At 46.0% G+C, this 141,695-nt stretch overlaps 2 protein-coding genes and 3 long non-coding RNA genes across 10 annotated transcripts in view, besides 1 other annotated feature; 2 read left to right on the top strand and 3 right to left on the bottom strand.

Annotated features, from left to right (window-relative positions):
• Gm32838 overlaps positions 1-16,515 on the bottom strand; it is a 111,371-nt gene extending 94,856 nt beyond the window's left edge. For all 3 annotated transcript variants that reach the window (XR_001785420.1, XR_001785421.1, XR_378160.3), the window contains exons 1-2: positions 16,282-16,515; positions 3,133-3,218 (exon numbers count right to left, since the gene is read on the bottom strand). This is a non-coding gene — a long non-coding RNA (predicted gene, 32838). The remainder of the gene's footprint in view (positions 1-3,132; positions 3,219-16,281) is intronic.
• Positions 7,924-11,481, top strand: Gm38928. Its single transcript, XR_869599.2, has 3 exons — positions 7,924-8,740; positions 8,862-10,564; positions 11,118-11,481. It is a non-coding gene; the product is annotated as a predicted gene, 38928 (long non-coding RNA).
• Positions 16,516-20,186: 3,671 nt separating the features above from the next.
• Positions 20,187-53,539, bottom strand: Sspn (sarcospan). Of its 3 annotated transcripts, none has more exons than NM_001310837.1 (3): positions 53,403-53,539; positions 29,731-29,817; positions 20,187-24,282 (listed from the first exon to the last, which is right to left on the bottom strand). In NM_001310837.1, exons 2-3 carry the CDS (start codon positions 29,785-29,787, stop codon positions 23,917-23,919), a joined length of 423 nt encoding a protein of 140 aa, NP_001297766.1. In that variant the 5' UTR covers positions 29,788-29,817; positions 53,403-53,539; the 3' UTR covers positions 20,187-23,916. The 3 variants fall into 3 exon arrangements, with proteins under 3 accessions (NP_001297766.1, NP_034786.1, XP_006506979.1); NM_010656.3 differs by lacking the exon at positions 53,403-53,539 and adding an exon at positions 51,041-51,290; XM_006506916.4 differs by lacking the exon at positions 53,403-53,539 and adding an exon at positions 31,653-31,746.
• Positions 53,540-56,815: 3,276 nt separating this feature from the next.
• Positions 56,816-71,142, bottom strand: Gm32675. The gene is made up of 11 exons (XR_378155.4): positions 70,609-71,142; positions 70,393-70,498; positions 68,901-69,078; positions 68,392-68,455; positions 68,081-68,222; positions 67,286-67,367; positions 64,568-64,693; positions 64,069-64,191; positions 63,684-63,761; positions 61,205-61,312; positions 56,816-58,668 (listed from the first exon to the last, which is right to left on the bottom strand). It is a non-coding gene; the product is annotated as a predicted gene, 32675 (long non-coding RNA).
• Positions 71,143-119,991: 48,849 nt separating this feature from the next.
• Bhlhe41 (basic helix-loop-helix family, member e41) lies at positions 119,992-127,169 on the top strand. 2 transcript variants are annotated; one of them, NM_024469.2, is made up of 5 exons: positions 119,992-120,206; positions 120,352-120,415; positions 120,729-120,836; positions 121,170-121,281; positions 121,674-127,169. In NM_024469.2, exons 1-5 carry the CDS (start codon positions 120,145-120,147, stop codon positions 122,558-122,560), a joined length of 1,233 nt encoding a protein of 410 aa, NP_077789.1. In that variant the 5' UTR covers positions 119,992-120,144; the 3' UTR covers positions 122,561-127,169. The 2 variants fall into 2 exon arrangements, with proteins under 2 accessions (NP_077789.1, NP_001258697.1); NM_001271768.1 differs by having other exon boundaries at positions 121,545-127,169.
• Positions 128,366-130,366: an enhancer, noted in NCBI's record as "VISTA enhancer mm1548". NCBI's record gives its function as "enhancer in: forebrain[4/4] | other[3/4]" and the evidence as "EXISTENCE:transgenic organism evidence [ECO:0001131][PMID:17130149]".

Genomic DNA, 141,695 nt, shown 5'->3' with positions numbered 1-141,695 from the left:
GGAACCCCAAAGCCCTTGTGGACGAAATACCAGTGCTTCCTTATCTGTGAACTATTTCTCCCTGGCTGTGAAGCAGAGAGCTTGTTGTGTGTGCTACGGTACCTGCAAAGCCTTGAACAGACTTGACACACAGAGAAGACGCTGAATAAAACACTGATTGATGGTTTCATGAGTATAACCCTATTACTTGTGCAGGCCCCATTTCCTCCCCGATAAGGTTGGCTCTTAAGTGTACACCCCATAAAACCACTATTTAGGGAATGTTCTGAGTCACAAGATCATTTATACTGTTAACTTTTGAAGAAGAGGGCAGAGAAGAAGAGAGATACTCTAAGTAAAAACTGTCCCTGTCTGACAAAAGCACCCCCCCCCAGCTACTCACACCCTAGCTGCCAAAGGCCTGTTTATCATATGTGTCTGCTCTTCCAACTACCCTGAAGTCATTCTGAACAGCAACCAAGCCCCACACGCCTAAAACCCCACCTCTGACTGGAGGGGTCAGTGTGAGCAAAGGCCATGGGGACAGAAAGCTGCTTAGGGAAAGTGAGAACTAAAGAGATTCAGTCACGGTGCCACAGAAGAGGTCAGGCACAAGGTTGTAGGTTGTACCATCTGGGGAGCATTATTCTTCTTTGTTTTTTTTTTTAAATCAATGGAGTAATTCATTAAAAATAGATTGAGCAAACCTAATGAGCACCCATCCAAAGAACATAACACACCGCTCTCATCCCCAGCACTGTCCTGATAAGGCTTTGGCATCATAGCCTCTCTTCATTTTTTATGAAAGTCACAGTGAGGTGGGACCTACACCTACAAAATCAACAGCAGTACACTAAATCATTTAGAAAATGTAGAGACTCAAGTCATCCATACAGATTGACAGAAAGTTTTCTTTTTTCCTGGAAAAAAATGTATATCCCTGCAAATGAGTGTAATTTGTGTGTATATGGTGTATGTAAATACAGCCAGAGGCCAACCCCAGGTCCTGCCTTCTGTACCCCAACCTTAACCCTAGCCCTCGTGTGTTTGCCTTGTTTTGTTGCTGTTCCATTTAAAAACAAAAACAAAAACAAAACAAAACAAAAAACTGCAAGTTCTCACTATGTAGTCCTGGATAGCTTGATTAATTGATTAATTTAACATCCTGATCTTCGCTTCCCTTCCATTCTCCTACTTGTCCATATCCCCTCCCTTTCCTTTTAGAGAAGGGGAGGTCCCCTATGGATATAAACCAGCCTTGGAACATCAAGTTCCAGTAGGATTAAGTGTATCTTCTTCCATTGAGTCTAGAAAAGTCTAGACTTGTTAGAGTCTAGTTTCCCAGTTAACTAGTTAACTAGTTTCCCAGTTAGAGAAAGGGGATCCAAAGGCAGGAAGTCAGAGGCAGCCCTGTTCCTGCTGTTAGGGGTTCTACATGAAGACTAAGCTGTACCTCTGTTGCATAGGGCCAAATGGTTATAGCACAGAACTCTACCAGACTTTCAAAGGAGAACTAATACCAATACTCCTCAAACTAGTCCAGAAAACAGAAACAGAAGGAGCACTGCCAAACTCCTTCTGTGAGGCCACAGTTACCCTAATACCTAAACCACACAAAGACTCAACAAGGAAAGAAAATTTCAGACCAATCTCCCTTATGAACATTGATGCAAGAATACTCAATAAAATACTCGAAACCAAATCAAAGAACACATCAAAAATATCATCTACCATGATCAAATAGGGTTCATTCCAAGGATGCTGGGGTAGTTCAATGTATGAAAAATCCATCAACATAAGCCACCCTATAAACAAACTGAAAGAAAAAAATCACATGATTATCTCACTAAATGCTGAAAAGCCTTTAACAAAATCCAACACCACTTCATGTTAAAAGAGATTAGGGATACAAGTCACATACCTAAACACAATAAAGGCAATATGCAGCAAGCCAATAGCCAACATCAAATTAAATGGAGAGAAACTTGAAGCCATTTCAGTAAAAACAGGACCAAGACAAGGCTGTCCACTCTCTTTATATCTATTTTATGTAGACTTGAAGTTTTAGCTAGAGAAATCAGACAACTGAAGGAGATCAAGGTGATACAAATTTGAAAAGGAGAAGTCAAAATATCTTTATTTCCAGATGATATGACAGTATATATAAGTGACCCAAAATTTTCTACTGGAGAACTCCTACAGCTGATAAACATTTGCAGCAAAGTAGCTGGATACAAAATTAACTACAAACAAAACAAAAACAAAACCCCAAAAAACAAAACATCAGTAGCCCTCCTTTATATAGTCAATACACAGGCTGAGAAAGAAATTAGGGAGACCACACTCTTCATAATAGCAATAAATAATATAAAATATCTTGGTGTAACTCTTAGCAAGTGAAAGACTTGTATGACCAAGAACTTCAAGTCTTTGAAGAAAGAAATTGAAGAAGAAACCTGAAGATAGACATATGTTCTATGCTCTTGGATCAGTAGGATTAACATAGTAAAAATGGCTACATCTTACCAAAAAGCAGTCTATAGATTCAACGCAATTCCCATCAAAATTCCAACACAATTCTTTACAGACCTTGAAAGAACCACATTGTTTCTGAGACAAAAATCCCTCTGTAGGACCTGGAGCTGCTAATACTGAGCCATTTCTCCAGCTCCTGTGAACAGTTTAGAATCAGGAATGGATCTCATATTTGGCCAAGTACTTCTCCTTTATCTATTGAGATGATCTTATATTTGCTACCATATTATTCACATTCTTTAGCTATCTTTTTATTCTGCGGTATATCATGATTTGTCTTAGTATATACTTCATCTTACATATTGATAACTTGGGTTTGCCAGTGTTGTGGTAGTGATTACTAGACCTGTGTTCATGAAGATTATTAATCTGTAACTTCCTCTCCTGACGATGTTCGTATTCAGCTTTAATAGCAGGATAATGTTGACTTCGGAACTCCTTGAGCTGCTTTTAGTCATGGTGTTTATCACAACCACAGAAAGCTAACTAAGATAATGAATATGCCTTACAAGTTAATTAATTTCCTCAATCACTAAAAATTGCTTTTTATAATTTTTTTAAATAAAAAGTTAATCTCACTTATTTAAAGCTTTCTTCTTTTTTGGAGTAAGCACTTACAATCATGAATCTGCAGGCTGGAGTACAGCTTGTGCTCAGAGTGCTGGCTTCAAAGGTGTAAGGTCCCCAGGACTGGAAAACCATACCTGTAACAAAAGATAGACGTTTTCCTGTAAATAAGGATTCAAGTTTTCCTGTAAATATGGCTTGCCTCAGCCATTACAGATTGTTTTGCTGTATCCCAGTTTCCTTTTATTAATAACATTTTCTTGTTTTCTTTGTGATTTGCTGAGAGTATTTTTAATTTCACAATAAAGATACTGGTTTCTGTTTCTGGCTCTTATCTGACATTATTAGAGGGTGTCCTTAATCTTGGTCTTAATCCTCTAAGCCTACTGAGACTTATCAAGGGTCCTACCTATCATGGTCATCCTTGGGTGCCTGAAAAAAAAGTATGTTCTCCAGTAGTTGGAAGACTTCCTTCACACCAAGAGCAGGGAGTGAGGCAGCCTTAAGGTGCTCTCAAATTTCCCTGGTTTTGATGCTTTAGTCAACGGTTTCTGTCCATTATGAGGACGGTTCTTCCGTTGTAAAATTCCCTTCCCGTCCTGACCTATCTGTTTCACTAGCTTCTGGGCTCCTGTTATTAGGAATTCTTAGGATGATTACATCTTCCTGGTGTCCTGACAAGAAAGAATCATAATTTCCTGCTTTTAAGGTCATCTTTTGTCACCTTCCCAGCCACTCGCCCCCCCTCAAATCCCTCATAATTCGAATAAAGTTACTGATATCAATGGGGCTCAGGACACATCACATCAAAACATGAGCATGGGAGATCTGAATGTGCCCCTGCAAATACAGTGTAAAACCTTCCTCCCACTCCCTTCTTACGGAGCGTGTAAGAGTTCTAAGCTTTCTTTTGGACCTCCTTTAGATTTATTTATTCCTCTGGGTCTCTTCTGAGCTGACACGAAACACGCACGGTAGTCAGCTTCCTTTTGTGTTTCTCTTGTTGATCTGTCTTCTGTTATGAAGAGACATAGCATATTCATAGTGAGAGGAAAATGTTAGTTGATTGTGATGACTAATAAATAAAATGGAAACTCTTCTATGCATGTGTCAAGCCTTAGAAGGGCAGTGTAAACCTCGGAGGGGGCGACCTTAGAGAGCTCCTTGGCTCTTCTGGATGTGAGCACGCAGTTGGCTTTGAAAGCAATTCTAAAAGGAGAAATTTCTTGCATTAATTTTGTTTTTGTAAACATCATTATACTCCATAGGTGGCATAAAGGGTGTAAGGCAGGCAGGAAGGCAGGAGCAAGTCTCAGTTCTCCAATTCTAAGCCACAGGAGCAAGCAGTCACTGTTTCAGGAGTCCCTGCCTCCCATCCTTCTGCTAACCTAGGCCTAGTCTTGGAAGCTTCTAGCCTGTACAATCTTATCTAGGCCTAGGATGGTTTCAGCCTCTGAGACGTCCTGCTGAATAAGCTCACCCCTTTTAGCTCTTTCTGATCTCTGGCTGGCTGGTTTAACTCAGCTGCTCTGGCTCAAATTCCTCTCCAAGCTGACCAGTTCAGTCTGGCTTCCCTTCAGCCTCTGCATACTCTGCTGGGCCTCAAACTAACCTTGGCAATCTCTTCTAATTTTCTGGCTCCTTCTCATTCTGTGGTTTGTTCCATCTTTACCTATGTCTAGCTTGTTCTCTCTCTGCAACCTGTCTCTCTATAACGCCCCCTGTAAAACTACCCCCTGCCCTTTCTCTGCACTGCTCTCTCAAGTCGCCTCTCCTTTCTGTCTCTTCTCACGAGACTTGGGTGTACCCTATCTCTGACTCATTCTGTCAAATCTTTCTCTGTTTCATCACTTTTTCTGCCCCTCAGTTAGAAGTCACCTTCAACCATGGCTGCTTCTTTTTTCAAACTAATTTTTCTTTCATTCTCTGGGAGTGCAGGTGTGTGTTAAGGGTGTGTCTGTGTTACAGCTAGAGCAGTCATGTTGATGGATTAACATTCCTCTATAACTTCCTTCCTCTAAGATTTTTCTCTTAAAGGGAAACAGAATATCACACAAGGAAAGTGTTTCTAAGCATTTCATGGTCGACACCCCAGAGCACTCAGTTGCTTTGAGTCCTTTCAAAGAGTGGGTCTTCTAGGGTGTCACTGGTCTCTCAGAACAGAGAGACTGTGGTTAAATAAGCTAACAGAATGGGGTTCCTGTCTGGCCCTCTGAGGGAGTCCTGTGCCCTTAGCAAATATGGATAACCATGCCAGTGGTGATTCCAGGGTTTTGCTTCTTCAAGCCAAGCTGTGCCATCTCTTACCAGGTGTGTGTGTGTGTGTGTGTGTGTGTGTTTGTGTTGCATTCAGTGGGAAATCATGCCAGATTTTTTTTTCTATCATGACCCATGACATCATGTCTTAAAGGTCGGCTTTGAAAGGTCAATGTCAAGTATGACATGTGCAGTGCTGTTCCATTTTAAGCATTAGTTTTTATTAAAGGGATTCAAAGAAATGCTCACATGTTTCCCAATACAGCCTTTCCTTTCATACTTCTGAGAAAGTATCCATCTCTCTAAATGTCAATTTTGGAGCAATCATCATCGATAGAAAATGTTCCCAGGAGACTCAGGGATTAAAGGCCTCACCCCCTCTGAAACGCTCAGAGATAGACTTGGAGGAAGTGATTGGATCATGGGTGTTCTGACAATGTCAGAGGAATAACCTGTCACGGAGTCATGCCTTTGGTGACCTCATTGGGAAACAGTAGAAGCTACGAGGCTGGGCCTGGATGGAAGGAATGTGGCACTATGACATGTCTACAGTGTTATGTGTCTGGCCCCTGCCTCTCACCTCTCTGCCTCTCAGGCACCATGAGGTGAGCAGCCCACCTTACTGCATACTCTTTGCCATGATATTTTACCTCACTGCAGTCTAAAAGCAACCAAGAGAGAGGCTAGAGAGAGCAGTCAGTCATGAAGAACACAGGCTGTCCTCCAGAGGACCTGGGTGTGATTTCCCCCACGCCCACATGATGGCTCACAACCTCCTGTAAGCTCCGTTCCAGAGGCTCCAGTGCCGTCTTACTAAACCCATGAGCCACACAAGTAGGAGGTGCACAGACATACTTGCATGCAAAGCGCCCATATACGCAAAATAATCAAGTTCTATAGAAAAGAATAAGATAGCGGGCCATAGGCAGAAACCTCTGAAACCGTGAACTAAAATAAAGCTTTTCTCCATCAAGTTGCTTATAACATGTATTAAAAAAATCACAATGATACAAAGCTAACACAATAAATTATGAAAACACATTTTCCCAATCTGTACTAGTTATTTTTCTCAATGCTGTAACAAAACAGTTCAACAAAATCGACTTAAGTATAGAAGAGTTAATTTTGGATTGTGACTTAAGGGTGTATTGGGGTAGGAAAGAGTAGTGGTCGGAGCAGGAGGCACTAATCACGCTGTGCCGTAGTCACAAGAGAGGCGGGCACTGGGTCTTGTCTCCACTTTGTTTGGTCTGACACGCTCCCTTTTCAGGCTGGCTCTTCCCTCCCCACATAACTTTACAGATACACTGGTGTGCGCTCTCCCCCAGGCGTGTCTCCTGGGTGATTCTAAGATCCAACCAACTTGACAAAGAACCATCTCATAACCCAAACCAAGGATGTCTTCCGTGTGTGTGTGTGTGTGTGTGTGTGTGTGTGTGTGAAGAACCCATGTGTGTGCTAGTATGTAAGTACACATGTGTCTATTACATGTATTACACAGAGGAAATGAGCTCTGTGGCCCTCCACAGCTACTTGGAATGGGAAACGTATCCTGAGTGGTGCCCAAACCACTAACCACAGTGCACAGTCCCTTCGTGACCCCATCAGCACTGCCTATGCATTCCCCTCTGTAGTCTGTAGCATTCCCATCTGTAGCACTTGCCCCTCAGACACAATGCTCTGGTTCAGGAACCTCATCACCTTTCTATTATCTCACTTTCGGTGCATTTCCTATCACTTCTAGCTGGAGGGCTGTGGTTAGAATCCATCATTGGCCAGGACTCACAAGAGACCCGCCCCCTGCCGGTTTTCACTCACCTCTCACCTTTTCCCTAAGACACTATTCAGCACAAGCTTTGCAGTGAGCCACAGGACTAATGTGAGACTGTGGGCTAACTAACAGCTCCTCTGCTCCCCATTCCTTCCACCCACCTCAGTCTCCACTGGCCCAGCACAGCAAGGGTACATCGTTTTGATCAGCTCTTCCCACAACATGTACTTGGAATGGGAAATGCATGAATAATTGAACAGTCCAGGCACTACTGCTGATGTGTAATAGAAGAGTTTTTGGGCAGTGTGACTAAGCAGGCTATTACAGAGATACGGCACTCACTCCTACAGAGACGCTCTGTGAGGGACTACTTCAGTGAGTCATTCTGGGTAAAGGGTGAGGCAAGGCCAGAGATACAGTTGTGGGGACGGCTTCCCTAGCTCCATTTTTTTTTTCCTGCCTCAGAAGCAAAGAGCTGAAATAGAAACCTTTAGCTAGGCAGGAAAGGAGACAGGGAACAGCAGGAGCCGGGTCCCATCTCTGCCCCAGACTGAATTACTTCCATTATTGCTCAATTTGAGTTAGGGTAAAAGCAGTTAGATTGTATTCTTCAGTGCTTTTCTCGCTCGCCTTTCAATAGATATCTGAAGTCTAGAAATTGATATAATTTAAGTTAATGAAAGGAAATCTCAACAGCTGCATTGAATTTCATACTATCCTTTCCCTCTCCCTGGGTCCAGCCTCGCCCAGCCCCTGTGGCCTCCTGTCCTGTAGCCAAAGGCCCCAGTGTGGAGTGGTAGAGAGACTCTCAGGCCACAGTCAGCCTCCCAGCTGAGCCCACATGAGTCACTTGCTAAGATAAGCTGGAGCCAAGTATTTTTTTTTTAATTTATTTTTAAATTGAACAGGTGAAGAATGTTCCTTAGCTGTTCTGGAGGGACAGTGACAGCCAATGACAGCCAATGACAGCAATGATGGCCAATGACAGCAAATGACATCCAACACTGGCCAACAATGGTCAATGACAATCAATTTCTCATCTGCCTCCTGGCTCCAAAGCCTGCTGTTCTAGCTTTACATTGCTTATTTGGCTCCTCCCTGGAAATAGTGGGGAGTGGGGGGGAGATCTGATATTTTTTGGAAAGAGTTTGTACAATGAGCACAGCCCACCATTTTCCAGTCGATGTGTATGTTGGCTGTGCTGCCTTAGTGGTTGTAAAACAGAGAGACAATAAAATCAGAAGCAGGAGATGTTTTCTGCAGCGTGAACCTCGGGACTCCTGGATCAGTTTCTTTTCCTTCTTGCCATTAAATGGCCCTCAGAATGAATCCATGTCAGACTAGTTCACTGTCGTTGGAAATTTTATCTAGGTCCCCGTGGTGGTTGGAATTGGAAAGGACCCCGTAGACTGAAGACTGACACCATAGGAGGTGTGGCCTTATTGGAATAGGCGTGGCCTTACTGGAGGGAGTATATCACTAGGGGATGGGCTTTGGGGAAGCTCAATAATTCATCTCTTCCTGCTGCCTATGGATCAAGATATAGAGTTCTCAGCTCCTTCTCCAGCACCATGTCTGCCTGCAGCCACCATCCTTCCCACCATGACAATAATGGGCTAAGCCTCTGAAACTGTAAGCCATCCCCAATTAAATGTTTTTTTTTTTTTTTATAAGAGTGGCTGTGGTTATGGTGTCCTTTCATAATAGAAACCCTAACTAAGGTGATCTCTCTTCTACTTTTTAATTGTCTTAGGCTCCAAGTGATACCTCCTGAGTGATCAACACAAGGCAGAAGGATGGCTACAGCAGACATGTTTCCTGTTTCCCTACTTGACCTCTTCACACAGCTGAGAAAGGCTGGCTTGGGGACCCCTGAGCTCCTTGGAAATCCACAGTCATTGTCCCCTAGAGGACCTTTAACTTTGACAACCAGACAACCAGAGGCACAGTGAGGCACCTTTGCAGGAGGATCCAGTGCCTACTGGCAGCATGATCAAAGGCTAAAAGCCAACCCTCCTTCTGCAGATGGACAGGGAGGAGAATTGTCATCTCTGGTCACAGCTCTGCCCCTGTAAGAACAGCAGGACACACTGGCTTCAGAAGGTTCATGATAGCCAAAGCATAGATTTTCAAAGGCTGGAGTCATCCAGACATATTTCTGAGGCACAGTACTCTAATTCTGCTGTTTAACGAGGGGTATATTCATCTGAGTGCCGGTATATGCGGACATGTGTTTGCAGGTGCATATAGAAGCCAGAGGACAACTTCCAATGTTCCCCGGGCACTGCCTCCCTGGCTTCATGAGACAGAGTCTCTCTTACTAGTCTAAGCCTTGTTGGCTGGCTGGCAAATGAGTCCAAGGGTCTGCCTGTCTAAGTCCCCTCAGCCCTGGGATTCTAAGCACACGCCACCATGCCTCCTTGGTTTGTTTAAGCCATGGATCCCAGGGTATCAAACTCAGCTGCTTCTGCTTTCAAAGCCAGTACTTTAATTATAGAGTCATCTCGTCATCCCCTGAGATTGCTCCCTATATTAAGTGTAAGCAAGTCAGAGCTGTGTGCATCGCGTACAGGTAGAAGGAGAAAAAGGACTGTGGTGCCACATCCACAGAGAACTGCCTTATCTCTCTCGGCCCCCATCGTTCATCACAACGGAATCCTCTCTCCTTGCATCTCTGGACCAAATCTTCAGATTCAGATATGGGGTGGGAAACAAGACTGGTAAGGGAGTCATGATAATAAACGTAGTTTGCACTCTTAGGATGTTCCAGACGCTCTTCCCTGCGGGTGACAGACGGTAGCCCATGTAAGACCCCCAAGGCACTCACAAGGCACCTATACTCTTGTCACAACACCCTCCTTTGATGAGTGATGGGACTTAGGGTAGTTGAGGATTCTGTCCAACTGCAAATAGCTAGAAAATGGCAGCAAAGCCTACACAAGGGCTCAGCAAACGGACCAGGGAGACTTGTGTTTTCAGACACAGAATCATAGTGAAGCTTGCTGGGGGCGGGGTCAAGTGGTGGTGGTGGTGGTGGAGTCACGGGATGGTGGTGGAGCCATTGCAATGTGTCCATGCTGGGAACACATTCCTGCCTCTTAGAGATCCCCAGTAGTAGATGCTGCCATATCTCACCACCCTTTCCAACTTACACTCTAAAGCACTAGGGCTGGGACAAGATGGGGAACGTCTACTTAACTTTCTTTTATTTTAAAAGAAAAAGAAAACAAATGAGGGGAAATGTCCGAAGATTAATGACTAGTGTCCACATAGAAGAACCACCGAGACCTTGGAAGGCACATGGCTGACACCGTGTCCCGGGAACACAGACCAGGAACCCTGAGCTTTCTGAGAGTGACGGTGCCCGATTTCAGCTCCCAGACAAACAGGAAGACACTTTAAATTCCCAAGGATTTCAGCTCCCAGACAAACAGGAAGACACTTTAAATTCCCAAGGTAAAGTAAAATAAAGGAAAGGAAAATCATGGCAGATTTTAGCATAAGTCTACACTGGGTAAGCAGGGTAAGGTTGAAGCTGGATGACCCTGGGCAGACAATCTCCACTTTCTCCTGTTTGATCTCGTGTAAAATAAACGTGTCAGGGTAAGAGTCTTCTTGCTTTACAGCCTCGATATCAGATTGCGAAGTATCTTTCTCCCGTTAAGAAAAGTGGTATAGGAATTTGCTAAAGAGATTATAATAATATTTCCTTTTGGTTTTGTTTTGTGTTTTTCCCCTCAAATCAAATATATATATATATATATATATATATATATATATATAGAGAGAGAGAGAGAGAGAGAGAGAGAGAGAATATTAGTAGCAAGACCCAAACTTTAAAAAAAAAATCTCTTTTGTTTTATGTCCAGGTCCCAGCTATACCCCTCATATATAAATGGGGGTGTAAAAAAGAAAAACATTGTCTCTAAAATATATGTATTAAAATCCAGTAATTTCATTAGACCCTCAACAGAAACCCCTCTCACCAAGCAATTTGTGACCCCTCCAGGAAATCCTGAGTGCCCCGTGGAAGTATCACACTCGTTCCTTCGTGTGGCCTTCTGTTATGGTGTGACCATGAAGACCATCCACAGGCCTGTGGTCAAGCTTGATTGCCAGCTGATGGACTTGGGCATGTGATTGGGTCCTAGGATCTCTGACCCAATCAACGAGCTGAGGCCTTAACAGGTTCACAGTGTGATGTATGTAAGGGATTGGGGAGCAGGAGGCAGGGCCCCTTGGAGAAAGTGAGTCCGTGAACGGTGTGTTCTTGGGGACTAGATCCCACCCTGGCCTTTTCCACACCCTACTTCCTTGCTTCCTGCCACCTTATCCTGCAACCATGACAACCATGATGCTGAGCTTCAGCCCGGGACCAGAACTGACAGAGTTGGCTGTGGCATCCACCATCACTGAAATCAGAAATTAAAATAAACCTTCCTTCTTTGAAGATGTTGATGAGAGGCATGGGTGGCGTGCTGCAACATAAACAGGGGTAGGAGGAGGGAGGAGGGGAACCTGACAGACCCTTCCAAACTCTCTCAATCAGAAACTGCTGCTGTGTTCTGGGAGAAACAGGCATGAAATGCTTGTGTGCGGGTATCTAAGGGTTTTCGTGCCACAGACCCTCCATGGATCCTCCTCTATAGTCTGGTTTTGAAAGAAAAACAGAGGCAGAAAGCTCTCTTGGTGTGGGAGGGGCAGAGCTTTGGAGTGGTAATGGTGTGGTATGCCCTTTGACCTTTTGCTGTTTGCTCACGGTCAGGTCAGAGCCATGAGACTTCCCCTGAAAGCAATGGCTTCTTCCCTCCATTGCTATACAGTGATGTGTTAGTGTCTATTTTTAATTTACAAGCGTTCTGCAAGTCTACAGCGGATCTGTTTTAGCTCCTTGGAGTCTACAGGATGTAAATGCACAACCCTCCACATTTAGATTCTGACAGACAGGACTGGTATAGTTTGCCTCTTGCTACAAACCATAGTGCTCAGGGAAGGCAGTGTAGCTTTAAGCAATGCTTTAGAAAGGGTCTCTGGGACTCCAGGGCCGTCTTGACTGTCTAGATGGGAGACTGCAAAGCCCAGGAGTGATGGTTTGCCCAGAAAGGTCCTTAGTAGGGCTTTTACAAAGAGCTGCCCCACTATGGGGTCTGAGTTACCACTGCTGTACAAGGTCCTGGGACAGCAACAACAGTGAATAAGAAGAGGGCGACTGTGTATTAGTTCATTTCCTGTCGCTGTGACAGAACAACAGACAAGTGTGACTAAACACTGGAGAATGCGCGTTGACTCATGCTTCAGGTAGGGAGAGAGTCGACAGGGAGGGAAGGCAAGGTAACCAGAACATGAGACAGATGGTCACACTAACTCAGGAGTCGGGACTCAAGAGTGGGGCATGCTTATGAAGTCTCCCCATGACCCACTTCCTTCAGAGAGGCTGTACCTCCCACAGTTCCACAATCCACCCCCCCCCCAAAAAAAAAAACAGCATTACCAACTGAGACCAAGTGTTTCAACACCTGAGCCTATGGGCAACATTTCACATCCAAACCATAATACTCCCAGCTGGGTTTGAAGACAAAGGCCCATATAATCCATGCAAATGTTTCACAGATCTCCCAGGTCTCCAGAGCAGAGGCGGCAGGATGTCCTTCCATGCAGCTGTCCCTAGACTCCCTGAAAGGCCTTTGGAGTGCTTATCTAACAAACAGCCTCTGCACATTTGGTGCGGCATGGCTTCCCAAGGGCACTGAGCCTCGGGCCTTCCAGATGCCAGGGCTTGGAAGCATTGGTTCACTTTCTTCACTGATTAGAAAGCATGTCTGAGTTAGGAACACAAGACAAATCATCAGAATTCCACGCAGTGTTTTCAGGGAACAGAGAGAGGAGTTGCCTTGGTTATCCACGTCAGAAGACAGAAACTAGCTGTGGTGGTGAGTGTTACTATGGCCTTCAGGAGTTAACAGGGCTTCTCTGGCTTCCTGCTGTGTCTGTGATTTCAACATGTAGATGGTTACCACAGATCTCTTCACCACGCCATCATCACTGTATTGGCCAGGGAGCACTAAGGGAACAGACTAAGAACACACAATCACACCACACACACACACACACACACACACACACACACACACAAGATTTACAGTGGCTTCCATAACACGGCCCAGCTAATCCAACAATGGCTGTCTCTCACTGGAGAGCTAAGAGTCCTGTAGTTTCTTGGGCCATGAGGCTGGATACCTCAGTAGTTCTAGAATGGTCTAGAGGATTCCTAGAGAGCTGCTGGTCTTCAATCTATATTGGAACCCTTAAGAATTCTGCTCTAGGTTCTAGGGAAAGATAAATCAGTGGTTAAGATCACTGGCTGTTCTTCCAGAGGACCAGAGTTCAATTCCTAACACCCACATGGCAACTCACAACTATCTGTAGTTCTAGTTCCAACGGATCCAATGCCCTTACACAAACATATATATATGTTGTGTAGGCAAAAAGCCAAAGTGTATGAAATAGAAATAAATAAAAATTTAAAATGCCACTGTAACTTAAAAAAAAAAAGAACACAAGAAATAAAAAATAAAGAATTTGGCTCTAATTCGGGTGAAGGAATGCCTCAGCAACAGGGTAGATGAACTTGCCAATAAGGATGAGGGCCAGCAGGCAAAAAGCAGTTTCCTTCACTCATGTCCTTTTATCTGGACTTCCAGAGGAAGGCAAACACCCTTCCAGAGGAAGGGTGAGTCTTACCACCTCAGATAATCTAAGAAAATATCTCACGGGAGTGACCAGTGGCTTGTCAATATGCTTTAGTTGATTCCGGATCAAGTTGACAGATGGCTGTCACAGTCACCATCAACAGCAGCATCCCCATCACCGACTTCATCACCTTCATCAACATCCTTCACACAGTGCAGGCTGTGGCCATTACTCTAAGTCATCTTTATCACCCTTCAGGTGAGGCCCAAAAAAGTGGTACAAAGAAATTAGTTGGTCTGCCCAAGCTCACACAGGAATTCAGACTTAGACAGTTTCATTCCAGAATTATCACAGAACGACTGTCAAGGATGGCCACTTAAGCTCATATACATAGAAGGGAGCCTCCAGATACCATCTGCGGCTTTCCCAAGACTAGATAAGGAGACACATGCTTTTGCATATTATTCTTATGTGTTAAAACATGCAGGCTACATGAGTGTTGGTGGCACACTCCTTTAATCCCAGTACTCGAGAGGCAGACAGGCTGATCTCTGAGTTTGAGGCCAGCCTGGTCTACAGAGTGAGTTCCAGAACAGCCTGGGCTACACAGGGAAACCCTGTCTTGAGAAAAATAGTACATGTACATATGTATATGTGTGTGTGTGTGTGTGTGTATGTATATGTGTATATATGTGTGTGTATATGTTTATGTATAGATATACATATATGTATTTATGTATATAACATACATATGGATATATGCAGACTATTATTAGGCAACTACATACTTTATAAATATTACTATTTAATAGTTCTACTGAAATGATGCATGTTATTTCAAGTTTAGTCTTTTAATAAAGTCCCTTAAATCCATGATTTATTTATCTTATCTTTACTATTACCTAAGTCAAAGTGCTTTTGAGATAAGAAGAGAATGTGGAACAAAAAAAAGAAGGGATAGGGTCTGGGAAGTTGGTTCAGTAGCTAAAAGTGCTGGCTTCTGCTCAGTGGACTGGGTTCATTTCCCAGCATGCACATGGCAGCTCACAACCTTCTGTAACTTGTTAAAGGGGATGTGATATCCTTTTCTGCCCTCCTGACCCACTGCCTTTACATGGTGCACAGGCACACATGCAGGGGGAACACCCACACATATGCAATAGGAAACAGATTTAAAAAGAGAGACAGTGAGGGCATCCGACATCTCTGTTGGCTTGCTAATTCCCTTGATTTGGGACAGTAGGTGTTTTCATAGCTCTTGGGTGCTGTGTGAATGAAACAGCTACAGAAAGAGCTGCCATGCCATGGGAGGGGTGTTCCGAGGATGGTGCCTGTCCTCCAGACATAAACATTCCCCGAGCCCCCCACCCCACCCCACCCGTAAGGATCTCTTCTGTGTTACACCCATTCTGTCAGGAGCTTCCCACTCACGTCTGCTGACCCCTTCATAGCCGGACAGCAGGGAATCTCTAAGACACTTCCCCAAGCAGGGTACAGCTCTACTAAGTAGCCCATGCACATGGACGAATACCAGTTGTATTCAAATAAAACAAAAACAACCAAACTACCTCCTGCTAAGTGAACTTCAACTTGTCAGCAGGAAAGAAGGTATCAAAATCAGCAGACTCCCTCGTATAGTACAGGGTAGATGCTCCAAAATTTTACCCTGTAAAGTATGAGGTTAGCTCCTGCAAGAAGCTTCAACCTTCAACAACCCTTGAGAAAAATCTTTCTTTTAACATGCAAATGGGGAGATTCATTTAGCTCTCCATTTTTAAAAAAATGTACTTAAGAGTGTGTCTGTCTGTGCTGGTATATGCGTTTGGATGCCTGCAGAGGCCAGTAGAGGGCGCTGGATCCCCAGGAGCTATCAGATACGAATCTGGGAACCTAAGCCTGGACCTCTGAGAAAGCAGACAGCACCCTTAACTCCGAACCATGTCTCCAGCCCCCAAGATCTCTGTTTTGAAGCTCAGTAAATAAATATGACAAGCGGGAGCACATTTGTCCCCCAAATGCAGCCCACTCCACCAGCCCTGAAAGCCTTGCCTAGGATCCCTTGTCATTAACAGGAATGAGGCACACTTCTGCCTGAACCTGGTCACTCAGATAGCTGGTCCCAGAAGAGAAAGAAATAACGAAGGCCTGCAGTACCCTGGGAAGACCAAGGTCTGTAGGGGAAGAGAGAGCGGCCACCTATTCTCCCCGGCCCTCAGGAGCCCCTCTTCCTAGGGCTTAGGCAGCAGAAACTGATGGAAATGTCACCTGCGCATGTTTGATTCATGCAGGTCTCACCCCGCCTGTGCTGAGAAAGCTTCTTGGTAACCACACACAAAGGTCCCTTTAATTTTTAATTGAATCCTACGAGGTCTTGTTTTTTTTTTTTTTTTTTTCTGGAGGTGCCAGCTTACAGTAATTACTAGAATCCCCAACAGGGCCAATCAGAGATTTGCAGAAAATAAAAGTGGATGAAGAGCCCTTACCCAATTGGCTGCTGTCACTTCGCTCTCAAGGCTCGGAAGATTCAGGGCAGAGGTCACAGTTCTTGCCATCATGAGCTATTAATAGGAGTCGTGAAATCAACCCCTGCCTGGCAAGATAAGAGAGCCTGATTATATCGCCTGGGTATCTCTTCTCTGAGGGCCAAGACACCTCCCGTTTCATCAGCTGTTTATCAAAATCAGATTATAAAGGAATAATCAGATCAGAATTGTTTATGCCCGCCTCGGTCTTGAGTTACAAATGGCTTTCCTGTGCGGCCTGAACGAAGTGAACCACCGTGACCTATGGGTGAACCTGCCTTTGTAGTCCCTGCACCTTGTACTGAACCTGTAATTCCCCAAAGACCACAAGCATTAAGCCTGGCTGTTGATTGCTGTGAGACAGGTGAGGCCGGTTCCAAGGGCTGAGGAGATGCGGGCGAAAGATTCTATCTTAGTGATAAGTCATAAGTCAGTAAGAGGTTGTTCTGAGTGCTCCCAAGTAGAAGACAATGGAGCATTTAGTAGGTTCTGGAGTTACGTAAGATGGCGTTTTCCAAACAAAGAGGAGGCAGGACACTCAGCCAAAAGAACTGAGAGTACAGGAGGTGGTGTGGTCTGGTGGTTCTAGGGAGAGATGTGGGGGCCGAGGCTTCCTGGGTTCAGCTTCCAGCCGAGACTCTGACTCAGGGGGAAGCAGAGCCAAGTCTCTTGGCTTGAGGCAGAGGCTGTAAAGCCAGGGGAGACAAAAACCACAGGTCTGTGCTCATGGACTGGGGAAAACACATTTTGGGAATTAAAAAAAAAAGATCACTCTGTTAAGTTACAGTTTGGGAGTTTTTCCTGCTTATTGGCTGGCATCCCCCTCTGGGCTGGTATGGAGCCAGGCCAGCATCTGAGGGTGTTCTGTGTGAGATGAAGAGAAGCCCTGGGGTCTGAGAAAAGTCAGTCAACCTTGGTGTGCTTTCAGCAATGCTCCTGGAACCAGACAGGGGCCAGGAACTACTGCATGAATTCTCCCCTTCAGTTCACCCTCTCTTCACAGTAAAAGCCCTCTGCACCGGAGTGAGGAACAACCCCTTCCCCTTCATTTTCTGGTCGTCTCCTTTCAATAGGTCACTCTTATAATCAGCAGCCACTTTAGCTGCGGGCTGATAGCACAGTCGTGGCTGGTGGGAAACAGTCTCCACGTCCCACCATCTCTGAAGCTCTGTCAAAATTCTGGCCAGACAGAGTAGGCGGCTACCTACATGGTTGGGTTTAAAGCAGCTGGCCAGGTCTCCACTTTCTGGCATCCACGATTCATTTCTCTAGATCTGAAAAATTTGTTGGTCTTTAGGAAAAAAAAAATCCGTAGCTATTAATGTGTAGCTGGCATTCAGGGGAATCTCTATATTAGCCACTAATGCTTCACAATACCTTATCAGAGAAAGGAGAGGCAGGTTTTCCAGGGGGCGTGGGGGATTCATGTGTGTGTGTGTGTGTGTGTGTGTGTGTGCGTGTGTGTGTGTGCTCCTGTGTGTGATATGTACAAAATCACTAGAAGACTGCAGAAATCCCACGGAGAAGAGAGAATCAATCCTCAGGTAGAAATACCCACCTTAGTCATTTCCCCCAGTTATCTGGAGCAGCTTTTGACACTGTGTGGTGGGTGCAGGATTTGTTCCAGGGACTTCGCTTTTGCTCTAACTCAAACCAGGCCAGACAGAATCCAGGTTTCTCTGTGGTTCCCTCATCCAGCCCCCAAATATGCCTAAGATGTCACACCCCTACACACTTTTCCCCCTGGTCCAACTCAGTGTTTGAAATCTTAAGTTCCCTGTATTTAAGTGAAGGAAGCCCTCTCTCCCTGGAGAACTATTCACCCTCTTTTTGTCATTTTGTTGCCATCTAAACATCCCCAAAAGATGAAAGGCACACAGGAAGAGGCTGCCTGCGGAGACACAGCCCCTTTTGTAAGAGTATATGGATTCTACCCTGGCTGGAAGAACTTAAAATAACTTCAGTCACACACTTTCCCATCTGGCTTTTTTGAGTTTGACAGTTTGCCTGCCTGCTTCACCGACTTCAGGTCCTCTCTGGACACCAGGGGTCTAAGAGACTCACGTCTAGGAAGGTGGAGGAGACAACTGGTGGATTCACAAGAAAACAGTCACCTCTGGTCACAGCGCTTATTCCTTGAGTCAGTCTCTTGACAAGAACCACACCTGACCAGGCAGAGACAACACCATGACCATTTCCGGGGAGAAAGGTCAAGAAAGAAGTTCAACTGCAGATGGAGACACCTCACCTAGAGAGCAGTAGTCCCATGCTTTTAGGTCCAGAGTCTACAGAGCCTCTTGTTCTTCAGTTTCCTACTTCAGTGTTAAGTACCAGCCTGCATTGCCCAGATGAGACTCTAGGCCTGCTAACCCATCTGCAGCCACAGAGGATGGGTGGCCCCACCAAAGCTTGGGGTCCCTGGAATCTTGAAGTGACGATATAGCCTCTACTTTCCCCAACAGTCATGTGATTGTATGTCACAATCCTTTGGGTTAAGAATCCTTCTAATGAGCCGGGCGTGGTGGCGCACGCCTTTAATCCCAGCACTCAGGAGGCAGAGGCAGGTGGATTTCTGAGTTCGAGGCCAGCCTGGTCTACAAAGTGAGCTCCAGGACAGCCAGAGCTATAAAGAGAAACCCTGTCTCAAAAAACCAAAAGAAAAAGAAACAAAAACAAAAACAAAAAACCCAACAACAAAAAAAGAATCCTTCTAATGATCTTTCCCAACAAAAACTAGAACCCTTAAATTCCCAGAGTTTTAAAGGGATCACACTACCTACGTATACAGATCTGCTGGAAAGAAGACATAAGTGAGCTATTGTACCAGAACTGCCCTCTCCAGATGACAGTTCAACTTTTGCTTACACTTTGAATTTTTAAGACTACGTGGTACTACATGTCCTACTTCACAGTGACCAGCTTACATTGAAGTTACCCTGCAGCTAGATGTGAGGAACAGGAACCATGTCATTGACGAGGACCATAGGCTACATCAACACAGAAGGAAGGAAGTGTGGACTGAAGTTTCTTCAACGCTTCTGAGCTGGCGAGAGGAGGCCCTTGCATCCAGATCTGAGAAGGAGACCTCCATATGTGCACACAAGCATAAATGTGGAATATTTATGAACGTGTATCCCATTCTCAGGGCCAGTCGGCGTTATTTGACATTGATTGTTAGAAATTAGGAACTGGCATCCCAGGTGCCCCTCAAAGGTTCCCTCCAGCTAGTGTTCTACCTGGGGACCAATTACAACCTTGACCTCTACCCTAATGTCAAGTGTGAGATACAGACTCCCTGGACTAAATCAGTGTTACTGTGTGCTGCTTCTTGTCTATTCCCAGGCCAGGTTTTTTTGTTTTTTAGTTTTGACTTTTTTTTTTCATTTAATTTTTTTTCTAAATCATATTTTTTAAAGTTAGCAAAGAATATGTTTCATTATGATAATTTAAAAATACATATTTTGCTCTAATTCATGCTGATCTCACCTTTGCCTTTCTCCTGTCCTGGTCTTGCCTTCTTCTGGTCCTCTTGCCTTTTCCCATAAGCCTCTCTTCCCTGTCCAGTCATGCCCCGCCTTTCCCCTTCCCCTCTCACTCCTCATTAGGAGCTCTCCCTCCTCTTTGAAATTTAATAAGACACACACACTCGCGAACACACACACACACACTCAGACACACAAAGTTCTAGTCTCCATACACATGAGGAAACATACAAGACCGGTTTTGCTGAACTTGGCTTATTTCACTTAACATAATAGTCTGAGGTTTCTAAGCCGTGTCTCTGAAGCAAACACTAACCAGAGAGATTTTACATATACAAGTTCACATGCACCACCTGGTCGATTTAAAACATACTCAACACCATGTCTTTGTGAATTATGAAAAGTTTATTGATAAAGGAAACACACACCCTTTAAAAATAACCACCTCAAATGTGTAGAAACACTCCATCGTCTACTCTCAATTTGATCAAGGCCAGGAAAGGCGGCTGCAGCACCATATGCAGACTCATAATTCTGAGAGGGGCAGTGCTCACTTGAGACAAGAAAATGAGAAGACACGAATCCATTTCAGTGGCTTACACACTAAGCAGCTGGCCATCAGAGAGGCTGAACTTGCACTGTACCATTAAAACACATTCTGGGGTAACGAGAGTAAACCCGCTATATCTGCGGCACACTTATACAAAGGTGAACCCGCTATATCTGCGGCACACTTATACAAAGGTGAACCCGCTATATCTGCGGCACACTTATACAAAGGTGATCACGCAGTGTCAGTTCTGAGGTAGTCACCAGGAAATATGAAGACACCGTTCATGACTGCAAATGGTGGACAGCTTTCAAGGTTATTTCTAATCATCTTTCAGTGGCCCCTCTATAGTTGCCCCTCCTAATATCCTTTGATGGCTTTAATGAAGACTCTACTACAATTTCATAAATATGCCCCAGATATAATGCACACAGAAGTGAGGGAGCATCAAGAGATCCTCATGTCTTGGATGTGAATAGAAAAACATATAGAATGGAGTGTCGCTGTAGGAACACACTGGAAGGCACTCAGAAGAGAAGATCTGAGCTCTCAATCCAAAGACGGGGCGTGAGGCCTGTTACTTGACTACAGTTTCTAGGGCTTTGGAGTAGCTACGGTTTAGGCATGGCTCCAAGATGCTGCCTATACCAATTTGGATGGAGCTCGGAGCCACAAAGGTCACATAAAGACACAGACCCGTTGAGTGGGCTCAGTTACAGCCCGAACACCCAGGTGGCCGTATTCCTATTCCAAGTACTGCCAAGCCCTGGCCGTTTCTCCTCTTTGAAAAGTCTTGATTCATTTAATTCTCCTGAAGGAGGCTGGGGGAGGAAGGGCTTTGCAAACCTCTCCGTTCTACAGTTTGGAAGGCACAAGGCACAGTCACCGTTCCGTCCTGGCTCTGTGACAGATTTGAAGTGTGACATTTTGCTAAGTGAGAAGCTGTGTGCCCGCTCCTTCTCTGCTGCCCTTACTGAAGCTTCAATATTTGCAAAACATAACGTCAAAATATTTCAGATCCGGCCCAAAGTCATTTGTTACTCACGCAGCGTAGCCCTTACTACACCAGCATATCGTAAGCTCCCAGCACAGGGTCCTGCCACCCGGCTCTGCTCCTTCTCTTCACTTACAGTGCCTCCTCCTCTTTGGGAAGTTAATAATTTGATCATAATAGTAAAATCCCCATCTTATGCAGACAGAATATTATAAGCTGGAACCACCCCAAGCCTTGGTTGTGTTAGAAAAGTAAGAAACCCACAGGCTAAAATTGCTCTACCCTTTAAAATGCCCCCCCCCCCCGTGAGTTGTTTGTAAAGCATACGTTTGTAAAGCTTAGAGCAACTTAACTGTGTGGGGGAATCTTAATTTCCTCATTTAAAAAACAAAAACAAAAACCTGTTGAGTTTGTTGGACAAAGGCATTCTGTGTGTGCTTCCAGCAGGGCTGGGTGCACAGTAACAGGCGTGAAAACAGCGTCACTTTGAAAGGACAGCCCGTGACATCCTGGATTCTCTACCATGTACCATGTTTTATAGAAAACTATCGAAAGTCAGCGTGAGATTGGTTACTCTTAACTGTGTGTGTGCATTCATGGGAAGGCCAGGGGCCAGCTATCCACTCCGGGTTATTTTTAGTGTTGGTTTTTTTCTTGAGACAAACTCTCTCATCATGGACCTGAAGTTAATCACTACACTAAAGATGGCTGGTGAAGGAGCCCCAGGGATCTGCCTGTCTCTGCCTCTGCAATGCCAGGATCACAAGCACACACCTGTGCCTGGCTGTTTTACATGGGATCAGGTTCTTACTGGGATGGCAAGGACTTTGATAACTGAGCCATCTCCACAGCCCGGAGCTGGTTATTCTTAACAAACACTAAAGGTTTCCCAGGTTAGTACCAGGAAGCTTACTGTGGCATTCATGCAATTTTGTCTGAAAGCAGTCCCCCCCCCTTTTTTTTTCTTGTTTTTGTTTGTTAAGTTTTGTTTTTTTCAAGACAGGGTTTCTCTCTCTGCTCTGGCTGTCCTAGAACTTTCTTTGTAGACCAGGCTAGCCTTCAACTCACAGAAATACACCTGCCTCTACTTCCCAAGTGCCGGAATTAAAGACATGTGCCACCACCACCCCATTCCTTTTGGTGGAATTTTACCCAATTACATAGCAAAGTCTGTCTTAACCAAGTACCATGTCTTAACTCTAAACTGAGACTGAATACCCTAACTGTGGACGTATCACCCAAACAAGGGCTTTGAGACATTCTGTCTCTAGGTCAATTGTAAAAGCCCTCATTACTAGGATTTCCCAGGAAGTCCATGTGTATGACAGGACTTAGTACCCAATCCCATCAAAGGTACTTGGTGGTCCTGGGAGATACTTTTCAATATCACAAATGTGTTGTTAATATAAGCATTTCCTGTGACAAATGCTCTTGGTTGTTTCCCCTCTGAGAGTGTTTCAATGTTTTACAAGATCATTTTTTGCAGTGGATGATTTCCAGGAAAGTGGATCTTCAGCCATCTTCCCTTGTGGCTGTAATTTTTCCTAACACCAACGGTGCTGCCTAAGAACAGCCAGAGCTCATTAAACAGAATCCTGAGCATAATTATAATGAACAATTAGCTGGAAATTAGTCTTAATGATTTGTTTTAGATGACAGACTAGAGGCATAATATAATTATTTTTAAACTTTCCTCGTCGTTAAGAATGCAACAGCACCACCTTTCAATTATGGTGAATCAGACCTCACGGAGGCTGCAGCCCACTCGTGGATCGGAGCTAAGGCAACCGGAAGTCTGCACCCCAGCCCAGGTGTTCAGAATCACTCAGCCTTCCTGTTCAACTAGTTTTTTTTTTTTAAAGCCATTTCATGCCTTGAAGACATCTCCACTGTGAAAACATAAAAGCACTCAACTGAGATCCAGCTTTCCTTAGACCTTTCCCAAGACACCACGGGGATAATGGCAGGTGGTAGAGGAGCCGGAAGACTCTAGAGTCTATGGGTGATGCCAGTTCACACCATCGCACTGGACTAACGGGAAGGCGGAGGAGGGTGAGGATGTAAGGGCGGCTGGGATAAACACCAGAGCTAGCGCTGGCTCTAGGTCATCTCTTCCCTGTCTGGTGTTCTTTTCCTTTCGGTGTTCACCAAGTCAATTTGAATCTTGTTTCTCATTAGAACTTTAAAAATAGGTTAGATTCTCTAAATCACGCGTGTGCGCATGCGTGTGCTCCCAATGTCCCCGGAGCTGGAGGTACAGGTAACTGTGAGCCACTGAACTTGGGCTCCGGAACTGAGCTTGAACCCGAGTCCTCCGCAAGAGCAGCAAGTCCTCTTCACTTGTAAGCCGTCTCTCCACCCCTGTCCTCACAAGAAGTTTTTAAAAAGTACAATAGAGATCCAAAAAACAAGTTGTTTTGTTTTCTGAAAAAAAAATCTAAAAATACACATTTAGAGAATGAAAAAGTATTCGTTGTCAAAAGTTTGCCTTTACAAAATTGTGGTTTTTTTCACCTTGCCTAGTCAGTGGGTGTGCCGTTTCTGAGCTTGTCTCCCTCTGAGCCAACCTGTTAGGCCTTTGGTAGCTGGCCATCAGAAGCCATCAGGGAGCGCAGCCCAACACCCACATAAAAGACCTGGTACCTGTGTTTCCACATCACAAAGCAAGCCAGCAAGCACACGAGGCCACAGACCAGGTTTAGGACCATCTGGATGATTAAGAACAATTTGAAAGTGCCAGTGACGCTGGTACAGTCAGTCACATCCCTGTAAACAAAGGCCCTGCTGAGCGGCTCCGAGGAAGGCAGCTTGCACTGGCAAGAATCCAGGGAGGTCTCGCAGGTAAACTGCGCAAGCAGGGAGTAGTGGTGGGCGGCAAAGGCCACAGCCAGCATGCAGACCATCAGGCCGAGGGCACTCAACAGGAAGTAGAATACCTGCAAGAGAAAAGAAATGCTTCCTGTTACAGAGAGGACTGGCCAACCCTGTTTGACTGAGTTCTCCCAGGCAAGGGCCAGTCTCTTCTCAAAACCTAACAACCAAAGCCAAGGATATTACGTCCCACTGTTTAGTTAAATCACTGACTTTTGCAACAGAGTACCCCAGGCTGACCCCAAACTATCTCTATAGTTGAGGGTGATCTTGAATTCCCAATCCTCCTGCCTCGAGTGCTCAAGTGCTGGGATTATAGGTGTGTGCCACCATGCCAGCTTGAGTTATTTATTGAGAAACAGTCCTTAACCCTTTGTCATGCAGAGCTGGCCTTTCCCATGGATTGCAATGACCTGTTAGTTTGTCTGTGGACTGTTTATATCTGGATTTAGCAAGTAACATAAACGAATCCCAAACAAGCCCTCTTTCCCAGAGGGCGCCCCACACTTATCTTTTAAATCGAGAAATGCCAGCCAAGGGGTGAAAATAAAATATGAAAGCAAAAAACTCATTTCTGTAATGAAAACACATGTTGGTCAAAATTATTACAAATCAATCAACTAAGGATGAGGGTTAATGAAAAACAGGACATGCTCGATGTGGCAGCCACCGCACTATAGCCATGATAGTCAAGACCCCTAAGCAAGAGGCCTCTGGGAGGAAAACAAAATACGGCTGTAGAAGGTAGACAACTCAGCCCGCATGGTAGCTCTGGGACTGGTCATGCCTGGTTACAGTTCTAACTGCTGCCAAGGGATTGCGGACTCTCCATAAACGTCTCTGTTTTCATTTACTTATGTCTGGAACACTGAGAGCAAAAGTTTAGGTTCTCTCTGACACAGCCACAATAAAATCCACTGTATATATAGCACAAGAGATGCTCTTGTAACTAGGCTCACAAGACCTCTTACTGGTCCACCTGCACGAGGTCCAGATAAAGACCAGTCCCACAGACTTTGGAACTATTGTCTACAGTTTGTAGGGCAAGATTTATGCTGCCATTGAGACAGAAGCTACCCCTTACCAGCAGCAGTTCTGCTGTGTGGCCAAGGCCAGTCTTGAACTCATGGTCGTCCTGTCTCCTCCCACCAAGTGCTGGGATTTCAGGTAGATGCCACCATGCCTGGCCGAAACATCTTATGTCTTAGAAACACAACAGGAATAATTTGTATTTGACATATTTAGTGTTCCTTGGAGGGGAAGATTTAGATAAATGCAAAATGGCAGCGTTATAAAATTGAGAAAGGATTTATGTAATTTGCAATATTAAAAGGACTGCTTTGCGCCCATCCCCAGAGCACTCAGTGACTATATTTTATGTAGAGGTGGGGTGTTTAGACTTTAAAATATGGTCTTATTGTGTAAGGCTAATGGGCTAGAATATTGAAAAATATTAAGGATTATTCTGAAACATTTGAGATTGGTGATTGAATTTAAATTCCTGGTATGAAAAGCCGGTTTATGCTGGCCACAGGCAACTGCTAGCAGGAGAGATCCAGTAAAAGTGGTCGTTACCCTCCAGGTTATCATCCTCGTAGAAAAGCCCCACGTTGAGCTTTTACCACACCATTTTTAGCTTTGGGTTTTGGTGACCAGCAGATAGACCATGTGACTGCTCTCCTATCTACTGCATACCCTGCCACGTGCACATAAGCACAGTCACACCCAGATACACACGTGTGTCCTTAAACTGCAGTTATCCATAATGCTTACCATTGGCCAAGTTCACTTACTGACAAAAAGAAGTTTGTCTATCTTAAAGAAAATAGTGCTAGCAAGATGGCTCAGTGGGTAAAGACTCCCGCCACCAACTCTGATGACCTGAGTTCAATACCCACATGGTAGAAGGAAAGAGCCAACTCCCTGCAGGATGCCCCCTGAGCTCTATACACACATACCATAGCATACAGACACACAATAAATAAATGAATAATAAAGTATAATTTAAAAACAATTAAATGATAACATTTCGACTCAAACCTTGATTTGCCAAAGGCCATGTAACAAGTACACAACCATGAGAACATGAGCCAGCGATCCAGGCCACCTAAATTAAGACTCGACTCCCCAGTGCTCCAGGGGGAAGGCACTCCCTAGTGCTCCTGGGGGAGGGGGAGCACTCCCCAGTGCTCCCGGGGGAGGGGGAGCACTCTCTAGTGCTCCCGGGGAGGGGGGAGAACTCCCCAGTGCTCCCGGGGTGGGGGGGGGAGCACATCCAGTGCACATATTTCTTTACTTGTAAATTTGGGATGATACCTGTAACTCTGACTTTACATTGTCATTACAAGGATAGAGACCTGCCATCTCCGAAGGGCACAGGAGCCCTTGCTGGCTGTTTGTGAGGAATACCGCCATGTCCAGGATTCTTCCCGCAGGATGTTGCCTGTTTGTTCTCTGTCATGTGGGAGGAACAACACAGACTTGGCTTGCAGAAGGGTGTAAACATTAAGACAAACACTGAGGTTGCTTAATTGTGATCTCGCTCCTTAACTGTATAGAACCCGGCAGCTCAAGGACAGAAGAAAAGAACACACATCCCCTAGCAAAGTGACATCTCACACTTAGTGACTCTCAGCGTCAGGCAAGCTTGCCTGTCAGGTCACAGACACTCAGGCCTGCTGGTGGCACCTGGTGGCACCTTCCTTTCTAGATCTTAAGTCTGACAGCAACAGGCTCCTGCGGTAAAACCCATAATTTAAAACCAAGAGTGTTGTTTTGCCCACATGACAAGAATAAACAATCAACGAAGGCAGGCGTGTGGAGTCACCTTGGGACCTTGACAGCAGCCTGTGTGGGTGTCCCTGCAGAACATCCCTGGAGGCCAGCTCTGTGCTTATGTAACCCCCAGGCTTTCTCCTGCCCTGCTGTAATTGGAACCCGCTGTGGCTTTCCCAGTTGGTGGCTCTGGGAGGAGGGGGGGGGTCTGTTTCGATTTAATGATCTCCCCCTTAGCCAGAATGGTAAGGCCTGGCTGCTGCTGGGGAAATGCCTGCCACAGAGCAGCCCAAGGAAATGCCAGCAAGGTGTCTGCAGTCACATGATCTTCAAGGGCTCAACAAATGCACAAGAACCCTCAGAAAAGGGGGAAACACCTAGAAGGGCAGACAGGAGGGTCCACACCCAGTGACCCACCAGGCCCAGAGGCCGAGTCCTGGGAGAAACAGGAAAGTCCTGGTGGTCTCTGGAGTCTGAGAGCAGGGTATGTGTGTGTGGGGGGGGCGGGGGAAACAGATAGACAGACAGACAGAGATAGAGACAGAGCGAACAGAACAGTCCATCACCACAACACGCTGGCTTGCCCTGTCTATCCAGGTACCCAATAAATTCTCATAAAAAGCTTAGGCCAAGGTGCGCAGGGGTAGAGGGCTAAAATGCAGCCATGCAGAGCTGAGTCCCACCTAAAGGCCCCTTTCATCCACCCTGAAACACAGTGGAAAGCTCAGGGGACATCCACTCTGCCCTGTTGGAGCCCAGATACCACAGAGAACGTCTGGGATTGCTGGCAGCTGCCTGGCTGAAGGTCACCTTCAGGAGCAGATAAAGAGTTCCCTCTTTGTCAGTGTCTGTCATGGGTGAAGGAAGGATAGAACTAATGAGGTCTTCTCTGTGGGGTTCTGAAGCCTGGCTGGCGCTGACAGTTGCCTTGCTTCTTTCTTTTCTTTCCCCATCTCTTTTTTATTTTATTTTATTTTATTTTATTTATTTTTAAGGTACAGCTGTTGAGAGGCCTGCTGGGGTCTCACTGAAAGTAAAGCAAGGGGAGAGGCCTGAGAGCTTTCCATGACTGGAGAAAAATCCAGGTAGGAATGGTTTTACTTTCTGGATCAATCTCCTGAGATTTGGCATGCTAGTTCCTACAAGGTTTTTAGCTTTCTTTTTATTTTTTCTTTCTCTTTTCTCATCACCATGCCTTGTTATTTGCTCAACCTCACCAAAAAGAAGTCTGAGCTGGTGTCTGTTCACTTACTGTTTCTTCTAAAAAAAAAAAAAAAAAAAAAAAAGAAAAAGACCAAAGACTTCATATCTAAAAGGTGAATTTCAGGGCTGGAGAGGTGGTTCAGGCATTGAGAGAGAGAGCACTTGCTGTTCTTCCAGAGGACCCAAGTTCAGTTCCCTATACCCTCATGGTGGCTCACAATTATCTGTTAAGAAGTGTGAGCACGTTGCTTTTTATACCACTATCTTTGAGTATATAACCTCCTCCTAATCCTCCTTCTTCTTCCTCCTTCCTCTTCCTTCTCCTCTTCCTCCTCTTCCTCCTCCTTCCCCTCTTCCTCTTCCTCTTCCTCCTCTTCCTCTTCTTCCTCCTCCTCCTGACAGGATCCCATGATGTGATCTTGCTGGCCTCCAACTCAGTATGCTGTTGAGGCTGGCCTTGAACTTTTGAATTTCTGACCCTCCTGCTTTCTACTTCCTGCGTGGTGAGCTCACAGCCATGTACAACCATGCCTTATTTATTTGGTGCTGGGGTCAACTCTAGGGTTTTATCCATGCTAGGCAACCACTCTGCCAGCTGAGCTATATCTCCATAATTTAAGAACACCCCATTTTTTATCTTTGTGATTTTAAAATGGCATTATTGATTTATTCTTGGGCTTTATGTCTCCTGGTTTTAGGAAGCAAAGACTATGCCAAGAAGAAAGTCAACTACAGATGGAGAAGAGGAACATACAGAACACTCTCATGCTGGACTCTGGTGCCAAGCAAACCACCCAGGCAGGACCGCTCAGTCCATCTTATGCTTCCCACTCCGAGCAGTATCTAAGTCTCTCTCTACCCCTGAATGGCTGTATAAGTGTCTCCCTACCTCTGAGTGGGTGTCTTAATCTCTCTCGACCTCTGAGGGAGTGTCTAAGACTCTTCCTACCTCTGAGGGGGTGACTAAGCTTCTCCCCCACTCTGAAGGGAGACACTCCAAGGCTCTCCTTTTGTGTAGTGTGATGCTATGTGCCTGAAAGTATTGCAACCAAATGCACTGCTCCCGACAGACAGAAGTTCATAGCAATGGAAGGCATGCAACAGCCAAGCCACGCATAGCCTAGCCATTTCCCTCATAAGCAGTGCCCACTGGACACACCCAGTGAACCCTTTCTGCCTTGGCTTTCCCACCTACAAGGGGACAGACACTCAGACTGTTTTATTGTTGAGATATTCCAAATACCCCAAGATTTAGAAATGGGCACCCAGAGAGACACAGTTCTCTGGCCAAGTCTTTTGTTGAACTGCTCAATATTTGTTATGGGGGCATTAAAGGTCCTACTTCATGTGCTGTAGGCCAACACAACTCCTGGAAATTAATTAAAAGGCCTAGCATTACCTCTATGACTGTACCAATGCCCTCCTAGAACATGTTTTTTCTGTCTGAAAATGGAGTTTCTGGAGTCATTAACTAAGTAGCACCTCTCTTGTTTGCAATCAGATTCTTTTCTATGAAAACAGGAGAAACAACTTACCTTCATAGAAAACTGGACACATGTCCTCTCGTCAACTTGGTATGAGACACAAAGCATGAACAGTCCAAGGTAAGCCACCACGCAGACCTGCAGAGGGAACACAGGACACAAACATGACTGGGCACCAGGACGCCAGCCACACACAGCTCAGTGTCCCCCACAGTGCCACCTTTGTTGCTAAGCCCTTCATTCTGCTCATGATTTGTGTTTCTCTCAACCTGTGAGACACAACTTCAAAGATGCATTGTTTGTGTGCCCATCTGTGGGTATGTGTACATGAGTGTAGTGTCCTCAGAGGCCTGAAGATGGCGTCAGATCTCCCGGAGCTGGAATTGTAGGCAGTTGTAAACCAAACCATCCATCATGGGTCAGATGCTGGGACCTGCACTCAGATCCTGTGTATGAGCAGTAGACCTCTAGCCCAATGGGACATGCCTTTAAAATAGTAAAGCCATTGTTCTCACCGGTATTTATTAAGTTCCTCTGTATTCCAGGGAGTATAAAAGATAGTTCGAGCATATACAATGATACATAAAATTTAATCTATTTGATTAGTATATGTGCAATAGAGGCCAGAATAAATTCACACACTACTCTAAGTCAGGGCATCATTGGCTACATGCCATTCAGAGGATTTTGAAAGGTTAAAGGAATTAAGTCTAATAGGAAAATATAGAAGGTTTGCTTTAAAAAGAAGGCTTGAAACAGCCTAATAACAGCAAGAGGCACCAGCAGCAGCCACTGGAGCTCCTCCAAGGGCTTTCCATGTCTTCCTTCATGCCATGTCACAGAGCCCTACAAGGCAGGTATTTTATGATCCCATGTTATTAGAGATGGAAGGGAAGGCAGGGAGCCATACTGCAGGTCCAGGGCACACAGCAGGCAGCCTAATGAAGGCAGATGCAGCAGCAATAGCCCAGCAATGAGACAGTGCAAAGCAGGTTAGTGAAACAGAGAGACCCACAGTAGAACTGTAACAAGGCATAGAGTAGAAAAGACACGGTGGAGATACAGCACACAGCACTGATGAAGAGATGGCTTGGCTCTCCAGCAGGGAGTGGCATGGCCTCAGACACATTTCAGGAAAGTAGAGACATCTGGTGACATGGTAAGGACACTGAGATACTATTTCACCAATCTGAACAAGATTAATCTATTAGGAGGCTGGGTCTGGTGGCTGTGACTGTAATGTCAATAACTCTGGAGGCTGAGGCAGGAGGATCACTGTAAGTTTCAGATGATTGTTTGTTTGTTTGTTTGTTTGTTTGTTTGAAACGGGCTCTCTGTGTAGCCCTGGATATCTTAGAACGAGCTCTATAGACCAGGCTGGCCTCGAACTCTCAGAAATCTGCTGCCTTTTCCTCTCACGTGCTAGGATTAAAGGCATGCACCACCATGCCCAGCACATCACTGGAATCACAAGCATGCTGGTCTGAAGAGATGTGAATGGGAAATAAAGCAGGACTGAGGGAGGTGACGCTGTACCACAGAACCCGGTGCCCAGTACCCACCACGGCGACAATGAGTGTGACACACGCTGTGCTCCCATGCTTTTAAGGCAGGGAGCAGGTTCTTTTTGCAGGAACTTTTTAAATTATCATTTTATTGGTGTGCATTACTAACACACCACGGCAGGTCTCATCACAATGCTTTTACACACACACACAGTATTTCTTAATCCTATTCACCCTTTACCATCACTGCCCCTCCCACTCCAGTGACACCCCCCCCCCTTTCTCTTCCCAACCAGCCCCACTTTTATTTTCAAGTCTTTAAATACATTTTCAAACAAGCCAATGGACACCCGTTTGACAAGGCTTCGGGGCTTCAATACATATCCCCACTCAGAAGGATCGAAGCAAAGGAACAAAGACCTTGTTTTGTTCAGCAGCCGCAAGCCAGACAGAATGTTCTAAACTTACTTCTGTCATATCCTGAAGCACATGCCTGGGCTCTCTCCTCAGCTTCTGTCAGCAGGATCAAGAGTTTCCCCCACGTAATTGTCTTTGTCCCTGGAGGCTGCCGGGCTGAAATCTCAGTTGTGAGAATTCTCTCCTTCTTGTTGTAAGACACGTACACTCAGAAGATCAAGACTGACTGACCATAATCACAGTTCCACCACCCCAATAGAAAGCCCCTTCCATTAGCTGACACTTTGTGTCCACTTCACTAGACCTGACCTCCAGCAAGATACAATGTAGCATAGCAATGCCCAGCCACATTCAACAGCACGCTGCTTGTCTATCCGCTGAACTTACAGTCTGTGCTGTACTGTTCTGTGTCTCTGGGAACTGAGAGATGAAAACCACAGTCTCGCTCTGACACCGGCCCAGCCTTCCAGAGAGAGGCTGCAGTACAGGGGAGGTGTGAACAGCCTGTCCGCTGTGGGATGCACAGATGGTGAACTGACCTGACAGAGGCTGGGAGAAGATCCACAGAGGAAGATGGTTATGATATGTTTGCCATGCACCTATATGAAGCCGTTAAAATTGTAGGAAATACTGGCCCAACTACAGAGCCTTGTGAAAATAGAAAAAAAGTCCAAGTTACCCACTTTGGACAAAAAGTACTTCAAATATACTTCTTTTAACTTTGGTACATCATATTACATCATTACAAGGCTTGAGCTAGCTCAGGATGTATTAATGTTAGTCTACATAGGGTGAAGTTCTTATAACCTTGCATGACTAACAGGGTTTTTTTTCTCTTTATTGATAGTGTGTACAAGGATATTCTAGAAAAATCATATTTATTAAATACCTCACACTGGAAGCTTTATGGCCATAGGGAAAGAAAAAAGAGTTCTCATGCCAGACTGAAGGAAGGGCCTGCTTCCTGAGCTGGCAGGATGTGGGCATGCCCAGAAAATACAGGGTGCTCCGGCTCTCGGGCACTGAAGGAAAGGGCATGCTCATGCATGAATCTCCTGGAATGGGGCCATAGCTCACTTCACATCCGTGAGAGGAAGTCCACAGAACAAGGAGTGGATATTAGTGAGGTATTTAATAAGTTACTTGATGGACCAGACAAAGGTCCAGGTGGGCCAGGTGCTATCACACTGCACAAAGACATAAAGCCTGAACATCAGTGCCAAGAAGCAACTGGGCCTATGTCACTGAACGTTTGGGGAGATCACATTACCAACTTTATTGATAAGAAAATCTTCAAATATTCTTTTGAATGGAAAGGAGCAAAGGAAACATTGTAACCTATTTTCAGACATGTGCATCTACAAGTTCTTTGCTTCTAAACCCCTCAATCTGTAGAAAGACTGTCCGAACAGGGTCGGGTCTACACTGCCTCTTGTGAGCCGTAGAGCTAAGCAGGGCTAGAACAGTCTCAATGTCAAGTCTGTTTCTAGAAGCAGGGGTCCTGGGTCTTGCTACATAGTGGCTTTACCTATTTGACCTAATGGATGGCAGAGATGCCTGGTAAGGAATTCTGAGCAGGATGGAGGACCAACTCGGTGAGATGTTTGTATAAATGATTTCCCAAAATAGTCTGCAAAGCTGGGAATTATTATCATTTCTTTCTCTCAGTTGTATTTATAGTCTGGCATTGTGACATTTTCACTACCTCAACTTATTTGTTTCCTTCTTCCAGTTGTTGACAGAGTTGCTATACAGGGTTGTTGGGGGATACAACCTTCTCCTGCCAAATACCATTCATTATTCCCCCTGCCTCCTCAGCCCCATCGATCACTTGTGAACTGGAAACGTGACACTATTTCTGTAAGTATTGGATGCAAAATGCTTTCATCCGATCAATATTGTAACAAGAGGAACTTAACCTCTGTCTACGGTCATGAAGTCAATGGACCACCCACAGGACCAGAGGCACTGATTTTCCCTGCATTTTCTTGAAGAAAATCTCTACAGATGGTGACCCGCATCTGATGATTTAAGATAAACTCTTCGGAGTCATTTTCAACAACTGATAAATGTACTGTAGTCTATCAGTGTGATGTGGTCTTACTCAAGAGAACTGTTAGCATATACTGTGCCAGAATAATAAATAATAAGAAACAGCAAAAGAGCTATTAGCATTGCTTACTGAATCAAGATTTCAGGATCATAGGAGACATGTCAACATGGCTGTAGGGTCTTTCCTGCTCCATTCTTCTTGCCCCTTCCTCATTAGACAAGGCTGAGAAGGTTCAGAATCACCTTACAGGTTGGTCCCATCTTTACGATTTAAGATTCGATAGGTCTAGGGTTAAGACCCAGAATCTGTATCCCTGACAAATCCCAAGGCTGCTGCTGCTGCTGCTGGTGGTGGTGGTCCTGGGCCCACATCCTGATAAGAACAGATCGAAGCAAAAACACAGCCCCTGAGTGCCTGTGTCAGATCTGTCAGGATGGTGGGATATGGTATAGAGCCATTTCTTATGAGGAGTGAAAACAGATGTGCTATCAATGGCCACTTACAGTGTGTTCAGACCAATGTGGAAATCTTTACATATATTTCTTCCCCTCTGAGACTTTGGAATGCAAAAAGGTTAGGCGTACATTTACTGCAGGATGAATTTTTAATATTCATAATGTATACACAATAAAAGTGTTGGCACCACAAGACAAGTTAGTGCTTCATAATGTAAGAATCCTTAAAGTCAAAGGCAGAGCCCCTCTGTCTTCATTGCTACTTAAACACAACCCCACTCCAGAGCTTGCAGCCTCCACGTTCTGGAAGGTTCTGGGAGTATCTCTGAATTACTATCATGTGTGGCATGTCATTCTGATACATGGGGTGGTTATTGCCAACACATCCAAAGCCAAAAATTCCTTTCCAAAACTGGACCACGTCTTCAGGGGTATGGCATCTCAGAACTGCTCACCACATTCAGTCATTTCCATGCAGTAAATCCTACCATGGCAGATTCCAGAGTGCTGAGCTGAGGCTGCCGAGCGAGAGGTGCCTGCCCACAGCCTTCATGAGACAGCTTCATGACCTAGCTGCCATACTGCTCCCACCGCATCTCCTGCCTCTACATTGATGGGAGTGTCTGTTCACCCAGTGAGGTTGGTTTATTACTACATTTGGCAAATTAAGCTCTACTAGCTGCTTAGAATCTCTGCAATCAGCACAGAGACTCAGTACAGAGGAACACAGGAGAGAGCCAAAGAGAAACACCACTTCACACTCTGCTCCACCTTTATCTATGAGAGACATAAGGACCCCATTAGATGCTAAAGACAACAGACAGTATCTATCTATCACTTATCTATCACTCATCCATCTACTTATCTATCTACTTATCTATGCGTGCCATATATATATACATACATATATACATATATATGGCATCATATTAATCACAAAATATAAAACTTACAATAAACTATAAAAAAGTTATTAGTGTCAATACTCTAGTATGCCATTAGTAAATAAAATAGACTTATTTGAATATAAGCTCCATACTATAATGACAGTTGATGTGGTAGCCTGTACATCTGCTAAGTGGATAATTGGTGGGTAGTGTATATGACATGGAAACACTGAACAGCAGGATGACCCACATCCCCTTGTGAAATAAACAGTCAATACCGTGCTCCCTTCCAACTGGTAACAAGATCCTTTGTCCATTTCATAGTGTTAGAGTCAGTGAGATAGCTGTCTTTTTAAATATGTGTATTTGTTAAAGATAAAGCTGTCGGGGTGCAGCTCTGAGCCACTGATGGACTTTCCTGACATCCCCCTGAAGACATGGTCCAATTTTGTTGGAAAGGATTTTTTATTGGTTGTGTGTGTGATAACCATCCCATGTCTCAGGATGGCATGCCACACATGCTAAGAATTCAGAGATGCTCCCAGAACCTTCCAGAACGTGGAGGCAGCGAGAACAATGGGATTGTGATGGACAGCTTCTGTCTGTTATCATGGCCTCACTTTTCATTACAGATTTAGATAGATGCACAATAACAAGGCACAGAAATAGGTCCTTCACTTTAGAATACACACAAGAAAGGAAAAATATCATCCAAAACCATGAAACACTGAGCCAGAGTTCCTTCAACAAGTGAGAACGGGCTGCTTGGTTCAGTTGAAAGTCATGTATGAGACTGTGCACGTGGTTACAGTGCTGCATGGTGGGAAAAGAGCTTGAATTTTGATTCTATCTCTTTACTGGTGAAGTACAGTCCCTACCTTCACCTGAGACAGAATCTCTTGAAACCCAGGCTGGTGATGTCACTATGTAGCTAGGACTGGCTTTGAACTCTTCCTGTCTTTACTTCCTGAGTGCCAGGGCTGCAAGCATGCACCACCATGCCTGGCTTTAACTGATTCTCCCTGTTCTCAGTTCCTCCATCTGCAACAGTACTTTGTCGTGATGGTTAATCTGACGACTAATAAGAATGTAAAGAAGGCACCTGGGGTAATCCTTCTATACAGCCCAGCCTGAGGCCACTATTGATTGATGATATATCATTAGCTGGTGATTACTAATGCCATCATTACCATGGCTGTCGGAGATCATGTTTCTAGTCCATTAAGAGGTCCCAAATGTACTGCCAGGATAGCCAGGCTCAAAGCCGACACTGTTGGTTACATGTACTCTGTCTTTTAATTAGTATCCATGTAAGTGGTCACTGGGCATGCTCTTGATATTTATATGAGGAAAAGTCCATGCCTGGATGATTTAACAATGGGCTGAGAGCAAGCAATTTTCAATGCTAGGTACCTCAGTAAGCAAAGGGTGCAAATTATCCTGTTTCTTTTGTTTGTTTTGTTGTTACTTTCCAGAGTTTCCCATAATCCAGGCTGGCCTCTAACTCACTCTGCAGCTGAATGTGACCTTGAACTCCTGATCCTCCTGTCTCTGCCTCCTAAGCGGTGGGTTCTCAAATGTGCACCACGCCTGGCTTCTATTTCACATTCACAAGCATCCTGGGAGGTCACAGTCAGTGGCTCTGCTTTATAGACAAGGAGCAGAAAACTCAATGAGAAGCCTGAGGAGCAACCTCACCAACGTGACATCAGGGCACACCACCTGTCCCTGCCCCCACAGGGGCCACAGGATCTCCCAGGAGGAGTCCTGGCAGCCAGTGGCACAGAGATCTGTGGAGCCTGCCAGCTCCTGCTCCTCCCTTGAATGACTGGGCCATATGTGAAGCACAGGGGGTCCAAGTCAGCCAGGGAGACTCCTGTCTCTAAAACTCAATGGAGAAAGTAATTCTTGCTAAAGTGTAAACTGTTTTAAAGACTTTTAGGTGACTCCCACCCGGGAACCTCGGCAGGCACTATTTTGTTTCCCATCTCACATGACCTCAGTCTCTCCCAGGGACTTACTCTGAAATCTGAGCTGAAAAAGAAAAATATATGCAAAATAAACAAAAGCACCCTGTGACATCTTAGGCACGGTCTCACTCTGTTTAACAAGTGTTCACTGTGACGCCACTGTGTACCACGGACTCTTGGAGGCTTGCAACTCCACAGTGAGGAGTCAAGACCCAAATCTCTACCTTGATGACCCTAAGGTATCCTTAAGTGTAAAGGGGCCCAGTGAGGCAGCAGTGACTGAGAACCACAGACAACCAAGAGCTCAACATCCAGCATTAGTGCTTGCACAGACATGCGTGCACACATACGCCAGTGGAGTCGCTTCTTACATGGGTCTTGCTAGCTCCCTTCTTCATCAGCACAGATCCACTGCACATGACCCAAGACCTCACAGCTACATATGTGACATGCATGGACCAAGGGCACAGGATGAAACATCCTGTTGGCCCGTGGTTCTGTGGTGAGATGGGCCCCCCAGCTAAAGAGGGAGACTTAGCACTGTATCTGGCAGTTCTATGTCTAGGACATCAGTGAGGCCTGCTTCCTACACTGCTGAAGGGAGAGCATAGAGAGAGAGCTTAGCATAAAGCCGGCGACACGGCGAACACAGGGCAGCTGATAAATAGCATCAAGCAAACAAACGAATCAATCCATTCATGTCATAGCCTAGCCTTCTGCAGGGCGCACTTCTTAGACACCTCTCCACAACGTTGGCACGAACAGTTAGCAAACATCTGGTGACAGAAAACTTCTTTTTCTGCTTTGTTCTGTTTCTGCTATAGGCCTGTTTATTACCACCTGCCCAGGAGATGCCAATCTCAGTGACTGCATGCAGTGTGCTTTGTATATTTCTAGTTACTTGAGATAATGTCATAGAGGTGAGCGTGAATAGATGCTGAACAACAAACAAACTGCTCAATGAGAAAAATAGTTTCTGGCCATACCAGATCCAAAGTTAGTATTACTGTTTTGATTTGTTTTGTTTTGTTTTTTTTTTTTGGAAACACAATAGTTCCAGCCAAACTTAGTACACAAGACATTGACAGAGGACAGAAATAACAGGAAACAGAGAGAACGGCTGAAAACCGGTCTGAGGGCTCAAGATTGAACCAAACAGGAAGAGACAGGAAGCATCCGGCGTGGGCATTAAATGCAGGGCTTTAACTATAAACCTGAAAAAAGGGTCTCAGTTTCATTAATCAGGCTCAGAATACTGACTTCTATTCTATCACGCACAAAGCTCTATATAGTGAAAGAATCGTCCAGCCAGGAACAGTTGCTAAGATTTGTCTCATTTACATGGGACAGGACAGGAGGGCAGGCCACTCCCTGTCATCTGCCTCCAGAAGCTGCAGTTGTAGACTGCCACCCATCTTATTCCTTATCTTTCATAATTTTTCTTAAAAAAAAAAAATTCCTTGGAGCAGACGCTGTCCAAGGGAAGGCCTGGCAGAGAAATCTCGCATTGCTTATGAAAGTCTGAGTTTTGGCCTACGGCCCTCAGCTTTGTATTCCCACATCTTCCAGGGGGGCAGAGGGAAAGCTTTAATATTTAGTTTGTAAAGTTGACAAGGTTTCGTGGGCAAGGAGCTCACTATGTAGTAGAGGGTAGCCTTGAACTTTTTACCCTCTGGCCTGCTTCTCTCTCCCAAGTGCTGGGATTGCAGGTGTACACTACCACACCAGATATTTTATTACATTTAAAAGAAGCAAATATTAGAGATATAGGTCGAAATGTCTCATTAGAAGGCCAGTCCTGATGATAAACAATCCTACTGCTTTAAGTGTGTCTGTCCTCTGGGGTCTAAAGAGGAAAGACTTCCGGAAGAACAGCCATGTCAGCTTGAGTGGCATCCATTTAACCTCCTCTCTCCCATTCTGTCCTTAGTTCTTGTCATTTTTGCCTTAAGGGTGTCTGTGTGACAGGCACATGGCTGAATTACAATAACTGCACACACTTTTCACAAATCAGTGTGCAAAGACATTGACATTAAACCAAGATTGATAATATGGCAATTTCCTTAAAATACAAAAGCTAACCTGGCCTCACCCAGGGATTTGTCAGACATAAATCTCTTGACAAAATAAATCGTGAGAACATTTTTGAGATTTTTTTTTTTTTTTTTTTTTTTTTTTACTTTCTTAAAACTGAGTGATTCTTAAGGCAGCAAAGAGAAGTCACCTACTCTGCTGTGATCCAAGCTCTGATTGGCTGGGAATGAGTAAGTCACCCACTCTGCTGTGATCCAAGCTCTGATTGGCTGGGAACCTTGAGAGACCCTTTAAATCCAGTGGTGGCCCTGCCCCTTTCAGCCCTGGACCCTCAGTCCTACTCAGAAACATGGGCTTCGTCATGACTTGACACTTCCAATAAGCACAACTGTTTCTTTTCTTCAGTATTTTCCACCAATGAGGCTCTGGAATGCGCACTGAAGTGTTTAGCCAGATCTGTTACACGAGCTTTCAAGTGGGAAGGGAGAAATGATCTCTGCAAGTCACTGGCCCCTGTCCCCAGCACACAGCGCTGTGCGGGCGATGACTTGCCTTCTGTACGTGGTACACAATGATTCCTACAGAGCGGATGTAGATGAGATGAAATGTGCAAACTGGCTGGATCAGGGAGTGGGTGGGAGATCCCTAAATCCTATGGAAACTCCGAGTTTTCCTTGATGCTTCTGCCAAAGCGAGATTTCTGTAAAAACTGGGAAGATGTTAGAGAATTGAGCCAGGACTCAGTAGCCCCGACACCGATGTTTCAAAGCCTTGTCTGAAAGCCATTTTAAGTGAGTCATCACTGAAGCCAATGGGCTCTCTGGCTGGGTGTTTCTTGGGAAACCCACATCTATCCCAGGGTTGGTCTGTGTTACAGCCGAAGCCCCCATCCTTCCTCCTGCCAGGCATCTTCTCTCAGTGTAACACAGATTTGTGTGTTTGGGTGAAGATTTATATACTTCATAGGAACTACTGAGAAGTTTTGCAGTTACATCCTCAAAAGACCAAATAAATACAGACAACAGGATCTCGAAGCAACAAAGTAGGTGATGGCTATAAACTAGGCTAAACACCCAGTGTCCTTTTCTTTCCTTATCTGCCCGGGGTAGAGCAAGGCCTTTGTCTAAAACCCAGCCCTACTTATTTATTATCTAACCCATGTACAAGTAAGTCCCCTACCAAAAAAAAAATAGTGACCTAACTCTGTATATACTAGGTCATTTGCTTCCAAAAACGGCAATAAGTTTAAAAAAATAAAGTACTATATTATTTTATGGAAAACTGTGACTCAGAAAGATCTGAAATTTAACAGTTGGTTCAAAAAAGTACTATTTTGTATACTATCAAAGATTAAATTACACAAAAACTCCTTAGAAAACACTTTGAAATACTGGACTAAATGCAGCCAATATCTATTCTATTAACTAGTAAGGAAATAAAAGTTGTCAAAAGCAAAGGTCCTAAAGAGAGACCTGGTGCCTGATGCAGGAGGGCATGGCCTACTTAGTGCAGGAGGGTGTGGCCCATCCCCTTGTAAGAAGAGACTGCTTTTAATAGTTACAGACACCCATGACAGGTCTGAGCATCTTTGTAGCCATAAAGATGGAACCAAGAAACCAAGACTGCCACACAGGTTTGCCTTTAACATGGCTACACACTGGCAAGTCTAGCAAATAGCTAGCCACAAGCCCCGAATATCTCCAGAATTGTGTTTTGGTTGATGGGGCCTGGGTTGGGGTAGAGTGTTAGAAACTATTTGCATGATTCAGGAACATGAACATGATTATGACCTTGGTTAACACTTGATAGTGGGAAATAAAGGGCAAATCTTTTAGTAGGTACAAAAATCAGGTGGACTAATTACAACTAGATCTTGGTTTTTAACAAACTTAAGAAATACCCATAAATTAATTCCTATTAAGAAATTAACTTTTCTGTTATATTAGAATTTATTTTTGTATGATCTTTACTGTTTGACTTAAATAGCAAAATATTTATAGATAGAATAATGTCAAGACTGGGGTTTACTTCAAAATAAACTTAAGGGGTACATAATGGATCATGAGAAGACCCAAAGATACAAAGCAAGTGGGAGTAAATACAAGTTGATAATTTTCAGATCTGGGTGGCAGAAACATAGCGGCTCATTATGAATTCATATCTCTTTTGAGTCTGCTTGAGTCTTCATGATGAGTGGGCTAAGAGAATGGATTATATAAGCTTATAAAACCATTGGAATGCTAGGTACAACCAAACTCCCTGGAAGATACACTCAAATAGGCCACACTGAGTTATCACACAACACCTCTTAAAAGATGAACCAGCAAACCAAAATTAGTAAAGACATAAAGAATTCATTTATCAATGAAGGCCAGCACCTGTGCTTACATGCTGGTGTGCATACTATAAAAAAATTAAATCCAAAACCACAAGAAGCATCCTTTCCAATAAGACTGGAGTGATAGATCAGATCAGATAGATAGATCAGATAGATAGATAGATAGATAGATAGACAGATAGACAGACAGACAGATAGACAGATAGGCCAGCAAAGTGTTTGACCTGTAAGCATGAAGACTTGACTGAGTTCAGTTCCCTCCAAACCCACAAGGAAACCCATCTTGGCACAGAGATGTGACCGGTGAGGAAACCTGGGTCTTGCTGATAGGCCAGCCTAGAATGTGGTGAGGTCCAGGCCAATGAGACCCTGTCTCAAAGAAGAAGAGGGGGAGGAAGAAGGAAGGAGGAGAGGGGGAAGGGAGGAATATAGGGAGTGGGATGACAGAAAGAAACAGCTGCACCATGGAAGGTCTGACATTCCTGAGCTCAGACTTGAGAATTTGTGCAGTTGACAGAAAATCGCTCAACAGTATGATATATGGCATGTAGAATCAATCAATATGAATCACCTTGTTTGATCTTTAAAACATTATCAAGGGGCTTCTCTGACAACATTTTTAAAATATGAGCTAGCTATAAGTGATCGTTAAACAGTAGTGATGCTAGTGTAACCTCGAGTTTGAGAACCTTTCAGTGTGAGGAGGTTAATGTCCCCAGCAGCTGGCAGTCTGTCCTGTGTGCCTCTCTCCACAACGTGGCTAGCCAGACACAGGGCTTTTTGTGAGGTTTGTGTAAGGCAGAGGGAAGGGGAGCAAGGCTTCCAGGAGGTCTCAGCGTGGAAAAATCTGTGACGCACTGGATTTGATGACTGAATGAGAATTATTTATTGAGGGTTCTAGGACACAATCGCATGTTCATTTTTAAAATTATAGTTGGTCTCAGAACCATGAACAAAGACCAAAAGTCATAAACATCCAATAAACTATTCTTCCAGGAGTATTTAGACCCTATAAGTCAGAATCAGGCTAGAGGACAGACAGACAGCATGAGAACCTGGCTCTCCTGAGATGGAGGCTCCAGAGGCTGGTTCTCCTGAGACAGGGGGTGGGGCTTTTGAGGACAATGTCAGAACTCAACCTCCCATGCAGTTCTCTCTAATTGTTTACCTTGACACCTTCCCATGCCCTTCTCACAGCCTTGAGTGTTCCTCCCAAGGTAACTTCACTCTGCCTTCCTCCCCGCCTTTGCCTTCTCTCCGCAGCAATTCTCCTCACAGGGCCTCAGCTTTCACAACACAGCTGAGTGGGAGATAAGGTGCAGCAGTCTGGGCCTAACAGTCCAATCAGAGTCCGAGTTCTGACACCAAAGAAGGGCCAGTGGGTGACATTCTCTCCTAGTTATCAGAGTGGCTAACACAACAGCAATTCCCCTCCTTGTCTTGACCTCTGTTATCATCTTCCACTTAAGAGAGGGCCTTGATAACAGCTTATCATAAAGGGGTCTGTAATGGCAGTGTGACAGTGACCGCTGAATCAAACACCTTCAAAGCAGCGTTGGAGTGAGATGTCACCGAGAGGGCTCCATCCAGGGCTCTCTCAGTCCCTCTCAGAATGCGGGCAGCCCAGCCAGGGGACAGCTGCTTATTTCTGCACTGACTCCGGCGGACCCTTTATTGCTGATAACCGTTACCGATAGGCCTTTTGCCACCTCAGGAAAAAACAGCTCCTGACCGTGCTGGAGAGGAAGGAGCTGTGACTTTGAAGATGTTACATGGCTGAACATCAAGTCAAACACCAAAGGAGAGGGCTGCGGAGGTGGCTCAGGGAGTAAGTCACTTGCATGTAAGCATGAGAAGCAACACACAACATACATGACAAAGCCCAGCAAGGTCACATGTCCCTAAAGCCATGTGTCCCTAATCCCAGAACTGGTAAATTAAAGAAAACTGGTCCCTGAGGCTCACTGGCCAGCCAATCTAGCCTATTTGGTGAGCTTTGGGTTCAGTGAGAGACACTGTCTCACCAAGTAAAGAGAAGGATTGCATAAGACACTCAATGTCAACTTAAACACACACACACACACATACACACACACGTACACATGCACACACACACATACACACACTCACATACACACCTACATACACACCTACACACACACACATGCACACACACACATACACACACACGTACACATGCACACACACACATACACACACTCACATACACACCTACACACACACCTACACACACACACACACACATACACATACACACACACACATACATACACACACACACACACACACACACACACACACACACAGAGGAGACACGGGAAGGCTCTTGATCCTTAGCAGTGGTTGTACCCCATTAGCAGCTGACTTGGGAATAGAGCTGGGCAAGCTGACTGCCCTCAATGGCTTTGTATTGCGATGGCTCAGGCTCGTCCAACACCCAAGAAGCAAAGCCTGGTTGGGGATGTTCGCGATGGGCAAACAGAATCCCACAAGTTGTCCTTGGACTAACATCTAAGTGGGGCACTACCCAGAAGCGCACCTGGACCCGAGGCTGTGATACATTTGCAACACATTTTATAAACCAAAATATCAGTGGAATTTTCAGCGTTGACATAAAAAACTAACAATAGCTGAAAACTATAAAGACGAGCTGATGGGTAAATCCCCTTGAGTTCCAGAATGCTGAGGGTCATCTTAGTTTATTTTCCTATGCTGTGATAAAATGCCCTAAGCAAAGCAACTTAAGAGAAACGGTTTATTTTGGCTCATAGTTTCAGATTACAGTCCATTAAGTCAGGGCAGTCATGGCAACAGGAGATTGCCGGGGCTGGTCAAGTGGGCAGGTCACATGACATCTGTAGCCAAGAAGGGGAGAGAGAGAGAGAGAGAGAGAGAGAGAGAGAGAGAGAGAGAGAGAATGCTGGTGCTCAGCTATCACACAGCACAGGATCGGTGCCCAGGGAACAGTGCCAACCACAGTGGGCCTGTCTTCTCATCTCAATTAAGATAATTACTATAACTCCCTACCAGGCACACATAGAGGCCCATCTCCCAAGTGACGCCAGATCCTGTGGAGCTGCAGCCCTTCCCCCACCCTCACCCCCATTGCTTACTCACACCTAAGAGCTATGCAGCCAGTGAGACCCTTAGGTTACTCTCACGTTCACGAGCTGGATCCGTTTGATTTTTAGTTTAACAGAAACTTGACAAAGATGTGATCCATAACTGTATGAGAGCAACCGCTCCCCAAACCCAACTGCTCCCCAAACCTAGGACCACAGTGTGACCAAAGCAACATAATCCCCAACTCCATCCTAACTACTTAGCACTGTGCCCATCATAAGTGGAGCGCCAGCCCCTCTCCAAGGAAGCTTCTAGCAACACACAGAGACTACTGCAGAAAACCACAACTAGTCAAGATGCAGAGAACAGCTAATCCCGGGGTGCTCAAACCCAGTGGATGCATCAACCACAGCACAATGCCTGCAGCCAAAGCTTCGGGGAACACTGTGGAAGAACTAACTGCAAGAGCCAGAGGTCCAAGAAATCTGCTGTGATAAGACCCAAACTTGGACAATAACAACAGACCTGTTGTATTTATATATTTATGCACATATACACAAAATATATACCTATATGTAACAATAACAATAAGAGGAAAAGAGGACAGGAATTTGAAGGGGTCATGGAAAGAATTAGAGGAAGGAAGGTAACGGGATAATGATGCAATCATAGAAAAAAAAAAAAAACCCTCCTCCAAATGTTCCCCTAAGGCATGAGGGCACATACATGCGTGCATGCTCGAGCACGTGCACACACACACACACACACACACAAACATGCTGGTAAGTCATAGAACAAAAGTGTAGCTCTCCTTAGGTGTAGTGACAGAATCAGAAGTTCAAGGCTAACCTGAGATATGTGAGAGCCCATCTCAAAAACAAAGCCAGCAAGATGGGTCAAAGATAAAGATACTTGCCACCAGCCCTGAGTTCGACCCCTAGGATCCACATAGTGAGAGGAAAGAACCAACTCCAAGTTGCCCTTTCACCTCTACATGCTTGCTGTGGCACTCAATCGTGCACACACACACACATGTGCACATGGGCACCCCCCCCCCCATGGAAAGCAGGGTGGAGGATAATAAATAGCCATGACATGCTGACCCCATTTAGCACTACATTCTGACTGGCCATTGTAATTAGCACTTCAGTTTGACATGATCTAGTCTCCCAAAATAATCTACACTTTTCAATGAAATGGTACCTAGTTCAAGTCCAGTGACCAGTTTCCACTCTTGTCCTGAAGTTACGTCGAAACTTGCAGGCTGGATTTGGCATGGCCTGTAGGCATCATTATGTTGATGTCACCAGCAAGAGGGGCTGATTAGACAGCAATCTTAATAAAAATGGCAAGGATGGCACTATGTGGAAAAGAGGGTAGTGGGTAAGAGAGCCCAGACATTTCCTTGGAGCAAGGTAGAAGTGGACAGCAGCGTCCTGGGGATCCATGAATGGCTACACTAAGAATTAGAGCGACCCTATTGCTCCTCTCATCCCCACAAGGAGCTTAGCACAAGTCAGTTCTCTACCCAGTAGTCATTTAGTTTAGTTAGGGGATGCAAATAAGGCTGGTTTTGTGGTTGCTATTGCTACTTAGTATTTTTTAAGATTCATTTTATTAAGTGTGCATGTGTGTGTGTGAGGACTTTGGTCAGTCCAAACCTTACTCTTCCACTCCTCGAATTCTCAAATATCTCATGCCACTTTCATTAAAATTAATTTTTTATTTAATGTGAGAACCTCACATGGCTATCAAGTTATTTCCTTACCAGTTATCTATTGTATGTGCTCCATGGGGATTGACTCAGTCCTGTAATTATTATTCCTTAGTTCCAACAACCCTGCGACAGTCATGTAATAAAACGTATTTCCCAGTGGTACTTGAGGTGCTGTGCTGGGTTTGAGAACACATATTAAAGTCCCAATATGAAAAACAATGAATTACTGTGCACTGTGTTCCTAAAAATATTATCCTGGATTTAATTTTTCAAAATATCAAGACTCTTATGTGGAAACTGACATGATGAAAACTTCAGCCTTCTGTTCTTCCATCTTCCTTTAGTTATAAATCATAACTGATAACTATACCTTCAGCCTGACTTGCTATGGGTCCTAGATCTACTTGTAAATTTCACAGTAAATTCTCACAAGGCTCCTGGTGCTTAAAATTCTCTCTTGAAATAGGCAATCAACTTGTCTACACCATTGTGTCGTTTCCAACCAGATCTGAAACTTCTGATTTCTGTATTTCTAATCCCTCAGAGAAATTTGAAATTGAAATACTGAAATTTGAAAGACATACTGAAATTCTTTGTGTATGTATGCATAAGTTTTGAGACAGAGTTTCACCGTGTTGTCTAAACTGGCCTGGAACTTGGAATCCTCCTGCATCAGCCTCCTGACTGCTGTAATTGCTGGCATGTACCACCATGCCCAGCATTGATCTTGGAGCACTCAGTGGGACTTTTAATCATTACAGATTTATACTGTGAGTTGTTGAATATGGGAAACATGGCTCCCTTTCTTTTAAGATCTTGCTTTAAATTCTCTGACATGGTCACTATGACACAAATCTAGGAGTTTGGGATCTGGTTGGGCTAGATATGGGGACGATGGACAGAGAGGTGAGGTAGAAAGCTAAAGAACTCAGCAGAAGGCAGGGCATGGCAGCACCCACCCTTAATCCCAGCCCTCAAGGAGGCAGAGGCAGGAAGATCATTTCTCCCAAGCCTGGTCTACCCAGTGAATGCAAACAGACCAACTCCACCCTAGATACAAGAACATCACAGCATCCTGGGACGTGAGGGGGGAGAGCAAGCTCTGATATTGACTTGAGGACAGAGATGCCAGAGGAAGTAAATCACTGCCAGGCTCTCTGAGAGGTGAATGAGGCTCTGAAAACACCAAGGTTACTTTTCTAATTGGCAGTATTCATTACTGTCAGATGTGATAAGGGCCCAGTCTGTCGGCAGATGGAGATCTCCCCCAGCTGTGGAAACATCATTTTAGACTCACGCAGACACCTGTAACAAGTGTTAGTGAACAGAGAAAAATAAGCCCAAGGCATCTAAATTAGAACTGCCACGTCTTGGATTCCTTCACTGCATAAGAACTGAAACAGTTCAGGCATGTGAGACATGAAGGAAGGAGGATTGGCAGTTCAAGGCCAGCCTCGGCTACATAAAGTTCTACATGAGACACTGCCTCAAAATCCAAACGTAAAATTAAAATCAAGAATGATGATCTGGCTTAAACACTAAACAGGTTTAAAAAGCCCCAAAAAGAGCGTTTCTTTCCTAGGTGTTCTGCCCGAAGCCCTGTTCTCCTCAGAGAGATTGCTTCTCTTCTTATTACCATTGATGATTTAAGACCTCTGCCATCTCTCTACAAAGAACTCTGAGCCAATGTCATGGTCTCCACTGCAGCTTCGATCAACCTTTATCTTCCCTATACAGAAATCCTTGGTAACTGAAGTGAAAAGGTTGCAGCCATCTGCCGGACTCGGGATGAGTAGTCACATTTATGGCCAGTCACAGTAGAGGACAGGAGGTAACCTAGTTGGTTTCCCATAATTCCACTGGACTGAAATCTCTTGAGCATAAATCACCCAGGGCCTCTTTAGTTTCTAAGCACAGGGTCACTGAGCAAGTTACAAGGCTCCGGTCAAAGAGAAGCCTACCTGTGTGGATCTGCCCCGATATCCAACTTGTGTTAGGGAAATATCAGTACCCACACCTGAAGATATTAGGAAAGGAGAGTCTGAGAACTGAAGCTTATTCTCAAGAGACGTGAAGACTGCCCCGGAGCCTGGATGCCCCCACAACAACACCATTCCCCAATTCGGGAAGTGGGCGTGGCTCTGCTCAGCAGTGGGTTTGGTAGTGTGCCTTCACCTTTAGCACAGGGCAACTTTTCAGGGTCCCCTAGTATATACCAGACTAGAATCACTCCTCCAAGACGGAAAATGACCCCTGGGAGATTCTCCCCTCCACATTCATTATCATCAATCTCCAGAGAGATTCAGGATGCACTAGGCTAATGTCACAGTGCTGAAATTGCTAAACGGTGCCTTGGCTGGGAACAGAGAAAGGTGAGATGGCCAAAGCAATACCTCCTTTGGGGCTCAAAGTGATCTGTGAAACAGAGAGATTCAAAAGGGACTATTCTGCCACCCTGGAGATGATCCAAGGTTGCTCGAACCTTGAGGAAGACCACCACCGGCGACTGTTCCCCTAACAGCTAAAGCAGGGAGATAGATCATCACCTGCTAACTATGGGCTGGCACTGTGCCTAGGGCTTTGCACACAGTAACTTGCTGACTCCTCAGGCTGAACCTGAGGGCTGGAATGGAAAGCAGGGCTGGGGAGATGGCTCAGGTAAAGCACCCCATGCAGAGATATGTAGACTTGAGCTCCTATCTCCAGTAGCCAGAGAAAAAGATCAGTACGACTACAAGTGTCTATGACTTCAGCATTCCATGAGCAGAGACAGGGACATCCTGGGGGCTCCATGGCCAGCCGGTCTAGTCCACTTGGTGAGACTAGACCATTTGAGTTCAGTGAGAGACTGTCTTATAAATAAATAAATAAATAAATAAATAAATAAATAAATGGAGAAGTGACTAAGAAATGGATCACAATGTTGCCCTCTGACCTTCACAGGTCAATGCCTTCCTTCTCAGCACATGTATACACTCATGAACACAGACACACACACTGAGTGCCCCCCCAGTTGAAACCTAGAGACATTAAATAACTTGCCCACAGTTATTCAGCAAATAACATCTAAGCCAGGACTGAGCACCAGGTGCGGTGTTTACACACCTGCCTTCACCATCTGTCTCTCCCTCCCTGACAGCCTAGAAGGGTGTCTGGAGACCAACCACACTGTGGTCAGACAAGGACAGGGTCCCTGTGTCTGAGAGACAGTGACACCCTGCCCACAGCCCTCATCCTGCTGACAAGAGGCATGGCCCCACATGGCTTCTAGGAGACTCCCTGGGTGGGTTGGGACAGCCTCTGCCGGGTCTCTCTCAAAAGCCAAGTGGGGCCACAGGCTAGGGGTGCACTTCAACTTAACCCTAGCATAAAGAAGGAACAAGAGAAAGAGCTCTTCGTGCCACGCCCAGAAAGCCATCAGGAATTTCGCCAGAGCTTTTGACTCTTGAAGCTTTGGGATTTTTGTGCCATGCCGTAAACATTAGAACACAGTTTGTCCCCCTATCTAACTCATTTCTTTGGAACTGGCCTTTCTGAAGTGAAATAAAAGCTGGTTTTCAAAACCAGCCCTCATTCCTTGTTCCTTCCTTTTGCCTGGCCTTCAAGGACAGATATTTTCCCCGGAGTATGTTGACAGCCATCGAGGCGACCAAAATATCCAGTATGTCTAAATGAGAGGTTATTTTTAAAATCATTTGACTTAGAAAACTCCAATCACGATAATTTCAAGGGAATTCTCAGTACACAAATTAAACATTTTAAATTACTCTGCAAAGATTTGTGAGTTTGAATAATCTTAATTTAAAAATATCTGCACCTATGAATATGCATCAGGTGTCTTCAGGTTCTGTCCCATACAAAATTATGTTGGGTTGTGTGTGTGTGTGTGTGTGTGTGTGTGTGTGTGGTCAGCAACAGTAAGGATAGAGGGGAGCTGGAAGGCCAAGGGGCCATGTTCATTTCTCCTGACTCTGCCACGTTTACCTTCTGGGCTTGAGGACGTCAGGTATCTTAATGGGCTTCCCCGTGTCCAGAGTGGAATAACAATCCCCACCGTTGCATGGGTCAAACGAGACAGCCTGAGAATTTAGCATTGGCTTTAGATAATAAGGTAAGTATTAGCATAGCCAGAATTCGGCTACAGAGAAGCCAGTCCTGCCTTTGCTTTCCCAGCTCATGACCTTGGGCGGGGCCAGCCTGGTTTCTCTAACTTGAGGACTGTCCCATAAGATGTGAAGTTACAAACACAGGGGAGATCTCTGGCAGAGCCGGCATACAGTAGGTATTCCGTACGCCGTATCTATTTTACTTTCAAGAACTCACACACCAACAGAGTACTGTGCATCTGGCATTAGTACAACCCCAAATGAACTCCACTGGAGCCAGCAAAGCTTCAGCCCACCTTACACTGTGTGGATTAAGCCTGTGCTTGCAGTCGTCTCCAGCCCTGCCTTAGGAAAGTGATTCATGACTCTTACAAGGGAACTGTAGTTTAACAAAGCCAGTGTGGCAACTCCAACTTAAGGTTTTCCTACCCTGCTTTTCCCAGGATGAACTTCATTCAGTGCTACTTATGCAGACGCACGTGGGGCCTGGGGAATGAGACAAGGACCAAGCCACACAGGGTGGGCCTGCAGTTATCTTTGAGGCTATGCGAGATGTCCACGGGGCCTCCCCTGTAGACTGAGTCAGAGCCCTGGGAGGAGCAAGAAGCCTCAGGCAGGCGAAAGCCAGAATCCTGCTCCCAGCCTTCCTCTGGGGAGCCCAAGTGTGCCCAAAGTCAATCTCCAAGCAGTTAGGGGTGCAGCCAGGGTGGGGGCGCATGCAGCTGGGTTAGTCTCCACTCCACCATGCGGCTCGCATGCCCGCTGGTGCTTAGGCCGAACAGACTTGATGCTTACAATGATCCCAGCCCAGAACGGAGTATCTCTGACTAGCAGGGAGGGGCTGATGCTCGCCATGAGGAAGCCCAGCACGGTCACCGCGATGCCCAACGCCAGCTGCAGCAGTGCCAGCAGCAGCGGGAAGCGGCAGCCACAGCAGGTCCGCGCCTCCTCCTCAGGCAGCTCCTGAGCCCTGGGGCTCGGCTTGCGCCCCATGTTCCCTCGGTGGTGCCTGCGCCTGGGCCTTGCTGCTGGGCCTGCCCAGTCTGCTGAGACTGGGCTGAGCAAAAGTGGAAAACACTGGCAGGAGGGGGACCCGAGGGGGGTCGCCAACTGCCAACGCACAGGGACCTGGCGCCCAGGGCCTGTGTGATGGGAATGCCAGCCTGCTTTACTTTTTTGTTTCCAGGAAGTACAAGACAAGGTGATGAATGCTTAAACCGCTTGTGTTTAATTAATAGATCACTGAATCCAAAATGGGCTCGGCTGCACTAAATAAAAGCTGTGGAGTCATTGACAAAAGTTAAATTGAGCTTTTTTTTTTTTTTTTTTTTTTAATGTAATCCAACCGACAAGGAAGAAAGGGAGGGAGAAAGAGAGGGAGCACTGGAGGAAAGGAGGGAGGGTGAGAGAAAGGAGCAAGGAGGGAGGGAGGGGGGAGGGAGGAAGGAAGAAGGAAGGAAGGAAAGAGAAAAACAAACAAAAAACCAGAAAAGAAAAATAAAAAACTTCTTTTCTTATTGAGGTACTCGCATTCAAAATAATTGTTCCTGGCCAGTGAGGTGACTGAGCTGGGAAAACCTGCTGACCTCATTTTGATTTCCAGGATCCACAGTGGAAGCTATCTATGACTCCTCAGAGATGAACCCTTGACCTCCACACGTGTGACTCTCAGACCATACACATGGCTGCACACAATAATAATTAATTAAAACTCAACAATGAAATAACTGTTTGTAGAGAGGCTGGGCTAATCATGACACCTCGCATGCTTGTTTGTCTTTAAAAGCCCTTTGTTCTCATTTATATCTTGCGACTGTCCCATGCAGCCCAGGCTGGGTTCAGACTTGCCGTGTATCCACAGAAGACCTTGACTTTTTAATCCTCCTGTCTCCACCTCCCAAGTGCTGGGATCACAAGTGTGCACCACCCTGTGTTTAAATAATAGTGTCTATGAGGCTCCCAGTGAGTCTTCACACTTGCTAAATGTCCAGGGGGTGTTGGCATGCTGGATAGAGATGGACAGTTGCACCCAGGCAACCTTTAAGGGCTACTTTTAGCACTTGCAATGTGCTAGGACAGGCAGCTATAGATCTGGTGCTCTCCAGGAGGCTCAGAAGAGATGGGTAAACCTGGTTATTTCCCGAAAGATGGTGAACTATGCCTGGGCAGGGCGAAGCCAGAGGAAACTCTGGTGGAGGTCCGTAGCGGTCCTGACGTGCAAATCGGTCGTCCGACCTGGGTATAGGGGCGAAAGACTAATCGAACCATCTAGTAGCTGGTTCCCTCCGAAGTTTCCCTCAGGATAGCTGGCGCTCTCGCTCTTTTCCCGACGTACGCAGTTTTATCCGGTAAAGCGAATGATTAGAGGTCTTGGGGCCGAAACGATCTCAACCTATTCTCAAACTTTAAATGGGTAAGGTTTTGTATACCTTCGTGCAGTACCATTTAGGACAAAGTACAGTGTGCAGCTACTAAGAAATAGTCCCAGTGGGGAGTGGTGGCTCACGCCTTTAATCCCAGCACTCGAGAGGCAGAGGCAGGCGGATTTCTGAGTTTGAGGCCAGTCTGGTTTACAAAGTGAGTTCCAGGATAGCCAGGGCTACACAGAGAAACCCTGTCTTGAAAAACCAAAAAAAAAAAAAAAAAAGTCCCAGTTCCATGGGGAGTTTAGACTTTCTTCTATGGTTATTTTAACATTTGGAAACTTTATTCAAAAGGAAATTATGTAGCCAAGATGTTAAGGGAGATAATAAAGGATGCCCAATCTTAGGTTGGGATCTCTGAATCTAACTTCCTGCTGTTCCCTCAGAATCTAAGCTAATTATTGTCTGCTGTGTACCTACAGAGGCACTTAAGGAGACTCAGCATTTGCCTTACATTTTTTTCTGTACACCAGTGAGAAAATTGCAGCGCACAGATTAAAGTCACTAAGTCAGAGGCAGAACAGAAAGCACACGTTCCGTTTCCACTCAGGATGGTGTGCTACACTCACGCGGGTTTCAGTGCAGCCCAGGAAGTCCACCATCCCTCGGTGGTGCAGTCCTAGGACTATGAGGAATTCCTGAAGGAACTGACAAAAGCTGGTATTCAAACAGAACATGACATGGACAGCCCGGCAGACATGAATCTAACAGAAATCAGTGAGCCAGCAGATTACCTGTAATTAGCTCTTTATCCATATTAACAGCACAGCTTCTAGTTGGGCCCTTGGGTCTAGTTGGGCCTGGCTACTCGAGGGATGACAGCAGGAAGGTTGTAAGTTCAAGGCTCAGATTTAAGGGAGTATGGAGAAATCTGCAGAGAAAAATCAAGTATTTGTTTGTGGACCCTGCTGTCAGTGTCACTGTCTTAGGGCGCCTATGGCTTGGTGAATCAGCATGGCTAAAAGCAGCATGGGGAGGAAAGGGTTTACTTCATCTTGCAACTCACAATGTATCAACTCACTGCTACAATGTATCAGTGGGGAGCCAGGCCAGGAAGGAAATGGAAGCCTCAGAGGAATGCTGCTTATTGGCTTGCTCCTCACGAGTTACTCAGCTTTCTCTGTTTGTTTAAATAGAACTCAGGACCACCTGCCCAGAGAAGGTACCACTCCCCAGTAAGCTGCCACATCTACAGCAATCATTTACTCAAGAAAATGCCCCTTAGGTTTACCCCCAGTCCAGTCTATAGAGGCATTTTCTCAGTTGAGCTTTCCTCTTCGCAGATGACCCTAGCCTATGTCAAGTTGACAAAAAATTAAACAATACATCCCTAGGATCGTTGAGATGGCTCAAAAGTTAAAGCACTGGCTGCTCTTGCAGAGAACTTAAGTTCAATTGCAGTACCCATATTGGGCATCTCATACCTATTTTTAACTCCAGCTTGTGGGAAGGCATCCATGGGCACTTCACACACATGGTGCACATTCATACATGTAGGCAAAACACTCGTGCACATGAAATAAAAGCAAATAAATTTGTGGAGCCACCTCTTTCTAAAGAAATGGGGCAAAATGGAAAATAGCCAATGACTAATGGAACCACACTCAAGTATAAAGCTTTTCTTGTTATGGCTTGAATTTTTTTTTAAGATTTTGTACACTGTAGCTATCTTCAGACACCCCAGAAGAGGATATCAGGTCTCATTATGGATGGTTGTGAGCCACCACATAGTTGTTGGGATTTGAACTCAGGACCTTCAGAAGAGCAGTCAGTGCTCTTAACCACTGAGCCATCCATCTCTCCAGAGCTTATGGATTGAATCTTAAATGTCCCTTAAAAGTCCATGTATCAAAGACATTGTCTTACATTTGACACTGCTGGGAGATGGTGGAGCCTGTAGGAAGTGAGACTTAGTGGGAGGAAGCTGTGTCCCTGGGGCATGCCCCTGGCATAGATACTGGGACCCTGCCATTCCTCTCTTTTCATTGTGTGGGAAACTGCATCTGCCTACCTCAAGTTCTTGGTAGACTTTGCCAGGATAGACCCAAAGTGACAAGGCCCAGTGCGCATGGTGATGCCTCTGACACCATGGTGAGCAAAAATAAATCTTTGTTCCTTTTAAGCTGGTACTGTTCCCCCACCCTTCAGGAAGATATTTCAGTATGTTTGTGTACTGAGGAGGAGGCTGATGAAGGTGTTGGGCATTGCACCTTGGATGGTAATTATCAGGCAAATTGCCTGAAGTAGGAGAATCTGCAGGGGAGATAGGAGGAAGATAGGGTGCAGCTGAGGCTTCAGGGGTGGAAGGAAGGCTGTGGAGAAAGCTCTTCCTTTGGGGATCTGCCAGAATATGTAAAGAATGAAAGCAACATCAATATTTTCCTTAAATAACACAGATTTTAGTTAAAGAACCACTGCATTTCCATGTTCCAGCCCACAACACATTTTATCATTTATCTCATAATCATGAAAGTTCCAATGTATTATAAGGCATAATTTTCCTCAATTTTTTTCTGGAACTAAAACTACAGCAATAGCTTCAACAGCAATAATGCCCTGGAGGTGTATATAGGCACCGAAGCCAGGAACTGTCTAGTCTAGTCTTTTCTTTCTTTCTTTCTTTCTTTCTTTCTTTCTTTCTTTCTTTCTTTCTTTCTTTCTTTCTTTTTTTTTAATACACTATAGCTAAAGCCTGCGTCTATTAATCTAAATTTCTCTTTTTTTCTTTCCACTTATATTTGAGCTGAAAGACTTGGGTTTTTGCTTGCATAGATTTAATTTATATGTACACAAACAGTTGTTCATGCTAAGGGAACACAGCGATCTGTAAAGAGATTTCCCCACCATTGTGCCGGGGTGGTGAAATACACGGGGATGTAGAGTGTCGGCATGCGTCCCATGAGGAGATGCTATGTCCTCTTAGTAACATGTTGCTCCATGTTACCCACGTCTGTGAGGGAAAGTGTATGTCCTTTTAAACTTTGTGCATGTACATGTTCATCTGCATGTACAAATGTGTGTGTAAGTGAAGCTGCGGTGGTAGATGCACATGTGTGTGGAAGGCAGACACCAATCTCTCTCCACCTTGCTTTTTGAGACTCTCCCAGCCAGAGCTCACAAGCTCAGCCAGGCCAGCTGAGGGATCCCCTGGCCTCTGCTTCCCACAGTGAGATGTGAGGCCTGACAATACTTACCTCAGAAAGTTGGCAAAGTGCTGGTGACACATTTTGGTATCAATAATTGATCAATTGTAAGTGATTGATAACCACTAGCTGTCATGTTTATGCTATCTTCTCCACTCTCTTAATTTTTTAGCTATAATATTCTTCAGAGAGCTTTCTGAAGCCTGCATCAAAATAGGAAGGGTTCTCCATATATGATTTCCACAGTTTATTTCTGACACTTCTGTACGATTTTGTTGGTGGCACACCCCTATAATTCTGAAACTTGGAAGACGGAGGCATAGGAATAAGGAGTTCAAGGTCGGCCTCAGCTACACAGCAAGCTCCTGGCTAGCCTGAGCTATATGAACCCCACCTCAAAACCAAACAAATAACAAAAGAAATGTGTTTGTTTGTTTGTTTGTTTGTTTGAGACAGGGTTTCTCTGTGTAGCCCAGGCTGTCCTGGAACTCACTCTGTAGACCAGGCTGGCCTTGAACTCAGAAATCCACCTGCCTCTGCCTCCCAAATGCTGGGATTAAGGGTGTGCGCCACCACCACCTGGCCAAAAGAAATGTTTTGACCTAACATTGATAGTTAATCTTCATTGCCACAATGACTAAATTTCGACTCCCATAGGATACACAGCTTGGGTTATGACTATACAGGGTTTAATTGTGTAGGTCCACCCCAAACAGGTAGTACCATTCCTTGGACTGGGGGCTCCAGCGAGTACAAAGAAATAAGGGAGTTGAGCACCCTCTGCCTCTTGTCTGGACATACTGTAACCAGATGCCCCACACAACTGCCCGCCTCCCCAGGTCCTGCACCATGATGGTCTGCATCTGTGGACTGCAACCTCCTTAAGCAAGACAAAACGAACTCTTTACCTTAAGCTGCTTTTCTCAGGCATTTTGTTGAAACTCTGTAAAAAGAACTATAGTGTTAACATTAAACTAGATATAGCCAGATTCAACAGGAGAAAATTCACATTTCTCAAACAGTGTATTCCCTAAGACATCATTCTGTGTTAGAGACATCACTATTTTTGAGACCTAAAATCTCTCACATCATCTCTCTTTATATTAAGAAATGACCAGCCCCATCTTGACATATCTTTAGGCAGACTCATGGCCAAAGAAGGGAGGCCTCAGCTTGACATACCACAAGTCAGCGTTAACCTGCCTACTACCCTGGGCTCAAGGGCTGGGTATATGAAGAACTACTCCAGAGCAGAAGGTATAAAAACAGCCTCTTGAGATATGAGAAATAGATGCTATAGTAGAGATTTCCTCCTATTGGAAGCTAGCTGCCATGGTGAGTGTTCTTTCCCATAACTTAAAGGGAGTCGCTATGACAGGTAAGGAAGGATAAGGTCAGTAGGAAATAAGAGAAAAAGATGGGGGGGGGATGCTGCTGACATTAAGCATCAGAAATCAACTGTGCCTGAAGCCAGAACCCTCTGGAGCATCCTTGGGAGACTGTCTTGTACCACTGCCTCCCCACACAGCATTTGCGATTTGGGATTTCAGGCCCTGTTTGATAATCAGCACCTCCGTTTAGCTGGGGTGTCTTTGTGTCAACAAAGCAGCCTGGCTGGCTTGCCAAGCCAGAACTTCCTCCACAGCAGAGCTCAAGTGTGTGTAGCAACACTCAGGTGTGTGCTTGAACATGGTAGTCTCCACATACCTGACAGAAACAACCTAAGGAACATGGCCCTATCTCGCTTGGCTCACGGCTCAAGAGGGTTTCTCTCCTTCAGCTCAGACCATGGCTGTGGAAGTGTGGTCAAGGCAGACCTCCTGCATGCCAGTCTGGCAGCTTTCTTTTCTTCTCCCTTTCTAGGCCCCCAGTTCACTTCATGGGTTTGCATTAAACTGTGCTCATAATGGGTCTTCCTTGGTCAGCTGATCCTCTTTGGAGAAGCCCACAGCGTACCTAGCTAGGGGTGTGCCTCAATGGTCTCCTAAGTGATGCTAAATCTAGTCAAGAGGACAGTGAGGGTTGATCATTGCACCAAAGCAGTGTGGTAGGATCTTACTCAGCTATGCCTAGAATGGCTATTTGCATGCTGGGAGATGGCCTGGTGACCAAGTCCTGCTAAGTCCTGCACATAGCGCAGTCTTAACCCTCTAAAGGCCAAAGGACACGCTCCTTTTCTAAGCCCTGTGCCTTTTACTGTTCCTTCTTGTCAGCTACCTGCCAGCCTTTGTGCTGTGTCCTCATACTGAAGAAGCGTTAGCAAGCGTGCCTTAAATGTTCTCATCACTGTTAGAGGTAGCTGGGCTCATGATCCTCCTGTGATGCGGGCTAGCATGGAAGTGTGTGTCAGGCTTGATAAGATGAAAAGAGCCAGGCTGCTGTGAAAGACAGAAAAACCAGCTGGTGCTTTCCAAATGGAAGCTGCTTGAGAAGAGACGGGATCTCACTGACAGGAAGGTGGAATTCTCTGAAGGTACACGGAGAGCGGGCACTGACCTCAGACTCTGGTCCCTGGCATCGGAGCACCAGGCTCTTTAACACCTGTGTCTGTGACAGATTTTTCCCCGGTGATACTGATCCAGGAAGGGGGCTGGAAAATGTCACCTGCACTTTCCAAAGACCTGATATTTCCATTGATAATTCCAGCCTCGCTCACGAAGGACATAGAAGAAGGGAGTGAGGAGCTGTGGGCCCATTTTTGGCTTCTTCCTTTGCTGTATCCAGGAGCCACTGCACACCAAGAAGGGAAGGATAGAGCAGAGCCGAGGTCTGGGCTCCAAGTCTTCCCTGGGGCGTATCCCAGTCTTCCCTTGGGGTGTCCCAGTCTTCTCTTGGGGTGTCTGGATGCTGAAGCACACTGTGTGAAAAAGGATGAACACAAAGGTCAGCAGGATCCTGGATCTGAAGTGAATGCTGGAGGGAGGAGGTCTCCTTGGAAGATCTCAACGTTAAGCTCTTCAATGTTATAGCTCTTTCAGGGGACAATCAATGAAAGGGCTCTCACAGAATTCAATGAAACAGCTGTGCACATACACTTTGTTGGGGTGAACAAGGGCTATATAAACCTTGGAGAGTGGGAAGGAGTTCTTTTTGGGGTATTAATCTCATTGGACGCTGTCGAAGGTTCTGGGATATCTCATTTGCATGGAGAGGCCTTTCCAGGAAGTTGAATGTGTGGTTTCCATCAAGGATTGCTTGACTTTCCTCAGGTAGAGTATGGGGGGCGGGCTCCCCAGATAAGGTAGAGAAGAGAAAGCCCTGTAGGTATGGAGTCGTCTATTTCTGCTGAGCCTAGGGGATCTATCTGGGAGAGACGGAGGCCAAGCCATGCCATGCACCTGAAATGGGTGACTCTTCATCTTTGTCCATGTTTTAAGTTGCGTATTTATTTAGTGAGATTACCATTATTAAAAAGTGTTCAGAATTTCTCTTCAGGGACTTTAAGCAGTGACCACTTATAAGCCACCCAAGATAATTACCGTTATTACGTAATTCTATGGTATGCCTAGAAGATGACCTTCATAGCTTTTAAATAGCCATCGCTATACCGGAGCAGAGATTGGAAGAGAGATGCTGACTTCATCCCAGCACCTACATGCACTCACCCCAAGTACTCTGGAAGCCTTCACACTGTGGCTGACCAAATGATTGGCTGCTGGGATGAATGAATGAATGAATGAATGAATGATCCAATGCTTCAGATCATCAACTTGCCCACAACCTCACTACTGGCAAATGTCAATGCTGGCTGCAAATCTGCTTAGCCTGTGTCTAATACTCAAGGCCTCTCCTGGTCACTGCCGAACACCCGTCCCTCATTTTAAATCCATCCTTCAAAGATACTAAACAAAATGGGGCCAGGGAGTGGCTCAGTGGTTAACAGCATTTATACCTCACACAGAGGACCAGCACTTGTTTCCTAGCCAACCTGTTAACCTTAGTTCCAGGGGATCTGACATCCTCTTCTGGCCTCTGCAGGCACTCAGGCATGGACGGAGTAGACAGATACACATGCAGTCGAGCACTTATTTACATTACATTTTTTCTTAAGCAAAAAAAAAAAAATCCATTAAAAAAAAACAGAATGAAAAAAAATGAGGTGGTTAGCATTTAAAGACAAATTCTTCAAAAGTAATTCCAAAACTTCTTTGAACAGCATCCACACACTGTACTGAGGGCATGCCTCTCTAAACAATTGCTTTGAAGGAGGCAGCTTTGCACGTGTATATCTGCATTCTGTTTCCTAGGACTAGGTCTCTGCCTCTCTGTTTCTAATCACCTGAGTCACCTTCTCATAACTGTCTCCCCCACACTCCCACCCCCCACAGCAGACACCAATGCCCTGGTGTCTACAGGTTTCTGTCAGATGATTGGCTTTCTAGACAAAGGTGGTTACCCTACAGGACTCTCTGGGCTCAGCTGCCCTCCCAAGCACAAAAGCAGCTAAATGTTGGTCTCTGATTAGTGTCTCCGCTTTCATCATCAAATGCTTTTAGATAACACTGCCCGTCAGACTGCCACTTATAAACTGACTGGCAGTTCTAATGTGTTCCCACAACATCCCCTATTTTGAGCTACCAGTGAGAAAACACGACTATAGTGTTACTCAGTCTTGAAAACAAGACATCATAAAGGGACCATGACCGTCAACCAATCTCCTTCTGGCAATGAGAAAGCCCTCAACCTTGGCTTTCCCTCGGTAATGACCTGGCATGCTGTTGATTGTTATCTCCAAAGTCTAGAAAGCGCAGGGTTCTGATAGACAGAGCAGATCAGAGGAAAGGTTTCCTGGGCGGTGGCTGAACTGCTACTCAGAGCATCACCGTAGACAAAAGAAAGGGCAGAGACAAGCAGACTTTCCAGGGAAAGGACTTTCCAGACTGTAGCTGCACCGTAGGACACGATCACCATAGGAGAATGAGCATGGAGCTTTGAAAACACAGAGCAAGCATGAGCCTCACCACAGATTCTCCACCATGCCTACTCGTTAGTTTTCCACAGTCCTGGTTGTGGAGTGTTCTCAAGAATCCAGCTGACCACAGTGCTGGTGAAATGGGCAGACTAGTGAAGCAGGAAGAGGGCTGCTTCTTTGTCTTTGAGACAGGACTCTCTATCTAGACCAAATTCATGATCACCCTGCCTCTACCTCCAGGATGCTTGGGTTACAGGTGCCTGCCACTATACCCAATCCACTTATTGGATATGTTTCCTACTCTATAGTGCAGGCTTGCTTAGAACTCACTATGGAACCTAAGCTGCTGTGGAACACATGGCAATCCTCCTGTCTCAACCTCAAACTGCTGGGATTTCAGAGAGACATGTGTCAATATTCCTGGCTCTCTTGAAAACGTTACTGTTTCCTTTCCAGAGGAACACACACTTAAATAGCTTACCAGTGGTTTGTTTCCACTTGTCTTCAGTTGCTGTGTCCATGCAAACACCTGCTGGTCACATGGGCATAGAGTCCAGCTCAGGTTCTTCAGTGGCTGTTGAGCCCCTGGCTATGAGGGAGGGAGATGGTGTGGGAGTCGGGAGTTGAAACATAAATGTCTAGTCCCCTCCTCACTCTCCTCCAAAGGCCTCAAGCACCTTTCAAGTTTCTGTGACTCTTAAAATAACATTGTCTGTATCCTTAAAAAAAAAAAAAAAGTATCTTGACACAAATTACTAAAACTTAAGTCTAAGTTGTCAATTGGGGGGAAAAAACATGGCATGTGTCTACTTTCAACTGGGAGAGGAGACGTGCCTCCTACTTGCCCTGCTGAGCTCACACCTTGTAGCACGGGCTCCTGTGTGTCATTCCGTAGGATGGAATTTTCAGGGGTTGTGTGGGAGGTGACGTGAAAGTCCCATTCCTGGTTGTCACTCTTGATGAGGCTCTGTAAGCACCTAATATCTAGAGGTGTCAGGACACTCTGCTCCTTGTTTCCAGAAAAGAAATCTAGCTTGCTACAATGTGCCGGATGTGTGTGCGGATTGTGTGAAGGAATGCACTGCACCTTCAGCCTGGATTCACAGCGAATGGTCTGGATTCTGAGTATCTCAGGACCCACTGTGTGGTCTCCCCCTTCACACTGCTTCACACTGCTTCATGCTGCTCCACACTGCCTTTCTTTCTTTTTAGTAGTTTCATGATTGGTTCACACCTCCAAAAGGAAACTGGAGAAGGAAAAGAAGTTCACCAACTTCTCCCAACTCCTTTCTTATCCTTCCTGTTGTGACCTTGTGCCAGGCAAGGCTGAGGTCATAGAAGAGACCAGAAAACTACACAGCACATAGCCTCTGGTGGGACCCACAGGACCCTTCTCCTTGGAAGACCACAGCAGAAGTGGGTATTTCACTAACGGTACATACACACATGTGCCTAACTAAAACAATCCCTGTTTTAAGGGTTTCAACACCTAAACTGTGAGCGTCATTGGGGAAACATAAGACATTGTACTTGGCTGTGTGAGCATGGTAGGGCACGGCTGGGTGACTGAATTATCCCTCTTGCTTTCTTCACTAAGAATGACTTCTTAAAATTGCTAAGGACTATTGACCAATGTACTAGCACAGTTTTACAAGGCCCCTTTGGAGGCTTTCAAGCTCAAGGCTGCACAATGAAACCAGTATTTCTGATCCTGTAGCTATTAGCAGCACACTGGCAGGACTTCTGTGGACCGATGCTTTAAGGCCCCCTAAGCACATGTGTGACACAGCATCCCTTGAGGAAACAGACCCACCTTGCTCTGAAATCCTCTTCTGCCAGATGGCCACTGTGCCCTGTGCTGTGGGTCCCTACTACCTATTCAGGAAGAGCCAAGTTGTCACTGTGAAGGAGCTGCAGCCATAGGGAGATGCTGAATGCCTTCCATTCCATCTCCACTGTCTGGTCACTGGTGCTATCTACCATCTGGCTCTCTCCCGGAGCTCCTGTGATGACACACTTGGGGCTGTACCTCTCGAGAGCTCAGCAGAGCTGTGTCCAGTGAGCCAGGTGGGTGATGCAATTCTGCCCAGATAGCCTCGCCACTATCAGATCTTTACAGGCTTGGCAAATTTAAGCTCCTTATAAGACATTTGGGTTTTTAATCCCATACCAGACTCAGAGAGAACGCAGTAGGGGCCAGTTTTACTGGAAACCTGTGCGGAAAGGCCAGGCAGGTGGGTGGGGGCATCTCCAAGCTTCCTGGCTCTGTGCTGCAGAATCCCAGGACACTCAAGCTGGACTCAGTCTGCTGCATTTTGCTGTTTCCTGACCTCACCTGTCCTGTACCACTGTTCCCATCACTTGACAATGTCTTATATGTATGTAACTTGGTCATTTTCATCCCTGTTAACCTTTCCCAAGCACACTCCCACTGGGCTTCTCTTCTCCCCATGTCCTTCGCAGGGACCTTCTCTTTTCAGGGCTGCTGTTTGTGTTTGTTTTGTTTTGCTTTGATTTTTTGTTTTTTTGTTTTGTTTTGTTTTGTTTTGTTTTGTGTTACCCTGGGTTTGATGAGGTTTACCTGCACAGACCTGTGTGGGAGGTGGCTTAATGAAACATGGACTACCTAATGGTGGTTTCACTACTGAAGAACACCCCCCAAAAAAAACTTTAACCAAGGAATTAATAATTTGTCCTTAGTGTCTCTTTTATAATTTGCCTTGTTCCCCATACCTCACCACCCATGCCGGATGTCACTCTATACCTGTACCAAAACATGAGTCCACCCCCAGTCCTTAACTTGCTGTACTCTGCAGCTGGGCTCTCTTCCCTTATGTCACCATCTACAAATCTTATCCAAGCACACACACACCGCCTCTTTCACTCTTAGTGATGATGTATCTCACACATACAAAATATATGGTACACAAAGAGAAAAGAAGGATTGGGTGGGTGCTCACTGTCCACTTGTCTGCATTTGCAATCACTGGGAGACGTGGCTCTGGATGAGTCCATGAGCGTGTTCCAGAGAGGAGTAGCTGAAGAGGGAAGACAAGCAGGAACGTGGATGACATAACTACGCACCAGCACCCTCCACCCTCCTAACTGATATGTGGAGAGTCCTGGGCGCACACAGTGCTCACAGTCTGGGGAACACAGCGCCGGTAGCTAGCCTTTCTGACTTCTTGACCCTCACTGAGTGTAAATCAAATGGAACCTCTGGGGATTTCCATCTGCTCCCCAGTCCCTCCTCCAGGGTAACCTTGACTATAACCATGGGGCAGAATGACTATTCAAAGCTGAACATCTTGGAGGGTTCTAAGTGTCTGGTGTCCCAATACATACCTGAGTGCTGGGAACCGTCCATCAACCAATCGCACATCCAAGACTCCATGCATCTCAGCTGGAATAATAAGCCACCAAGAGTAGAATTCTAGTGTCCAGCAATTCTCAGGGACTCCTCAGAGACTAAGTGAATCCCAACAGGAAGATGGAGACATGAAAACCACGTGCTACCTCCTGATGTAATTTTCTTTACATCTTCTCTCTTTGACCTTACCGCAACTCAGCATTCCTCAGCCACCAAACTTAGCTTTTCAAATGTTTAATTACTTACATCTGTCATGCATCTATCTCATAAGGAAGATTGCATACAAATACATAATGTACTTTGGGCAAACCCCCCTCCCTGCTCCTTCCTTGCTACATCCTGAAACTTTTGCTCTACCAACCTCTCTTCTTGTACTGGTACCACCTCAAGGTTATACTCAGCCAAGAGGCCTGTGAAATGTCACAGTAAGAAACTTAGACTTCATTCTTAAGGTAATAAAAACTATGCAAATACCTGAGAAGCAATCAAGGTATCTGGATTCGTATTGTGAAAATGTCATGAGTTACGGCCATGGGTCAGGAGGAGAAGAATGGAGGCAGGGACAATCATTGGGAGGCAACCATGGTGATCCAGCAGGAACTGATGGAGCAAATTGAACAGGAGAATTAGGGACATGGAAAGGGGAAATCATTCTTAAGTGTTTACCAGTTTAGGGGTGCTGTCTCCACCCCACAGGACTAGGTAGCTCTAGACCATGAAAACCAACTATTCATGGAGGAGAGACTACTATTAATCTGGATAAGCAGCTACTAGGACAGTAGCAGAAATTGAAGAATTTTGTTATTGTTTGTTTCACATTTACATGTGGTGTGCATGCTTGTATGCATGTTCACATGTGTTATTTCATGTGCACGTGCATATGTATGTCCACCCGTGATATGTGGAAGCCAGAGTATTCCTACACATCTTCCTCAGACACTTTCTGTACTGAGACAAGGTCTCTCTCCTGAAGCCCAGCTCTATAGAGTGTCTAGACAGAGGACTCCAGGAGTCCTCTGTGTTGGGGTTACCAACTGACTGACAAGCCCCCACAGCATTCACATGGGAGTTGGGGATTCGAACTCTGGTCCTCACTGTGCCAGCTCCCCAGCCCAGGGGAGGGAGTTTTGGTACTGACCATAGTGGGCAGATTTTGCATCTGTGTGCTGAGAAAAGGCCATGATCAGGTCTCAATTCCAGTTAGCATAGACTGCCTGACCAGCCTTACTTCATCTGCCTTACTCTGTGATGTCACGACAAGAAAACCTCTAAGACTGTCATCCAGCGTCTCTCCCTCATGCACTTGTGAGTCACAAAATCAGATGTTTTAGGAGATGTTCTAGGAACCATCCAAGACTGTGGCTCTTCCATCATATGACAAGCCACAGACTTAGAGGCTAAGTGAGGTCTTACATAACAATCATCCAGGCTGAGACATCTAAACAAAGCTGAGTGTATGGGGGCTTGTGGCTACAGTGGGAGACCACAGAGCTAAGCACACGCAGAGGGGGGTTTTAAGTGGAGAGAGAGAAGGAAGGAGAAAGAGAGACACAGAGAGAGAGAGACAGAGACACAGACAGAGACAGATAGGGAGAGACATAGAAACAGTGTGACACAGAGACAGACAGAGACCGACACACAGAGAGACAGAGAGAGAGACAGAAAAAAACAGAGACAGGGAGAGTGAGACAGAGAGAGACAGAACAACAGAGAGAGAGACAGAGAGAGATCAAAGAATTCCTAGATCTGAATTTTTTTCATCTGAGAAGTTAAAACTAAGTTTTATACTTACAATATAATATACTTACTAAGATTATTAGGATTTTAAAAAATCTTTAATTTCAAAAAGTAGATATTGGATTATTCGGATCTGGACTTTCCATTGTGGACTAACAGTTTGAGTAACCTGTCTCTTTAGAATGTACTTATTGAACTATTATTTTGGCACCAACTCAGCTTTTCTACACACCTGAGCACCTAGATAGACCAGTTGTAAATGTAATTTTTATGGTGTAGTGGTACATGCCTTTAGTCCCAGAGTTTAGGTGGCAGAGGCCAGGAGATCTCTGTGAATTTGAAGCCAGCCTGGTTCACACAGTGAGCTCTTGCTTCCCAAATTTAAAAACAGTTTTCAAATATAAAGAATGTTAAGTAAAAAAAAGTCCCATGAAGCATACAGACAAATAAGACTAAGTAGATAGTGAGAATCAAAAGAAGAAGGCTGGGGAAATATGTAATCTAAAATGATAAAAACCTATACCAAAAACATATAAGGAACTTTCACGTTCAAGAATTAAAAAAACAAGATCCAGTAAAAGTAGGCAAACTATTTGGACAGACTTCTCAGATGGACAGTCCACAGCTGAAACATGTTTTCTATCCTATTGTAGAGAAATGTCAATTAACTCTGCAATGGGAAGTCACTCTATGCATCAGAAAAGCTAACACTACAAAGATAGGGCGAGGGCTGGAGAGAAGGCTCAGTGGTCAGAGCTTGTACAAACATGAGGACCAGAGTTCAAATCCCCAGCTCCCACGTAAAAAGCTGGGTGTGACTAACCTCATCTACAACCTCTGTGCTGTTGGGAGAGGGAGTGAGGCTCGCTAGCTGCCACCACACTCCAGATCCAGTGGGGGGACCTGTTTCAAGGGAGTCAGGGAGATAGTGACAGAGTACTTGACATCCTCAGGCATACACATGCACACTTACACACATGCACACACACACACACACACACACACACTGCATCAAATGGCACATTTTATGTGTACGTCATTGATTGTCAGTCATCCTTCCAATAAATCTATCCACGGACAATCACAGGAAGATGTGGTCAGTGTTTTCAGCTTAAGCAGAACTGAAAGAACAATTAATATTTAACCAAGATAATATTTAGAGATCACTGTGTATGCAATGAGGCAATGCTGATGCCCGGAAGTCTGTGTCTCATCTCAGTCAATACCTGCCATTTTCACCGTTACTTCAAGGAGCTTTGCTGGTTTGTTTTTGTTTTGTATTTACTAAGTTATAATCCTAATAAATACACATGTGACCAAGGCATATTTATTTCGTGGAGAACAATGAAAGCACCGCAGAATCTCCCTCTTGTAGCCAAGATTTTCCAGTAGAAACTTGTAAACTGAACCCAGAAATGCCAAGCACCACTTATTCCATTTGTTTCTGAGACATACCAAGTCTGCTGGTTCCATGGCTTTATTTACATAAGTCGTCATGTCTTCATCTGTCCTGGAGGACACCACTTAGATTAATCCTCTTCAGACAAGAGCCACGGACAACGTAATACCAGAAGAAATAAAAATCCAAGTCAATATAGTTTAGTGTCCTGGGATGCTTTTTCCAAATTCAGTAAAACTGAAGATTCTGAGATGGACCTTGTCTGTCAGTGCTTGGCATTACTCCCCAAGGGAAGGGAACAGGCTTCTGGAACAAGAAAGCCGGTGTTTGTGTGCATTCTCAGGCTCTACATACAAAAATGGCCTTAGAGTCGGGAAAAACTTAGAAAAACAACTTAGAGAAAACAGTGAGGCACCAGTGTACTGTGGGTACCATCAAAAAGGGCGCATCCTGGCAGGGAAGGTGGCCCTGGGGAGCCTCGAAGAGAAAGGCTCCAGCTGAGGCTGGGGTTGGGGTTCTAACGGGAGTGTGAGGGGGTGCTGGGTCTGCACCTACAGTTTTGAGAGGGAACAGTTGGTAAATAGACCTGCAAAGCACAATTGTGTGTATATCACTGAGTTTGTTCACACACACAGATATGATTGTGCTTTGTACTTAGATATATACACATATATCTAACATATAGTGTATATCTTACATGTAATGTATATATGTGTGTGTGTATATGTGTGTGTGTATATATATGTGTGTGTGTGTGTATGCCATAATGCAACCTGTTGCTCTGTTACTAACTCTAAAACATATTATCAAAAATAAAGAAACTGAAAGTCTTCAAATGACAGTTCACGTACCAGTGTGGAGCTCCTTTTGTGGAAGTAAAAGCCACCCCACCTGCAGCCCTTCCATCCCTTTGTCCAAGTGTAAACAGGCACCTAGGTGTCACAGGTGTGTTCATCCAGCCAGTGGCACAAACCATGGGAATCAAAACAGCAGCTGCCAAAGAAAACGGGATGACTTTGGGACTGGCTGAAATTATCTAAGCTCAGAACGGGAAGGGCACCCAGACGAGGTGACGGCGATAACAATAGTGTGGTCCGTCAGACTTGGATAGAGAAGGGTTAGCCGTGACTGTGGTGTTGTAAAGAGGACCCAGAGGACTAACCTTGGACACTTGAATACCATCTCCACTGGTATAGTGGTTTCTGCCCGAGTCTTAGTTTCCCCATCTGCACAATAAGGAGTTCCCATGTTGGTGATGATACACACTTTGTACAGCAAGCAGAGCTACACCATCTTTAACAAGTGACCGGCACCCCCACTCCTCATTGGCTCCATTACTGAAAGGGCAAAGCTGTTGCTCCCCAAGTCTCCCCCATTTGGCTCATCGTTATGACTAAAGATGGAACAAAGACACCCAAGTGGAGAGAGGAATTTTCTCAATAAGTACATATTCATTGAATTCTAAAGCACAACCCATTAGACTCTGCATTGGAGCAGATTTCCCCTCGTTTATTTAGAGTCAGCAAATCATAAGCCACGGGGGGAAATTAGAGCAATGAGGGGGGCTAATTAAAGAACAAGAGGTGGCATGGGGGGTTGGTAAGATGCCTGTGTAGATGTTTTACAGTGCCTGGCTGCTTTGAGAGCAATTCAATCTGCTAATCAACCCACTTGTTTCCATCTCGGTGAATAGAAGGAGACTCGGAATAGCACCGTGTTCCAGTCTGCTTTGAAGTCAGGGAAGAAGATGCTCCATTAGTGGCTCAGGACAGTTCCTAATTAGGGCAACTGGAATTAATGCCCTGCATCCAAAGATGAGTTTCTCGCTCAGCTCTGTACCAAATCAACACTGAGGAAGTGAGAATAAGTTTGTCAGTCCACCCTCATTATGATCCCATCTCAATCACAAAAAATAGGGGCAAATGTCCACACTCACTGTACATGTTCTGATGTACAGATAAATTCAGTTTCTTGAGCTACACCAGAGTCTCAGTTGCTAAAGTGGGTGCCTCATTAGCATGAAAACCAGAGTTCAGATGTCCAGCACCCAGTTAAAAAGCCAGGCACAGAGGCAAACGCATATACCCAGGACTGGGGAGGCAGAGACAGGGTGATCCTGGGACTCACTAGCCAGCCAGGCTATATGAGTCCATGAGCGAGCACCAGGTTCAGTGAGAGACCCTGTCTCAAAAGTGAAGAGATCAAGGGAGACATTGGACATTGACTTTGGACCGCTACACACATGATCACACATGCTCATGCCCAACACACACACACACACACACACACACACACACCACCACACTACCACCACCACCACACCATGTATACATATAACACAGGCACATACCACACCACACCTTGCACACATAGAGCACACATACCACACACCACTGCCACCACCACACCATACACACATATAACACACACAGATACCATACACATCCCACCATGCACACATAGAGCATACACACACGTGCATCACCACACCATGTACACATACAACGCACACAAATACCACACCATACCACACACACATAACACATGCACCACCATACCACACACACCTATAGCACACACACCACCACACCACACACACAGAACACACACATACAGCTTTCACACACTGTCACACACCATGGAGAGTTGAGACAAGCACCATCTCCAGGAATTCAGCTTGCCTCTCATTTTCACTGCCTCTTTGAGGTCACAGCTCTCATCTGAACACTGGGGCATTTAAAAATTGTTTCTCTGTATACAGTCACTCTCTCCACCCCTGTGACCCCTCTATTAGGGTATCTGAGGGCTTGCAGTCCAGTATGTAAGAGACAAAACCAAATGCTCCCTCCCCTCCCATCTTGCAGCCATGTACCGTGCCATCCTAACACACCATCTTGGATAGGCAGAGAGCTTTGTCAGTGCTTGTTCTGGGAGAGCAGACAGTCTGGTGCCAGCCAGGAAATCAGCTGTCCAGAAAGCAGCAGCATGGACATTTTTCAGCATCCCAAACTCTACTTACTGGGCTCTACGCCTCGAGAATGGGCTGGGGGTGTACTGGGGTTGCGTGGGCTGTGAGGGCCTGAATGTCACCAGACCCCTTGTCTCTCATCCCCAGGCTCACAGCTCTAACCTCACATGCAAAGGAAGTGTGAGGACTGGATACCCTCAGTCTCCTGTCTTCTGCCCAGGTCACAGGAGGCATGCTGCAGCCTCCTCTCTCAGGTCACTCTCAGCTCAGCTGCCCTGGAGGGAGCCCTGCCCGCTCTGTGCTACAGATGAAAAAAAAAAAAATCTATGACTTCTTCAACTTAGTCCTTGACAGGTCCGTGGTGAAGAAAAATGTAGAAAATTCTTTCTTTCTGGGCAAAACTTGACTCACGTGTTTAATGTCTTCAAACGCCCCACGTTGATCTCAGAGGCTAAATACCAAGCTTTCTTTTAGTCCTCTGAGTTCCTTCTTTAACATTCCACACTCTTCCTCAGGCAAACTGTAAAATCAGGGAAACGGTAAGTAATTATTCCAAAGTCGGAATGACGGCTGATTATCATTAGTCTAACTTCAGATGAGTTTCATGGTCAACATCGATTTACACAGTACCTGAGAAGTCTTCTGTTTGTGAAAGTCAACAAAGACAAAAACAAAAGAAAAAAATTTCTAGAAAGAACTAATTCTTTGAGAGATTCTAAACTAGAGGAATTCCTGCCACATACCTGAATGCTTTCAGACATCTCAGACATTTCCTCTGGATTCCAGAGAGATGATTGGTAGGTATTTGTTCTTGGATGATCAGCATTGCCTTAGATTATTTTTAAAAGGCCCACAATCTCTTTATTAGCTTACAGCCATTGTCCATGGTGCTATTTCGTAAAGATGCTCTCATCAGCTTACATCACGGACTTTGGCCACATTCACTGTCTGTGTCCTCCCTGTCCCCCTCCCCCTTCTCTCCCTCCCCCTTCCCCACCCTTCCCCAAGTCCCTTTCCCTTATCCAGAAAGTCTCATTTCTACTTTCATGTCACATACCCATGCATGTGTGAGCACACGCATGCTCACACACACATTCACACACACAGATGCACACATACCCACATATACAGAGACATACGTGCACATACACACACAGATAGATACACAGACATACATGTACATACAGAGAGATCAACACATGAAAAAAACTGTGATATTTGTGTTTCTGAGTCTGATTAGTTTCACTTAAGATAGTGGTCTCCAATTCTATCTGTTTTCTCCCAAAATGCATAATTTCATTCCTCTCTATAGATAAATAATATTATAATAAATCATAATAGTTTTATATATTGGCTCTGTTTCCTTTTCCCACTCATCTGTCGACAAGCACCTAAGCTGAGTTCATGATAGCTATTGTGCTAATGCTGCAGTGACATGGACATTTCTTTTTAATATCTTTTCTTTCTTTAAAAATCAAAAAATAAAACTACCATAGTATGTTCAAGGCTGGTGTAAAATACACAGAAAAACCATGAGCCAAAGAGCAAACGTAAGACAAAAGTCCAGTGACACCACCCAAGGCCACCTAAGAGCAGGCATAGCCATTAGGCAGCTTCTAAAAGGAGATGGGGGGTGGGAGGAGGCGGGTCTTCTGGCCTGACCCATGTCTGGTGTCAAATGAAAAGTCAGATTGAACTTGTGCTTCAAGTGTGACCACTCACACCACCCAGCCTGCCTGAGACACAGGGACTCTACTCTCCTATAATGAACATCCACAGGAGCCGGTGACAGCCTGGAGCATGCTCAAACCTGTCACGCCACAATTGGACCTCTGGACTGAGCTTCTTCCCTCTCAGAGGAACACCAAGGTCAAGAGATGGCCTCCCCTTAGGAGTTTGACTGTAAACATAGATATGAGTGTTTGTAAATGTGCCTCTTCATGAAGGTGTCCCTTCAGGGTGTCTGTCCCCTGGCCAAACTGGTAGTTAGATGTGTTGTATTTTTCTAAAAACATGTTTTGGTTCCAGGACTCTAAAACAACATAATTTTCTTTTGAAAAAGTTTTTCCATTTGTTTTTCTTCCATCTTCAAAAGATGTTATAAAAGTAAATTATTTTTCTTCAAATGAAAAACAAGACTTTTAGTGTAGTGATTAGAAAATGGAATCTGTGTATATATATATATATATATATATATATATATATATATATATATATATATGATATATATACACACACATATATACATGCATATACATTATATAGTTGCGTATATATATATATATATACACATGTACAAATATGCATTATGTACACACACATATATATATATACATATATGTATATATATACATATATTTACACACACACATATATATATCATTGTGAAATCTTTAAAATCCCCTACTCCCATCTCAATGGATGCTTCATAACAACTTCTCAGTGTCCTTCCCATTCATGTCCTGTGCCAACTGCTTACCTTGCAAAGCTTTGTGTTGTTGCCCTTCTTTCTGAGCCATTCCCTGCTGGAGGGTGGCTCCTAAGACTAAGGAAACCTACAGGGTCTCAGGAAGTACCTGAAACTTAACAAGGCTTCTCTACAAAAGTCACAAGGTGCCTCTACAAGGCTACAGAACAGTAAACAAGTGCTGAGTGTGGGTGGCCTGATGGAGCTTCTGCAGGCTCTATAAATGTGTTAGGAACTCCCAAACATTCTCATCTCCCACACAACCCAGCCCACTCTGCTAGGAGCAGCTGCCACTGAATCACATCTGGCCCTGTCCATAGCCATGCTTCTAGCCACACTCCTGTAATGCCAATGAACTCACTGCTTCACCAAGCTACACTTGTATGGATTCATTTCTTTGGTCTATCATGGTACATCTGGAATGAACAGAGATTTGCTCACATGTCTCCTTGTGATTAATTTCATTTTTATGTGTATTTCTGGGCTTTTTTTTTTTGTTTTTGATTTGAGGTAGAGTGCCACCCCACAACTCTGACAGACCTGGTTCTCAGTATGTAGCTCAAACTGGCCTCAAATTCATGGTAATCCCTGTGCCTCAGCCTTCCTACAGCTCAGATTCCAGCTATCCTGATATGTTTTAAAACACTCAGACAGCAGTGGCAATGAACTTAAAGGTTCCCGCTGACAGAACAGCAGCAGTTTCCTGGGTGTGAGGATGAGAGGGAGAGGGCTGAGGAGCAGGGTCGTATCTAAGCTCTGAAGGCAAGTTGAGAGAGAGAGAGAGAGAGAGAGAGAGAGAGAGAGAGAGAGAGAGCTGTTATTGCTCAGACGGTACAAGCCCTGGTAAATAAACTTGTTTATATTTGTTGAGTGAAGAGACAAGAGACAGTCTTTCATGCCTACTGGTTCCCAGGATTAGTCGGAGAAAAGCTGGGGGGCTGTAGGAAGTGTGTTTTCCCTCCTTAAAAACACAGGCAGTAAAGGATGGGATAAAGATGACCTTTCTCAGGGCTTCATGGTGACAGCCCTGCCCCCCCCCCCCATACTTTCATTCTTTTCAGACACTTGATTTTTTTTCTAATCTTTTATAATATGGTTTTTGGAGAAAAAAAAATATCAGCTCAAGACCAAGTTCTCAGCACCAAGGAGATGTATTTGCTCCAGAGGGACAGCGGGCAGGGAATAAGAGACAAAGACAGGAGATACAGGATGAGGGAGAAGGGGAAGGGAACACAGGAGAGGGGGAGGGGTACTTGTCTTGGGGGACAAAGGACTGCCTCTGAATAGAGAGGAGACAGAGGTATCTCACAGGAAAATGACAGCTTATAAAGGTACAAGGGTAACCCACATTAGGATGGGGTGTTTAATTTTAAATCAGGCACATTAATTAGGTGAGCCAAAGGGGTCTTTTGATTGCTGAACTTCAATACTTTGATAGCTGGACCTTGGAAGTCAGCCTCAGGAGGGGGAGGAAGTGGCCAAATAAGGGAACAGACCTTGGTGGCTAGCCTTAGGAATGTAACCTAACAGTTTAGCAAGACAGAGGGAATGGGGGAGAAGGGCAAGGCCTGCCAGAGCCATGCTCAAGCTGGCCAGAGTCCCTTCAGCTTTCAATATGTAAATAGCATAAATATACAGGAAAAAAGAATAAAGACAAAGATGAGTGGGAATTTAGAGACAATCCACAGCAAACCTTGAGTTTGTAGGGTAAAAAGTCCAAGCTCACTTTCAGGTTTTGAAAACCCACCAATCCCTGGGCTCACCCCAAGCTTAGGACTTAAAAACCCACCAATCAGCTCTCTGGAAACCTTCACCTTAGAAAGCTCCTCCCCCAAGAAACCTTATATAAGCCTTCCTCCCACTCAGTTCTCTGCAGCTAGTCTTGTGTGAGGTTTGTTGTCTGATGTGACTTTGTTGTATTCCTTGGCTCCCAGTTGCCAGGATACCTTTCCCTTCAGAGCTGCAACACTTACATTCGGGAAACCTTTCCTTTCAGAGCTGTAACACAGTAACCGTCTCCACACTGGTAGGTTCTCAAGGCCTTGAGGAATCCCAGGTTATTGAATGTTTGGAGAGAGTTCACACAGATACACTGTTTCAGCCACAGCCGACCCTGCCTTAAGTACCCCACAAAGCACAAAGCACATTGTTTGGCCTTGCCTTTTGACACAGCTCAGAGGCACAAGCTCCCCTGCAGAGGTCCAGGTAGGAAACACTACTAGCTGGCTACATAGTCTCCCCACACTGACATGGCACTGATCATATACTTCAGTGGGGCCCTTAGCAGTGTGTCAATGAATGATGTCATATATTAAAATAAAATTTGATACATAATGAGATTTGAATTTTCTTCTGATATGTCATGAAATGTAACTCATTTTTAATTTTCTTTTTCTAGCTCCTAAAAATGTAAAAATCTTTCTTGCTCACACACTGGACTTTCAAAAGTAGGCAACAGGCCCTGAGGCCAGTAGCTTGCTGCACCCCCCCACACACACACACACACTCACACACACACACACTCCAGAGTGTAGGGTTAACTGACTTAAAGGCTGAGAGGCTCTGGGGTGTCCCTGTCGATCCTCTGCTGGTAGCATTGATGTTTACCTCCAACCGGGCTTCCTAGTTCCTTATTTCTGGGTTTGGGCAGTTATACAGAGTAGATGAACAGCTTTGACTATGGAAACACTTAGTTTTTAACGAACTGTGCAAAGGAATCGCCCTTGAAGCTCAACATATGTGGCTAGTAACCATATTCTGTGTCCCCCAAGTATGTGCCTGCCTGGCATTTGCAATCCTGTGTATATGCCTCTGTGTATCTGTCTGAGTATGTGTGTCTCTGTGTGTGCCTGTGTGTGTGAGCCTGTGTGTGTATCCCTGTGTGTGTGTCTATGAATGTGTACATGAGTGTATGTGCCTGGTATGTGCACAAACCTATGTGTGTGCCCCTCTCTTCCTTCCTTCCTTCCTTCCTTCCTTCCTTCCTTCCTTCCTCCCTCCTCCCTTCCTCCCTTCTTCTCTCTCTCTCTCTCTCTCTCTCTCTCTCTCTCTCTCTCTCTCTCTCTCTGTGTATGCCTGGACATGTGTGCCTGTGTATGTGTCTGCTATGTGCAAACCTATGCCTGTCTCTGTCTCTGTCTCTCTCTGTCTCTCTGTCTCTGTCTCTCTGTCTCTCTCTGTCTCTCTCTGTCTCTCTCTCTCTCTCTCTCTCTCTCTCTCTCTCTCTCTCTCTCTCTCTCTCTGTGCATGCATGCACACGCCTGTGTATGTGCATGATGTGGAGATCAGAGGACACCTCAGGTGTGTTCCTAGGATACTTTCCACCTTTTGTACACCATGGCATCTCTCAGTGGCCTGGGGTTTCCCATCTCATCATCACAGAGACGACAAACACACTCTTCCACATCCACCTTTTAATTGTGGGCTCTGAGAATCTGACTCTGATCCTTACGCCCGCCTAACAAGTATTTTACCCTCAGCATGCTATCTGCCCAGCTCTGTAGATATTCTTAATATCCTGGAGGAGAGGTCACCCATCTGCCTGAAGCTGGATGAGCATCCAGAGGGACTCTCCAGGATGACTTCACAGAATCCGAATATTTCCCAGGCAAACACATTCCATCCTGCCTCTCACCGTGCCTGAGAACATCTGGCCAGCTGCCACCTTGAAACACAAAGGCGACCGATCTTTAATTTAACCTCTCTTCGTTGCTCTCTGCAACCCAGGTAGATAATAAGGCAAAGATCGGTTTCCTTTTGTGGACTGTGAAACAGCGCAGGAGAATACCTTTCCTCTGGTCTGAGGGTGACTCAGAGCAGAGACACCACCTCCAAGTTCCATGTGTCCTGCCTCTGGGCTGTCATGATCACAGATGGATATCTACCAGTCTCTCCTGTTCATATGCACTGTGTGAAGCATGCTCACAATTAGGTCCCACTCTTCTTCCCCTTAATTATTAAATTGGACCCTGGATGATTAAAAGCTTCAAGCCCCAGGGACAAAACAACAAAAAATAATAACAATCAATTTGGCCACACAGGACCAAGCAGTGGCATTCAGTAAAGCATCTGCTTCTCCACTGGCAGCCTCAAACCTCTGGATGAGGCAGGAGAATGGGCCATGCCCAGGGTTGGAGGACTCCCCCAGACCACCAAAGGCTGTGACTCTGACCTTGCTATGGGCTTTCCCGCCTTCTGGAACTTGAGACTCAAGGCTTATAGCATCTGCCAGAATATTTTTAAAATAATTTCTTAACTTTATGGCATAAAAATGAACTGTTCCTGCCTCTGTCTCCAACTGGAAGTCCAGCAGTTTTTCAAATTGAAAACGAATATGCCCAAGTATTCTTTTTGATCCAGGCATGATGGTACAAACCTTTAATCCTAGCACCAAGGAGACAGGCAACAGACAGATCTCTGTGAGTTCAAGGCCATAGTCAGAGCTGGTCTCAAAAAAATAATCTGTCTGTCTGTTGGTCGGTTGGTCGGTCGGTCAGTCGGTCTATCTATCTATCTATCTATCTATCTATCTATCTATCTATCTGTTTTCTGAAAAAAAAAATATATATATATTCAGTATCCTCGCAAAGTGAGCACTTTATCTGCCAAGCCTTCTCCTAGTCCTTTAAACAGACATTGATATAAGCAATAAGACACACACAGAGAATAATTATATTTTCCCTGAGAATTTCTCAGTGCCTAAGGTACAGCTGCTTCTGCTGAGAGTCATCATGGGTAGAGTAGTCTACAGAACCTAGTCTGTAAAGGGAGGTCTGGCAGGGGCGGGGTGGAGGCATTGCTTGCCTGTAGCTTCACAAGTAAAAGAGAATAGTAAATGTGGGCTCAGTAAATGCGTGGCTGACTTTTATCAAATGGAGATATAATATCATAAAGAAAATGGGTAAACTTTAAAATAGCCTGGGGGTAGTGGGGGATACAGGTCTAAGTAGCCTTGGCTGTCCTGGAACTCACTATGTAGACCAGGCTGGCCTCAAACTCACAAAGATCCACCTGCTTCTGCCTTCTAAGTGCTAGGATTAAAGGTGTGTATAACAACACCCCGGTAGCTTTGACTTTCTAAAGGATTTATTTTTAACATTTTATATATTTGTGTGTGTGTGTGTGTGTGTGTGTGTGTGTGTGTGTGTGTGTGTGTGTGTGTGTATGGGTATGTATGCATATATCTCTGTATAAATATGTGTATAGGTATGTGTGTAGGCCTGTATGTATGTAGTGTGTGTATGTAGGCTTACGTGTATGTAGTGTGTATGTGTATGTAAGAATGTGTGTATAAGTGTGTCTAAATGTGTGTGTAGGTCTATGTGTGTACATGTGTGTAGGAGGATGTGTGTGTAGGTGTGTGTGTCTATGTAGGTGTATGGTGTATAGAAGTGTATAGGCATGTATGTATGTAGGTGTGTATAGGTATATGTTAGTGTGTTATGTGTATAAGCAGTATGTATATTAGTATGTGCATGTGTATAGGTGTGTGTGTATAGGTGAGGTGGAGGTAGGTATGTGTGTTATGTGTGTATGTGTATAGGCATGTGTGTGACAGGCGTGTGTTAGTGTGTTTATATGTGTAAGGGTGTGTGTGTGTGTGTGTGTGTATAAGTGAGGAGGGATAGGTGTGTGTGTTAGTGTGTGTATGTGTGTAGGGGTGTATGTATATGTGTATGTGTGTAGGTAAGGAGGGATAGGTGTGTGTGTTAGTGTGTGTGTATGTGTGTGTGTGTGTGTGTGTGTGTGTGTGTGTGTAGGTTTTGCATACAAGTGCAGGTACCTGCAGATGCCAGAAGAGAATGTTGGACTCTCCTGGATAAGCTTCTGACACTGAAGCAGCTGTATGTGCAGACTGGGTTGTTTAGGATGTACAAACAAATTATGATTCCATGGGTGGATGAAAAGGACTTTGATATTATTTATAAACAACGTGACCAAATGAAATGGTCACAGGTCCCTGAAGGACAGCTACTAGGGGCAACAGAGAGGAGCAGCCGGCAGTGCACTGCACAGATCCACATAGGTACCTAGATGAAGGAACAGATACTGAAAGTGTTCACACGTTCCCTCCTTGATCAGAGAGCGTGGGCCAGAGGCCCACAGTGTGCTAGGCTGATACTGTTGTAAGCACTTGAGTCAAACCATTGGCTTTGGGGGCATAGGTTTAGGAGGGCTAACAGTAAGCAATAGATATAATATAGGAATTAATTGTAATTATGTCAAGGGAGGATAACTATCCAGAGAGGAAAGAAAACACTGCCTGGAACAGAGAGTCAGGAGGCTCAGAATGACAGGCCAGGCCACAGACTGTAAAGACTTAAGCAAAGATCCAAGAAGCCATGGAGTAAGCCAGAGGCTGTCACCTCTGGAGACAGCTCCAGGCAGAGGCGCTAAGGCCAGTCCCTGGGGACCAGGGACAGATGTGGTCAGGAATAGCAGGGCGGTGACTCATGTGGCTGAAAGGCAGCAGGGCGGGAAGCTGATGAGGCTGGAGGTCAGTGAGGTAGAAAGTCCCAGGAGTCCTGGGCAGATCTTCCTGACACTGAGTTGTTCTGTTAGGAAATCATCAGGGACTGCTGGACAAGAGGGAGATAGAATCTCACTTCCTACCCAGGCTGTTGGGTGAGGATCAGGCTGAAGGCAGCAAAGGTCTTTGTGAGGTTACTGCCAAAGCTCTAGGTTGAAGTGACTCCAGTAATGGGGACATGGGGACAGTGAGAGTGCTTGCTTGCTCTGTCTCTCTCTCTCTCTCTCTCTCTCTCTCTTATGGGTTTAGAGCTTTATTGTAGAAAGCAGGGGGAAAGAGAGAGAGAGAGGCTGGCCATGGCTACCTGGAGACAGGGGGAAGGGAGAGAGAGAATGAGGGCTAGAGATGAGAGTAAGAAAGGTGAAAACTTGAACATGAGAGTGCTTTCTTAGGGGACAGGGGACTATGTGTTATAACAGGAATAAAGTGATCCTGGAGCTACCAGACAAGCTCTCCCAATAAAGAAACACGTACAAATGTGTGTATGTATGTATGTATGTACATATGTGTGTATATGTGTGTATGCATGTGTATGTATATTGTGTATGTGTATATATGTTCATGTTTATGTGTTTATGTGTGTGCATATGTGTGCATGTGTCTATGTCTGTATATATGTGTGTGTGTATATATATGTGTGTATATGTGTATACATGTGTTTATGTATATGTATGTGTATATGTATGTATATATATGTGTGTATGTGTATATGTGTGTATATACATGTGTGCATGTATATGTATGTATATGTGTGTGTGTGTGTGTGCGTGTGTGTGTTACAGATGGTAAATGGTGCTTCTTGCACTGTTTTTCAAATCAACTGACAGCCTTTGGTGAGTGGTCTGCTTTGACGGTTTGGTTTCTCTAGGCTGGAGGCGAAGCTCTTCTGTGACCTACCACAGTGGGTTTTGTGTGTTTGCTCTAGTTACTACTCAGCCTGTGGGAGGTGTGGGCTGACTTCACTAAGCTTATTTGAAAGTAAAAGACCATTGTGGGTGGGGACAAGGGCAGAGGAAGAATATAAAGTAGGTGCCCATTTTTTATTTTAAAAACCAAAGGACATTATTTTCCCAGTTTTCCTCTTTTTAAAAAAAGATTTGTTTTTATATTTCATTGGTGTATATGTGTTCCCGTAGGGGGGAGGGGGTATGAAACAGATGAACAGACAGACAGACACGAGCAAATGCCTAAGGAAGCCAGAAAAAGAAATCAAATACCCCGGAGAGTTACTGCTTGACACGGGTGCTGAGAAACGAACTCCCATTCTCTGCAAGAGCAGGGAGGGCTCCTAACCAGAGTCCTCTCTCCAGGATCCTACATTTCTCATGATCCAATATTGAGGATCACGAACTATCCAGGGTGCACCCTAAGGTGTTGGCTCTTTTTCTTTCAAAAGGGACTGTCCCTTTACTGTCCTCTGCAGCCTGAATCACACCCTGTAATAAGGACTCCCCCTACCCCCAGGCTAGGGTGGGTCTGCTTCAGCTTCCAGCTGCTGGCCCTCAAGGCTCTGGAAGAGATCTGGTTCTACACCCTTAGGGGCAGACAGTGCCACAGGGACCATGATTCCCCAATCTCTTCTTCAGTATTCCCCAGACCGTTTCAGAGGTGGCTTTTGGCTTTTTTCTTTTTTTCTTCTTTCTTTTTCTGCTTGGCTTTTTCTTTTTTGAGATAGTGTCTCTCTATAGCTAGCCCAGGCTAGCCTTGAACTCACTATAATGACTGGCCTCAGCTCATAATAACTCTCCTGGTTCTGATGAGCCTTTGCCTTGAAACAAATCACCTATGCAGTTTCTTAGCCGATCTAGGACAGAAGCGAAAGGAACATGGCTGGGTGCCACCCATACTCAGCACTAGCTGCTCTGTGGGATCCTGACCTGAGCCGCACATCCATCTGTCCAGAGGCCAGAAACTGATGCTCCCTCCCTGGGCCTGCTTCTGGCCCGATTGCTTGGTGGTTCTGTCCTGTTTAATCCAGTTCACTGATGTTACCACCATTGTTTCTAGGTCTAGGTATACTCTTGTCTGAGCGAGTGAGTTAGTACAGAGTGAGGCTTGGGGTTCCCTGCTGCTTTCTAAAGTCCCTCTGTCTGCTCTTCCCCAAACCCAGGGCTCAGTCCCAGAGCTCCCAGCCCTGCCTCCTGAGGTCCATCTGCCATGCCTACCCCACGGCCTGCCTGTGCTCTCTAGCCAGGGCCTTCTTCCTCCTTATCCATCATGGCCGGGATTGGTGGAGTCAGGCTCCAGCCCTCTGCTAATCCACACTATCCATATGATTCCGGTTGTACAGTTACAGTCGACACATTTCCTGCCTTCTAACACAGAACCTATCCACCTTTTGTCGCCTTGGATCTAAGATTTGCTATTTACTTGTTTATTGATTTGGATTTGAAACCACAGCAGAGAAAAAAAATACAAAGTCATCACACACACACACACACACACGCACGCACGCACGCGCACACACACACACACACACACACACACACATCCTTTTTTAGATCTGTTTTTGGCTCTTTTGAGCTACATCAGAAGACTTGAGTTGTTACAATAGAGACTGTTGGGCCTGGGGTCAAATCCGTCGACCCTGCAAATGGCTGTCGGCTGCTCTTCCCACTTCTGTTTCCTTCCTTGCTCTTTGGATTTTTTCATTTGCCTTTTTTCCAGATTTCTGAATAATTTCTTCTGGTTTACATACCTGTTTTTGGCTATTTCTCATCTCTTAAGCTTACTCATTAAAAAGATTTCCAGGTAGTGTTGGGAATCTCACCTGGAGTGTGAGTGCCATTTTAAGAGGACTTTACTCCAGGTCATGATAGCACAGCGTTTTCTTCCACATGGAAAGCTTTAAATCCCGATAAACTATCTTCAAAGAGAAAGGAACACAGTGTCCATCTGCGCAGGAGACAGAAGCTCACCTCAGGAAGAAGCCAGCAAGTGGTTAAGACACTAAATTTTTTTTAATAAAATATATGATATTTATGCAGGATTGAAATTGAACTATCACCTCTACTGTGCTAAAGAAGAAATCTGGTTTGGCTCTTTTATTGTTGTTTTGGATTTGGGGGGGCGGGGAGCTAGGGTATCACCAAGGTGCTGCAGTTGGTCTTGAATCCCTCTGTAGCTGAGACAGGGTTTAAAAATGTAATTTTCCTTCCTCAGCCTCCTACACAGCTAGAACTACAGTGTATAGCCTCCAAGGTCCCTTAAGGCATTGATTTTTGTCCCAAGTATTCAGTATTCAGGTGGCTATATTGTAACTGAGCCACTTAATACTCCACTGTTGGGAGCCGCGCCCACATTCGCCGTTACAAGATGGCGCTGACAGCTGTGTTCTAAGTGGTAAACAAATAATCTGCGCATGTGCCAAGGGTATCTTATGACTACTTGTGCTCTGCCTTCCCCGTGACGTCAACTCGGCCGATGGGCTGCAGCCAATCAGGGAGTGACACGTCCGAGGCGAAGGAGAATGCTCCTTAAGAGGGACGGGGTTTCGTTTTCTCTCTCTCTTGCTTCCCTCTCTTGCTTCTTGCTCTCTTGCTTCCTGCACTCTTGCTCCTGAAGATGTAAGAAATAAAGCTTTGCCGCAGAAGATTCTGGTCTGTGGTGTTCTTCCTGGCCGGTCGTGAGAACGCGTCTAATAACAATTGGTGCCGAATTCCGGGACGAGAAAAAACTCGGGACTGGCGCAAGGAAGATCCCTCATTCCAGAACCAGAACTGCGGGTCGCGGTAATAAAGGTTCCCGTAAAGCAGACTGTTAAGAAGGATTCAACTGTATGAATTCAGAACTTTTCAGCTGGGGAACGAGAGTACCAGTGAGTACAGCTTTACGAGGTAAGTCTGATCTTGAACTTTCTAACGAAATTCAAGACAGTCTATCAGAAGTAAAGTGGAATATGTTTGGCCTTGAATTTTTTCTGGTGTTAGGAGCCCTTTTGTTCCTTTTCACATGTTATCAAGTAGTTAAGATAGGGCGGATTCTAGAGGAAATTCAGGACAAGCTATCAGAAGTAAAGCGGGGAGAGAGAGTAGGAACAAAGAGGAAATATGGTACACAAAATAAGCATACAGGCCTTTCCAAGGGTCTTGAACCCGAGGAAAAGTTAAGGTTAGGTAGGAATACCTGGAGAGAGATTAGAAGAAAAAGAGGAAAAAGGGAAAAGAAGAAAGATCAATTAGCGGAGGTCTCTAGGAAAAGGAGCCTGTGCTCATCGCTGGATGGGCTCGGGGAGCCAGCTCTTAGTAGCTCTGAAGCAGGTGAAGAATCCTCCTCTGAGGAAACAGACTGGGAGGAAGAAGCAGCCCATTACCAGCCAGCTAATTGGTCAAGAAAAAAGCCAAAAGCGGCTGGCGAAGGCCAGTTTGCTGATTGGCCTCAGGGCAGTCGGCTTCAAGGTCCGCCCTATGCGGAGTCCCCGCCCTGCGTAGTGCGTCAGCAATGCGCAGAGAGGCAGTGCGCAGAGAGGCAGTGCGCAGACTCATTCATTCCCAGAGAGGAACAAAGGAAAATACAACAGGCATTTCCGGTCTTTGAAGGAGCCGAGGGTGGGCGTGTCCACGCTCCGGTAGAATACTTACAAATTAAGGAAATTGCCGAGTCGGTTCGTAAATACGGAACCAATGCTAATTTTACCTTGGTGCAGTTAGACAGGCTCGCTGGCATGGCACTAACTCCTGCCGACTGGCAAACGGTTGTAAAAGCCGCTCTCCCTAGTATGGGCAAATATATGGAATGGAGAGCGCTTTGGCACGAAGCTGCACAAGCGCAGGCCCGAGCAAACGCAGCTGCTTTGACTCCAGAGCAGAGAGATTGGACTTTTGACTTGTTAACGGGTCAGGGAGCTTATTCTGCTGATCAGACAAACTACCATTGGGGAGCTTATGCCCAGATTTCTTCCACGGCTATTAGGGCCTGGAAGGCGCTCTCTCGAGCAGGTGAAACCACTGGTCAGTTAACAAAGATAATCCAGGGACCTCAGGAATCCTTCTCAGATTTTGTGGCCAGAATGACAGAGGCAGCAGAGCGTATTTTTGGAGAGTCAGAGCAAGCTGCGCCTCTGATAGAACAGCTAATCTATGAGCAAGCCACAAAGGAGTGCCGAGCGGCCATAGCCCCAAGAAAGAACAAAGGCTTACAAGACTGGCTCAGGGTCTGTCGAGAGCTTGGGGGACCTCTCACCAATGCAGGCTTAGCGGCCGCCATCCTCCAATCTCAGAACCGCTCCATGAGCAGAAATGATCAGAGGACATGTTTTAATTGCGGAAAGCCTGGGCATTTTAAGAAAGATTGCAGAGCTCCAGATAAACAGGGAGGGACTCTCACTCTTTGCTCTAAGTGTGGCAAGGGTTATCATAGAGCTGACCAGTGTCGCTCTGTGAGGGATATAAAGGGCAGAGTCCTTCCCCCACCTGATAGTCAATCAACTGATGTGCCAAAAAACGGGTCATCGGGCCCTCGGTCCCAGGGCCCTCAAAGATATGGGAACCGGTTTGTCAGGACCCAGGAAGCAGTCAGAGAGGCGACCCAGGAAGACCCACAAGGGTGGACCTGCGTGCCGCCTCCGACTTCCTATTAATGCCTCAAATGAGTATTCAGCCGGTGCCAGTGGAGCCTATACCATCCTTGCCCCCGGGAACCATGGGCCTTATTCTCGGCCGGGGTTCACTCACCTTGCAGGGCTTAGTAGTCCACCCTGGAGTTATGGATTGTCAACATTCCCCTGAAATACAGGTCCTGTGCTCAAGCCCTAAGGGCGTTTTTTCTATTAGTAAAGGAGATAGGATAGCTCAGCTGCTGCTCCTCCCTGATAATACCAGGGAGAAATCTGCAGGACCTGAGATGAAGAAAATGGGCTCCTCAGGAAATGATTCTGCCTATTTGGTTGTATCTTTAAATGATAGACCTAAGCTCCGCCTTAAGATTAATGGAAAAGAGTTTGAAGGCATCCTTGATACCGGAGCAGATAAAAGTATAATTTCTACACATTGGTGGCCCAAAGCATGGCCCACCACAGAGTCATCTCATTCATTACAGGGCCTAGGATATCAATCATGTCCCACTATAAGCTCCATTGCCTTGACGTGGGAATCCTCTGAAGGACAGCAAGGGAAATTCATACCTTATGTGCTCCCACTCCCGGTTAACCTCTGGGGAAGGGATATTATGCAGCATTTGGGCCTTATTTTGTCCAATGAAAACGCCCCATCGGGAGGGTATTCAACTAAAGCAAAAAATATCATGGCAAAGATGGGTTATAAAGAAGGAAAAGGGTTAGGACATCAAGAACAGGGAAGGATAGAGCCCATCTCACCTAATGGAAACCAAGACAGACAGGGTCTGGGTTTTCCTTAGCGGCCATTGGGGCAGCACGACCCATACCATGGAAAACAGGGGACCCAGTGTGGGTTCCTCAATGGCACCTATCCTCTGAAAAACTAGAAGCTGTGATTCAACTGGTAGAGGAACAATTAAAATTAGGCCATATTGAACCCTCTACCTCACCTTGGAATACTCCAATTTTTGTAATTAAGAAAAAGTCAGGAAAGTGGAGACTGCTCCATGACCTCAGAGCCATTAATGAGCAAATGAACTTATTTGGCCCAGTACAGAGGGGTCTCCCTGTACTTTCCGCCTTACCACGTGGCTGGAATTTAATTATTATAGATATTAAAGATTGTTTCTTTTCTATACCTTTGTGTCCAAGGGATAGGCCCAGATTTGCCTTTACCATCCCCTCTATTAATCACATGGAACCTGATAAGAGGTATCAATGGAAGGTCTTACCACAGGGAATGTCCAATAGTCCTACTATGTGTCAACTTTATGTACAAGAAGCTCTTTTGCCAGTGAGGGAACAATTCCCCTCTTTAATTTTGCTCCTTTACATGGATGACATCCTCCTGTGCCATAAAGACCTTACCATGCTACAAAAGGCATATCCTTTTCTACTTAAAACTTTAAGTCAGTGGGGTTTACAGATAGCCACAGAAAAGGTCCAAATTTCTGATACAGGACAATTCTTGGGCTCTGTGGTGTCCCCAGATAAGATTGTGCCCCAAAAGGTAGAGATAAGAAGAGATCACCTCCATACCTTAAATGATTTTCAGAAGCTGTTGGGAGATATTAATTGGCTTAGACCTTTTTTAAAGATTCCTTCCGCTGAGTTAAGGCCTTTGTTTAGTATTTTAGAAGGAGATCCTCATATCTCCTCCCCTAGGACTCTTACTCTAGCTGCTAACCAGGCCTTACAAAAAGTGGAAAAGGCCTTACAGAATGCACAATTACAACGTATTGAGGATTCGCAGCCTTTCAGTTTGTGTGTCTTTAAGACAGCACAATTGCCAACTGCAGTTTTGTGGCAGAATGGGCCATTGTTGTGGATCCATCCAAACGTATCCCCAGCTAAAATAATAGATTGGTATCCTGATGCAATTGCACAGCTTGCCCTTAAAGGTCTAAAAGCAGCAATCACCCACTTTGGGCAAAGTCCATATCTTTTAATTGTACCTTATACTGCTGCACAGGTTCAAACCTTGGCAGCCGCATCTAATGATTGGGCAGTTTTAGTTACCTCCTTTTCAGGAAAAATAGATAACCATTATCCAAAACATCCAATCTTACAGTTTGCCCAAAATCAATCTGTTGTGTTTCCACAAATAACAGTAAGAAACCCACTTAAAAATGGGATTGTGGTATATACTGATGGATCAAAAACTGGCATAGGTGCCTATGTGGCTAATGGTAAAGTGGTATCCAAACAATATAATGAAAATTCACCTCAAGTGGTAGAATGTTTAGTGGTCTTAGAAGTTTTAAAAACCTTTTTAGAACCCCTTAATATTGTGTCAGATTCCTGTTATGTGGTAAATGCAGTAAATCTTTTAGAAGTGGCTGGAGTGATTAAGCCTTCCAGTAGAGTTGCCAATATTTTTCAGCAGATACAATTAGTTTTGTTATCTAGAAGATCTCCTGTTTATATTACTCATGTTAGAGCCCATTCAGGCCTACCTGGCCCCATGGCTCTGGGAAATGATTTGGCAGATAAGGCCACTAAAGTGGTGGCTGCTGCCCTATCATCCCCGGTAGAGGCTGCAAGAAATTTTCATAACAATTTTCATGTGACGGCTGAAACATTACGCAGTCGTTTCTCCTTGACAAGAAAAGAAGCCCGTGACATTGTTACTCAATGTCAAAGCTGCTGTGAGTTCTTGCCAGTTCCTCATGTGGGAATTAACCCACGCGGTATTCGACCTCTACAGGTCTGGCAAATGGATGTTACACATGTTTCTTCCTTTGGAAAACTTCAATATCTCCATGTGTCCATTGACACATGTTCTGGCATCATGTTTGCCTCTCCGTTAACCGGAGAAAAAGCCTCACATGTGATTCAACATTGTCTTGAGGCATGGAGTGCTTGGGGGAAACCCAGACTCCTTAAGACTGATAATGGACCAGCTTATACGTCTCAAAAATTCCAGCAGTTCTGCCGTCAGATGGACGTAACCCACCTGACTGGACTTCCGTACAACCCTCAAGGACAGGGTATTGTTGAGCGTGCGCATCGCACCCTCAAAGCCTATCTTATAAAACAGAAGAGGGGAACTTTTGAGGAGACTGTACCCCGAGCACCAAGAGTGTCGGTGTCTTTGGCACTCTTTACACTCAATTTTTTAAATATTGATGCTCATGGCCATACTGCGGCTGAACGTCATTGTTCAGAGCCAGATAGGCCCAATGAGATGGTTAAATGGAAAAATGTCCTTGATAATAAATGGTATGGCCCGGATCCTATCTTGATAAGATCCAGGGGAGCTGTCTGTGTTTTCCCACAGAATGAAGACAACCCATTTTGGGTACCAGAAAGACTCACCCGAAAAATCCAGACTGACCAAGGGAATACTAATGTCCCTCGTCTTGGTGATGTCCAGGGCGTCAATAATAAAGAGAGAGCAGCGTTGGGGGATAATGTCGACATTTCCACTCCCAATGACGGTGATGTATAATGCTCAAGTATTCTCCTGCTTTTTTACCACTAACTAGGAACTGGGTTTAGCCTTAATTCAGACAGCCTTGGCTCTGTCTGGACAGGTCCAGATGACTGACACCATTAACACTTTGTCAGCCTCAGTGACTACAGTCATAGATGAACAGGCCTCAGCTAATGTCAAGATACAGGGAGGTCTCATGCTGGTTAATCAACTCATAGATCTTGTCCAGATACAACTAGATGTATTATGACAAATAACTTAGCTGGGATGTGAACAAAAGTTTCCGGGATTGTGTGTTATTTCCATTCAGTATGTTAAATTTACTAGGGCAGCTAATTTGTCAAAAAGTCTTTTTCAGTATATGTTACAGAATTGGATGGCTGAATTTGAACAGATCCCTTCGGGAATTGAGACTTCAGGTCAACTCCACGCGCTTGGACCTGTCCCTGACCAAAGGATTACCCAATTGGATCTCCTCAGCATTTTCTTTCTTTAAAAAATGGGTGGGATTAATATTATTTGGAGATACACTTTGCTGTGGATTAGTGTTGCTTCTTTGATTGGTCTGTAAGCTTAAGGCCTAAACTAGGAGAGACAAGGTGGTTATTGCCCAGGCGCTTGCAGGACTAGAACATGGAGCTCCCCCTGATATATGGTTATCTATGCTTAGGCAATAGGTCGCTGGCCACTCAGCTCTTATATCCCATGAGGCTAGACTCATTGCACGGGATAGAGTGAGTGTGCTTCAGCAGCCCGAGAGAGTTGCAAGGCTAAGCACTGCAATGGAAAGGCTCTGCGGCATATATGAGCCTATTCTAGGGAGACATGTCATCTTTCAAGAAGGTTCAGTGTCCTAGTTCCCTTCCCCCAGGCAAAACGACACGGGAGCAGGTCAGGGTTGCTCTGGGTAAAAGCCTGTAAGCCTAAGAGCTAATCCTGTACATGGCTCCTTTACCTACACACTGGGGATTTGACCTCTATCTCCACTCTCATTAATATGGGTGGCCTATTTGCTCTTATTAAAAGGATAGGGGGAGATGTTGGGAGCCGCGCCCACATTCGCCGTTACAAGATGGCGCTGACAGCTGTGTTCTAAGTGGTAAACAAATAATCTGCGCATGTGCCAAGGGTATCTTATGACTACTTGTGCTCTGCCTTCCCCGTGACGTCAACTCGGCCGATGGGCTGCAGCCAATCAGGGAGTGACACGTCCGAGGCGAAGGAGAATGCTCCTTAAGAGGGACGGGGTTTCGTTTTCTCTCTCTCTTGCTTCCCTCTCTTGCTTCTTGCTCTCTTGCTTCCTGCACTCTTGCTCCTGAAGATGTAAGAAATAAAGCTTTGCCGCAGAAGATTCTGGTCTGTGGTGTTCTTCCTGGCCGGTCGTGAGAACGCGTCTAATAACACTCCACCTGTGTGTGTGTGTGTGTGTGTGTGTGTGTATACTTGTGTTATTCATGGTATATTCTGGTGTGTATGTTTGGGGACATGTCCCTGCAGCGACCAGAGGTCAATATTGAAGTGTGTCTCTACCACTCTGCACCTTATTTTTTGAAGCAAGTTTTCTCACTGACCTTACAGTTGTATGTTGTCTAGGCTGGCTATCGTGCCCCAGGGATTCCCCCATCTCCAATGTCCGGTACGGGGAAGCACACTCCATTTTACTGCACCTGGCTTTTTTACACAAATGCTGGAGAGCTGAACTCGGGCCCTGGGCTTACTTACACAGCAAGCACTGTACTGAGTGAATCATTGTCTAGTGTCTGAGCAACTTAAAACTTACCAATAAAGGAGAAACATTTGCTTTAGCCCTATGGAATGAAGCAGAGGTACAGACCATAGCCATGAAGTATGTAGAGACATTCATACGAAGTCTGTAGTGATGTGAAGTCATCTTCACTGTGATTTCTAGCAGCTGGCAGCAGTTCTAGAATAGAAATCTAGATTCTCCCAGATAGCGTTAGAAGAATCCAAGTGTGTAAGCAGAGCAGCGTGGGGCACCAGCATAGTCCTGGCAGCAGTAAACACTACCCACTGTGAATTTTTGTGGGCTGGGGGATGATTGTGGGTGGGCCAAACTTAATCCACTCCATTTTACCCACACAGGCTGGAGTGTAGGACTCAGACTCTAGAGTAGTCGTGAATCACTCTCCAGCAGCCCGTTAACTTTATGAATGAGACTAAGTCAGTCATTTAAGAAGCGCCTTTTGTGTCAGTGCCTCAGACCTGCTTCTTCCAACTTAGGAGAGGGAAGGCTGGCTTGTGGTTATGGAGACAGAGTTTATCTCGGTAAGGAAGGCATGGTGGCAGGATCCTGTAGGTGGCTCAGGAAACAGGGACAACACAGGAAGTAGAAAGGGCTAAAGCTTGAAGAGCCACCCCCCCCACGTGTGCCCCACTCCCATAACCCACTTCCTCAAGGTCTCACAACCTCCCCAGATAGTGCTACCAGCCAGAGACCAAGTGATCTCACACATGAACTCTGAGGGACACTTCACATTCATAGCGTAGCATTTCCCACAGTCTGTTGTGGCCTGGGTGGGGGTGGGAGGGTGGGGAGTAGCCGGATGAGCAGCACTCAGGAGTCGTCTAATCCACAGCTAAGGTTTTAAGTGAATCCGTGCCTGGCCATGCTTCCATGACCCAAGGCACAAGCCTGCACTGTCAGCCACTGTCACCTGCCAAGCACAGCTGCCTTTGTTAAAAACAAGTGAACATACAGATTGTAAAATGAAATAAATAGAGCTACCCAGACAGGATGAAAAGGCCTTGCTCACGAGTATTTCCTATTTTCAGACACCATGTTTTACCATCAGATATGCATTTTGTTTAAAATAGAACATAAAGGAGAATGTGCACATGAGATACACACTCAGGTGGCAGAGGCAGAGGGATTATCTCAATGAGAAGGCCAGCCAGGGCTATATACTGAGTTTCAGTTCAGCCAGGGAAAGAGAAAGGAGGGAAGCTGGAGGAGGGGGTGAAGGAAGAAATGGAGAGAATGCAAGAGAAAAAAAAAAGGGGGGGGGAAAGAAGACAGGGAGAGAGGAAGAGGGAAGAGGGGAGGGGAAGGGAAGGAGGGAAGAGGAAGGGGGTAGGAAAAAGAGAAAAGATGAAAACAGCAAACAGTGTGGTAGCTGCAGTTCTGACACCTGGACGCCTGGCCCCACCACAGGTGAGTCCCTCTGGTCTGTGAGCCACCCTTTCCTCCTATGCAAAGAAGAGATGATCAATTCACCCTCCCAGCTATACAGGGTTGTTTTTGTATCCTCCGAGTCTCTGGGCTCCCTGCACAGCCACCATACTTCCTGTCCACCATCTCTACACAATCCATCCTTAACTCCTGCCCACGGCTTCCCATGTGTCCAGCCAGCCACCAACCACTGTCTGGAATCTGTGTGACAGGCCAGGGATGGCCCCGCCACATGCTCCATCTGCACTGGGATATTTCCACACTCACAGAAGAGTCTCTGTCTGTCTGGTTGACCCACTCCCTAGGCCTGAGGAAAGCAGGTGGTTTGACCCTGGACCACTCTGTGGACCTCCCTCCCTTTCTCATTTCTCTTTTTTGTCTTTCTAGTCATAGCTGATTTGCATGTTTGCCCCACCATTCGAGGGAGATGCCATTTATGTTCTCTCACACCCCGGGCTGAGCGCTCCCCTCCCAAGGCAGCTGTTCTGCGAATGGAAATGATGTGGGCTTTCTAATGCTGCAGGCGGTGGTTCTAATCCTGGCTATGGTATTTACTAGCTGTGCGGTTAACAGCAACTTCTCTGAACTCGCATTTCCTCATCTGTATTAAGAAGGAACTCACATCTATGCCTCGGGTTTCTTCTGACTAAACGAGAGGCTCGCCTCTGAATCAACCACAGTGGTCTATGCACATCAACCGCTTCACTGTTTTTTTGGATGCTACCTTCTCTTTATTCTCTGCTACATCACGAGCTCCAAGTTCTTCATTCTCTGTGTTGTGTCCCTTGTACCTTGCCCTGTCTTTGTCTCTGCCTTCATAATGTGTTCAGCTTCATTTCTGTTGCTGTGATAAAACACCCTGAGGATAAGCAACTGAGCAGAGGGTTTATCTGACAGATATGGCCAGACTGTAGCCCCGCCATTTCGAGGAAGCCAAGGCAGGACCCAGGTGGCTAATCACAGCACATCCCCACACCCACCCTGCCTGCTTGCTCCTTCCCTCATGCAGCTTTCTCCTGTCCTAGGTAGTTCAGGAACCCCTGCCCAGGACTTGACGCCAGCCAGCACCATCATCTCCTCTATGCCTTGGAGCCCTCACATAAAGAAATTAGCATCAGAGCACTTATCTCAGAGGGCCTCCTTAGACCTTACTCTTTCTCACAGCTGGCCCCACAGACAAGCCTTGACTTGCCCACTACATGGGGCCCTGCTGGACATGCACTGTGGCTTCTGTGTCTGCCCTGGCCTGGCCACTTCTGGTCTCAGTGTCTCTGGTTCCTTATTGAATCTCACTCATTCTTTACCTTCATTCCGAGTGATTCGCCTCCACACTTTCCCAACTTCAGATGATTTCCCTTTTCATATTGACTTTTCCCCTTTCTGCCAAATTACTCTGCCCCTTCGCCGAAACACACACACGCACACACACACACACACACACACACACACACACACACACACACGTATGCGCACACACGCGCATGCACATATGCAAACACGCTCGCACACACGCACGCACACACATGAGCACTCGCGCGCACACACACAGAACCATTCACAGGTCATCAGTCTACTCCTGAGATGTCAGAAGACATTTTCTCAAATGTTAGAAATTTTAATTCTTTTGATTTCTTAAGGTTTCATGCCACGGCCACTTCAGGATAAATCTAGCACCAGTTTTACATCCTTGAAGGTTTGGTTTTCTTCTGCTCACAAGATAATACCATGCCTGTTTGTGTTTAGACATGTGCACCCGTCTCTCATCTGCAGCTTTCCCTTCCAAGTCCACGATGGTTTCTTCTTAAAACGCCTCCTCCCTCCGTCTGTGAACTCCTCGGCCTCTGAGCTGACAACATCCAGGCGTGGGCTCCACCCACTCCTCGATCTACACGATGAGAAGCGGCAGATGTCACTCAGTGGCCATGTTACATACATATCCTGAACACACCAGTCATGGCTTGAACAGCAGCCAAGTACAAGCTTGTCTGTTCTGACACGTTAGTAGATCAGGGGGCTCAGTTTTGTCCTTCCCTGAGACGTAGATGCCAATCAATAACTGATATCATCCAGTGATTTGGAGAGACTCAATCCCAGCCCAGCAGCTCATCCACAGGCGCCCATCCATCCCCTGGTCTCAGGCATTGTTACACTTTCATATCACCACACTGCCACGCCAACTCCCTCGCTATAGTCAATCCTCACAGGACCCCAACCTCTGCACCCCATTTCCTTCTTCTACAGCTCTGGCCTGTATCTGCCGTGCACTGTGCTGATGGGCCCAGATCTACCCTGCTGTAGACAAACACTGTGCGAGGAACAGCGGCAGCAGCCACAGCTGCCTAAACACCGCTGGAGGCCATGCAGCCGCAAAGGCATCTCCTGCAGGAGGACCTAATTGAAGACTGCCTGAAGACCAATGCAGATGGGAACAGCCAATCGGGAACACTGTTTAGAAGAGGTACTTTCCAGGGACCAGTGGTCAGGAAGCAGGGCATTCAGCCCACTTTCTCCTTTCTGTCCCAGGACCCCAGCCTGTGAAACAGTTCCTTTCACACTGAGGCTGGGCCTTTGCATCGAAATGAACCCTATACAGAAAGCCCCATACATTCTTACCCAGAGGCATTTCTCCTAGGCAATTCTAGATCCTGTCAGGCCCCTAGGTTCTGAACACTTAGTAAATGTTAGGTTTGGGGCTATCTCAGTTAATCCTCATAAATTCAATTTTTATTAATGCTTTTCACATTAGAAAACTTTGGTGGTGGTGGTGGTGGTGGTGGCAGCCTGTAACCCCAGCTCTCAGGAAGTAGAAGCAGGAAGAGGCTCACCTTAGCTACACAGTGAGTTCAAGGCCAGCATGGACAACACGAGACCCTGTCTCATTTTTTTTCCTTCTCTTTAAAATAAAGTAAAGGGGTTTTAAAAAGTAAGGCTGTGGAGTGGGATCGTTTCATAGAGATTACATAAGCAGCTTCCTGAAGGTCTTTCTAGGCCAGCCTTAGGATCAGTTACTTAGTTCTGTACACAAAAGCCATGATTGTATAATCTCAAAGCCAGCCTTCCTTCTGCTCTGTGCTCCCTTAAGAGGGATCAGAAGGACATGGAGGAGTCCTTGGTGCTCCTCAGAGCTTCATCAATGCCTGCTCTATGTGATCTCAGCCACCAGTCTTCTCAGACTCTATTCTGAATGTGGCTATCCTGACTTCTATCTGTGGCTTTTCTATATGTGGGGTACTCAGTGCTCCAGGCCCCTCTAGGTCCTCATCACACAGAAGACACTACAGTCCTCCCTCGAAAAGCTCGTCACGCAGTGAAGATGCTTGGCTTCCTACATTCACACAGGGAGAGTTTCAGAAAACCCTAACAAACATCATTATCTTTCAACATGTTAAGCACTGAAAGAAAAATGATCAAATGTGGAAATGGGCCCGGTCAATCACCTTGACTGACAACTCAGGTCCAAGATAATTGGTCTCAAAATAAGGTTTGTAGAATGTGCACAAAACAAAATCATCCTAAAAGCGAGTGCTGGGAGCATCTTGGGGCTACCTCTAGTGCCTCATCCAAAAGGACCAGATGCCAAGGCTCCTCACCCACAGCCCCTGCTCTCAGAAGCCCCAGCGATCCTAAGTTCTAGTTCCTCTGTATCTGGGCCTGTCCATCTTGAGTGACAAGACATACGTCATCATAGTTTAGATGTCAAGACTGGAGCTAAGTTTAGCCTCATCATTTCTGATTGACACTAAGACCTTCCACTGTCCATGGGAAAGCCCAGGGGTTAGGTTTTTTTGTTTGTTTGTTTGTTTGTTTTTTCAAGACACGGTTTCTCTGTATAGCCCTGGCTGTCCTGGAACTCACTTTTTAGACCAGGCTGGCTTCAAACTCAGAAATCTGCCTGCGTCTGCCTCCCGAGTGCTGGGATTAAAGGCATGCACCACCACGCCCTGCTAAGGGGTTAGCTTTCTAATAGAAATCATGCCCTCACAATCATGCTGATCACAGGACCTTTTGACAATACTTCCCAATAATAACACAAGGCTAGGATGGTGTCACCTCTAATTTCTGTATTTGCTCATTATAAACACATTCATTCACAAATATTTAAATACTGTAATGGTTTGATCCTGAAACATCCCCATGGGGCCATATTTCAGGCACTTGCTTTTGGACCGTGGGTGCCATTTGGGGAGGCTATGTAGTGTTTTAGGAGGCAGGGACTAGTTAAGAAGTAGGAGTTACAAATTTGAAGACTACAACTGATATTAGAGCTTGGTCCTGGGCTCTGACTTCCCGCTGACTCTTGAACCGGCATGAAGTAAGGGCTCTCTCTGTGCCATGTGCTTCACCACTGTCAATGCAGGCATGCCTTCCTGTTACTGTAGACTGAAACCCTCTGAAACTAGGACCCTACGTAAATCTTTTCTCCCTTAAGCTGTCTCTTTCAGGTGGCTTTGTTACAGCGGCACAGAAGTAACGACTACAACAGTGTGTGGCAGACCCTGATGGGTGCCAAAACACAGCAGCGTGTGAGCTGTTCCAGCCTACTGTTCTCGTGGAGCCCAAACACCAAAGGAAGAGACAGAATGCAAACAAACAGACCAATACCTTTAGACAAGGCCAAGTGTTCAAGTGCTTTAATAACCACAGAGATGGAGCATTGATAATATTCAATAATAGTGATAATAAGTCTAGCAATTAAGCATGCGCCGTGCTTAGGATAGTCCAGGCAGCAAACGAAGTTTCCATATATTAACTCGATGGATCCTCACAACCCTGTGAGGGAAAAGCTACAGCTGCTTCCACACATCCCGAAGCTGCGTGATATGCCTGAGTTCAGGAGACTAGAGATGGGGCAGAGGGGTGGAGCTATGTGGGGTAGGAATTACCTTAGGATGGTCAGAGGAGATTCTCTGTGGAGGAGATACTTCGCTGGACCCTGAATGATAAAAAGGAGCCAGCCCTAAAATGTTGTGGGGGCACTTCTGGCAGAGGGAGCAAATGTTGGGGCCCTGAAGTTCCTGTGGGACAGATCTGTTAAGAACGAGTGATCAGTGTGGCTGGCACAGGATGCTCCAGAGAGACAGTGTGAGCAAGAGAGAGGTCAGGAGGCCTCAGCTGGATGGTTTGGAGGTGGGCAGAGGTTCCTAGGGATGTAAGACACAGTGTGGTGAGCCAGGGGACACACTTGCAGAAGCACACCGGCTCCTGGGCACAGGATAGGCTGTAGACACCTGCCTCCCAAGGGGACAGCACGTGGGTGGCTTCAGCAGGGACATGGGTGGGATTCCCTCTGTGATGGTAGCAGGGGTTAGGGGTTGGTTCCAGATAGGTTTGGGAGGAAAGGCCAGCGTGTGAGCTCTCTCGGAGCAGTAAGGAAAACAGGGGGAATCACTGATGGCTACTCTGTCTTTACCCTGACAGCTCTGAGCCAAATGATGAATTGCCAGCTACTTTGCAAGCCAGCTGTCAAGCACAGCCATTGCTAAAATCTAAACTGCATAATTTGCAATTAACTAAATTGTATTAAAGCAGAGGTGATAAATAGCCCGCACTTACCGTGTCCTAGCTGCTCTACTTTCTTTAGGTTTTTACTGTTCTCACAAGTGATGTACGGCCATAGACCCATTTAAGGGAAACAGTAGATAATTCTGAGCTCCTGCACTTTCGCTGAAGTCAGACCTGGAGCCTTTGGTCAGCCACAGTGGAAGTGTTTACACCATGGGAATGAGCAAACGCTACAAACCACGGAGCTCAGGGTTTTTTTTTTTTAAGATTTATTTTTACTTTTAAAGTTATGTCTATATGTGTGTAGGGGTGGTGGGTTTATGAACATAAGTGTGGGTGCCCTCAGAGAACAAAAGAGAGTGTCAAACCCGCTGGAGCTGGAATCCACAGCAGCTCGTTGTGAGCCACCTGAGGTGAATGCTAGGTCCCAAGCATTCATCCTTTGAAAGAACAGCAAATGCTCTTACCCACTGAGCCATCTCTCCTCTCCAGCCCCACCAAATTATCACTCCTTTGATTGTCTAGAGTTAAGAAACGCACAAGGGGAATCTGAAGGATGCCAGTCACACTTGAAAGCACTCTCAAGTCTGCGGTCACCGACCTACGAATAGCATAGAAAACTTTCCAGTTTTCAAAGGCCTAACGGGGCAGAGTCCCTCTTCTTACCCCCTGTCTACTGTAGCCTAAAGTACCAGCACTCCCCAAAGGCAACAGCTAAACGCTATCTCAGGTGAGACAAAAAATCAGTTTTGTTTTCATTTACAAGAAGATTTTTGTCACTGTTGTGTTCTTACCCAAGGCTAGCCCATCTTTGTACATACTGGGTAAATGCTCCTCCACAGAGCTCCAACCCCAATGGCTGGTTTGCTTGCAATTTGCTGCTGCACGCGTGGGTCACGTAAGGCATATTAGACCAGATATAGACAAAAGATGTGTTCTTCATATCTGCAGCAAGTGGGCCAGTGAATCTCATGGCCCTGATGTGAGAAATGCATAACAAATGTCCCCTTGGAACATGGGACCCACAAGGCATGTTCAAGGCTGGATGTTGTCACGAGCTAAGTTGAATGCCCTATGGGAAAGAAAAGGCAGCCCTGTGGGACACTCTTGCCTTGTGTGCTGTAGCTTAAGGACTCTGAGCGGTTTCTGACAGCCACATAGTATTTGATAGATGTGTGTTAGATGGTGTGGAGGCTGTGTGTGTGTGTGTGTGTGTGTGTGTTACTCTTACAGTGGGAATCTTCTATGAAGGTGTCTCTGAACAGAAGCAGAGAAATGAACTCCAAGACTTCAGGGAGCAAGGAAACCATTATAGAAAGGCAGACATGACGGAGGGAATAAGATTCTTACGGGAGAGCAGGGAAGCACAGGGCACCGACAGACGCTCGGTATCTTGGGATGGCCCCTCCCTGCTTCTCTCCTACAGATTTAGCTCTGGGTCATAGAGGGGTGGCACTGTTTGGGGAGGTTAGGAGATTCAGCCTTTTTGGAGGAAGGGCATCACTGGGGGACAGGCTTTGGGGTTTTATAGCCGGGACCCTCTCCTCTCTCTGCCTCCAATGGCTTCCTGTATGCAGATGGAAATGTGACCAGCCAGCTTCCAGCTCTTGCCACCTGCTGCCATACCCCTCAGGCCACTGTGGACGCTCGTCTGGGACCATATGCCCTTTCTCCTATAAGTCACTTGACCTTGGGGCTTTATGCCAGCATCAAAAAGTAAGTTGATATGGTGGTTTCGCTTTGGTATTTTCATGGAAGCCCATTTCAAGCTGCCATCCAACATGACTCCAAGGGGGAGGGGGGACTTGCTCAAAGGAGAGGGTGCTTAGAATGGCCACGGAGATTTTAAATAATACGTGTGTATACATATATATGTAAATATATAAATATATATGCTTCTTTCCAAGTCGTGCCTGAGACTCGACAGTTGTCAGTCTGATACCCAGAATGCAGTGCTGAAGAACTGTGCTCCTTGAAGGCATCCTGGAAATGATTGTGACACCTAGCCTTCTCTCCAGACCTGTTCACACTGGCCGGTGAATAGTTTTCAAGGGAGCCGAGCCAAACAAGTGACATCAGACTTGAGAGTCCCAGGAGTGATTCCAGCCCGGCCTGCCTCTGACTTTCCCAGACTAGAATGCACTGATAATTATGTTGATGGCCCTCCCTTCCTCGGTTCGCAGGAAAAGTCTAGAAAAATCAAGAGCTGTATTATGCCTCCTTCTGAAAGTCACTCAAAATCTTCATTCTCGGCTCTGCACAGTCTTTTGTGTGTGTGTGTGTGTGTGTGTGTGTGTGCCTAAGTCTCTAATGAGTCCCCATTTTATTTTTGTTTTTTTCCCTTTAAGTTTTTTTGCATTACGATGAAAAGAGATACATAATTTCAATTTACCTGAATTTGTTAACATATAAAAACATATTTTGAGTAAATAGACTTACATCACATGCTTCTTTCCCTTTTGTACCCCAACTCCTTCCGGAGAGGCCCCCCTTCAAAACCTGCAATACCTTTCATTTTTTATTATATTCTTTAAAATTTAAATATTGTAACAATTAAAAATGAGTATTATAAAAGTTGTTTGATATAAAACAACAATCAGTTAAACAGTCTTGTGTAGATGTTTGTTAACAGCAATACTGAAAATACATACATTTTTCTCAATATAAATTTTAAATAACTCCAAATATATTAACTGTATGATATTTTAAAATAATATATCACTATTAGTTTTTTTAATGAACATAAATAGATAAAGTCTCTTTGTTGGTTTGTTTTGTTTTTAGTAGAGTTTAAAATCTTGGCTCTTACTGCCGCACAGTCCTCTTTAACATCTTTTAGCAAGGAGATAGTTTATAATGATATAGATGGCTTCCCAAACTATAAACAATGCAAAGATTTGTACAAAAGTTAAAAAGTGTATCTTTTAATTGGGCTTCTTAATAGGCACTTGTGAACAGCTCTTTGGGAAAGATGTTTAAACTATAGTTCATGATAATTAAACAACATTGTCACTCCTAAGGAAATAAAATAATGAGCTTAGGTGGAAAAAATAAACCAGTTTTGTAGCATCTGCATATAAAGCGATAACTGGTTAAATATAAAACCATGAGGTGCTGGACTGGGTCGGGTGTATGGTCCTAAAGCCTTTATTGTAATGTGCCACTCAGAACTGAAACCCAGTGAAGGAGCGCTGTCCCAGGCAGGCTATGTGTATGGAATACGTGCATGTTGGGCAAGCAAAGAGAAGCACTCCTGGGCTGTTCTGAAGTCACCCCACTCTCTCCAAGTGCTTCCTCCTTATGGCTGATAGGAACTTGACCTTGAGCCCTCTGACACAATCAAGAGAGAGCTACAAATCACAGTAGATGTCCAAGGTTAGGACAGCATTCAGGTGGCAGAACTCAACTTCAAGTTTGAGACAGGACACTCTAACATAGTGCAAGGCTCATGTGTTCTTTCACTACTTCTGAAGGAGTGAGGGGTGACAGACCTTGAGAACATACACAACACGCAACACAATACACAGAAGGGTTTGGGTTCTGGAACTTTTCCTTGAATCTCCAGGCCTAATATGGATGAATTGAGTGTGTGTGCCTATGTGTATATGTGTGTGTGTATGTGTGTGTACATATGTGCATGTGTGACCACATGTATATGCATCTATGTGTCTATGTGTGCCCACTTGGGCCCAATATTATTCTATTACATCGAGGCACAGTGACCACGTAACTGGATATCCCACAATCTGGCTAGCAAAACTTAGACATATGCTCCACATCGAATACTATTTCCAAAATGTTAAGTTTTGGGACTTGTTACTTTAATACTAACTTTAACAAACAACATATATTGAGTGCAAATTATATGACAGACACCAGCATGCAGTGGCTTCTTCTAGTGTCACGAGACACTTAAAAGTTCAGTGTCGAATGGGGAGAGAGAGAAGTAAGGGCTTGTCTGGCTGTGTCAGGTCATATGGAAACACAGTAGCACATATGTCCTGTTTGAAGGAGCATCTCCATTCCTCTTCTGGAGTATCTTCCTGCCTTTGTCTCTTCACAGCCTCTATGCTACATATTGTTTTTTTATTTTTGTTACAAGATTTCTTGACTGAACCAGTGCTCAAGCATTACTGCTTCCAGAAACCTTCAGAATTAAGACACCCCCCTCCACCCCAACAGCCACTTGTTACTTTGTTTTGTTTGTTTTTGTTGACATGGGTCTCCTGTAGCTAAGACTGGCCCTGAACACCTGATCCCTTTGCCTGTATCTCCCAAGTACTGGGATAACAAGAGTGTACCCCCACAACATGTACTGTAAATTTACTTCAAGTTTTAGGAGCACCCTAAGAAAGACAGTTAAACCCTTCCAGCCTGAGATCCTTGCTCTGTGCTCTTGGTTGCATGGTAAAGCCTGGAAGTTTTAGTCTTACACTTGGAAGTTTTATTCTTACAAACCATTTAGATTTATAAGGTTGTAACTAAAACTATGCCTTTGAATACAAATTTTTGGTCAAATCCTAAAAGGTTTACACTTACTGAGAAGTCGATTTAACATTCATCACACCTTTCTGTGGCTGGTAACTTCCCTGACCATGTGGTGGAAACGGAACCTTCATACACTTCTGGCAAGAATGCAGTGGGGGCTGAAGCCCTTTCGCAAAGCTGTCTGTCCCTCAGTTACTATGTAACTAGCATCTGCCCCAGCCCACATCCTAGAGAACTGAAAGCAAGTGCACACAGCCTCATGCCTGGTGCTCAGAATGTCATTCATGAGCGCTCAAAAGAACATGCCCTGGCTAGCAAACACAGAAGTGGATGCTCACAGTCAGCTAATGGATGGATCACAGGGCTCCCAATGGAGGAGCTAGAGAAAGTACCCAAGGAGCTAAAGGGATCTGCAACCCTATAGGTGGAACAACATTATGAACTAACCAGTACCCCGGAGCTCTTGACTCTAGCTGCATATGTATCAAAAGATGGCCTAGTCGGCCATCACTGGAAAGAGAGGCCCATTGGACACGCAAACTTTATATGCCCCAGTACAGGGGAACGCCAGGGCCAAAAAGGGGGAGTGGGTGGGTAGGGGAGTGGGGGTGGGTGGGTATGGGGGACTTTTGATATAGCATTGGAAATGTAAATGAGCTAAATACCTAATAAAAAATGAAAAAAAAAAAAAAAAAGAACATGCCCTGGATTCTATCAACTGCTAAGTGGGCAAATAAAAGTGCCATAGTCATGCAATGCAATGTGGTTTAGCAGTAAAAAAAAAAAAACTAGTAAAATATTGTATGCTATTGCAAGGATTAACCCTGAAAACAGGAAATGAACTCAACTGTAGAGAGCAATGACTCACATGGTTCTGTGCACATGAGATATCCAAATGGGTAACTCCACAGAAACAGAGAGTAGGTGGGTCACTAAAAGTTACACCAGTATACATTAGCTGAAACGATAGATGAAAGTGTCTTGGTGTGGTGCTACAGAAGTGATTATCTGTGAATGACCCTCTTCCTCAGCCTTCCAAGTATGGGATCCCAGGTTCACAGCAGCACATCTGGCTCTAAGACGTAGTTTTAGTGAGTATTTAGACTATTAGTAGCATACCCATTCAAATTTGATAATATATTAATATATGATCACAGAGTAAAAATTTAGTCATGTAGAAATTAAAAGCTACTCCACCACAAACAGTAGCCCCATTCTGTGAGGTCATCTAGTCTTTCTACAAATATTTACTGGGCTCCGGTCTGTCTTCAAGAGTCAGGAGTCAATAAGGCTCGCTTCCGTCTGCTCCTGCTTTGTGTTGCTACAGAACAGGGGAAACACCTCTGTGCTTGAGACACTACACAGGAGGAGAGCTACATTTCAGAGGTCCTGGGTCTCAATGCCACAGGGCCAATGAGAGAGAATAAAGCCCATCTCTCACCTCACAAGAAGGATCACTGTGGCCTCGGTGGTGTAGCTCCCCTAGTTTAGCTGCTGGGAGCTCTTGGGTTTCTTTTGTTCTGTTGGTTTCAGTTGTTCCTGCCTCAGAGCCTGGAGGCCTAGGCTGATCTTCACGCAGTCTCAGCCTCCAGGTGACAATATTACCCTCATTCAACATTTGTCCAAATCAGAGAATTGTGCTGTAAAGTCCATTCAATATCATACCCTGCATTTCACAAGCCAGCACTCCAGGTGTTTCTAACTCTTGTAGCTGATGACGATCAGGTAAATTCCACACCAAGCCAAGGAAGTGTCTCTTCTGCTTCCTCCCTGCCTGTAATCCCCCACCTCCACTTTCACTGATACATTGTTGGTAGAGAGTCTCTTGCAAGTATTTACACTATGAAAATTGGCAGAAACTTCAGGGGTTGGTTTTCTTGGTTATTAGGCCAGAGAAATCATGTGTCATGTTGATTGTACTTAGCACTGTGTCGCATCGGAACTTTGCATTGTGAGTAACACACAAGAAAGCAGAAAAACCATTTCCCATTGTGTGAGAGTTGTTACTAATTGCTCCTGTATTTAACAAATGACTAAGGTTATTTTAAAAAGTCTTTTCTCCGTAGTACTTTCACCTTAATCACTAAAATAAACAAAAGTCTCAACCAACTTTCATGTTGGAATTACATTTATGAATTAATTGCAACTGTAGGCTGGCAAAGGATACAGGGTCAGCAGAAATCAATAAAACCATTCACTGAGAATTAATCAGCTTCATGGAATTTATGTGAGCAATGCATATTTTATTATTGCACATCACTGTATGTGTTTTCTACACATCTTTCAGACTGCACATACAGACATGCTTTTCCCTGAGGTCCAGTTAAACATTCACTACCACACCACTACTTCCATCTAACCCTGACTACTACATGCATGGCATTGTAATGCACCATTAAAGTTATGGTGCTGCCATTTACTCACGAGAAGTAGATAGAACATTCACAACAAATTCAAGACCACTATTCTTAAGCTTTGATATGTTATACTATTTGGTTTCCAGTAAAATTCAAATAAGTCTGACAGATAAGAGTTGAAAGGAGACTAGACGGTGCAGGGGTCCAATGGGGGGGTGTGTGAGAGAGGGCAATGCAGAGACAAAAGGATTTTCCCTCATATGTGGGATTGGGTGGGGAGTGACACAAAGCAACCCCTTTGTATGGAGGGAAGACCATTGAGGAGAGGAGAGAGGGAGTGAGCAGGCAGGGGGAGAGCAAGGTACCATAACATAGGTAGACGAAAATGTTATAGTGAAGCCCATTGCTTTCTGCATTAAATGAATCATAGACAGATATAGTTAGATAGATGATGATGATAGACAGATAAGGTATATAAAAAGATAGATGATAGATGATAGAGAAATGATAGATGATAGGTAGATAGATAGATAGATAGATAGATAGATAGATAGATAGATAGATGGAAAGATAGATGATAGATAGGTAATAGATGACAGATAAATAGATAGACAGATGGATAAATTATAGACAGACAGACATTTGTCAGATCACAAAGCTTAGAGAGGGTGATGGCTGCCATTTCTCTTTCCTTGCCTGAACTTATGCTTCATAATTAATATTTTTTCTTCCCACACAAATACATCCCACACAAGCTAGGAAAAGAACACGCTGAGAAGCTGTCTGGCTTCTGGTATTTAGAAATGACTGAAGCAGCTGGACTTTCACTGTGCAACAGGACAGCCACTAACCACCTGTGGCTATGTAAATTTAAGTTGGCTAAAATTATATACGATGAAAAACCCAGTACCTTAGTTTAGCTAACCAGATTTCGAGTGCTCAGTAACCACACGTGGCCAGCAGCTGTCAGACTGGTCAAGACTTCGCCTTTTTCAGACAAATAGATGGGTCAACAGTTAAATCCTGGGCTCAGAGTTTCCAACCCCAAAGGCCATCCACCTTTTGGCATGGTGAACCTCAAACAAAAATCATAGATGGAAGATGGATGGGAATGTTGTGGGCGCTCTGGTATGGCATCATATGGAGGAGTTGTGTACCTGAGCATGGTACCTGCAGTCTCCTGCCTGCTTCAGACCCTGCTCTCAGCATTACTGAGTCTCTATGCCTCAAAAACCAATCACTTCGCTTGTGTCTCAGTTTCCCCATTTTCTGATGGCCTGATCCCAGTATCCATCCAAAGGGTTGGTTAATGAGTTAGCATTTGTAAGGCTCTAAGACGGTAGTATAGAATAACCTCTATGAAAGTCCTCTTGAAGTTGTACCCAGTAGCAGAGTCTAAAATCTGTACTACTCAGGAGGCCAAAGAAGTCTTTCACAAGTTCAAGCCCTGACTGGGCTCCAGAGTTAAGATCACATTCAGACCAGGCAACTTAGTGAGATACTGTCTCAAATTAAAAATTACAAAAGGGCTAGAATGTAACCCATGGGAGAGCACTTGCCTAGCACATGCAACTGTTGTCTCGATGTTTCATCTAAACTGAAACAATCTCTGCAAGAGGGAAGGAAGAGACTCATAGGACTCAGGAAGTAAATAAAACTTACAAGCCTTAGGAAGTTCCTGAAACCTACAAGGTTCCTAAAAAGGCCCTTTCCCAGGAATAAACAAGAAGTAACTTTGTGTATCAGTTTCCTCATTTTCTGAAGGCCTGATCCCAGTATTCATCCAAAGGTGTGTTGAGTTATCTAATGAGTTAGTTTTTGTAAGGCTTTAAGAGTGACTCAGAATAACCACTAAAAAAAAACCTCCTCTTGAAATTTTATGCAGTGGCAGAGTCTGTAATCTCTACAGTTCAGGAGACCAAAGAAAGGCTTTCACAAGTTCATCGCTGACTGAGTTCCAGAGTTAAGCTCAAATTCAGACCAGGCTACCTAGTGAGACACTGTCTCAAAATAAAAATTACAAAAGGGCTGAAAATGTACCTCCATGGGAGCACACTTGCTTAGCGCATGCAACTGTTGTCTAGATAGCTCATCTAAACGGAAACAATCCACCCAAGAGGAAAGGAAGAGACTCATAGGACTCGTGAAGTAAATAAAACTTACAAGTCTCAGGAAGCTCCTGAAACCTACAAGGCTGTTAAGGCCCTTCCCCCAAGTTAAACAAACAGTAACAAATACTTGGAGAGGAGCCAAACTGCCTGAGAATTTGACAGGTGACTACATGATTCAGCTTCTATGAGGTTGATATCCATGATGAGGTGGGACTTGGTGATGGTTCAGCTCTTTGAGGGCCACTCACCCTCCTGTAAGTAACTCCTCACCTGTGCCCCGTCGCCATGCCCAGTAAACTCACTAGTTTACTTTGGTGCCTTCTCTGAGGCAACAGATGTTTACACATGCCTCCTAGGACAAATTAATGCAAGAACAAAGCTCCGAGATCAAACCCCAGGAAAACACACACAGACACACACTTGTGGAATACACACATAAACAGACATATGGACACATACATATCACACACATAGACATATATACACATCACACATATACATATCACATGCATATACATACATGAACAGATATTGACATACATAGGCACATCATACATACACACACACATGGACACACACATCACACACATACACACACCAAAAAAGTTCCTTTTCATTATTAGAAGAGCTGACATAAAAAAGGAGGATGTCAGAATGCCTGTCATGGCCTAGCAAGCACTTCATTCCACTATACCGTTTACCTAAGACTTAAAAGATGAGTCCACGTAAGACGAGTGACGGGCTGCCAGGACACTTCTCATCCACATCAGTTGCACAAAAGCTCTGTGATCTCTCAGAGAGGTCTGAATAGCAGGCATAAAAACACACAAGGTGATGGCCAGTACTGTGCTCTTCCTGCCAGCACATGAGACGCAGTGGGCTCCTAACCACATGGCATTCATGGAAATCCACAATGGTGGGTGTGGCCTTCTGGTTCTTCTATTAAGCTGTTTTAGATTCTAACATCATCATCACCACTTTCACCATCATCATCACCATTATTGTCCTCATTATTACCATTACCATCTTTATCATTATCATCATCATCGTCATTGCATAGCTGAAAGCAACAGGTTTCTGTCTGAAGTACATTATCTAACTCATCACTTTCATAGACATCTATGTTGCCTAGGCCACCGCTGCTTTCATCCAGGGAGCTCACAAATCATGGTAGCCATCCTTTGCTCAGCCACTAGGCTGCATTATCACAGACGGTGCCACCAGCAGTACTCCCTCTGTGTCCCTTTCTGGAAAACAAAACCCCTTGATCATTTACCCAAGGTCAGGGGAACATAGCATCTAAACCAAGGTCCTCATGGTTTCAATTTTATTTCTGTTCATTTGCTTTGGGGTGGAGACTTGTATGACTGAGTACACATACATGTGTGTCCACGTGTACATGCATGGATATGCATGTTTGTTTGGAGGCCAAAGGTCAACCTCAGTTGTCATCCTCAGAAATTCCAAACCCACCTTCTCTGAGATTAAGTCTCTCGTTGGACCATAGCTTGTCAATTAAGCTAGGCTGGCCAGCAGCAAGCCCTGGCTATCCTCCAGCCTCCACTTCTCTAGCTCTGGGACTCTTTACATGAGTTCTGGAGCTGAGACTCAAGTCTCATGCTGTATGGCATGCTCTTTATTGACTGAGCTGTCTCCCTAGTTTCTAACACAGGATCTTGCATAGCCCAGGCTAGCCTTGAACTCACCACGTAGCCAAGAATGACCTTGAACTTTTGATCCTCCTGTCTCCATCTTCTGAGTGTGAGCCCAGGTCCTCTTGCTTTTCAAGCCCACAGGGCCCTACCAGTTGGGCAGCAACAAAAATCTTAAGAAATAGAGGATACAAATCTGTGCTGTATCTGCTCCTCTACCTGTGTGATGTGTCTGAAGCAAAGTTCCTAATGTGGCAAAATCATTAACATTGAGGACCAGTGCCAGGACAGAGCTGCACTCCCCAGATCGCCACACAGCCTGCCGACCTGTTGCTCGTGGTGCCCACCAGGGTACCTCAAGTTCAGGAAGTATACTCTGATTTCGCAACCTCTGGACCAGGAAGCTCAACACTGCCTACGTGACTTTGAGAGTGGGAATCCTGTGTTTGCTAAGCGCCAGGACAAGTGTAAGGTTGGTTTAGGGCTGACAGTTGAAACAGTTCTCACCCTGTTGCAGCCTGTCAGGGAGACGGACTACCCCAAGAGCTGTCTCATCATGCCCACGGTCACCCACACCCCACTCCCACACTCATCTGTGGCACTTTCTACTTCCAGCCCTGCATTCTGGTGGGCTGCCTTCTTCATTCTGTGGTCCTCCACTGTACCACTCTGCTCCTCCAGCCTGGCATACTGCTTGTTTCTTTCTGCACTCCTGGTAACCAGGCTCTCTGGCTGTGCCCCAAGACCTCCTCCTGTGAGCCACAAAGCCCGCTAGACTTGGGAAAACAGCACATCCTGGCAGACTCCATGCCCACTCCTCACTCATGGGCCCCTGAGAGCCCTGGCCTGTATATCACCTCTCAGTCCCTGGCCACTGGCACACCTTGGAATTTAGCTGGCCCAGCTCTAGTCTCAGAAGTCTCTCTGGTACCCTAACATACTGTGAACAGGAGAAAAAGATCTGTGCATGACACATGCCAACTCACTAGGCCACTGAGGCTTGCTGTCTGGGACCCTCTGTCTTCTGGGCGCAGAACACGTCCATCCCTGGCATGATGGCCAGCCACAATTCCAGGGACACAGCCACTGGGACACACCCCCACTGGGACTTCTCACCATTTCTGTAAGGTCCCTGTCAGGCCACTGGACTTCCTGCTATATGCTAAACACCTCCTAATCAGCACAGGCCTGGCAAAACCATGAAACAAGGATGCAGTCAGTAGCCCCCACACAGTGACGGTAGCCCTGTCCACAAGAGCCACAACAATGCGTGAATCCTGCAAGGTCACAGGAGAATGGAGAGCCGCTTTATATTCCTAACCCCCAACAGGCACCAGGACCCTTCAGGTATCACACAGCCTAGAAATAAACAGCCTTGTTATTCAAGGATTTTCTGCAACATAGATGGCTTCATGCACTGACTTTGGGAGTCTGTTCTGAGGGCCACACTGCCTCAGACTTGGGAATGCAGAAATGATCAGATGAGGTGCTTGCCTTCACTGATCTCAGAGACTAATGGGGACAACAGAGAATGAAGTCTCATGGGCCTTTCAAGCTCTAGGTGAGGCTGGGGAGCTGGTTCAGTGGATAAAGTGCTTGGTGAAAGATCATGAGGACCAGAGTTAAGATCCCCAGTCCCCATGTGAGAAACAGGCACAATGGTATGTCCATAATCCCAGTTCTGAGCATTGCTGGTAGAGACAGACAGATCCTAGGAGCTCACTAACCTGACAATCGAGTTAAATTGGTGGATTACACGTTCAGTGGAAAGATTCCGTCTCAAAACATTAAGGAGAGCAATAAAGACATCCAATGTTGACCTCAGCTCTAGAAACACACTCTCGCACGCACACACACTGAGCACACACATACACACATGTGCATGTGCTCACACACACACATCTGTGCACACACATTCGCATGCATATGACACACATACATGCATACACACACACATACACACACACCAAAAAGCAAAGAAACAACACAATGGTAGAATTATTCTTCAAAACAAGAGCAGGTGCAAGGGATCATTCTAGAAGCTGAGTGTGGTATGCAAAACCAGGAAGAGCTTCTTAGAGAAAGCCACGTTCAGATGCCACCTGAAAGATTAGTGGAAGGTTGTTAGGCTGAGGAATTCAGAAACTGGAAAAGCTTGTGAAGGCCCGAGATAGAAAGAGTGGGATACCTTAAGAAAAGGAGCAAAAAGAGTACAATGTTGGGGTGTCGGGGGGAGATGAGAGAAGTGAGGCTGAAGAGGCAGAGGCCGCTACAGTGTCCTTCAGGCCACTGGAGAGCAAGTGTCTGTTTTTATTTTGACTTGGTGGAAATGGGAATCTGTTAGAATTTTGATTAAGAGAACCAAGTGTACTGAAAATGGTTTTTCTGGCTAAAATCCAGTGAGTAGGATTGGTGTGGGGGCAAGACAAGGTCGGTGTGGGGGGGGGGTAGGGTGGGGGGGTGGAATGCAAGGAGTTCATTGTCCACTCCACCAGCTCCACTGCCCTCATCTCAGGAGAGAAGCCTGGAACCACAGTGACAGGGCACAGCTCAGACTCTGTCAACGAGGGACCCATTAGGAGATGAGGCAAATGGAAGGGGTGGCCATCTTTCCCTGGTGGCAGATGTGTCCACGCGTAAGATTCATAGTGTCTTCGAATAAGTTCCTGTGCATCACTGCACACACATCCAGCAGTGGGCTCGGAAACACTCAGCTCTCTGCCTCCAACCCCAGTTCCTGAGAGTCTGCATTTGCTCACCCCTTCACGAGCCCCATCTTTCCATAGTTAGCAACACTGCCTTCAAGGCTTTCTACTAAATCCCTCCTGTTCGAGATACCTGTTGTTTTCATGACGCCCCAAGAGTTAGAATCAGTGGCAAAGATCGCATCGCTGAGGTAATGTGTTCCTGCTTGGTCTGGAAAATGGATCATGCACCCACAGAGAAGATAGGGTCAATGAGTATCTGTGACATTGTTGCCAACATGAGACAGGAAGTGGGAGAAAGGGTTAAAAATGACCACCAGCAGCTTGGTGGAAAAGCTATATAGTCTTGGGACTAGAAAGGTTGCTCAGGAGTTAAGAGTACTGGCTTGTAGAGGTTCCAGGTCTGGTTCCTAGCACTCTCGTGGCCACTTACAACAGTCTGTAACTCTAGTCCTTGGGGATCCAACACCCTCAGCTGCATTCCTTGGGAATTCACACAGAGCACATACATATGTGTATGAAAAACACTCATCTACATAGAGCAAATAAACCTGAAGAAATTAAAATCTAGACAGTGTTGTTAATGTGGCCTTGCACCCAGCCTCGCTGCACTGGAAGGAATGTACACCTCGGGCTGGCAGGTCACCAGCTCCACACTGAACTGCTGAAGAAGAAGAAGGACTCACGGAACTGAACCCATCCAAGTCAAGAAACCCGTGACCTCTACAAGAGACAACGTCTGTACTGGGAGATCTGGGAACATGAGAATGAGTTCTTCACTCTTTCAAACCCAGCCTATTTTGAAAGAGAGGGAATAAGATAAAACCAACCCGGCCAGTCCCCCTGAAAAGAACCCCCTTGGCCACCTTCTAGTGACTGAGTGATCAAGGGCAGAGAGCTAAGGGGCTGGGGCTGAGTAGAAGGGGCTTAGTGGAAACTGTCCAGGGGTGGAACACAAGAAGAAAGTCCAGTTGTGATCCATAGGGCAAAGCCCAGCCCAGACAGCAGAGAGAAGATTCATCTACAATGGCAAGATAAAGAATCGCACCACTGCCATGGGAAGTAGCAGGATCAGAAATGGAGCATGATGGGAGCATAGAAGGTGAAGTTGTAGAAGCTGAAATAAGCTGAATATTAAACAAGATTCCCTGATCCTCTGGAAGACCAGCCAGTGCTCTTAACAGTTGAGCAACCCCTCTAGCCCTGGAAGACCTTAAGATGAGATTCAATACTGAATCCTCGATGCTGCCCCCAGCACAAGCAAAGGTAAACATGGGACATTTTCACATAATGGCTAAAGCTTGGAAAGGAGATCCTGAAACATACAGTGGGCTCACATCACAATCTCAACCCTGTGTGCATTGGCTGGGAAACCCACAGAGCATTGCTCACATGTCCAAGAACACCAGGCTGTGGCTGGATCTGTGCAGCATCTATAATGTGGTTAGTGCAGAACTAAGAGAACCCTGTGATGTCATCTGCCTCCACACCTGACTGCATTAATTACTCTCCGTGTCACTGGGGCAAAATACCTGAGCGAAACACTCGGGCAAGCAAGAGTCTGTTGGGGCTCATGCTTTGGGAGCAGAGTCGATGCTGGTCACAGGCATCCACAGTGGGGAGGCAGAGGGGGATGTCCCCCGGTGCTCAGCTCAATGTCCTCTTTTACTCAGTCCAGGATGCCAACCACTGTGACTGTGCCACTCACATTCAGAGAGGGTCTTCCGATCCGATCTCGAACACCCCCCTACACACCCCCCTACACAAATACATGCCTGGACATTTATTTCCATGGTGGCTATAAGTCCCAGCAAGCTGACAACTAAGGTCAACCATCACTCTGCCTGCTACAAAGAAATCCCAGGATGCATTGCTCCCAGCATTTCAGGCCCACATCCATCCCACCCTCCTGAGCACACCTAAGCTTTTCTTCCTCCTAAAACACAACTGATGTGACTACATAGCTTCCTCTTTATCCTTTGGCCATAAAGCCACGGGGAAATAGATACCAGAGGGAGAAAATTTGTTAATTTTCTCATGGCTGTGAAAAAATACCTGACCAGAAGTAGCTGAAGGAGAGGGTTTGTGGGGGAGGCAGGGTTTAAAGATACAGCCCACCATGGTGGAGAAGGCCTGGGAGCGGGGTGTGAGGCAGCTGATCGCATCACATCCTGTCAGGAACACAAACAGAATGCTGGGTGTTCTACTTCATTTCTCCTCTTTGTTCTGTCCAGGACCACAGCTTGTGGGGTGGCACCTCCCACAGTCAGGGATGGTCTTCCCTCTTTAGTTCAACCTTTCTGGAAACAAGTCACTGGTACCATAGGAGCTAGGCTCCCATGGAGACTCTAAATTCAGTCAAATAGACGAGGAAGATGAAGGACCACAGAGGAGACCTCTCTACTGGGAGTTTCTCTCCTCTTCCCACATTCCAGGGGGAATGGACACAGTGATGAGAACCCCACAGAAAGTGGACAGTGCTAGACAAATAGAGACCACTGTTTCCCAGACAAACACAGTTGTCATGTGCCCTCCCTCCACAGGAAGATCAAGCCCTGGTCAGCTTTCCTCCATAGCAAGATTTCTGCAATTACGACTTCAGAACAGGGATGTTAAAGGTGGTGAGCTCACAGGCTGAGTTAAGTCTGTCCAACTATAGATGGAAAGGACCAGATGTTACCTGAAACTGGAATTCAACACTTTATAGGCAAAGCAGACAGAGGCAACATAGACAGCATGGTGGAAATGTGGTGCTGAGCACAGCACTCCACTGTGTAGATGACAACCGTTGACTCCATACTCATGGTCTACTCTTATTAGTCAAAGACAGCCCCCATGTTGACTGAGAGACACAACTGAAAATCTGTCTCTAGCCCCCTCACATTAGGGTTGAAATGTTAGACACAGCAGAAGATGTTGGGTGGGACTCACATGCTCCTCAGACGGTATCCCCAGCTGACATCCCCCTTTGTCATATCTGCTGCAGCCTACAGCCATCTTTGACCATGTATCATATGATCTTGAAAGAGGGTGTGGCCATGATGCGGGCGCCTGTGATGCAGAGGCCACAACAGCTGCTGCGAGTTGTATCTGGACTACTTCCCGACTTCTGTGTGACCAATGTAGACGTCATTTCTTTTAAAAAGGCAGGCAATGATATTCTAGTTCAAATTCCGTTCTTAACAAATGTAACACATACAGCAAACACATACAAATCTTTGTATCCATTTGCTTATAAATGAGCAGACATTATATTAGTATCAGAACTAAATAATTTTTGGTAGCCTACATTAACTGTTGAGGCCAGACCTGGTGGCTCACCCTTGTAATCCCAGTACTTAGAGGCCCTGAGGCAGGAGGATTGCCACCCGTCTGGGCTACAGCACCGAACTCCAGGCCAAGCTGTACTACAGCGTGAGACACTGAATCTAAACATCGGCTGTTGAGTCAAATGTAAAGCACTTGTTCTAAATGTAATAGAGGTTGATTCTCTCTGGAGTTCCTCTACTGCTTCTGTAGTCACGTGCTCTGAGACAGACACCTCTACGCTGCCTGCTTCTGCCTGGCGACTAACTCAGAGACTTGAGAAAGCGCAGAGTGGGGGAGAGTGTGGCTGCTCAGAGCGTTCTGAGGAGGCTTCATGGAACTAACAGGCTTCTCTCTTAGATGCTGGTTCTCATGCATCCTAATGCTGCAGCCCTTTCATACAATTCTTCATGCTGACCCTCAGCCATAAAATCCGTTTCCTTGCTGCATCACAACCGTGCTTTTGTTGCTACCATGGACTATATCTGATGTGAATATCTGATATGTAGCATAGCTGGTGTGCAACCCCAGGGAGAGGGGCATTTGGCCCACAAGGGGGTCACAACCCACAGGCTAAGAACCTCTGCTCTAAGATGTTTCCCCCGAGAACTCCTGCAGCAAAGCAGCAATGAAGGAAACACCTTCAGTGTTCTACTGTCCAAGCAGGCCTGCTGAACCCAGAGAAAGGGTTGTAGTCACTCTGTGTGGCGCCCTGCAGGCGGTTGGCCTGCCTCTCTCTATTTTTAGGTCTCACTACGGGTCAGTCTCAACCAGTTTGAAAGGCACAAACATGAAGAGAGGCCTGCAGACTAGGAACCAAAGTGCTAGAGGCCTCCCTGCCCCATTGCCTTAGGTCTACCTTACCTCTCTATTACTCAACTTCTACAAGGAAAGAAGCCCAGAATTTTAAGAAAGTACAAAAATTGGGATAGCCTGAGTACCTGGGGAAATTATATGAACAGAAATGGTCACAGCCGAAGAACTGTTCACCTCTTATGCTCGCACCGTCCTCCTCCCAGACAGAAGTGATGCAGCACATCTGTAATCCTGGTGCTGTGGAGGTTGAAGCAGGAGCCTTGCAGGAATCTGAGGCCACCCAGGGCTCCAGAAATATGTCTGGAGACAAATCTATAGATGTAGTTATGATAAATGTAATACCATATACAATGTGCTATTCACTATTCTATCTGTATAGCTATGATATATGTAATATCATATAGAGAGTATAACATTACCACATTGTATTACAGTCACTGCTTTACAATTATCTCCCCGGTGGTGCACAAACCAGTGAATGTATCAACTCCCTGTAAAGAGTTACCTAAATATAAAAGGTGATTTGTTAAATCACCTTACAGCCACAAAGACACATTCATTGGCAGTCTATGGAGAGACTTGGGTCCCCTTACAAATTAAAAGGGGGCGGGTGAGCACTGTTGGGCTAATGCACTGAATATGCAACTGGGAAAACCAGCCTTCTGTCCTAGAACCTAAAATCTAGTCGTCCCCCCCAGCAGATAACATCATCGGTATTTTAAAGTCATATTTAGACTCTGAGAGGTGAGGTGACACTTTCCCTCTGTTCTCAGAGTCTTCTTGGAGGTATCTTTCTTTCTTCAGAGGACTTGTGAGATTAACCCTTCCCTACCAGGGAAAAAGGAACTCCTATACAGAGGCACGCGTGTGTGTATGCACACACACACACACACACACACACACACACACACACACACACGGGCGCACACGGGCACACATGCCCGCACATGCCCACATTGCCAAGGCTTTGATGAGAACACCAATGCAAAGCATTCTTAACTGTTTTGTAGATTCTGCTTCATAAGCTACTCGCTTCTAGCATGGAGTCCTGTAGAATAGGGATAAACTACACTTGGTAAGTCACCAAAACAGGTGAGTGAGAGGTGCATCCAGGGCTGGAACATGGCGGGCAGAGGGTGGATGCCTGCCTGTCAGGCCCTCACTTCCCTCCCCAGCATCTCAAAGGAAAAGCATCGGCCCACCTAGTGGGTTTCTTTCTTAGCCTCTCAGGTCGAGGCACACACCCTGGGCAGATATCAGTCCCTCAGGTCAGGGCACACACCCTGGGCAGAGCACAGTCCTTCAGGCCATCAGAAAGGCTCCCTTGATTTGAATCATATCTGGGATCCAGAAATAGCCACAATCACCTGTCCTGAAGAACAGTCAGACAAGGCAGGAACCTTCTGATCCCAACGGAAGCACAGTCCTCTGGGGAGGATTTCTGTGGAAAACAAGGCATAAAATCTTCTAAAGCCACACAGTGGGTGCTTGTAGTTTAGGGCTTAAAATAGTGAGGACATGTGGCTAAGTGCTTTGTTCTACCTCACGCCCTACAGGGAGTGACTTAAAAATTAAAAGGCACAGGGCCGAGGAGATGGCTCAGTGGTTAAAACACGCCTGGGCACAAGGACCTGAATTCAGATCCCAATTGCCCAGGAGGCATGTGCACACAAACCTGTAACTCCAGAGGGAGGAGTACAGAGCTCAGCGACCATCCTGTCTTGCTCAAAACGGTGAGCTCCAGATTCAATGAGAGCCATCAATGAAAAAGTAGGGCGCAATGGAGGGAGTCTTAATGTGGACCCTGCACCTGGGTAGGGCACACACAGCAGAGAGAGACAAACAGAGACATACCACAGGTACCATGTACACATGGGGAGGGGAGGAGGAAGATACAGAGGCAGCCAAGGAGGCAGCAAAGATAACAATGACTCCAGCCATCACCTACTGATGAAACTGTCTCTGAACGACTGAGGCTGGCCACCTTTAATTGAAAGCAGGCACTCACCAATGATTGAGTTATAAACAAGAGGGGGCTTTGAGCTCACTTTGTGTGTTATTGGCTTCAGGGGGTATTAGGTAAGACTCAATGTCGAGACATCCAAAGAAGGCAGTCTGGGTTCTGTTCCTCGTCTGACAGGTGTACCTTTGCCAGTTCTAGATTCCCCACAGGTGACCCTCTCCCATGTCTAACCTGTTTCATGTCAGCCTTGGCTTGGTTTGCTCGGTAGATAATGAAGGTGATCACCCTTACCTTTGCACTGTTGAACTAGCACTGGCGCGCCTATATGGCGTCACAAAAGCTAAATGGGTAGGTAACTGAGCCTCAGATCAACTCAGGGCTAACTGCCTACCGTACATCTCACTGGCTTGTCCAAAAACCACTCTCTTTTGTCATGCTTTCCTGTGTCTGCCATCAGCTCCCATGCTTAAATATATATATGTAATTAAATTAAAACCTATTTGCATTTGTTTTGTGTGTGTAAATGTTTTGCCTGCCTGTGTGTCTATGCACTATGTGTATGCATGCCTGGTGCCCGAGGAGGCCAGAAGAGAGTGTTGGACTCCCCTGGAAATGGAAGTTAGAAGTGGTTATAAGGTTTTATATCAGGGTGCTAGGAATCAAACCCCAGTCCTCTGAGAAGTTTGTCAGTGCTGTTAAACCACTGAACCATCTCTCCAACCCTAAGGTCCCACTTTCTCTCTCTTCTTCCCCCATCTCTTGTGTACCCCTACACACACTCTCAGACTGGTAAACGGAGAAACGTCTGTGACTCGGCTCGTGTGCACTTAGACTTCACATGAATGAGCAGAGCGCACAGACTCCAGAGCACACTGTCTGGCTGATCGTGGGACCTCTGACACATTCCATATCTCCTCCGAGGACACATCCTCTTCATTTGCAGAGGCACCAATAATAGCATTAGAACACTATAAGGTCATTGGAAGCATTAGTGAAGTCATACTTGAGAAGCCCTCAGGATGGAACCTGGTACTCTAATCCTAACTGTGTGGCTGTTAGCTATTGCTACAACTTTAATGCTGACAAGGGGCATTTGGTGGCATCAAAGGATAACTAGTCCCCACAGGCAAGAGTATGGTGCAGAAATGGCAAGAGACTCAAGTTTAAGGCAGAGGATAGGCAGGAAGTGTCATCGGAAGAATGATTAGGCGCAGCATTTAGCAGGAAGAAACGGGGGTGTGTGTGCGGGGGAAGAGGTAAAGAAAAACCCAAAGGTGAGCCCAAGAGAAAGGAAGGCAGGAGAAAGAAACAAGGCTTGTGGTGGCAGTAGCTGGCCATTAAAGCCGCTATGTGAGCAATAGCCAAGTATGATAACATACACATTTAATTACAGCACTCTGGAAGCTGAGGCAGGCCAGTATCTTGAGTTCAAGGCCAGCTTTGTCTACACAGGGAGTCGCAGGCCCTGCCAAGGCTACACAGTGAGACCCCCATCTTTAAAATAATAATTTAAAAAACCCACCCGCAGTGTATATAAAAATAAAGATAAAATGGGCAAAAGAGCAATTTACACCTTGAGCTGGAATCAGAAGTATAAGAGATTACAGAAATGCTGACTATAGAATTAATAGTTTCGGTAAGACAGGTGGAGGGGGGTGAGGGGGCAGGGGTGCCAGGGAGGAGAAAATGTTATGAGGGAAGGCTGAAGGGCTACATCCAGAGCCTTTTCAGAGTGCTGAGTTTATAAGTTCACCTCTGGCCCTCCCCTTGAGCCTCATGGTTCCCCCTCAACTCCCCACCATCCCCATTTGGCTTCAGTTAAAAGCTGGCCCCAGTTAGCCCAGGAGTTCCTCTGACCAGATGTTGGCCCGAGACCCTCTGTATACTGACAAGGCCAAGATGCAGTGACCCAGGCTTATATATTCCTATCCCATAATTTTAAAAGGGGGATTGACCCTAAAGTATGTTTGGAGACCACGAACTTTCAGAAATCCAGTAGACAGAGGGCTGTTATTGCTGCTATTTTTTATTTTATTCACCTTAGCCTGCTGCTACCTAACCTGGCCAGTTAAGAACTGGAGGAAGCCAGGATGCTTTACTGTACTAATAAACTGTTGAGAGCTCTAACTTGCCTCAGAATCAGAAAGATAACCACTTAGAGACAAGAGAGGGAGTAAGGGCTTAGAATAAAAATCCAAATCTGCATTTAAAAAAAATCACTTTCACTGTTATCATTAATTAATCGCCTGCTGCAAAACAAGCCCTGTCGTCCTACTCGAGGAACCAGGGAGGGTGCTGGAAAGGAACTCATCCCGGCAGCTCCGCCCAGGACTTGGGCTCCAGCGCCGCGCGGCTAGGCGGGGAGGAGGCTCCCGGCACGTGACCCGCTCCAGCCGCCCTGGCCCGCGACCCAGATCCGTCCCCGGAACCCAAGCGCCGCTGCCCTGGCCCTGCTGCGCTCCAGTGCGCGTGCATTTGGGGCCCAGGTTCCTTCTCGGTTCTCGTGCCGCTGGCGATAGCGAATGTCCGAGAGTGAACGTGATTGTCAATTCTGAGAAATTAGTGTAGGAGCAACCTGGGGTCTCCCTGCCCACGGGGATGGAATTCAGATTCTTATTTAGCTTGAGTTGTGGGGACACTGAGCACCTGGGGACGGCTGTCCCCAGCTGTGTGGACCGAGCTCCCGAGGACACGGGGCGCGCGCACGGCATCCCTGCGCGCTGATGTGGCAGCCGCCGCAGGTCGCATCACGTTGCCGGCCCTGTGCTGGTACCCGCTGGAGACAGGATTAAGGAGGGAGGCCGCGGAGGTGCCAGTAGTAAACGTGGGCTCGCCACACTCTCGGCGTGGCTTATCGCACGAGGGAGACGGGAGGCAGCACAGTGTCTCGCAGGCTGGGGCGGGCAGGACCCGGACTGCGTGGCTTTCCCGCAACAGTCCTTGCGTGCCTCCTGCCCTGTGCCACCCTTCCCCCTCCCTGCTCTCCCCCGGGAGCACCCGAGGCCCCAAACGTCATCTGCCTCTGTGTGATTAGTGTCACCGCAATTCCGGCTGCTGCGGGAAGTTTAGGTGGCCCGGGGACACTGTTGCCAGAACCACTTGGTATGCGACATTCTGAATCAGTGTCTACATTTTCACTGATCTTAAATCCGGGAAGCAAATTGCAAGTCACCCCCTTTTCAGGGTAGGTCTCCAGCCTGACCTAAAGGGTGTCTTTCTACCCGACCCTTCTTTCACCCCTGGCCAGTAAACAATGAGCAAAATCTCCGAATTTTCCTTCCCCGCTCAAGTTTAGCCACCACGAATTCGCGTTCTTTCTCTGGCCCAAACCAACAGCAATTGGTGGGAAAGCCAAAGGCCACGTCCTCGGTTCTGCACCGAGATGCTGGACGAGCCGGGGGAGCCCCTCGTCCCGCCCCGCCCCCGCGCCCTGCAGCGCCTCGGGGAAGACGAACGGCTCGCCGGGTGGCCGCTCCTTCCAGGTGGCCCCAATCAGGTGTCCCCGCCCCCTCCCGGCCCCTCCTCCCCGCCCCCCTCCGGGCTGGACCGCGGATGGTACGTTCCGCACGTGAGCTGGGTGCTGGTCTGGCCGGCGACGCGCGTGCCCTGTGGCCAAACACTGCCCGGAGTGAGAGCAAACTACCAGCGCAGTGCGTGTGTGCGCGCGGGTGTGCGCGCGCGGGTGTGCGAGAGGGCGAGCGAGCGAGCACGGGGCGGAGGGGCGGCCAACTGCTTCACACTTTCAATACTGCACTGAAGAGGGAGAGCGAGACAGCCTGGAGACGCACACATCCCCCCAAAATCTCTCCAGGCGACCGTCCCACAGATTACAGGACAGAAACCTCCAAATCGAAACGGACAGCCATTGAACATGGACGAAGGAATCCCTCATTTGCAAGAGAGACAGTTACTGGAACATAGGGATTTTATAGGGTAAGGTGTACGCACCGTTGCGAATATCTGTCTAGGCGTCGGTTTGGCTTTTTTTTTTTTAATCCCCTGCACAAAGTGATATGGAGCGGGTGAGGGCAGAGCCCCTCCCGGAATGGGGGCCTGATGCTGATTTCTGTTTTTGCAGACTGGACTATTCCTCTTTGTATATGTGTAAACCCAAAAGGAGCTTGAAGCGAGACGATACCAAGGTAAGTCTTAAGTTTCCCATAACCTGCCTGGATAGTTAATTAGGGCCATTGATTTCGCAAGGAAACTCTGCCCGCAAATATATTCCAGCCCTGAGCTTTCCTAACTGTGAATTTTAAGTGGCTTGCTGGATACTCCGGGGGATATTCAACACCGCACCTGAATTTAAATTGCATTTTAGAAGTCTAGAGGAGAGAGTTCTGGGCATTAGTTCATTACATAGTGTGTTTGGGGGTTGGGGTGGGAGGGTTCTATCCAGTAAGTGAATGAATGTTTAGCTCACTGCTGTATCTTTTCTCTGGCTCGTGTATGAAGGATACCTACAAGTTACCGCACAGATTAATAGAAAAGAAGAGACGAGACCGAATTAATGAATGCATTGCTCAGCTGAAAGATTTACTGCCCGAACATCTGAAATTGACAGTAAGATGCACATTTTCATTCTCCTGATGGACTCCGGGGTGTATTTACCTGATAAAATTCCCAGAGATAGGATAATAAATGTAAATATTAAGAGGCCTGCCTTCTAACTTGTGCTGTAACTAAGAGTTTCCCAGAGACTCAGAACAGGGGCTCCGGGCTAATGGCAGAGATCATTGACGACCTGACTGTGGGGAGCTGAGCAGCGCTTCCTTCCCAGTGGTGTGTGTGTGTGTGTGTGTGTGTGTGTGTGCCTGTCTTAAGTTGCTGGGCTGCGTGGAAATAAAAATGCGTGTTTTAAAGTAACCCCTGTCCCCCTTTGTCGCACCACTGCAGACACTGGGGCATTTGGAGAAAGCAGTAGTCTTGGAATTAACTTTAAAGCACTTGAAAGCGCTAACAGCCTTAACTGAGCAGCAGCATCAGAAGATAATTGCTTTACAGAATGGTAAGTGGGTCTGAGGAAGCCAGCCTGCCCTGATACAAAAGGGGGTAACGCTGGGGGCGCAACGCTAGGACTCCCCCGCTGCGTCCTCTCCTGGTGAACGTCGCCTCTTTCCCTTTGGTGGCAAGTACCCAGAGCATCCCAAAGGCTTCCCGCAGAGCTGGAGGAGCCCCGTTTTTATTTAAAGTGGCGGCTGCACCTCTTCAGTTGGGTTTTTCAGCCAGGAAGAGAGCGCCTCACCGCGCCACCCCCTCCTCTCTCGGCAGTCTGCGGATTATATCGCTGGAATGCCCAGGAAAAGCCGAGCTCACTGTAGGCAGCGCAGGGCCCACGTGATGAGCAGATGTCTTAACGCCGCGGTTTTTCTTCTCGCCTCCCTCCCCCGTGCACCCTAGGGGAGCGCTCTCTGAAATCGCCGGTCCAGGCCGACTTGGATGCGTTCCACTCGGGGTTTCAAACCTGCGCCAAAGAAGTCTTGCAATACCTCGCGCGCTTTGAGAGCTGGACACCCAGGGAGCCGCGCTGCGCACAGCTCGTCAGCCACCTGCATGCCGTGGCCACCCAGCTCCTGACGCCACAGGTGCCCTCCGGCAGGGGCTCTGGGCGCGCGCCCTGCAGCGCGGGGGCTGCGGCCGCCTCGGGTCCCGAGCGCGTCGCCCGCTGCGTGCCGGTCATCCAGCGGACTCAGCCCGGCACGGAGCCGGAACACGACACGGACACCGACAGCGGCTACGGAGGCGAGGCGGAGCAGGGCCGCGCGGCCGTCAAGCAGGAGCCACCCGGGGACTCGTCGCCTGCGCCCAAGAGGCCGAAGCTGGAGGCGCGCGGCGCGCTCCTGGGCCCGGAGCCCGCGCTGCTCGGCTCGCTCGTGGCGCTTGGCGGGGGCGCGCCCTTCGCGCAGCCCGCTGCCGCGCCCTTCTGCCTGCCCTTCTATCTGCTGTCGCCGTCCGCCGCCGCCTACGTACAGCCCTGGCTAGACAAGAGCGGCCTGGACAAGTATCTGTACCCCGCGGCGGCCGCGCCCTTCCCGCTGCTGTATCCCGGCATCCCAGCAGCGGCCGCCGCTGCTGCTGCCGCCGCTTTCCCTTGCTTGTCGTCCGTGCTGTCGCCACCCCCGGAGAAGGCCGGCGCGACCGCCGGTGCCCCGTTCCTGGCGCACGAGGTGGCGCCCCCGGGGCCGCTGCGCCCCCAGCACGCGCATAGCCGCACCCACCTGCCGCGCGCTGTGAACCCGGAGAGCTCTCAGGAAGATGCCACGCAGCCGGCCAAGGACGCCCCCTGAACCCAGCATTCCTTCCAGAACAGGGCAGGGGGCTCCCGAGGAGTCGCCGGGTTTCCAAGTTCAAACGTCCTCTAAAGCGTGCCAGGGAGGAAGAGTAAGCGATGCTCGACAGGCTTAGGACAAAAACAGGTGTTTTGTGTATGTTTGGAGTTCCTGTTTTGTCCGTCTCACCCTTTTGCCACCCCACCCAGTACCCTTTCACACCCCCTCCCCCGTCCCTGCTGTCAAGGAGCCTCCCTGATAAATGGTTATCTTCTATTACTCTCCTTACCTTTAGTTCTCGTTCACTCTTTCCAAATACAGACTCTGGTTCAGGAGTCTGTTGGGTGGGAGAGCCATGTGGAATGACTTAAGAGTGCCTGGTACCAGGGCTCGACCCAAGCCTGGAACAGTAGATGTGTCTCCCAACTGTCCCCTTAGGAGGTGGTCCATTACCTGAGAGTCTCTGAGAGTTACTTTTACATGGCAGTATTTTGTATTGTTCATCTTTTTTGGAAGGTACCTATTTTCAAAGAAGTGAGAATGCTTGTTGCCCGGTTATGAGGTGGCTGGAGTGTGTCTATACCTTGCACCTGTTGGGAGAAATTGAGAGTTGGGCCATCTTGAGGCACTGTGGTGGGAGCTGGAAGAGGGAGGTTGGAGCCTTGGCGCCTTTGCTCGCACTTTATTGACAAATTGACCTCAAACCCTTTGTTTCATGTCTCAGCTCACACATATATGTCATAGGTTATATATTTGTGTTTCTGATCCCTCATTATTTTATCCATCATGGTCCCAAATTTTTGTAACATTACTTTTTTTTTTTTTTTTTTTTTTTTTTTTTTTTTTTTTTTGGAGAAGGACATGGATGTTAAAGTGCTCTGGGCTGGGAAAAGAAAAGTCCAAACAGATTGATTGTTGAATTCTTAGATGACAGAAGTGGAGAGAGGGGCTTGCAGTCCCTTGTGATGGGAAGTGCTGTGAACATAGAGAAGGCCTTGCCAGGCCTCTCAAGGCTGTATGTATTTTTCGGGAGACCAAAACCAGATACCAGAAGAAAGTTTTTCAAAATCAGGCATAAACCAAGACCTTGTCTAGATATTTTTAGTTTGTTGCCAAGGTAGCACTGAGAAATCTCACTTGAATGTTACATAAGGGGTGAGACACAATAGTGAAGAAAGTTACCTGGGGCTGTGAGTGTTCGGGTCGTTTGCTGCTGCTGTTGCTACTGTTTGCCTCAAACGCTGTGTTTAAACAACGTTAAAACTTCTTAGCCTACCAAGGCGGCTGTATGTACATAGCTGTTGATACTCCCAATTAATGATGTCTGACATGCTATTTTTGTAGGGAGAAGATACCTGCTAATGATATTTTTAGTTAAAATATCTTTTGGGGCGGACTTGGTGAAATGTTTGCACTTTGGTTACATGCTTTTACTGCTTGGTGCAAGCTTACGCTGTCTTAAATTATTAAACAAATAAAAATATTATCTGCAAGAAAAACCAGCTGGTTTAGACAAGTTTAGTATGTAAAGATAAGCTAGAAACTATCTTTATATTCTAGTATTTTCAGCACTCCATATTACCTAAATATTGCCACACTATTTTGTGATTTAAAAGTTCTTACTAAGGAATAAAATGTTTATATATGATATGCGATGGTCTAATAATTAAACGATACTGGGTACCCAATGAGTTTTCAGAGACTGCTGTGTACAAGGACCTGAGCTCATCTGCGTACTTGGACGCTTTCCGTTTGGTTTTGGTTTTAATATATTTAATCACTGGTTTCTCCAGGGAGACTCCTGGTTTGGGCCTTGGGTCCCCACTTCTCCCAGTCTATCTTAATGAAAACCACAGAAGGAATAGTCTAGCACTCGCTGGAAGGTCGTTCATTGTAGACCCAGTTTGCTAATGTTTTTTTATGATTTACCTGGTTTGGGTCTGTGACCCCAGATACCCTCTCTTGTGTGGTCTGCTGTTTCTCTTCTGCCCAGGTCTGAAACACACTAGGGGGAGAGATGTTTCATTCATGCAAATATTTTGCCTTCTTAACTTTTACAAAGTAGCCCTGGTATTGGGAGTTTGCCTTGGAGTTCAGGAAACAATTTTAGGCTTTTCTCAAGCTTAAGATCATACCTGTGCTTGGAGACAAAGGGCTGTCCACTTTCTTTGGGTAGTGGTGTTGAACCCCTGACTTAAGGTGTATGAGTGACAGTTTCTAAGAAACTGTAAGGGAAGCACTCCCTCTGCTGACTGTGACAAGCTGACTGTGACAAGGCATGGTAAACCGGAAGCCACAGCTCATACATCTGCTAGGTCAGTCCCCTGAACTCTGTAAGGGAAGAAAGTCAGGCAAGGTCACAGAGGCACTGGCCAGAGCATGACTAGGCCCAGCATCTCCCTCTACTTGAGGACTTCAGCTTTCTGGGCCAAGGATGCTGGTTTTGATGGGCTAAAGCTCCTGAAACTGAACAAACCAACCACGGGGGCAAAGGAAACAAAATTCAGCTAATGCTGTCAGCTAGAGGCTCTGTAGAGCCTTGATAATGTCAGTCACGAGAAAGATGGCTTGCCCTAAATTTAAAATTACATAAAAAAACAGCATTTTAAGTATTGTGAGCTACATCTTGTTGCCATTATTGTCACGACTGAAAAGAAGATGCAACAGTTGACATTTGCATGGTTTTGTAACATGTAATAGAAGCTTTCTTTTTTACTTTGGCCAGGTTTATAGGTTGCTTATTCAGTCTGAAGTTATAAATAGTAACATGATAAAATTACGAAGTTAGGGCAGAAAATAAAAATAGTAGTTTCCGTATTACATCTCATGTGATCTCGTGTGTTTCTAGGGATGGTACTCAGGACTTTGGACAATCTGGGCCAGAGTGCTACCACTGGCCTGGGCCCTCAGCCTCTGGAAGCTATTATTTGAGTCAGTGGTTGATTTTAATGAATTAACAGCTGAGTCAGAACCCACTAAGGAGGTAGAAGATTTGAAACATCAGCTGAACTTAGTACATCATGTGATCTTCCAACTTAACAACTACGAATCTTTATTCAATAATGCAGTTAGTATTCATTAATTTTGCATCGATAGACTTAGGGAACTTTGTGTTGAATTTATAAATGTTCTTACTAACCAGCTAAAATTTACATTTTCAAGGTGTTGGAAACCACAGCTGTGAAACTCTACCTGGCATTCTAGTCCCATGGTTGTGGAAGTCCTTTGACTTCACGCTGTTACTGGCTTAAGAGACCAAGAGATTTGCGATTCCTAGCCTGTGGTGAGTGACCTTAGCCTGGTGACCATAGCCTGGTGACCTTAGCCTGGTCCTTTTCTGTCACTGGTCAGTCAAGTGTTTGTCCTCTCCATAGGAGGTGACTGCTTGAGACCTTGGGAAGACAGGGCTGGACAAGCAGACCTTAAAGGCTTTTTATTTCAGGATGAGCAGAGTGATTTAAGACTCCTTATGTGAAGATATAAGCCTCCTCATGTGAAAGAGGCATTTTTTTTTTGTCTCAGCAAGCACATCTCTTACTAAAAACTCTTTTCTTCATCTGTTGACCCTTTATTCCAATATATTAAGTCCCTCTACCAACTATTCTCTTGTTAATTTAAGCAAGTTCTAAATAGATTTATAATATGCTCACTCCTACCTCAAGTGCCAGCTTTTCATGAGTGAATTTGGTGGAGAATTGAGAGAAAAATCTCATTTTCTAGGGACGGGGGATTGCACTGCAAATGTGCTAGTCTCAGAGTTCCGTGTCTGCCTTAAAATCATATTTCTGGTACGATTGGAACAAACTCTAAACAAATACAAAACTGTACTTTAAAAAGAGTTGGTATTTTAAAACTCTGAGTCTTGAGACACTCCCGTAAACAGCAGACGCTTCTAAGTTAATGTATTATTTTTCTTTTCTTTTCTTTGGAAAAAAATAGTGGAACGCACACTAAAGTTTATTGTATCTATCCTGTGGGATGTTCTAGGAGCTACCCTATGCATATGCAATGTTTCTAACGATCTAGGGATGGGAGCATCAATGTAACACGATGTGTTTTTGTGTGTGCAGTGTTTGCACTTGGGCCGGCCCATCCGGAGCAGTTGTGTCAGATGATTTATACTGAGTCGGTTTCACAATGAAGCGCTGGCTGGCCTGGAACTCCTCTATCGACCACATGCCTCTCTCTCTCCTGAGTGTTGAGATGAGAGGCGCCACCACACCTGGCTACATCTGTTTTTTCAGGGTTTCAGCCTTTCCCTAGCCAGTCTGCTAACTGTCACTTCTCAGTGGTCAGAGAGAGGCCTCCAACACATACCTGGTTTGGTGCCTGTTTACTGTGGGCACGGACAGAACCACACCCATTTTCACACGTGTCTAAAATGGGAGAAAATAGGTTCAGACAGAGGCCCCAAAGGCCCTGCTGTAAGCAAATCATGTATGCTTACATTCTCAGGGATGGTTTCTTCCACAAGCTATCTCTATTTTCTAAAACTTCTAGATTCTCAGCAGAGTTCCCCATCAGATTATTTGATATCTACAAGTGCTTTCCATTATTATGTAAAAATAAAAGCCGGGTGCTAATGGTTTCGGAGGATAGCAGTAAGAATAACATTCTCTTGAACTAAGACATTGGCTGGTTGCTTCTTTCTTTCAGGTCAGTGAGACCAGGGTGTTAGTGTTAAAGACTGGTGGAGCATTTCCATTCATGGGTGATCCTGGACCCTTTTTCTGGGTTGTAACACCTACCTGATGGGTACAGGTCCAGCAAGAACATTCTGGAAGCTGTCTGGGTGGGTTGCACTCGTGTATTCAGACACACCCATGGCAGAGGCTCTATGAAGGAGCTTCAGATCCACTGCACATAATCTTTTTCCTTTTGAGCCTATAGGTTCAAGCCAGTATGTGAAGGTGACCATGCATATATTTTGCTTTTACAGAAGAGGCTGTGGAAAGTGCGGGATTATGAAATATTAAACCTTGGGACCTCAGTGTCATAGGGGTTATAGAATGATACTAAAATGACACAGTGACGTGACATAAGAGGTGACTGCAGTGGCCTGTGAGATGCTCAGACTCTCTGGTCAGCAGCGTTTGCTGACCTCTGTGTGAGTGGGGCAGGCTTCGAGGAGTAGCTGGGGTTTTGCAGAGTGGATAAGAGTTCATGAAAAGACTTCTGGACCAGCCTGTCTCAAGCTACGCTTTCAGTTTCATGAGTAATATTAAACTTGAGGTCAGAGCGAGGATTTCCTAATTTCTCTTGTCTCTTGAGACCTTTGACTGCCCTGCTGGCTCTTAGCCTTGCCATCTCCTGTGGGAATGGACCCTAGACTGGAGCGGTCCTGACCCTTCCCACTGCAATGGGAGATGCAGTTGTATTGTTGTGTAATGATATTGTGGTAGAGAAGGGAGACTGCACCTCACCGTCCGGTCTGCCCTGCCTCCTGTGGGCATGTGTTCCAAGCAGACACAGCACAAACAAGCATACCCCATGGTGACTTCTGTCTCTTCTGTGAAGGTGACCAGTTCTCACTCAGTGACAGAAGAGAAGACAGGCATTCTAAGGACTACTTTTTCAAAAAAAAAAAAAAAAAAAAAAAAAAAACCAACCCATGAGATGGAACTCTTAAGAAATCAGTTCTGAAGTCCTTAACAGTCCTCCATTCTCTTGCCCCCTCACTTTGGAGGCACCCAGAAATGTGCGCCTGAGGGTTTTCGAATTTACACATGATCTGGCTCCTGTTTGTCCCCCTCTGCCCCTGCGGCCCTCACTCTGCTAAAGAGCTTTCTGACTAAAGGGATCCGGAACTAAACAATTTAGAACTGGGGAAAGGATTTGAGCCCGTGGGAAAGATAAGAAAGACTTGACTTTTTGTTTTCTCGCTGTGTGTGTGTGTGTGTGTGTGTGTGTGTGTGTATGCGCGCGTGTACGCAGTGCCCCCAGAGGGCCAGAAAAGGGCACTGGATCCCCTGGAGCTGGAGTTATGGGTGGTTGTGAGCCACCCAGCCTGAGGGTTGGGAACTGAACCCCGAGTTAAGAGCACATATACCATTTGTATACCGTTGTGTGGCTGCTTGTTTTTTTGATGTTTGTTATCTTGTTATTCTAATGTAGGCTGGATTCAAACTCCCATAAGACTAAAACTGCTGAACTACTTGGCTAAAATGTTAAACATGCCTACTCCTGTTACATACATCCCATCAGCATAATATGTCTGTCTGTCTGTCTGTCTTTGAGGTGATGAGGATTGAGCTCTGAGCCTGAGTTACCCTAGGCAAGCACTGGTCACTTACCAGCCCCCTGCAGTTTTTATATAGGGTATTTTGGGTGAACTTTAGCTGGGGTTTGATTTCCAGGCCCTTTCCATTCCAGGCCGATTTCCTTAGGAACAGACGTGGTCCTCATGCAGTCCCGTGGTAAAAATCTACCTCCCCGTGTGGCTACCCAGTGCCTCACAGGGCCCAACAGTAGTAGCTCTGCCTGAACCCCCCTCTCAGAGGCCTGAGTTGCTCTGTGCATCAGAAACCCTCCGAAACCAAGGCGTTACCCAGACTCCAGATACAATAGGATAACTAGGGGGTGGAGGTGGAGGTGGAGGTGGAGGTGAGGGGCAGGGCTCCATTTTCATGCCTGAACCATCTGGAGCAATACTATAAAGCAGCTGTGTAAACTTCACGTGACCTGACAGAGACACCTAATTGTATGAGCTCACACCCGTAGGTTCTCTGCAGACACACTGAGTGTAATACCACACTGCTGAGCGCTGGGTTTGCTCATTCATTGGAAAGCTGGTCAGAAAGAGCACAATGGTCTCAGCCTTTGGAGCAGCAAGGAGCTTGTCTGGGCAGGGAGACGCCTTCTCAGGTTGCCTAGCGACAAGGCTGGAGATGATGTCATCCCCCCCCCCCCAGTCCCCCACCCCGGATTCACAGTACAGCGGGCTCTGTGGGCCTTGAAAGGTCGCGTGCTTTCACACGTGTCACTGCGCACGCTGAGCCGCACGTGAGATGGGGGCGGGGCGGGGCCCAGTGCGCTTGCGCGGGCCTTTGAGACTCAGGCTTCTGCAGCTGATGACGCTGCAGTTTTTCAGCCTTCCTGGCTGGCGGAACCTGGAGTAAATCCTGCAGCCTGGGCATCCCTTGAACCGGGCCTCACGTGCAGATTAGTAAGGCAGATTCCTCCTAATGAGGGAGTTGGGGGGTATAATTAGTGCATTTTGACTGATGGGTAAATAAACTCGGGCTAAAGGAGGGGTTATTTTGTTTTGTTTAAATTATAGAGTTATTTAACAATCCCTCCAAGAAAAATTGTCTGCTCTCAGACTTTGGCCTTTTGAAGTGACCATATTCTTTGGTTGTATAACATTTCCTGCAACACATTTATAAATGCTCCAAAATGAATGAATTGGAGGTGTTGGGGGGAGGGTTAATGCATTTTATATAACCCTCCCCAGGATGCTGCAAAGCTATTTTAACATCATCACCCCCTTGCAAATTAGGATTCAGTCATGTGATGGGAAATGATCTCAGGTAATAGTGCTATCTGGACAAGTCAGGTACTGCTGTAGTCTGAAGGACACAAGATTGCCACCCTAGAGACAGACATTAACAAAGCAGGGGGCTTGGAGTTTGCTTTTAATGATCTATATGCATGATTTTCTGTAGTTGAATTTGAAAACCCCCCACCCCTCTTAAGCTGCTGGCCTAAAATGGTTAACATGAAGTAGTAAAACCACAGAGGCTTTCTAACCTTGAGTCAGCGAACATGTTTAATTCCGGTGTCAGACACAGTCCTGACCCATACAAACCTGATCCCTCCTGGTGTTGACAGCTGAGTCCCTCAGGTTTCCTGGCTTTGCCAATCAATTGCTATTTTTGCCAGTTAGTAGCCATGCCCTCTGTCTGCCTGCGATTTTTTTTTAACCTGACTCTTATGAAGACGACAAGCCGATGGTGCAGTCTGTCTAGCTACTCCATCCATGCTCTGGCCCTGGCTGCCTTGTCTCCCCTCTGTCCTGCCTGTGCCTGAGGACATCTCCTGCCCACAGAGTCTCCACTTGCCAGTTCTTTGGCCTGCCACACACACCTCTGCCCTCTCTCACCAAAGCACATACATTTAACATCTTCCCTGCCTTCTGTTTTTATTCAAATGCCACTCTGCCTGGACCTTTCTTAAGCTGCAGCAGACAAGTAAACCAGCCGAGCCGGGACTTAAGCTTGCTTTTCTTCCTAGCCTGGATCACCTTGAACACGGCCTGTGCTCCCCAGGGTGTAACTGTCTTTTATAAGTATGTATTGATCCCCATTCATAGTGTGTGGTGGATGAATGAATGAACAGGCAACCATTTCAGTCAGATTGCCTCCAGAAACAACAGCACTAAACTCAAAACTCATTCAGTATGAGGGATTAATTTCCCCTGCACTACCCTTTGCTTCCTTTTCTATGTGAAGCCATCAGCCTGCCGTGTTGCTCAATAATAAAGATGCGGGGAGGTCAAGAAGTTAGGGAAGGAGACAGAAGCCGCCAGCATTCATACCTGCAAATGAAAGAGACAGTGTGATAAAGAAGGTGAGAGGTTTCCTATAACTTTGGGTGTGCATTAAAGCATTAAGAAACTTCATATAGGTCCTTTGGATTTAGCTCAGTGGTAAAGCACTGGCCTTGTGTCCTGAAATGCAAGGTATCCTAGGTTTAATCCCCAGCGCCTCAACTAAACATGGACAAGACGTAAAGTCACTTAGGCAAACAGCTCTTGGATACCAGAGGCAAGAGTGTTGTTGCAAGTTTGAGGTCAGCCTAAGCTACACAGAGTTCCCTGCTGGAGAGGGTTACAGAGTTAGGCCCTGTCTCAAAAAGAAGGGCAGGGTAGAGTTGGGGGATAAAGGATCTGGCCGGAAGGAAGAAAGAAGAAAACCTTCACACACAGCAACAGGATGTTTTGTGCTTAGTGCGTGTTCGTGCACCTGGGGAGGTCAGAGGACAGTTACGGGACTCAGTTCCTCTCCCATGTGGGTCCAGGAACAGACTCGGGTGCGCAGACTTGGTGGCAACCTCCCCAAGCCCCAACATGCACAACCAACATCTGTTCACCCTTGTCCAAGCGATGTTTATGTGAAAACTCACCGAAAACTTAACGAAATTCTATAAAGTTGAAACTGAAAGAAGTTTCTCTGCCCTGCTTACCTCTGAGGATACCTGTCATATTTAAGCAGAGGACAGGGTCCCTGAAAAGCTGTACCTCACTGCTCATGTGGACCCTGATCCCTTATGGATTAGAGGGACCTGGATGTGACCTCTGGGGACATGCACAGCTGTAGCCGCTCTGATTGGCTGGCCAGGGGTTGCAACTTTTGCCCTCATTTATTGGTGGATCTCAGAACCTGCCACAAGGCCTGGCACTTGGCAGGTACTTAATGGAGGACTGTTGACAGCCAAACACTCCCTGATCCCACAACCACTGTCCTTCAAACCCTTGTCATCCCTCTCCTAGACTGTCTCAAGACTCTCCTGTGTCTTTTACCCAGTCCTGTCAACCCACTACAACCAGCATCACTAAATTCCAAAGAGAAGGGACTCCCTAGGGTATGAGGTCTTCCAGGTGTGTCTAACCTTTGACCTTGCAACACTGATGTCTACAGAGTTAGTGGTCACAAACTGCACAATCAAGCCGTTTCTGAAAAATTGCCCAAAGCCCCTATAGTTCTGTGTGAAACTTTACTCTCAGATTGCCTAGGATTTGTGGGCCACTGGCCCTTAGTTCGACAAGCAGACTGGGTCCTAATCCATTTCGTTCTCTCTCCTCTTTCTCCAGCTGAAAGATGGGTGTACTTGATGCCCAAGTCACATGTCGATAGCACTTGTCCCTCAAGCTTTGAATTTTGTCATTGATAGAATAATTTCCACTCAGAGGCCTCCCACTCATGCTACAAGACTCGGCAGAAACCGCACCTCATCTGTGCACGCTTGCATAACTGTCTCAGTCAAAACCCCAACACACTGTCTGCTTTGTGCTTAGCCCTTACTTTTAAATCCCCATCTTAGTGATTAACATCTTGTTGCAGGTCCCGGTGTGTAGAAGGAGTGAACCATATTATCGTCTGCCATTCTGCCTTAACTTATAACTTAAAGCCATATCCCAAGGACTGGTAGGAAGTTTCTCTGTGGCTTCTCTTCCCCATTCTGCTCCTATGGGATTCTCACACAGACCTGGGGTCTGAGAATGAAAGAACCCAGACCGCTTCAGGGGCTGGTGAAATAGTGCTACTCTTATCAGTAGACCCCAGTTCTGTTCCCAGCACCTATGTGGGACAGCACACAGGAGCCTATAACTTCAGCTCCACATGCCCTCTTTTGGCCCCCATGAGTAAGCATGGACACATCACACACCTCTCCCTACATGCAAGCATACACATTATTTTTTGGATAATTTTTAAAAGTCTTCCTTCTCAGATGACCCAGGCAATGTCTTGTAGGTGGCCACTTCAGCTGCTGCACATGCCAGCAGCTCTGGCTCCTCACTGCCAACGCTGGCTACCTGCTTTTCAGCTGGGGCTTTGCAACTATAGACGTCTGCTCACCTGTGACTCAAAGCCATGTTGCTTCTGCCTTTTCCTTCCCTGGAATGACCTCTGACTTTAGAGAGTCTCAGCTCGTGTAAGTGAGTAATGTTGACCTAGAAAATGTCAAGAACAGCAGCCCAGCGTCTCAAGCGATGGCAGCTCAGGTGCTGTTTCAGCTGGTGCCGGGAGACCGTGTACTTTTCCCTGGGCCAAACTGAAATTTAGATCATGTGTGCGCCTACTTCTGCGGTTGTCACCAACCGTTTCAACCAACTTGAGAACCTGCCTCACAGACGAAATGTGACTGTAAACCTGTAGTTCTGCCAGGAGAAGGAAGGAGGAGATCTCTGTATTCAAGGAGAAAAATATGGTGCCTGCCTGGAGATTTTGAGTATTTAACCCCAGGCGTTCCTGAAGGAAGCCGTTCTTAAAAGTGCAGTGAACTCCTGTCGCGTTGAGACTCCGAGAGACGCATGATTAATTGTGTATATGTCCATTCTGTCAGTGTGCTGGCTGGGACTTCTTATACCTCTGTTTGTCTCCTCCACCCTGTCTGCCGCCTGTCAAGAGTCTGACTGCTTGACCTCAGCTCCAGCTCCAGGTCTTTAATAACCTGCCCGCCCGGGTCTTTCTCCTCACTCTTCTCAGGACCTCTGCTTAGCTCTGCCTCTCACTGTTAGAAGCCCACTCATGCTGTAGAGAGAGTCTGGGCATTGGGCACAGTCTCCCATCCCTCATCGTCATCCCTCATCCAATATGAGTCCTCCTCACTACTCTCCCTCCAGCAGCACAGGGAAAGGTCACCCACTGTGTCCAGCCAACCTGTCCGCTTTGCACTGACATCCAAAACCTGTCTTCTGGGGAAGGACAGAGACCAAGGTCTCTCTCTTTGTATATTTCTAGATTATTTGGGGGGGGGGTACATTTTTTCCTTTAAATGTGTATTTTAATGATATGTTTATATCCATGCAAATTACCATGCACCAAGCCTTGGTGTTCAAGCTTGGCCTGCCACCCTTGGGTGGGACTTTCAGGTGTCAGGAGGGACCTCCTAGGTTCACTCCTGGAGTCCACTCCACAGCTGAGGCAGGGGACACATGCAATAAACATTTTGAGTAAACACATTTTTTTAAAACCTAAAGGTTATGCCTAGTCTTTAACTCGCCCCTGGACGAGTGCTGGTGAAGAGTGATCTGCAGAGTCCTTTCCTCCAACTGGAGTGTGGGCTAAATCTGGAGGTGATAAGCTAAAGGGAGTGCAGCTGGCTGGAGGCCAGGGAGTTTCTCCTGGTCAGGTGGGAGCCTCCAGCTGTGAGCTGGCAGCCCAGGGAGCTCAGAGTGTCCTCTCTGATTACCTAGGCTGGGGCTGGCCCTCTGGGACAGGCTGAGGGGAGCAAGGAGAAACCTCCATGACTAAGGTATCCAGCTGTGCTCTGACCCTTCTGACTCACAAGACACTGTTCCTTAGAAAACTGCCTTTTAGGGAAGGGCACAAACCAAGGTTTCTTATTCTTTGTATATTTCTAGACTTGTTTTTCTGTTCTTTCTTCCTCTGTAGCTTTCTGAAAATGCATTTTGATAATATTTGACAATGTTAAAACACACACAATTTTATCCTATAGATTATGTATGTTTAACTCCATCCCCAGGCTTTGAATCAGCCTCTCCTGTCATCTTCATATCTAACATTATTACCCTATTGGCTTTTATTCTCTACTTACTTGGAATTTTATGTTCTAAACTATTTCACAAGTGACTTCATTTTTTAAATTTAATTTTTTAAATTAATTACTTTTTGTTTACATCCCACATGTAAACAGTGCCCTCCCTCCCGGACCCCTTCCTCGAGTTCTTCACTCCATGCTCCTTCCCCTTCGCCTCTGAGAGGGTGTCCCACCCGCCTGCAGCATCAAGTCTCTACAGGATTAGGCATCCTCTCCCACTGAGGCCAGACAGAGCAGTCCTCTGGGACATATGTGTCTGGGGCCTTGTACCAGGCCGTGCATGTTCTTTGGTTGGCAGCTTAGTCTCTGGGAGCTCGGAGGGTCTGGCTTAGTTGACGCTGTTGTTCTTCCCGTGCGGTTGCCTCCCCTTCAGCTCCTTCTGCTCTTCCCCTATCTCTTCCATGGGGGTCCCTGACCTCAGTCCAATGCTTGGCTTTAAGCATCTGCATCCCTCTCAGTCAGCTGCTGGTAGAGCCTCTCAGAGGACAGCCGTGTCAGGCTCCTGTCTGCATGCACAATATGGCCTCAGGAATAGTGTCGGGGTTTGATGTCCACATATGAGGTGGATCCCAAGTTGGGGCTGTCACTGGTCAGCCATTACTTTAGTCTCTACTCCATTTTTTGTTCCTCCTTTTCTTTTAGACAGGAACAATTCTGGGTCAAAACTTTTGTAGGTGGGTTGGTGTCCCCATCCCTCCATGTCTAACTACTGTAGGTGGTCTCTTCAGGTTCCATCTCCCCACTGTTAGGCACTCCAGCTAAGGTGATGACTTCATTTCAGGTTCCATCTCCATCTCCCCACTGTTAGGCACTCCAGCTAAGGTGATGACTTCATTTCAGGTTCCGTCTCCCCACTGTTAGGCACTCCAGCTAAGGTGATGACTTCATTTCAGGTTCCGTCTCCCCACTGTTAGGCACTCCAGCTAAGGTGATGACTTCATTTCAGGTTCCATCTCCATCTCCCCACTGTTAGGCACTCCAGCTAAGGTGATGACTTCATTTCAGGCTCCATCTCCATCTCCCCACTGTTAGGCACTCCAGCTAAGGTGATGACTTCATTTCAGGCTCCATCTCCCCACTGTTAGGCACTCCAGCTAAGGTGATGACTTCATTTCAGGTTCCATCTCCATCTCCCCACTGTTAGGCACTCCAGCTAAGGTGATGACTTCATTTCAGGTTCCATCTCCCCACTGTTAGGCACTCCAGCTAAGGTGATGACTTCATTTCAGGCTCCATCTCCCCACTGTTAGGCACTCCAGCTAAGGTGATGACTTCATTTCAGGTTCCATCTCCCCACTGTTAGGCACTCCAGCTAAGGTGATGACTTCATTTCAGGTTCCATCTCCCCACTGTTAGGCACTCCAGCTAAGGTGATGACTTCATTTCAGGTTCCATCTCCCCACTGTTAGGCACTCCAGCTAAGGTGATGACTTCATTTCAGGTTCCATCTCCATCTCCCCACTGTTAGGCACTCCAGCTAAGGTGATGACTTCATTTCAGGTTCCATCTCCATCTCCCCACTGTTAGGCACTCCAGCTAAGGTGATGACTTCATTTCAGGTTACTTTAATGTTAACATTAAATGTTAATAATAACCGTGTCTTCTTGCTCTGATCTTTATTCAGCTCTTTATCTTATAGTATGTCCATTTATAAGCTTTTCCTATAGTTCCTGGTTTTAAATTTTACTTTACTATTCCTTAAAGATTTTAAAATTCTTATTTCTTTTAAAAACATGTATTTTATTTTTTTAATTGTGTGTGTGTGTGTGCCTGTGTGTGTGTCTGCTGTACATGTGATTGGCAGGTGCTGGCCAGAAGGGGGCGTCAGATCCCGTGGAGCTGGAGTTACAGGCGGTTGGGACCTTGCCAGTGTGGGTGCTGAGAACCAAACTTGGGTCCCCTGCAGGAGCAGTATTTTCTCTTTACCTCTGAGCCGTCTCGCCAGCCTAAACTACTTATTTCTTCACTTACAACTTCTGTTTGGTTTTAAGTTACCCGCCTCCTCTGGCGACACAGTTAAAAATCTTTCATCCTGATTTCCCTCCCTCTGACAACCACCACCTTCTTTCTCCATGCTTTCTCTCATCTGTGTGCCTGTCAATCAGTCTGGATTGAATAATGCCAAATAACGACTCGTAAGGTGCACACTGAAGCTAGGCGGCTCCTCTGCCCTCCCTACCTTTCCTGAGACTCACCTGTAACTGTAGCTTTTGTGTAGAGGTGCATTTGGACTGAGCCTTGCACGCTGTGTTTATTTGCTTGCTGCATGGATTAAAATAATGCTCTCTAGATATTTTAATTAGTTTCTTTTGGAATAACTCATTCCAGTGACTTCAAGCATTTGGGCATTTTGTTGTAATGAATGTAATGAATATAAAGAAACCAGAGGCTCAGACACAGTGTTGGCCAGGCGCTTGTACTAGGCCTATAGCAAACCTTCAGGAGTAACTGGTATTGTCTTATAAGGAGTTGAGGCTCACAGGCACTAGAACCTCTAACCAAACCACACCCATGCAAAATGAAGGATCTCCAAGACATTCCTGATGGTTGAGAGGTGAAATCTAACAGACATCCGATTCTACTTTCGTTTCTGTTGCTTCCTGACGAAAGCAACCCAGGGGAGAAAAAGTTCTGTTAGCTCACCCTTCTTTCAAAGAAGTCACGGTGGCACTTGAAACAGCTAGTTCCAGCTCATCCTCCGTCAAGAGGAGCAGGAACCAATGCGCATGCCTAGTGCTCAGCTACCGTGCTCTTTCTCTGCAGTCCAGGGCACAGAGTCAAGCATGGCTGCCACATCTTCCCTTAGCAGGTAAGGCAATCAATGAAGGAGAAAGAACCAGAGGGACGGAGGTAAACCAGGAAAGCAAAAGTAGATTCCCCAAAATGGCAGCTTCTGTTCAGAAAACATTTCAAAGAGAAATGGTTGAAAGGCATGGAGACAGGCATCTAGGGAGGAGGAGAGAGGGGCCCTATGAAACACCAACACCAGCTTCTATTTAGCAGACTTATTTTCCCTTTGCCTGTGGCTGCTGCTTGCTCTTCTGTCTTTCCCAGTTGTTCAATTCTTTGTTCATACTAGGGAACAAACTCACATGCAGCAGGCAGTCTCCACCACACCCCACACCCCTACAATCAAGACGGTACCTTACAGACACGCCCTCAAGCCAACCTGACCCAGACAGTCTCTCACTGAGACTCTAGGTTCTAGGTCATGATGCCCTAGAGGTAACAACCATCGCCCTTCCTCATGAACTTGTAACTTAACAAGATCTAAATTTTGAAGCTAAGAAGAGAACGTTGTGGGTGTCTAGGAATAAGGAGGAAGTTACCCCAGAAGAGAGGCATCTGTGCCCTTCAGGCTGCTCCGATTCTGCCTCAGCTGTATCTGTTGGGGGAGACAGGTGAGGTGAGAGCCGGGAGTGTGGTCTGAGAACCAGCTGCTCTGGTGTCTTATGAGCAGCAAAGAAGTGCAGCATTTCATTAATTGTGAAACCTGTTGAGTCACCGCCTGCACCTGGACGGATGATTTCGGTGCCTAGAAAAGCTTAAGCAGCACCAGTCTACAGCATTCTCAGGGACAGAAAACTCAGATGCAGTTCAGAAAAATTCCCAACAGTTAGAAATTTGGTTCAGTGAGCATTCTCAAACCGGGAAGTCCCTGAAGCAAGCCAGCCCAGAGGCACAGCCTGGTAGTCCCAGCTACTCTAGAGGCTGGGGCAGTGGCAGTCATGGGAAGACTTTGCCTGGACTATCCAAGAGTTTAAGGCCAGCCTGGGTACCAAGAGGTCTGGAAATGTGGGCCAGTGGTCCAGAGCCTGTGTGGTTTGTAGGATGTGCTAGGCCCACTGTAAATTTGCAGTACGATACACAGAAAAAAGGAGGGGAGGGACAGAGGGAGGGAGGAAGAAAGGGACAGGGAAAAAAGAGGAAGGAAGAAAGAGAGGAAGGGAGGATGGAGGGAGGGAAAAGAAGAGAATACTAGAGTCCTTTATAATTCCAGCTGCTTCTTGGGGCTTTGTTGTGACTTTTTACTGCACCCCCAGCTCTTAGCTCCAGTGCTCCCCAGCCCCCAGCCTCAGTACCCAGTACTTCCTGATACCCATCTCCTAGTGCTCCCCAGCCTCATTTCTCAGTGCTCCCCAGCTTCCATCTCCCAATGCTCCCCAGGCTCATCTCATAGTGCTCCCCAGTATCCAGTGCCCAGTGTTCTCCATTCCCCACCAGCCATCTCCCAGCCCCCAGTGCCTAATGCTCCCCAGCACTCAGCAGCCATCTCCCAGGGCCCAGGGCCCAATGCTCAGTCCCAGCACCTAGTCCCCAACCCAGTTCTCAGTTCCCAGCTCAGCCCACAGGCCCTGAGCCAAGACCCCTCAGAGGTCCTGGAGACCAAGGTCATTTGTAATCAGAGTTTTTGTAGGGCTTTTTTCTTTAATGATGTCACATAGCTTCCACCCTCAGAGAATCTATCTGAGCCTTGGTGGGCGCTCAAGGTCTCTAGATCTTGTCTAATGTTTCCTGAATGCAGTCAACAGAGAATCTCTGTATGGGGGTGGGGGGTGGGGGACCACAAAAAATGGATTCAGGAAAGAAGAAGCTGTTTTAAAGGTTAATTGTTGATTCTATTTATAAAGATAATCTCGTGTAGCCTTGGCTAGCTTCCAGCCTCCCTCCCTCCCTCCGTAGCTAAGGAAGTCTTCAGGCTTGCTGCTCTCCTCTAGGGCTGGGGTTAGAGGCTTGCACAACCACACCTGGTTTCAGTGGTGCTGGGGGATGAAGCCAGAGCCTTGTGCGTGCGTGCACGGTGCTAGCCACTGAACTGAATCTCCAGCTTCATGAGTCCATCTAAAAATACATAACTGCAGATGTTGTTGAAACTGTCCAATGACCAGGGTGCATGGGGCTACTGTCTGCACTGTGTGTTTCTGTTTGTGGTTGGGGCACTTGCTCACCCACCCTGTTATTAGCAGAGTTCCTCCTGTGCTTCTCTCCTAGATACAAAGTGTTGGTCCTCCTCTCTCTGTCCTCCGTCTCACAGCCCACAGTTGATAAACTTCCCATCAGTCAGGTGTCTCAGCCCTGAAAATGGATGGGCTAGCCTGCTCTCAAGCTGAAAACAGATGGGCTAGCCTGCTCTCAAACTGAATTTCTAAAAGGAGGTTTCAACAAGGGATGGGTGAGGGGAAACCTGGAGGCAGTGGGACAGCACTAGAGGAATCAGTGTGGACTGACATAGCTATGTCTTGGAAGGACCCTTTCTTGCTGCACCCTGGGTCTCGTCCTCCTGGGTGGCCACAAAGCAGTCGTGAAAGTCTACTCAGCAGAGAGCCAGGTCTGTCAGGTTCACCTCTTTGGGGTCCAGGACCTTGAGAACATGTTACAGCCTTGCTTTTTTTCTCCCGTGTGTCATGACACGTGCCTTAAATAGTTTGTTTAGCTTTCAGTCAAGGAAAGGAGGCTACCACCAGGTACTCTGACACAGAATTGATGTTAATGTTAAATTTCCTGAAGTTGATCAACTTGTTATGGGTGTGTTATGGGATATTAATGTATTTGGGGTCAATGGGTCAATGGTTATCAACTCACTTCCAAAGACTCAGTCAAAACTTTAACAGAAATAGTAATACTACCTCTCTCTCTCTCTCTCTCTCTCTCTCTCTCTCTCTCTCTCCCCACAGTGCATTGGGCTCTCCCAAACTAATAATAAATTTAAAAAAATGCCTTACAGGCATGCCTATAGGTAATCTGATGGAAGTATTTTTTCATTTAAGGTTCCCTCTTCCTTGATCTGGCTAGGTTTATGCAAATTGCTAAAAACAAAAAGCAAAACAAACTTAAACAACCTTTTGAGGGATTCCCTCCTGAAAGTTAAGAGTTGTGCTGTAAGATCGAGAATCGATAAATGGGACCTCATAAAGTTACAAAGCTTCTGCAAGGCAAAAGACACCGTCAATAAGACAAAAAGACCACCAACAGATTGGGAAAGGATCTTTACCTATCCTAAATCAGATAGGGGACTAATATCCAATATATATAAAGAACTCAAGAAGGTGGACTCCAGAAAATCAAATAACCCCATTTAAAAATGGGGCTCAGAGCTGAACAAAGAATTCTCACCTGAGTAATACCGAATGGCACAGAAGTGCCTGAAAAAATGTTCAACATCCTTAATCATCAGGGAAATGCAAATCAAAACCACCCTGAGATTCCACCTCTCACCAGTCAGAATGGCTAAGATCAAAAATTCAGGTGACAGCAGATGCTGGCGAGGATACGGAGAAAGAGGAACAGTCCTCCATTGTTGGTGGGATTGCAAGCTTGTACAACCACTCTGGAAATCAGTCTGGCGGTTCCTCAGAAAATTGGACATAGAACTACCGAAGGATCCCGCAATACCTCTCCTGGGCATATATCCAGAAGATGTCCCAACCGGTAAGAAGGACACATGCTCCACTATGTTCATAGCAGCCTTATTTATAATAGCCAGAAGCTGGAAAGAACCCAGATGCCCCTCAACAGAGGAATGGATACAGAAAATGTGGTACATTTACACAATGGAGTACTACTCAGCTATTAAAAAGAATGAATTTATGAAATTCCTAGGCAAATGGATGGACCTGGAGAGCATCATCCTGAGTGAGGTAACCCAATCACAAAGGAACTCACACAATATGTACTCACTGGTAAGTGGATATTAGCCTAGAAACTTAGGATACCCAAGATATAAGATACAATTTGCTAAATGCATGAAACTCAAGAAGAACGAAGACCAAAGTGTGGACACTTTGCTCCTTCTAAGAATTGGGAAGAAAAAACCCATGGAAGGAGTTACAGAGACAAAGTTTGGAGCTGTGACGAAAGAATGGACCATCTA

The sequence above is a fragment of the Mus musculus genome, chromosome 6 (genome assembly GCF_000001635.26).
Source record: "Mus musculus strain C57BL/6J chromosome 6, GRCm38.p6 C57BL/6J".
NCBI classification, from domain to species: domain Eukaryota; kingdom Metazoa; phylum Chordata; class Mammalia; order Rodentia; family Muridae; genus Mus; species Mus musculus.
This window is presented reverse-complemented; position numbering and strand designations above follow the sequence as displayed.

Bases quoted from the DNA above. Each gene is read 5' to 3' on its own strand.
- Sspn (NM_010656.3), bottom strand. From the start codon at position 51,238: ATGGGGCGCAAGCCGAGCCCCAGGGCTCAGGAGCTGCCTGAGGAGGAG. The intron at 29,818-51,040 runs GTAAGCATCAAG...TTCCCTCTGCAG, and splicing joins CGTTCTGGGCTGGGATCATT to GTCTGCGTGGTGGCTTACCT. The intron at 24,283-29,730 runs GTAAGTTGTTTC...TTTCTCTTGCAG, and splicing joins GTGTCCAGTTTTCTATGAAG to GTATTCTACTTCCTGTTGAG.
- Bhlhe41 (NM_024469.2), top strand. From the start codon at position 120,145: ATGGACGAAGGAATCCCTCATTTGCAAGAGAGACAGTTACTGGAACAT. The intron at 120,416-120,728 runs GTAAGTCTTAAG...TCGTGTATGAAG, and splicing joins TGAAGCGAGACGATACCAAG to GATACCTACAAGTTACCGCA. The intron at 121,282-121,673 runs GTAAGTGGGTCT...CGTGCACCCTAG, and splicing joins GATAATTGCTTTACAGAATG to GGGAGCGCTCTCTGAAATCG.